This window comes from Sceloporus occidentalis, unplaced genomic scaffold (genome assembly GCF_023333645.1).
Source record: "Sceloporus occidentalis isolate IW3139 unplaced genomic scaffold, rSceOcc1.0.p SCAF_3, whole genome shotgun sequence".
In the NCBI taxonomy this organism is placed as follows: Eukaryota; Metazoa; Chordata; class Lepidosauria; order Squamata; family Phrynosomatidae; genus Sceloporus; species Sceloporus occidentalis.
The window spans coordinates 68786040-68930218 of NW_028316983.1; the positions used below are offsets into that span (position 1 = coordinate 68786040).

At 40.3% G+C, this 144179-nt stretch overlaps 4 protein-coding genes across 4 annotated transcripts; 2 read left to right on the top strand and 2 right to left on the bottom strand.

Moving 5' to 3' along the window:
- The first annotated feature begins 7418 nt into the window (after positions 1 to 7418).
- On the top strand, positions 7419 to 18022 carry LOC149316148 (prokineticin-1-like). Its single transcript, XM_089518625.1, has 3 exons — positions 7419 to 7580; positions 15477 to 15602; positions 17031 to 18022. Exons 1-3 carry the CDS (start codon positions 7509 to 7511, stop codon positions 17154 to 17156), a joined length of 324 nt encoding a protein of 107 aa, XP_089374751.1. The 5' UTR covers positions 7419 to 7508; the 3' UTR covers positions 17157 to 18022.
- Positions 18023 to 29712: 11690 nt separating this feature from the next.
- On the top strand, positions 29713 to 50977 carry LOC149316149 (embryonic pepsinogen-like). The gene is made up of 9 exons (XM_089518626.1): positions 29713 to 29768; positions 32541 to 32703; positions 34714 to 34831; positions 35466 to 35584; positions 37383 to 37582; positions 38248 to 38361; positions 39833 to 39977; positions 44008 to 44106; positions 50840 to 50977. Exons 1-9 carry the CDS (start codon positions 29713 to 29715, stop codon positions 50975 to 50977), a joined length of 1152 nt encoding a protein of 383 aa, XP_089374752.1.
- Positions 50978 to 52813: 1836 nt separating this feature from the next.
- On the bottom strand, positions 52814 to 87831 carry LOC149316150 (adhesion G protein-coupled receptor E3-like). Its single transcript, XM_089518293.1, has 16 exons — positions 87765 to 87831; positions 85787 to 85927; positions 83021 to 83194; positions 79615 to 79691; positions 76352 to 76450; positions 74939 to 75113; positions 70899 to 71018; positions 69327 to 69526; positions 68812 to 68982; positions 66943 to 67137; positions 64464 to 64699; positions 62877 to 62943; positions 61003 to 61094; positions 57699 to 57867; positions 56543 to 56641; positions 52814 to 54644 (listed from the first exon to the last, which is right to left on the bottom strand). The coding sequence occupies exons 1-16, from the start codon at positions 87829 to 87831 to the stop codon at positions 54582 to 54584; spliced, it is 2145 nt and encodes a 714-aa protein (XP_089374419.1). The 3' UTR covers positions 52814 to 54581.
- Positions 87832 to 105902: 18071 nt separating this feature from the next.
- Positions 105903 to 132229, bottom strand: KCNA10 (potassium voltage-gated channel subfamily A member 10). Its single transcript, XM_089518628.1, has 2 exons — positions 132095 to 132229; positions 105903 to 107585 (listed from the first exon to the last, which is right to left on the bottom strand). Exon 2 carries the CDS (start codon positions 107506 to 107508, stop codon positions 105937 to 105939), a length of 1572 nt encoding a protein of 523 aa, XP_089374754.1. The 5' UTR covers positions 107509 to 107585; positions 132095 to 132229; the 3' UTR covers positions 105903 to 105936.
- Between the last annotated feature and the right edge of the window lie 11950 nt (positions 132230 to 144179).

Genomic DNA, 144179 nt, shown 5'->3' on the forward strand with positions numbered 1-144179 from the left:
GAAGGGAATGATCCCTTTTTTTGATAAGAGTTAAAGTATAATATTTACATTGATATGTGGATAAATCCAGTTTTTTGGGGGGTAGGGGAGTGTCAACTTTTTAACTGAAATTTCTAGATTTACACATGAGTAGATGCAGCATCTTATACACCTTCTTTTATACATAAAATAATGTCTACATGTAAAGGAATATACCTGTACTCTCAAATATTTTTCTACAGTTAGAACATTTATTTGAGACAGCAGTGACGGCACTAGGAATTTTATTAAAGTATTGTTGTATGTTTCTAATTATATACAAAACACAACCGAAAATACAATACAAACTTTAAAATATAATCACACAATTAAGAACTAGAACTAAAGGCAAATAAATAATTTCAGGTTCTTATTCTCATTGATATTAGCCTCCAAAAGCTGATGTAAAAATGGTCTAAAACACACTGCAGAAATAATCCAGTTTGAGGCCACTTTAACTGTCCTGGCTCAATGCTAGGGAATCCTGGGAATTGTAGTTTATTGTGGCACCATAGATTTCTGACAAAAAAAGACTAAATTTCTCACAAAACTACAGTTCCCAGAATTCCCTACCATTGAGCCAGGGCAGTTAAAACAGCCTCATACTGGATTATTTCTGCAGTGTGTTTTGGACCAATGTTGTCTGGCATCTGTAGCTTCCAAAAATGCTGAAAATGGCACTCATGTGTTTTTATATTTAATAGCTATTTTCCCATGCCCTGTATATTTCCTAGGCTTCTATATACATAGGAGGTGTTACAGGACATATCGACGTTGCAATGCCATCTCTACATATTTATTCCACATACACAGAGTAGCACTACTTTTTCCACTCTTTTCCATTGCTCCTGATGTCGCACTGTGTGTCTTTGTACTACCTTGTACCTTGTATCTGTACTGAAAATCCAGTAAATCTAGTCCTAGCTGTTCAACTTTCCAACTTTGCATCCCTCCACCCACCCAGCTGTGTTCATTTCCACAAAGCCATAAATATTGTTCATTCTTCCCAGGAGGCTTGTAATATCATCATTTACATCACAATCATAACCACCATCATTTTTGCTCTGGTTCTGTAACCCCATATGCAACTCAAATTATGTATTAGAATTTGGTCTGCCTTTGCTTTGTTTCATAGTTTTGAGAGATACTGGTAAGGAAACAGTTGTTTGTTTTTAAATGCATCTAAATTGGCATCTAAATCTAAATACTTCTAGTGTGACTAAACTAAGACATGTTGGCAGTCCTTAAAATTTATTTCACAGAAGGTACCATGCAAAATGTACCCAAACCATCAATTTTATGGGGTTGCAGGGACAGCTAAAATTTTCTGATTGACTTTAAATTTCCACAAAACTCTTCAGGATATCCCCTGAAGTGTAATTATAATAGTGATAAAAACCAGTTCATAAATGTGTATTCTGGAACAGCAACAGCAACAACACAACATCCCATATGTTTGCACACCCTCCATCTGTCCCAATTTGGCAGAGATGGTCCTGATTAATCCTCTATCATCCTATTTTTTCAGTGGCTTTAAAAATGTCCCACTTTCTTTTTTCTTCTTCCATCTTTTCCATTTAGCCTCTGTTTACTTCAGTTGGTACAAATTGATTTCAAAGTGAAAAGGTAGTTTGCACACACTTAACTTAGCAAAGGGGAGAGGAGAGGAAGGGACAGAATCTTGTTCTTTCCAGTAGACTGAGGAATTCTACCCCCCCCCCCCCCAATACTAGCAATATCCCTTGAGTGACCTCCTTTCTCTCTATGGTTATCCCTTTCTTGCAGGTTCCCAAGGAAATTTCTGGCAGGGAAACCTCAGACAATTTCTGGTGCTTGGGCAGGGAGGCCAAGAACAGCTGGGATGGGATAAGGACCTCTGTGAACCTCATAAATAGGACAGATATTTGTACAAGTCCATTATCCCATTTCTGATTGGTTAGAACAAAACATTCAAGGCATCACAAGTTGACTGACTGAGTTTGGAATTAAATAGCAGAGTGTGATAAGTAATGGGATGAGGAGCCCTAACTGCGGGATACTGCATGAGCAACAGGTCTGTTGTGCTTCCTGGGATGTGTCTTTTCATTGTCGTATTTGATTTCTAGTCACTTGCTGGGCTAAGTCCTTATTTACTTTGTCTGTTTGGTGGTTCTGGGTAATTAACTCACAGTCATGCATGCTGAGATGGGATTGAAGTGTTAGGGCCATCTAAAGAGTCCAGTCTTCTAAATAATTACTAGTTTCCAGCAGAGAAAGTTGCTGATGTACCTTTAGAGGACAGGATAATTAAATATGGGTACATAAGGATCTAAATACAGAACAGGAAGTCTACTTCCAGCTGTCATACTATTTCTTGCTTTGTTTTTACATTACTGTTCAGTCAATTCATAGTTGCAGTTAATACAAGGAGGGTCAGATGCAAATTGAGTCTAATATTTCACCATTCCTCTCAGGCTCAAATATCCTTTGTTGTTGTTGTTGTTGTTGTTGCTGTTGTTGTGTGCCTTCAAGTTGTTTCTGACTAAAGTGACTCTAAGGCTCTAAGAGGCAACTTTCTTCAGAGGGGTTTGCTACTGCTATCCTTGGAGGCTGAGAGAAAGCCAGAAAGCTCCCAACTTTGAAAAATGGCCACCAAAGCGCATTAAGAAGCACAAGCTGCAGCTGTGGTGTACTCACATTTGGCAGATTTGGCAACAAAAGCCATGCTATGGGACCAGGATGCAGCCTGAATTAGTGGTAAGCTGCATTATAAAAGCTGTGCGATAAGCCTCCTAGAGAAACTAGCTGAGAAATGGCATAGCCTGCCCCTTCCATAGATCACATGAGGAGCATTATTAAGGCCAAGCTTATTCCATCACCCGCCCCCACACAAACTGTCAAATAACTAGCACTCTTTGAAAATATCATTAGTTGAAAGGTTTATAATTTAATATCGATTAGTTGTTTAGTCAGGTCAACATTTTATTAAGGCCTTTTTTAAAAGCTGCCTAATAAATATTAACATTAAAACACATCAGTGTCAACTGAATTATTGCTAAGGAATTGTGTTGAGTCTATCAGATTGATATATTTGCCTTAGTTTAGATATTAAACCTGGATTTTTCTAATGTATGACATTTCCCTAATTACTTGAGAGCACTACACCATGTTATACAGTGCCAGAAGATGTTCAATTAAATTTGCTATACTTGACTATCTGCTGGGTAGGATCTACTCTCGAAGCATCCTACATTAACAAAAAGAGACAAAAACTGTTTTAAGGCTGCAATCCAATATACTTACCTTGACGTTTTAGCCCTATCAGACTCAGTAGCATTTACTGCTTCTGACTTACAAGGGGCAGAGCTATAAGCAAAGCAATTTGAGTCACATAGGCGTGTTACAGACCGCCTAAAAGCGGCGGTCTGCCGGCGCTGCTGGTTGCTCCGCGAGGGAGCTGCAGCAGCCAAACCGCGTGGCTCCTGCGCAGAGCAAAAAAGAAGCCCCAAAATGGCACTTCTTCCTGCGGCACGCTTATGACGCCACGAGGCGCCAATGGCACACTCGCAACGTCATAAGCACCACGCGACGTGCGGATGCTATGCGTCCAGAATGTAATAATGGCGGCGCCTGTGTGTATAGGGCGCCGCCATTATTACGCCCCCGTCACGTGCTAGGGGTGAGGCCGGTGTGGACGCTAGGTCCCCGGCCAACCCCTAGCATGTAATGGGGGCGCCTCAAGAGCCCGTCTGTAATGGGCCATAATTTTCATTTTTTTAAAAAAGGTACAAGTTGCCCTCCCAACCTGAAAAGGTCCTATTTAATTTTTTTATATAGCAGTGCTATCACAGCTGTCTTGTTTTGCTGCTGTTGTGTTTGAAAACGAGAAAGCAAACAAGGTCGAGGCAACAGAGCAGGAGAAAGAGAATAGGGGAGGAAGAGAAGGGGACAGATGATCATATATACTAAAGGATTTTAAATGGCTCCTTTATTAAAGGTAGCTCTCAGTTTTGAAAAAAAAAATAAAACTTAATAGAGTAATAGTGATGGACATGCATTCCTCCAGTTGTTGTCTAACTCCATCTCCTTTCAGCCCTGGCCTTTGGCCATGCTGGCGGGTGTCATGTGAGCTGGAGTCCTACAACATCCAGAGGGTTATGGGTTCTGCATCCCTGTAACAGAAGAACAGAAGAATTCCACTGCAATGATGTTGGTTGAGGAATGGGGCAGTATCCATGACACAATTATACTAGTTTGATACCACCTTTAATTGCCATTGCTTTATCTTGTGGAATTCTGGGATCTGTAGTTTGGAATCATAGAATCGTACAGGTGGAAGAGACCACAAGGGCCATCCAGTCCAACTCCCTGCCATGCAGGAAAACACAATCAAAGCACCCCTGGCAGATGGCCATCCAGACTCTGTTTAAAGACCTCCAAAGAAGGAGACTCCACCACACTCCAAGGGAGTGTATTCCACTGTCGAACAGCCCTTACTGTCAGGAAGTTCTTCCTAATGTTGAGATGGAATCTCTTTTCCTGTAGTTTGAATCCACTGCTCTGGGTCCTATCGCTTGAGCAACAGAAAACAAACTTGCTCCATCCTCAATATGACACCCCTTCAAATTACTTAAAGTACCTAAGACTTCTCTGCAAAAGTGGTCAAGTCTTTTCCCCTCAAAGTCAGCACTGGAGTGTCTGGTAGATAAATCTAACTACACTCAGGGCTGGATTAACCATTAAGCAAAATAAGCAAATGGTGCAGCTGAACCAGGTTCCACCAAAAGAAAATGCTCCCACAATAAATGAAAACACACAGACACACACACACAAATAAAAATTATTAATTTAGTAATAATAGAGGTTAATGATATACATTACTCTTGAGAATACAACAAAATTAGAATCTAGTAGCTGGTAAACTGCCACATGGTCCACTGAGGCTCATGTGAGCATGCTTGTCTTTATTTTACAGTTTATTATTGTTTGTATTTTGAATGAGAGATATATGGGGGCACCAAAATCTTTTAAGTGCTTAGTGTCTCTAAAGATATTAATTCATCTCTGACTAAACTACAAATATCAGGATTTCACAGGATGGAGCTGTGATAGCTGAAATAGTATCAAAGTGTTGTAACTGTGTGTTGTAGATGCACCCTGAGAGGAACAACAGCAGCAGCAGCCACAGCATCTTTGTATCTATGATCAGACTTGAGGATTTCACTGTTCCATAAAAGCAACTAAGGTTAGTCAAGATTAAATGTCATCTAAAAACAAATGTTAAGAAGATAAACAGAACATGTCTAGTAGATGATTAATTATATTTCTTAGCATATCCAGACACTGCCATACAAGCTCCTCATTGGTTTATTTATTGCATATTCTGACTGAAGCAGATAGGTGGATACTTAGAAATTACTTATCATAATGAAATGGAAATATTTCTCTCAGCTGTTAACTAATTCAGGTTTGGGATGCTCTTGCACACAGTCAGGCCATGCTGTGCAGTGATTTATTGTACAATCTGAGTCCAGAACATTGTGGACCTTAGTTAAAAAAACATTCTGCTCGTTGTTGTTGTTGTTGTTGTTGTTGTTATGTGCCTTCAAATTGCTATATATACCATTTTCCATGTAAATAAGCTATAGTTTTACATGTGGAAAGCTTATAGCAGTGAACAAAATTGTGGGTTCTGCCATGGACTGTCCAGCCCTACGTGAAAGCCAACATCTTCTGTTACTGCTGGAAAAAGTTACATATTTAACTACAAATCCCAGAAACCCCAGCCAGCATTCTGTCTGGGCATTGTAATCCCCCAAACGTAAAAAATATTTTATCTGTTCTACCCTTAGCTTCTGCAACCTGGTGTCTTCTAAATGTATTGGATTACGATCCCCATTGACTTCAAAGAAGTGCCTTCCATGACCATGTTGTTTCATGACCTCCCCACTTCCCACTTTCTACAGCAGTGACTCTGGACATATAGGGTGCTTCTCTGCTCTGGGCCAAAATATGCATGCTATTAAAATGCCTTTGCACATTTCAGATAAATGCATATAGATAAAACTAGGAAAGAAGAGCAGCTATTTGCTGGGATCATAGCAGAGAAGGAGGTCTTAGCAGGGTCCAGGTACATGTTTTGAGAATGGAAATAAACAGAATGGTGGTGGTGCTTTATTAGAACCTCCTGTTGAACTATAGTTGAGACAGAAGTGGATTAACTGAACACATCACACATTCCAAATACCAATAATCTCTAGCAGACTTCGAGAGTCCTGCTTCATCAGACCAACAACTTGTTTACAGTGACCAGCTAAATGCATCCAAGAAGCTGTGGGCAGCTCCCAGAGCCTAAAAAAGCCATTTTGAGGAATTACATCTCACAGAATCTCCCAAACAGTATGTTGGATGGAGAATTCTGGGAGGTATAGTCAATAAATATGATTTCCATACTCTGCACCTGTCATGAAGGCAACTGTCTTTCCCTAAAGTTTTACCTTAACATCCTGTATGCACTGTATAAGGACATTTACTCTCCGCAACTAGGAAAGGGCTTAGTACCCTCAGATTCTCTTGCCTAAAATCATAGGAATCTTTTAGGTTTCCCAGAGGTTGAGAGACTGAAAGCACATGGTTTGCATTCAGATGGAAACCCCACAAGTTCCATCCTTAGCACTTCCAGTGAAAAGAGTCAGGTGTCTAATAGTTGATGTAAAGATCTGAGACTCTGGAGAGTTGCCACCCAGTATAGGGCTGGATGGATAAATAATCTGATTTCATATAAGACAGTTTCTATGTTCCTAAACTTGCACTGGCATCAGAAAGAGAATTTGCCTAGCACAGGGAGGAAAGAGGGAGGAAAGGAAGGAAGGCTCCATCTTTATTGTCTTTTTGCCCTCTGGGCAATGGCAGTGAAATCCAGGACATTTTCTAGGTCATTTACTATGGATCTGGTCATTGTTTCAGAAATATTTGATGATCATTTTTAAAAGGTCTCCTTCAATAGCTGAAAGGGGCATGTATACAATGGTTTAATTCATACATTAAAACATTTAAAACAACAGGATCACAGTTCCTATGCTACTGGTAAGTCCACCAATATTAGATGTAAAAGAAAACAAAGTTTAAAGATATCTGTATTTAAATTCCACATGAATGACTTATTCCAGGCTTCCTAAAGAGACTGTTAGAAGGGGACTTTTTTAGGACACAAATGACTTATTTAAAAAACCACTCAGTCCTCCGCTTCCTGTTCAACTATGTTTTACATTCAGTGTTCATGGGAGGTGGTACCTGGGATCATCACCATAAGTACAGCCTCAGCAAAAAAGAAAAAGTGAAAGGGGCTGAGAAGATGTTAAATAGAGAGCGGGAGGTGATCAGATCTCTTTGAAAACCTAGCAAGGAGGAGGGAGAACAGGAGGACTGGCATAGCAGTGCATCGGCTGTGACATGAAAGAGAGAACTTGAGGAGGAGGAAAGACAAGGATTTAACCATTTTCTCCAGCATCATGAAAATAATTGTACAAATCTTGTGCTTTTTTGTGTTAATAGCCTTGAATAAGTGTGCAGTTATCACTGGGGTAAGTTTTTTTAAAAAAATCTTGCTTATCTGATTTTAACTGTTGAAGCAGTCTTGTCTGAATAATATATGTAGCATGTACTTGTAGCCCAGTTACTGTGAGGATGGACCATGAATTAGGCAAGTTATGAGACAAAAGTAAGTCAGCAGCCTGATTCTAAGACAAAGATATTGTTGGGAGAAGCCCCAAACCTGGCTAAGTCTGTCTTAGTAGCTAGAAATGTTGGAATTTATCTTTCTCATGTCAATACTTTTAACAACAGCTGGAGAACTATTTCTTTTGTCTTGTTAACTGATATAAATGCCTACAGCTGATTCATGTTTGGGCTCAGATGTTTGGGTCTACTGCAACAGTGGTGAAGTTAATGCACTGTCAGTTCAACTGTAACTAGTGGGCTGTGATTTATATTGCAATGTGTTTGTAGAATCAAGTTGCAAGAAAGTTAATCATAAGAAATAAAGGGTTGGATTTCAAAATTAAAATGGTTATCATTGCTAAGAAAGAAAGAAAGAAAGAAGAAAACACTTACTCCAATGTCTATCAGAAGGCAATTCTCCAAACACAGAATATGCATGAGAAGCAAGTCATGAAGGGAGTAAACACATGGAAGACATAGTCAGAGAGTATTCACATGTTGGAAGATATTGCCTTGTGGCCTGAGACTTCACAGCCCCACCTTGAAAGCCTTCAGAATTGGTATATTCATGAGGCTTGGTTTATTCAGAAGAGAATCATACAAGCCATTTTATTCCCTGTCACCATGTATGGATTCGAAAGCTGGATAGTTAAGAAAGCAGATAGGAAGAAAATCAATTCATTTGAGATGTGGTGCTGGAGAAGAGTGCCAAGGATTTCATGGACAGCCAAAAAGACAAACAAATGAGCCCTTGAACAGATCAAGCCTGAAATCTCCCTGGAAGCCAAGATGAGTAAACTGAGGCTGTAGTAATTTGCCCACATAATGAGAAGGCATGGCTCACTGGAAAAAAACATAATTCTAGGAAAGGTGGAGAGAAGCAGAAAGAGAGGAGGGCCACATGCTAGATGGATGGACTCTATTAAAGAGATCACGGGTATGAATGTACAGGAACTAAGCAGATCAGTGGAGGACAGGGAGTCTCAGAGATCTGTCATCCACAGGCTTGTGTTAGGTCAAGATCGAGGGTGGTTAACAACAACAACAGCAAAAATTCTCTTACTCGTGGCAAAGATTCTGTTTACTGATGGCCTCACATGAAGCTCCACCAGAGCTTTAATGCAGAAGGTGATGACTGGACAGTATGCTTGGTAACTTCCCAGCTGTTAGGCAGTCATTCTAGTTGTAGGAGGAGCAGTGTTTCCACATACTTTTGTTCTGCAAGGAAATGGCATGTTAACTCCTTGTATAAGCATCTGAATAGTACAACCACCAATATAAGCAGGGGTTACACTACAGATGTAGTTATTTGTTGTTGCTGTGCACCTTCAAGTTGTTTCCAACTCATGGCGACCCTAAGGTGAATCTCTCATGGCTTTTTCTGAGGCTGAGTGTGTGTGACTTGCCTAGGGTCACTCAGTGGGTTTCCAGAGTCGTAGTCTGTCACTCAAACCACTACACCATGCTGGCTCTCTGGATGTAGTTACAGAAGGGGAAAATGAAGAAATTACCCTAATGAGAATTCTACCCTCTTAAATGAAATTTTCCTTCAGTCTCCAAATTTCTAGCATTCCAGAGAGTGAGGCCTGTTACAGACTGCCAAAATAAAGCTGCTTCGGGTCTCTTTGGAGGTATGCTATTTAAATGATGCATGGGTCCTAAGAGTCCAGAGGTTGCGCCAAAGCCACACTCCATTCCTAAGCACTGGAGTGCAACTTTGGTGCAGCTTCCGGATTCTTAGGATGCATGCATCATTTAAATAGCATACCTCCAAAGAGGCCCGAAGCAGCTTTATTTTGGCAGTCTGTAACAGGCCTGAGATACTGAAAATGGTTCACACCTGGACTGCATATATTTGCTGTATTTGCAACCCCCTGGTAATTTTGCCTGCCCCATTTCTTTGGATGCATAACATATATTTATTAAATGCTCAACTGAAATTTTAGATTTTAACGCTAGAAATTTGGGGAACAAATCACTTACAGGGGCAGCATTCTTATGCCCTCCTCCCTGAGTTACATTGGCATAATGTTGCAAGAGGATTCTAAGTGGGTACTTCCTTGGCTCTAGGATGGCCATAAGGAAAGAACCAGTTTCTTGTATCTTCAGCAGGTATGTGAAAGAGGGTTACAGCAAGTGTGTGAGCATAGCACACTCGCACTGGTCCAGCAATCTGCCCCTGCTGAAATTCCTTCTTCCCTATAGTTGTTACTATGTACTGAAGCCCAGTCCTCTTTGTCAAATGGCTATCATAGTCTGGTGGCTAAATGAGCAAGCATGTTTATGTGCCTTTACTCCCTAGACTTAGGTGGCTGCTTGGTGTCCTCTTATTCAAAGTGAGGGAGTATCTGCAGCATTGGTGGAGAGAAAGATTTAATATAACATAAGGTGTAGATAACCACACACATTTTTTTCAATGTACACATTTTTGATGTGCCTTTGTTTTAGAACACATTTTCCCCATTGGTTAAAGCATGCTTATATGCACTTTTAAGTGCCTCCCTTTTTTCACACAATTTTTCAAATGCATGCATTTATAAAACACAGTTTGGGGGATATCTGATATGTGTGGACAAAGGAAGATGAGCAGAACAGATCTCAGTCTCACATATGAATTTCTGATTTCTGATTTCAAACAACATTTGAGTCCAGGTTTGGCTCCAACATGTGTGAACTGGATAAATTCTATCAAAGCTGAGCAGAAATAACAATTTCTCTCATATCCCCCACCCAGAGATTTCATAAAATTCAAACAATAAACAATAGAATATTCATTAGCGTACACAAAACAATAAAAACAATCTTAGAGACTAACGCAAAGAGAAACTAGGGGGACTATCTAATCAACCAAGCCCAGAAGCTACTCACTAAAGTGTAGCTTTGCATCTTCTCCAAATAAAGTAGCTAAGTAGATGAGCACCTGAACATTTAATAGTTGTGGAAAATAAGGAATATCAAGAGGTGGATTTGAATGAGAAATATTAAAGGAATAGGAGCCACCTTATTTGATGCTGATTTATTTTAAATCACATTTTACTAAAAAGTACATAAACTGCATGAATAAAAAATGTTAAGCACCTTTGGCAGAAGGAATTAAGCAAATGGTCCAAACTCATGCTAAATCAACCCAGGTTGGTAATATTCAGAAAGTTTTTGATGTTGGAGAACATTCAAATATATAATAGTCCCTCTACAGTTTGGAGATTCTAAGGGGGGAAATTATATTATATTTCACTTAAAAAATTAAGTGGGCTGGATTCTTCTTTTCTAAGAACACAACACAGTAAGGCAGTTGTTAAGCCAGAGTTAGAAAACATGTGGATCTCCATGTTGTTGGAAAATAAATAATAATTATAATTATTTTAATAAATATAAATATAATAAATGCAGTTGCCAGTTCTGACTAGAATAGACTCACTGAGTCAGTGGAAATTATGTAAATGTTGATATAGTATAGAGATATTGGTTTTGTTTTAAGGAAATACTTAACTAGCATTATCTAACTAGACTGTACTTGATTAAGTTAGGTCAATATTTCCTTTTCTATTAGTATATTACCTCACAGGTTTCACTTTGTTCCTTTGAGTATTTTGTATTGAATATAAAGCTGCTGCTTCTGATATGATCTAATTTAAATATTTTATGTAGATTAAAAACAATTGAGGAATTCAGATGAATCCAAAACCAAAATGCTACATGTAACTATTTTAACAACAATCCATTTGGTGAATCTTCCGAGTCAAACAAATAAAATGAAACAAAGATGGAATATCAAATTTTGGATTCACATAACTAGGTACATATATCTTCTTTCTTGATGGATTATACTTCCTGTTCCCAAAATAGCTCTGATGGCTTCAGCATAGTAAGTCATGAATAGGCTTAGCAGAATTTGATTTTTATTTGTTTAGCATTTCCTTGAATAAGACTGATGCTTATTTTCTCCATCTTTACTTAATTTAAATTATTTGAATTTTAACAGATGCAGGAAATTGCATTATTATGTATTTGTCCTGACTGTTATCTATTGAAATTGTCACAGCTGTGATGCATAAGTGAGTCAGACAATTTTTGAATGAAGTTGGCAGTGGATATTTTTAAAAGATCACTCTTCTCTAGTGCTATAACCAAACTCCACTGTGAATGGGTGGGGGGAGTCTTTAGACATTTATAGTTAGAAATGCCCTTATGCCATCTCATTCAATGTGCTGCTCTAAGGCAAGAACCATTATATCCACTCCCCGCTTTACAGTGTCACCAGTTGACTACATTATCATGTTCCACAAGAAAAGAATAGTAGTGACCAGGTTGATTTGCATCAGAGGTGACTCTGGAGCAAAGAATAAGGTTTAATAAGATAATAAAACTTAAATTTAAACAATGGAGACTAGTGCTTTAAAACATAACCTTGGAACCTGTTTCAATACCAAGGATGGCCCTTAGAGTATGTGCAATACCAAGCATACCAGCTTCCTTTCCTTTGCATAGTCATAAACAACTCTACTAAGTAAAGATGTAAATCTTGGTATTCTTTGTTCTTGTATGATAGGAGGAACAGTGCCCATAGTTTTCTCTCTACTGAAGGAAAAAATGAAAATTACTGCACAGTTCTCAAGAGGCATTCACACATTCTGAAGTCTCCTAGGGAATTATGCTGCTTAGAAATATGCATTATTTTTTGCTGCACACACACAAAATGTTTGGCTCAGAAAATGTGTTTTCTGAGAAGAAAACAGTGTTTCCTGCACAAAATACACTGTGCCTGCCATCCTGCTGGTTAGTCCAACTATAGAAGGCCCATTTAATCAATTGTTGAATCAGTATGTGTTGTGAGTCAACACACAGGTAAATCTGACTGAGGGGCTAAACAGGCCACACCTAGGCGCCAGATTGGGGCCGCAGCAATTAAATGCAATTAAAAAGCTCCTTTTTGTGCCACAGAAAGGGCGCCATAGCTGCAAGTGCCATGGCTTTTCATTGCTCCTTTGCTGCTGCATCATCTGGACACAGCGCCAGAGGAGCACCGTGATGCCGCCCGCTGCGTGGTGGGGCACACGGCATCATGGCAGCATAGGGAGTGTGCATACCATGCCCCCATTACTCCCCATTGCGGGTCTGTCGAGACTGATAGTCAGTAGATCTATTCTACTCTAGATAGGAATAACAACAGGATTTAAGCCTGTGTATTTCTGTGCAGAATCATTCCCCAAGAGACTTCACAAAATGTGAAGAATCTTGCTACTGCACTATTCTTCATGGAGGTTTTTTTCCCCAAGTGTTAGGAAATTCATTCTTCTGTTTGGAATGATTTCTGGAGACTATTTTTTCTATCCCTAGACCAAGCGTGGTGTAGTGGTTTGAGTGCTAATGTCAGGAGACCAAGTTTCAAATCTCTGCTTGGTCATGGAAATCCACTGGGTGACACTAGGCAAGCTATGCTCTCTCAGACTCAGAAAGCAATGGGAAACCCCCTTTGGACAAATCTTGCCAAGAAAACCCAATGATATGGTCATTTTAGGGTTGCCATAAATCAGAGATGACATGAAGGCACACAACAATAACAACAACCTTAGGACAGGCAGTAGGACAGGATGATAAAGTATAAGCTATTATCAGTAGCCCTATTATACTGTACACAAGGGCAGTGGCATCCCTAGGGTTGGTGTTACTCAGTGCGGTAACTCATGGTGTCACCACCGCCATTGACCTCTTCCCATTTCACACCATACAGAATCTTTAGAAATGATTTTTTGCACTAATGTTACTGATAATTCCCATATACCACTGAGTATAATGCTAATAGTTGTGACATAAACAACTAGCAAAATTAAAAGCAACTGAGAAAGTGGGATGGCAGAGAATTACCTGGGGCTGTTCAAATTACAATTTCATATGCACAACCTATTTACATATGTATTTATATATGCATAGTGAAGACTGGGTTAAAATGTGATGTTTTTAAAGAAAAATTTAAAAATAAAAGATTTTTTATTTTTTTAAAAAAATTAAAATTTAAAAATTTGAAATTTGTATTTTAAAAAATCCTGGGGCTTTTCCTTTTGCCTCCCATGCTGAAAGCTGTGTGACGGGAGAATAATGGAGCATGCACCATGCGCGAGCCCCATTATTTTCAATGGGGCTCAAGCATACGCACAATTTGCCTTACGCAGAAGGGTCTGAAACTGATCCCAGTATAAGGCAAAGGCTCACAGCCTCAGCTTTCCTAATGACAGAGAGAAGTGCTACTTTGTCTGCTTTTCTTTTATTTCTCCTTGAAAAATAATACACTGTTTCAAAATGCGGTGTTTGGTCTTCCAGCATATTTTAAAAACAGTCCCATAAAAATTTCATTTCATTTTGCCATGACATCAAGGCCTTCTTTTTCCTTTCTGTAACAAATAGTAATAAAGTCATGGTTTATTTGGCTTGCCTTCACTTCATCTTACCGCAGTCTGGTCATACACATCTCTTCTTTGATGGATGTCCTCTACCGTGTAAGCAATTTTGCCCGCTTGCTGGGTTGATCAAATCTTCAGCAGATAATTCTGGACAAATACGTCAATAGGGTGCAGAGACGTGGAGCCAGCATGTCCTGGACTTTCAAGAAATTTTGCAGGAGTTCCTTACATCCTATGGCTCTCTCAACAAGCCCTCTGTTAGATGTGTGGCTTCTGTGACCTCAATAGAACTTCATAGTTATCACAGACAGCCTGAGTTTAATGTATTTTTAGTTTTTGAAAGTGCTTTGCTTTGCTCCCCCCCCTCCCCCCCCCGGTTCTCATGACTTCATTAGGTGAAAGTTTAGTTTCAACAATCAACAAGAGGGTGTTCATTTTATCCGAGCTAGTCAGTCCAGGTTGTATAAATATAACATTTCATAATCATAATGGGAACAGCAGTTCCTAGCAGTATCATAGCTGCAACAGTATCTCTGATATATACTGAACTATCCAAGATTATTTCTGACCTCTAATAGTTCTTGCCTCTGCTGACAATATGGTTGCACTTTGGTTTACTATTGATTAAAGGCTAAGGGCCTTTTAAAAAGAAAATCTCAAGCAGCTGTAGTGTAACATCTTTTAGATTATGGTAGGGTTTTAGGATTCTGCTTTCAGTCTCCCCCAGTTGAAACTCATACACTTTACCAAGGATGTTCTCATTCCTCCAACTGGCCCAGTTGTGCAGGGACAGCCCCAGGTAATTCTCTGCCATCCCACTTTCTCAGTTGCTTTTAAAATACTTTCACCTCCTCCCATTTCTCCCCTTTGTCCCAGCTTTCTTCAGTTGCTGCAGCCTGAGTGCAAAGTAAAAAGGTGGCTTGCACTCAACTCAGGAGGTGGAAGGAGAGAGGAGGGAGCAAAATTTTGTCCTTCCAAATAAGTTTATCCTCCCCCTGGACATTTCTTAAATTCCAGGGATTTTCAGCTTTTTGTGTGTGTGTTTCCTCATTAATAACTTGCTCTCTTGTTGCCTAGCCACAATTTTTTAACCACACTCTGATGTTGCATGGACACATGTGTCCCAGTTTTCATCTCTGAACTATTGGAGGGTGCCATCCTTGTTATTATGTTGAAGCCACTGTGATTTTAAATCCACCTCTAGCATGCTTATTTCTCCTTCAGCCATATCCAAAGATGTATTTCACCAGAGATGTACAGCTTTACATTTCCCTTATATACTTATACATCCAGCTAATGCTAATACTTGGGAAAAAGCTCCCTATGTCTACTAATTCAGACTGTTGTGGTGCTTCTTTCTAGGCTTGTGAAAGGGACCTCCAGTGTGGAGGTGGGACATGCTGCGCCATCAGCTTGTGGCTCCGTGGACTCCGGATGTGTACTCCGTTAGGGCAAGAAGGTGATGAATGTCACCCCATCAGTCATAAGGTATTTGAAAGTGACCTCAGCTCTGTCATTCCCTGTTAATTAATACCATCTATCTTTTATGACTGCTGTTAGACATTTTCTTTACATAAGCTGTACCTATTTGCTTTAAAAGCTAGGTGCTTTCACAACACAAATGTGATATCACATAATTTGTGGATAATAAAACACATAGCTTCTGTTTTTAAAAAAGACAGTAAAGCAAAAACATGCTATAACAGAGAGAAGGACAGGAATGTTGTTTAGGTCACAGAGTTAGCAAAGAGGATGTCAAACTCACATCAGTTAACAGTACAATTGACTGGGTGTACTTGTTTCAGATTTTTTTTTCCAGCTGCTGTGGTGACTAAACACTGTTCCAGGTTACATGTTTGTCTTGCTCTCATTACAAATTGAAAATATTATGTAAGTGTTCCTCCAGACTGGACAAAAGCATTAGAGTTTAGTGAGAATTGTAGTAATACTTCTCAGGTTTTTATTTCTATTATTTATTTTTTAATTAAAAAGTATCAGCAGGGTGTGGGTTTTTATTGTCCTGGGAGTTTCCAACACAGTCTTTGGCATCTACAGTCTTTGTCCCCCTTGCTGTGTTTTTGGGCCATCCCACTGATGACAAATTCAGTGGGCTTTGGTGATCTACTTTTACCCTGACATTTTCCACTCACCTTTGTTCCTTCACTACATTTCCAGTTACCATACTGACCGTTTTGGTTTGTTTCTTTTCCTTCTTTTTGCAGCTGTAGTGCTAAAGTGGTACAAGATTTTATCACTTTAGCACTATTATGATAACATTTTTTTAAAAAAATTGTGAGACAGTGAATGTGAATGGGGGGGGGGGGGAACATGGGGGAAGTGTTGAGTTCATAGATGGGATGATGGGGATGGAGAGAAACCACATGCACACTTCTTAACCATGCCTCAAATAGGAGAAAACTACAGTTGAAAAGAAACATGCAGGTTGAGAGTTATTATTGCTCTATTATGCAAGTTAGGGCCTAAAAAGGAGTCCTAGACAAATAGTTCACTTGTTCAACAACAGTATGACTGTCATTTTCACCTTTGGAGGAATATTACTACACTGCTTGGAATATTATTACTTCCACTATAATTAAGTTAACAGGGGATAGTTTTGGTTTTGGAGGAGCATAAACAGTCTTATTCCTTGCTAAAGAATAACAATATTTGCTAAAAATATTTTCTTCACCTATATTTCAGGTTCCTCTAAATTTTAAACATCAACATAGCTGCACTAAATGCTCAAGCATTATCACACAATCACAGTTTAGCTGGACTGGACCATAAATGTTAAGATTTGGGCTTTATTAACCCTGGTGCCTTTTCTCCATGCTTGTTTTTTCACCTCTCTGTTTACTTGAGTTGAACTGATAGCACTTAATTAATGTTCTGTATTTTTGTTTTGTTTTCTGAAAGGTTCCTTTCTTTGGGAAACGACAACATCACACCTGTCCATGTTTGCCAAACTACATATGTTCCAAATTCATTGATGGACGATACCGATGTTCAGTAGACTTCAAAAACGTGGATTTAATGAAATGAAAGTGAAATTTAATGAAAGAAAAGAGTTTTATGATTGTTCCTGCTCACTGCAATACACATTAAATAGTTATCTTCAACATCCTGTGAGGACAATTAGGCATCCATCTACACAAGCTTTGTCCATTCACTTAAATGGGGTTTGGCAGCACCAGTCAGTGATTTATCAACACACAGCAACTGTGATTCAAGCAAACCAGAAGGGAAGTCAGAACTGTAAATAAGAAGTGATGAGCTCTCGGTGTGAGCTGGGTATGTTTTTATGTTTTGGGAACAAGTAGCTGTCACCAGTATTTCTGATCAAACATATTAAAACATAATAGATTTCAACTTGACCTCTTAAGGACATCATACATTCCTGTCTGGTGGATGTGCCAAATAATTTATCCATATATACTGTAATGTATGAAGTGTACTTTGCTGCCCCCATACCTACACAGCTCATGTTGTCTAGCACCGACTTCCCAATAGGAGGGAGGTGTGATACCTGTATCCCTAATCCATGAAGTTGCCCCGTGAGATGCATTTCTTATCGCTGCAAGAGCAGTTATGTTGTGACATTTTATCTGTTGCATTTTGACCAATGAAACACATGATACCATAACATCTGGATGTCAAGAGACAGAGGAAAGAGTTTTCCCTAGCTGTGAGTGTACTGGGGCACAATACTAGCATCCACCACAACATAGCTGCATACAGGGGATGCAATGTACAATGCTATTATGGGATATTGCCACAAGATGGCAGTGGAAAAACAAGAGCAGCCACTTCAGCATAGGGATGGAAACAATATTCAAAAATACTTTTTAGATGGTAGAAAAATATATTTGCTGAGTTTTAAGAACCTTGATGAGGACAATTCTGCACTGATGAGAATTTTTACAGTTTTGGACTTATTCTGTGCAAAATTCAAACATGGTATTTTTGTGCATAAAACAGAATATATACACTGCACAGAAAATGCTGCTTTTCCAAGAAAAAAAATCATGTGTTAATTTTGTACAGAATAAGATTTCAAATACAATATTTTTTGTACAGAAAAGAGCATTTTTGACACATAAAATCATGTTTTGATGCATAAATTCTCCTTTCCGTGTAGAAAAAGCTGTTTCTCCACAGAAAATGCTATCTTCTGCACAAAAACACCACAAGCACATTTTGTGGAGAAGAAGTCCCGAACTGTGTCTTTGAAAAGGGCACTGTTTTTGAAGATTTTCATGCAGCAGGAGAATTACTTGTTGCTTCCCTCAAAAATGAAATGAACAAAGAATCACACCCTTGCTTCAGCAGTATGTAAGTGGATGGCTTCTGAGCAGGTAGCTGTTTGTGCATGAGCACAATAACACCAGTGTCTGTGCTAGGGACTGCTGCCCATTTAGCAGCCAAGTGGCACCAGTATGGCACTGAAGAAGAATCCCCTGTAGCTCTGCTCTGCTCCCACTTTGTGATGGCCTTTGGTAAAGGTGTTGTTTCCCCCTTTCCTTGGAAGGAGTAAGGGTCAAAATATAAAGATATCTTCCTTCATCATTGTGCTCTTGAAAAATATATACCCTTTTCCTCCCCGGCTGCTATTAAACTTTAAAAATCATTTCTAATTTGGTCCTGACTTTTAGAATCTCAATAACCATTAACCTCCCCTCTTTGCTCTTCTGACACAGGTATAGTGCCTCCCCCATTCATTCCCCAAGCTATGGGCTGTTTTTACAAGAAATGTATATTTCAGGAGCTCTTATCTAGTTAAATATTTATTTGGAGTCTTAAAACAAAAAGACGATCCTTTTAAAAATGAAACATGAAACATTTTGTTCAGTGGAGGAAGGGGGAAAAGGAGAAATAGTTTTCTAACTACATTTTAACTTACTGCCACAAGGGCCAGATAATCACCAGTCTATGCAGCCAGTTCTGATGGGACAAAGAAGCTCCATCTGTTCTTGTTCTTGATCCAGTTTGAAAGTCTCTCTGTGTGTCCAAAACAGGCTGATTGTGGATCCATAGCAGGCTCGTTACTCAAGACATGTATGCAATACAAGAACATTGCTTTCAATGTGGACAAAAGCCCAGAATAACTGGGCCCGAATATGTATTGTATCATAGTATGGAATGTTTCTCTGTAATGTGCAGATATGTTTCCTTTACTGTCATATGTGTGCTATATTGTAATAAGAATTATTTTATTGACATTAACCATAAAATTAATATCTGTGTACTGAACTTCTGTCTTATCATGTCATCATTCTTGATGAACTTTTGGCTGGAGGTAGAAGATAAGGAAAGACAGAAAATGAGTCATGATGTGTACACTCATCCTGTTTTCTCTGCATATATATAATGCTGTTTTTATATACAGTATTTTCAAAAACACTTTGACAGAGTTGATGCTGGCTCCAAAAATAGTGAGCATATGCACACACATGTGCATTTCCTGTTGATGTATGTTGATGTATGCCTGTTGTTAAAGATGTTCCTGACTTGTGGTGACCTTAAGGTGACCCTATCATGGGTTTTCTTGGCAAGATTTGTTCAGAGGAATTTTGCCATTGCCTTCCTCTGAGGCCGAGAGCATGTGACTTTTTGGGTTTTGTGGTCAAAGCTGAGAATTGAACCCTGGACTCCAGGGTCATTATCAGATGGAAAAATCAGGAAAAATGCATACGCCTCACAAATGATCATGCTGAATATTTTCAGATAATGTCACGCTTATCCAGGACTTAACCCATGAAGATCCAGGAATATTCCAGCAACAAACCACTCCCAGGACTTTCCCATGTCTGAAAACCTTCAGCACAGTTGAGTGACTTTGCCAGAGTATGCATTTTACTCCTGGCTTTCCCTCCCCCCATCTCATAATCTTCCTGAGCTAACACTCAAACCACAATGCCACACACATACATTATGGGATGTAATTTTTCTCCTAAAATATTTAAAACTCTTTAAATATCATTACTTACACTAGCCTGCTATGCATATTGGTAGTCTTGTAAATCAACTCATCACAAGTATGCAGTTGATTCTCTTTTTGAACCAGAACACAGGTTAGTTGCACTTTGGACTAAGTACTACTGAATGCTTTGTTTTGTTTTAATCTTGCCTTTTCCACAGAACTGGGACTCCACTGTGTTGTTAATTGCTGTCAAACTGGCTTCCATTTATGATGTCCCTACAAATGAGAGACCTCCAAGATCTCCTGTTTTGAATACCTGTGCTCAAGTCTTGCAAACATGGGGCCGTGAGCTTCCGTTATTGAATCGATCTGCCAGTATTACCTCTTTTCCTGCTGCCTTCAGCAACATTATTGTCTTCTCTCATGCTATGTTCAAAGTGTGAGAACCTCAGTTTAGTCATTTTGGCTTCTAGTGAGGGGACTCAACTCTAGGGTCCAGATACCCGCTAAGGACAAAGATTGGTACATACATACATATTGTTTATTGATTAGCCCTTAGGCCATATCAAAATAACACAAAGCAGATAAAACACACTATAAAATTCTATAGAAGGTCTATAGAAATTTAAAAAAGCTAAATATAATAAATCTAAAGTATGAATAAAATACCATACAGATACCATCTGAATGCCATACAATTTAAGTACAAAACCCATAAATGAAACAAAATTATAAAACTTCATTATAAAAATCTATATAAAGGATTCATAGTACGAAAATGGGTAAAATGGGGGGGGGGGGATACAGCTTTAAAATGATGGTACATAAAACAAAAAGATTGAACATCAGTTACACATCAAAATTCCTCATCACTTCTACAGTTTAACCCAATTGTCCCCATGTATCTAGCTCTCAGCTGTATTAATTTACATTGAAACCCAGCTGTGATAATAGATATTTTTGAATCTTGACCACTCATGAAATATGAAGTTCTAACATGGGTATCTCAGAACATTGATCATTTGATATAGGGACCAAGATACTGGTCTCTTTCCTGTTGGTACAAATCACACTTGAATAGAATATGGGCTAAATCTTCAATCTCTCGGTCTCCACAAATACAAGTTCGCTCATCGTAAGGAATACCATAAAATCTACCATATCTTACCATTGTGTCAAGCTGCTCAAATGTAGCTTGAGTAAATGCCTCCCTCAGGTATTTTGGCATTTGTATTTTTAGATAGTTCAGTCTTTGAAAAGTGTGTTTAAATTGGCTCAGCCATTTTAAATTGCCTACCTTACTAAGGGTGGCTATATCTTTTTGGGCCTCAATATCCTGGATTCTCTGTCTCGCACCCTTTTTTGTTTGATCATTGACTGTGCAGGTTACAGGGAGACCACAGCTCACAATAAAGTTTGTTATTTGCATAAACCAAGAGGACTCAAAATGGGATTGAGACTGTTCTGAGAGACATAATTTTGGTAGTCTATCTGGCCCCATTTCATTGATTTTACACCAATAATTAAACACTGATTTTGGCTTGCGAATAAACTGAATATATTTCTAGTTCCGCTCTAACAGCAGACGCGGATGTCCTCTTGTCTACACCCAATATACATCTCAGATGTTGAGACTGAGCTAGTTCAACTACTGAAGTGGGATTTAGACCCCAAACTTCTGCTGCGTATAAAAGCATAGGTGTAACCTTAGCTTTATAAACATTAATTATTGGTGTTAGAGAGCCAGGGTATTTGTGAGCTTTTAGATTGGTGTAATCATTACCTTGGGTTATCTTCTGCATGTTAGCAAATATGGAAGCTGGCATTTGGAATCATTATTAAAGACTGTCTCCATGAAAAGAAGGTTTATTGAAGTGAAGTATGCATTTGATAATAAGGATAAGGTCTGGTGCCTTTAGCTATATGACTAAGAAAGATAGGAGGAGGAGACAGGAGAGGATGTGAAATCAAGCTTGACAATATCAGTCAGAAGAGGAAGCAACTGAGCAGACAACAGAAGCTGAATCTGCATTGAGCAGAAAATGTAGCTTAGACCTGCCTCTGAACCTTTGAAGTACACAATGTTCATTCTTCCAAGGGCAACACCAGATTTCTTTTCACATCACAAGGGCTAGAATGTGAAGAAAAACTAACTCACTTTCAACCCATTTTTTAAAAGTATTTATCCCCTGACCTTTTGGTGCCTTGTCACTCAACATATATTTGGGATCTACTCAAGGAAGTGTGATCTGTCATGTGAGGCGGCTACCAGTTAGAGGAGAGGTATCAAACACATGTGCACAAGAGGGGTGAACAAATAAGAGGTAATTGTCTGCTGCCAGTCACACACTCTGCGGTCTGAAAAACCCTGAATTAATATAAATGCCCTCTCCCTGAAGCAAATTTGCCTTGAAATGATGAGCTGTGTTGTTTGCTATCAGGGAGTCACTCTAGGTTAAAATCAGCCTGTGTACATCCAACAACACAAAACTGTTTGATGAAGAATCCAGAGTAATTCCAGTATTACAGTCTGGTGAAGAATGAGCCAGAGAGAGCAAACATTCCAGGAAAGCTGAACTAGAGTTCTCTACTTCTGTTGCTCCCTAGTAGCACATGGTCACTTGTGCAAATGTGGTTACACTGTTCTTCACTTCCAACACTTCATATCATCAATAATATATTGTCCCCCACATGTGAGACAAAGTTTCATAAGCCTCCCTTTTCCTTTGTGCTAAAGTGTTGCAAAAACAGATTTTACCCTCCAAAAAATATTCCTTAGCAGTTAAAATTAAATTAATTGTACATCTTATTTCAAAGACATTTTATGGCCTAGCAAAGCATATAAAATTATCAAAGTATATGGAGAAAAGCTTAGTTTCCTTTCTTTTATATATTTATTGGTTATTATTATTATTATTATTATTAACCTTTATTTATGATGTGCTGTAAATTTACACAGCGCTGTACATGCAATCTTTTTATATCTTATTTTAAAATAAGATATAACAAATTAATTACACCACATAAATTAATTACACAACCGCTTGCATCAACCAATTACAAATGACATCACTGCATAATACTTCATTCCTTTGGAGATTTGGAACTAATTAAGTCCATCAGACCTTCATTTCCTTTTCACTTCTCAATCCTCTACTTCTCTATAGGTTCCTCATCCACCCTATTATACCTCTTTCAGATTATTTTATAAATTTTTCCAATTGATCTAAACTTTTCCATTTGTAAATCCAAATTTAATATAAATTGTCACTATTTTTATAATGAACCATCACGACAACTTATAATACAGCCAATACATAGATCATGATTAACCTATAACTAATTTAATCACTGAATCCTAATGTATATTGCTCTCCCCACCTGAGATTCAAATAGTCTATTAATGGCTTCCAGTCTTCAATGAAACCTGATATGCTTCCTTGTTTTAGTAGACACATCACTTTATTCATCTCCATCTTAGCTTAGTTTCCTAAGTGTCAGCTTTGCAATAAGGAAAGAATATAGGTCCCAGGCAGGAACAATTGACACAATAGTAAGTGAAGGTGATCTAGTGGTAGATGATATGCTACACATGCAGAACATTTCAGAATCAATCCTTCACATTTGCAAGCAGAGCTAAGCAAGACTTTTGCGTCTGAAATGCTGAAAACCCACTGTCAAACAGTGGATACAATACTGAGCCTGAAGGGTCAATGATATAAGGGAACTTCCTGTGTTCGGTACACCAAAATGTATCTCTCTTCATATTCATAGTGTGACAGTGTCCTCCACCCACTTCTGTTCTGTTGGCAGGAAGCTTCACAGGACACTACATCTTTCTTCCATCGTTTAGTTCTTTCCCATAATCAGTCATGGTAGGTCAACCAGTAGCTATTCATGACTAGACAGGAATGTGATTGAGAAAGATCTCTTCAGTATAAATTACAGTTGGGACATGGCTTTTCCTACTTGCCTTTGCAATTCAGTGAGATGAAGATGGGCATTCTCAACAGTTCACATACGCTTGGAAGGAGCAAGAACTGAGTAATCCCAGGCTGTGACAGGAGGTGGACAACTGCCAGGAGCTAGTAAAACCAAAAAGAACTACAGTTGTATAGCCCAAAACTGGTATGGGTTCATGGGTGCACGTATCTGTGTTCATGCAGACATGTGCACTTGGCAGGGAGATGAAAAAAAAATGTCGCTCATCAATGTTGTTGAAAGAATGTGAGCAAGTAGATTCCACTGTCTGTGGGTCTTTTAACTAGCTGCCACCAGGCTCTAGAACTCCTTTTTTTACAGAGGCTAAAATGGCCTCCTTAATGCTGTCGTTCCATTGGCAGGCATAGACATTTTAAAAATTATTGTTCTGATAGACTTTTCAAATGGAAGTGTTTACAGTGAAGGGCTTTTAAAATGGCACAGTACTGTTTGACTGTACTTTTTAAAAAGCTGATTTTACATTATTTTAAATATATGCTTTAAATTATTTTAATATTGTTTAATTCTACTTTAATGTCCATCTACTGTATGTTTTGACTTCATTGCACTCATTTTAATTTGTAAGCTGTCTTGAGCCTCAATTTGGAGGAAAAGGCAGGATGATGATAAGGAGGAGGATAAGACGAAGCAGAAGCATTTTCCACACAACATTCTACTAAAGATGTTGATAGGCAAGGTGACCTCCAATATAAGAGAAACTTTATTTAATACTTTGTTTATCTACTGTGATAAACTTTTCAATAATTGTGACCTTACTCATATAAGAAAAACAGAAGCTAACTCAAATGCCCTTTTGTTTCATGATGGGTTGGGCACAAGCCAATGGCCATTAGCTGGGTTTTTACAAAGACTGCCACGTATTGCTGGGGCAAAGCCACAGAAGGTAAGTACTAGGGCCACCTCAAGACATTTTGTCACCAGAGACAAACCAGCAAATCTGCTCCCCATCTGCAGCAAGATATGTACTATCTAAGGCAAGCCAAGTTATTTTTGCACCTGAGGGGGAAAACCCCCACAAACATCTTTCTACTTTCAGGGCAATTAAAATGTAATAGTCATAAATCAACCCACCATGGCACTACCATTCTGTGGTGATGGGGCTGTATGCTCCTGACACCATAGCTAATGCTTGTTGGTACTTTGAAGAAGAAGGCTGGAGTGTCACTAGAGGGGTGCGGGGGGATTCAGACCACACCAGGTGAGACCTTAAAGGGGGGTGACACCACTGCTCCCCAAACATCTGCATTTGGATAGAAACAGACTGTGGTATTTGCCTGCATCCCTTTAAAATGCTGCAGATATTGTGTGAGTTAGGCAAGGCTCAGTGAGAGGAGAAAGCAGAATCCCCAGATTATTATTTTTTTGGGGGGGGGGAATTAATTTAAATTAATTTTTAAAATAAAATTTATTTTTTTTAAAAAAATTAAAATTTAATTAAAATAGATTCTTTTAAAATTTTCTTTAAAAACATCACATCTTACCAAATTAGCACTTTAACCATATGAAACTATGTACATGTAAATACATTTAGGCTGTGCATATGATATTGCAATTTAATTTAAAGATATAATTTTAATTTCACTAGTTGTTTATGCCACAACTATTACCATTACATTCAGTGATACATGAGAATTACAATTTGTGAGTAACATTAGTATAAAAATATTACTAAGGATCCAGTATGGTGTAGTATGTGAGAAGGTTAATGGGAGGGTGACATCATGAGTTGCCACACCAGGTGAGGTCAACCCTAGTGATGCCACTGGAAGAAGCTAAACTATTATTGAAGCATTCTATCTTGAGAATCCTATCTCAGACAATCTAAAATGAACCAAGAGATAGTGCCAGAAGATGAGATTACCAGATCAGAAGGCACTAACAAGCTACTGGGGAAGAACAGAGGACATAGAGAACATCTACCCTCTCTTCAAAAATTACATCAAAATATAACCTGAAGAACATCCCTGTAGAATTTAAAGATAATTTTAAAAAATAGATTTGTACTATTAAGACTAATTGACTCAGAGCCAGAAGAATTCTTGACTAATACCAAGGACACTGTGAGGGAAAAATGCAAAAAGACAATACTGCTAGTCAGAAAGAAAGAAAAGCCCCATTGGATGACAGATGAAACTGTTCAAGCAGTTAAGGACAGATGAGAAACAAAAGTAAAAGGTATCATAAATAGACCCAGAACCCTGAATTCAGCCACTTGTGTGCAGGGACAATCAATGCAGAGAAACAGAAAACAACAACAACAACAACAACAACAACAACAACAAAAGATAGAACAAAAATCCTCATCCACAAGATCAAAGAATTGTAAAGAGAAATTTAAACCAAGAGGGATGCTCCACAACCAGCAGTGGAACATACTGTATGATCAAGAAATAAAAAGAACCAAAACACTGAAGAGCTGTATAAAAGAGATGAAAGGCCAACAGATTCATTCAAGAAAGAACTATTTGAAAATGAACCCAGAGTTTTAGGAAGTGAAGTTTGGACTAACGTTTGGACTAAAACTCAAGATTAACTTTCCCTCCTCAGGGAGAGAGAATGTTCATGGAACATTTCTATACAAAACCTATGAGGAAACGTTGGCTTATCCATATTTTAAAATATATATTTGCTTAGGTGTTTAATGGGTTTATCAAGTTTCCATTAAATTGTATTATTGATATGAATATTAGATATGTATATATATACAGTATGTGTGTGTGTATTCATTTTAAGAAGAACTCAAAGTTCATTTGCAGTTAAGTGTCAAGGACTTCAGATAAGAATGGTACATTTGCTTTGCACATACAGTTCCCTAGGAATACACACAAAAGGCAATCAGAACATTTTAATTTTTTAAATAAACAAACATTTTAATTTTTTAAATAAACATTATATTTTTTCACCTAACAGCCTTTGTATCTATGAACTATTAAAGTTGCAATCCAGCATTCACTTACCAATGAGTAAGTCCATTGAATGCAGTAGGAGTTACATCTGAGCAAACCTATCCAAGACTAACAAGAAGCAATTTTTGGATAAATGATAATTTAGCAATAGTCAAAGAAATATGGCAATAAAGAGAGAAATATTGTGTGTGGGGGTGGTGGGGGGTGGTTGTGTGCCTTCAAATAATTTCTGACTTATGGTGACCCTAAGGAAAACCTATTATGGGTTTTTCTTGGCAAGATTTTTTTCAGAGGAGGTTTGCCATTGCCTTCCCCTGAGGCTGAGAGCATGTGATTTTCCCAAGGCGACCCAGTGGGTTTCATGCCCAAGTGGGAGAGTTTTAATATTACAAGCTCTTTAATAATATGTTGTATTGTCTGTATTTGTCACTTTTTAATTTAAATAGGGATGCTTGAGGTTGTTTTTATTTATATGTGAACTGCCATAGGTCCCAGGGCTGTGGAAAAGGCATAAAATGAGTAAGTAAATATTAACCCCAATGCAGCAACTGGGCTAGCTAAACCCTAGAAGCAAATAAAATGACCTTCATTGGTAGAGCTATGGATTTATTGGAGACTTCACCACTGGAGCTCTCCACAACAACAAGGACGATTGCCAGTTATGTTTAGACCAGGGATGAGAATCATGCAGTCCTCCAGATTTTGGACAAGAGCAGCCCTAGCCAGCATATGTTGGGAGTTGCAGTCAAACCTCATCAAGAACACAGCAATATTGCCACTCGGCATGACTTCTGTTCCCAGACATAATGAACTCTTGAAATCAATGAGACTGAGGATGTTGTGTTAGATGGTTGGCATAAATTCAAACTCAGTCATCATAACTTTTTTGTTGATGTTGTTCAGGACATCAGAATTCTGTACTGACTATGCAATGACCAAAGTCCCCTTAACTCGCTTTTTCTTTTCTTAAGCCCTCCTTGCTCAGCCATTTCTTTGCCAATGAAGGGGTGGGGAAGACAGAGAAGCATCCGCTGATTTTCCTATATCTGGACACAGAGTGACAAATATCCTTCAGGATCTCTTGAGGGTCCTCTGAAAGGTCCTGAGGATGATGTGATTGCTTCTCTGCCAACCCCTTCTTTAGGTTGTTGTTGTTGCTGTTGTTGTGTGCCTTCAAGCAGAATAAGAAGAACCTATCACAGGGTTTTCTTGGCAAGATTTGTTCAGAGGAGGATTTGCCTTTTCCTTCCTCTAGGGGTGAGAAAATATAACTTACCCAAGGTCAGTGAGTTTCCATGGCTGAGTGGAAATTCGAACCCTGATCTCCAGAGTCATAGTTCAACACTGAAGCCACTACACCAACCTGGTTCAATACACTGGCCAGAAAATGGCCACTTGTTGTGCATCCAGGGGCATAATCCACTGCGTATTGTTCTCCCTCAGCCTCCAACATGACTATGGCGGGAGGCACAGGAAGAAGGTGCGTCTCAAAGGAGTGGGGCTCACTGTGTGTGAGAGACAATAAATGTATCCTTCTGGAGTGGCTATACAAGTAAGGTTGCCAGTTCATAATGATCCCAGGCCCGGAGGTTTCTGGGTCAGGCCTTGCAATCTAGGGACAACCCTTATGATGTCATTAAATGTAATGCATTAAGTTGCTCCCAACTTAATATGCAACCACACAGAGAGAGCATATTTTCTTGTTTGGATATTAAAACAGAAATTTTTAGCTAAAAGGGTTGTTCCCAGATCATGGTGAAATGCGGGGGGTTACTTTTCACTTACTTAGGGAGTTAGGATAAAGAACATTTAATCTACTTTACTTTCTTCTACCTAGAGGTTGGATCTGGAGCAGAGCAGAGAAGAACAGAAGGTGAACTCTGGCATGACAACAACTGGGAAAACTGGGAAGAGAAAAGCTAACTGAAGAGTTATTTAGATGGTGAAAATAATCCAGGTAGAATCAGGGCTGAATCTTTGTTGTTCACCTGCATTTCAAGTACATTAGTTAAAGCCCTCCCTAAACCTGAAATAATCGATGTCAGATTTTTTTCTGAGTTTTTCTAAAAGATTCATATTCTCGGATGTGTGAATAATCAATGCAAATAAACTCAGGATAAAACTCTATATACCTTCAACATGCTTCAAATATATTCACACCGTCAACTCAATCTTTATTTGTGTGCTGACACGTATGACCAACTGAACTCACAGAGATGTGCATAGATGTGGTTCTATAGTGTGAATAACAGCTATGTTTGAGATTATTTGCATAGGTGCGCTAAAAAACAAACAAATGACAAGTTAATATATAGACCTAATATATGAGAATTTTTGCAAGTTGCATCAATAAATCAGTTAAGCCTTGCGAATTGTAGCAAGCTGGTTCTGTGGTAGCTGAATGAGATTTGCACCTAACCCTTTCCCCCTACATGGAGCTGAGCCCCCAGAACTAGAGAATTTGGACCCTTGTCTCTTGCTGGAGATCACTCACAAAAACTGGAGACTCAGGGCCAAGCCCCAAGACCTGGCAACTCTGGGGAAAAAAAAAAGGGGGGGGGAGACACATGCCACAGTTACGCTGGCACATGTAATGAACACAGGATACCTGCCAAATTGTTTGCAAAGTTTGGAGAAATGGGCTGGATTTTCTCAGTTGAAATTTGATAACCTGTCTTTTTGATAAAGGTGGGTACTTCTCAAGCAGCTATAAAATAATGGAGTTGCATAGAACAAGAACTAGAGCAACTGAAACAATTGACTGGGCAGGATGAGGTGCCTGGCTGTTCTGTTCATTGTTGTTGCTCTTTCTGAATCTATCACTCGGTAAGTTATCATTTTGTTACTGGAATCTGCTTTCAGCCATAGCTACAATTTCTGATTCACTAATCAAGCAATGGGAAAGTGAGTGGAGAGGGAGAGGGAGACAGAGAATTGCCTTTTCAAATCCCAGATTTCTTTGTTCAGCATTTATGTGTGTATGCACTATTAAAGGCATAATTGCATTGTATAAAGTATGTGCCACATTAATGAAAATATAATGGGCCCTTAAAATAGGTTACTATCTCAGTTAAACATTAAATACTGTACTGATACATACATAACTAATATCTTCTTTCAAATAATCATCTTTCAGTTTATTGAGAGCTGAAGCAGGTCAACATGCAGTTCTCCCTTGGATGAAGCCCTGCCATCTGTTTCAGCTGGGCAGGTGCCACTGATGCCAGTAGAACTTAGGTGTGAGTGACTGTGTGCAGGATCAAAGCCTTGGTTAGAAGCATATGATGATACATAAGACTTTGATGACACTGAGAGAGTGTAATATTTCAGCTTGAATTCCTAAGTACTTTAATGCTGGAGTTGCTTCAATCTAGTAGATAAGATGTGAAGTACATGGTGATATTAAACTAGGAAAGGGCAACTTCATGTGTGTATGGAAGAGGGGTACTGGGTGGGATTGCCATAAGTCAGGACCTCCAAACCGGGACAAATGTGGGACAAATGTAGGATAACATTTTCAAATGTAGGACACGTTTTTCTAAAAATGGAGGACACACAAAAAAATTTGGTACTTTTTAAAAAATGTTAATATAAATGCATGTTTCTTAGGCATGATCAAAATGGAAGACATTTGGGCATTATTCCTAGACAGATGGCAGAAATGTACTTCCCTTTCTGGCCAAACACCCCCAACCTGCATGCCAAAACACACACGACAGCACATTTGGACATTTCACATGGCTTTACTTAACATGGCCTCTTGCATATTTCAGAGGCTTATTCCATAACCAAACCCCTTGGGTTTAACATGGCTATGCATGTTGAACATGTCAAGGTGGTTTCACCGTTCTTGCACCAAGTGTACTTCTCAGAAGTGTGTACTTGGTCAAGGGACTTTGGTTTTTCTTCACTGCGCATGAGTTTGTAAAAATCACAGCAATTTACATTGGCCTTGCCTCAGAGGCTTGCTGATATCAATATCACCATTAAAGAACCAAAAACACACAGAAAAGGCACTTTGGAAAGTCACACTCTCTTGGCTTCAGAAACAGTGGTTGCATGCCTCTCAAGCTGACTCATATCATCATCATCATCATCATCATCATCATCATCATCATCATCATCATCATCACACTATCACTGTCAAAACAAGGGAGACTTGTTAGCATTAAAAGCACCCAAAACACACTTTTGAAGGTGACACTCTCTCGGCTTCTGAAACAGTGCCTGCATGCCTCTCAAGCTGACTCATATCATCATCATCATCATCACCACCACCACCACCACACTATCATTGTCAAAACAAGGGAGACTTGTTGGCATTAAAAGCACCCCCCCCCCCAAAAAAAATAAAAACACCTTGAGGCCTCTGGCCACTCACTCACTCACTCACTCACTCACTCACTCACTCACTCACTCACTTTCTCCTCCTCCTTCTTCTCCTCCCCCTCCTCCTTTTCCTTTTCCTCCTCCTCCTTCTACCCCTCCTCCTCCTCCTCCTCCTCCTCCTCCTCCTCCTCCTTCTCCTCCCCCTCCTCCTTTTCCTCTTCCTCCTTCTCCCCCTCCTCCATTCGCCACGTGGCCTGGGGCAGAGGGGGCAGAGGAGGTGGGTGGCGTGGTTGCGTGCAGGTGGCGCCACCCACCTCCTCCGCCCCCTCCGCCCCAGGCTGCGCGGCCACGTGGAGGAGGCGGAGGCGGCGCCTGCTGCGCGTGGGCGCGCCACCCTCCCCGCCTCCCCGCACGGTCGCGCCACCTTCTCCCACCTCCCCGCGCCACCCACCTCCTCCTCCTCAGCCCCAGGCTGTGTGGCTGCATGGGGAGGTGGGGAGGGTGGTGCGCCCACGCGCAGGAGGCACCGCCTCTGCCTCCTCCATGTGGCTGCTCAGCCTGGGGCGGAGGGGGCAGAGGAGGAGGAGGTGAGTGGCGCGGCCGTGTGGGGAGGCGGGGGAAAGTGGCGCGGCTGCGCAGGGAGGCGCTGCCTCTACCTTCACCTCCTCCGCCCCAGGACTTGCTGCCCTCCTCTTCCTCCGCACAGCCATGCGCGGTGGAGGAGGAGGAGGGCAGCGAAGCCCTGTGGGCCGCGGCAACCTGGCTGAAACTGGGGTTGTCCAGGTTTATTGGTGGCACTTGTGAAGGGAAGGAGACGGTGCCGCCAAAACCAGGAAAATCCCGGTTGCAGCCGGGTTATGGCAACCCTAGTCCTGGAGGGGGGGGGGGCAAATATTTGTTCCAGGGCCACACAGGCCACAAAGACTGCCAAATATCCAATATCCAGAGGCCACAAAGATTGCCAAAAACAAAACCAGAAGTGGCACATATCCACTCCTAGTTTTGACAAATGGATATTTAAAAATGTTAAATAGTGTGTGGTGGGTAGAAGCTACCAGATGTTTAAAAGATGAATTGCCTCTCCTTTTTTTGTGAAAAAACAAATGGCACTCAGGGAAATCCAACGGAACCAAGGGCCAGACAAACAGCCTTGAGAGGCCAGAGTTCTCTCCTCCATTAAACCAATGATGATGTTGTTTGTGATGATTTTGGATAGTTGTTGCAGCAGGAAGGGACCTAAGCGTATTCATTTTGTTTGTTGTGTTCCAGTGTTCCTTTGCATAGAGGGAAGAAACTAAGAAACATTCTAAAGGAGAAAAATTTGCTAGAACCTCTTCTTCAGAAACACCATTATGACATTGGTACCAAGTATCACCCTGCTTTTTCTAATGCTGCCCAAGTGGCCGATGAACCACTTTTGAACTTCTTAGATGTGAGTTGGTCCTTTTTTATTATTCAGGAAGAGGATTTTCCAAAGGTTCTTTTTATTTTATCTGATGTCCAGGGTTAAAAACACAATGAGCCAGGAATTAGTTATGATGACGAGCTTAAAATGCAGTTGATTTCTAGATCATCTTCAGGTTCTTATGGTTAAATTTTTCTAGACTGTATCCAACTGGGGATACACTGCAATCAAGCACAGCACTGTTATGTTCTATCACTATCAAATGCTAAACTGTCAGATCACTGGGGCTTAACTGGGTTTAACTTTGGGTGGGCCTTGTACAAAGTTTCTAGCATGCTTCTACTGAGAGAAAACAAACATGATTTCAAAGAAAAAGTCAGAAAAAGACTGAGCTGTAGGAATCAAGCGATCTTTTCCTCATTCTGGGATCCTTTGTAGCCCAGGATCCAGCTTATTTTTCTCTCAATCCATGTTTTTACACTAAGTTGCCACCCAAATTATTATTTTCCCATATTCATTTTTTTGTAATGGATCTTGCATTTGAGCTGAACTCTTGGGTGGCAAGAGATGGTACTTATTGATTATGCTGATGTTGATGTACAGGTCTTTACTGGAAAGTTGGAAAATAATGACAGTTCTACTGTCTCAATGACTTACTTTTTAATGATATCCGGACTTAGTATTATTTCTTTTTATTTATGAAAATATTTATATCCTGCCCTCTATCTAAAGATCTTAGGGCAGTGTACAATGAAACTAACCTGGCTAATTAAAAACAGTATAATTAATGAAAAATTATTTTCAAATATGAAAAAATATTAAACAATAAGTTAAAAAGAATATTGAACTAGTTATAATAGCTTATTTATGAGCCACATTGGGTTCCTTTCTGGGAGAAAGGCAGCAAATAAATAAATAAATAAATAAATAAATAAATAAATAAATAAAGTTTGAAAATGATTTTAAAACCATTACATTCCATAACTTGGGTGCCACAGAAGGGGCATTTCCAATCCTCACTCAGTGTCTTGCCCAGATTAATGTTGGACAGAAGATGGTCCCTCCAGCAGATCCCAGTTTGGGGGCAGGCATACATTTGGAGAGGCACTCCTTCAAGTATTGAAGTCCTGAATAGTTTAGGGTTTTACATGTTATTAGCAGAACCTTGAATTCAGAACAGAAGCATATTGGCAGCCAATGCAATTCCTTTAAAGCTGGTGTTAGACGCTTTCTGTATGATATTCTACTCAGTAGTCTAACTTCTACATTTTGTGCTAGCTACAGTTTCTTAGTCATCTTCAAGGGCAGTCCCATATAGAGTGCATCAAGGTTTAGGAAGTTATTTAGGATATTATTGGTGTATGGACTACAGTGGCTAAGTTTTCCTGGTCTAGGAAAGACCATAGCTGGTGGACCAGTTAAGCTGGTCCCAAGCACATTAAACCACAAGGTCCATGTTGGTGTCCAGTGACAAAGTAATCCCAAAATATGCCCTTGCTCCCTCAGAGGAAATGCAATCCCATGTTGCTTTTTCACTCCCCAAATCTGAAACCCACCAGTTTACAGACTCTCAATCTTATAGGGAGTCAGCTTCAGTTTATTAGGCAGAGAGAAACAGATGTCTCAATGGCAGATGATGAGGAAATGGTTTTGAGCAATTGCAAGACATTGCAGGATACTGCTGTGTATGCCTCACACAATTTAAACTAGTTCTGAGGTAAAATGGACATTTAGCTTCTAGTCCTATGGTCTTTGTGTGTGGAATGGCCTCTCAAGAACCAAAATATATTGGGAAGGCCTTGATTTTAATACATGTTGTTTTTTTTCTCCTGCATTTGGGCAGGTCCCTTTCCCACATAATCTTAAGTAATGGGATATGGATTGTTTTTCTTAGGTCTTTCTTTTTAATATACATCTTAGTTACGTAGCTGTCAGGCTAAATGTGATTACAACTCACATTGACTGTTAAAACTAAAAATGTTATGAAGTTTCAAAAAAGAAAAATGTGCAAAGTTGGTTTGTCTTATCCATTAACAGACAGAATACTATGGAACAATCTACATTGGAACTCCACCACAGACGTTTACTGTTGTGTTTGACACAGGATCATCCAATCTCTGGGTGCCCTCTATCTATTGCAGTGATACAGCATGTCGTAAGTTACTCTGTGTATCAAATAGCCATGTTGACCATAAGACAAATACGAAAGGCCACATGATGGCAATATTACGAGGCTATTCCAAAAAGCACAAAATTCTCTCTGGAAGTTTTTGAAACTGCAGGTTTCTTCATCAGGCAAGGATTTTTTAAAAAGGCATACAGGGGAAAATGGGGTGAAATATTAAAGTGACATAGTCTGAATGTTATCTTGAGATGAAATGTGAAGAAAAGTCCACAGACTATCAAATATTATTCCTCAGGCCAACCCCACCCACCTGAAGAACTCACTGTTCTCTTCTAATAATGAGGGTTTTATTCATGTACAGCAGACCCATTGAATCAATGGGACTTATAATTTACCTGTCAGCAGTTGCTTCACTGAGTTCACTCTAGTTGGATAATTGGCTGAAATCTCTCTAGAAAAACAATATTTCATCATTTCCCCCTCTCCAAAGAGTCCCTGTTAGTAGAAAGGATAAAATTATATCAAATATACGCACTTCCCAAATAGGCTGATCCTTGAGGCAATAGTTTTCTTTGACCAGCAAATGCAGTCCATTAAGAAGATATCATTGATTATAATTTTGAATTAATCAAATGTTTTTTGTGTTGTTGTTTTTTTGCTTTAGAAACTCATCCAAGGTTTGATCCTTCTCAGTCTTCTACCTTCCAAAACGCACAGCAGACTATGTCAATTCAGTATGGCACAGGAAGCATGGAAGGCATCTTAGGATATGATACTGTGATGGTAAAAAGCAAACAAACAGGGTTACAGGGGTTACAGGGCAAACTGCCCAGAAAAGTCACTATTTATTCCTAGGATAGGAATCACACAGCATTCCAGATGTTATTCGACTGCAAGAGCCAGTAATCCATAGCCAACATAGCTGATGGTGAAGAAGCTGGCAGCTGTAGTCCAACAGTATCTGGAGAACCTGATCTGGAGAACCTGATCAGGTTCTCCAGATACTGTTGGACTACAGCTGCCAGCTTCTTCACCATCAGCTATGTTGGCTATGGATTACTGGCTCTTGCAGTTGAATAACATCTGGAATGCTGTGTGATTCCAATCTATTCTGTGCATCTTTAAAGCTAACTGTGTATCTAGAAGCCACATCAGGGTTCTAAATATATTTTAACCTTAACCTACAAATATTTTTACTTGATTTTAATGATACTTCAGCATGCAGGGTGGGAAGGTTTAATGAGTGGTATCCTACCACTTACCTATTTTTTTTCTAATGCTAAATGCAGTTCCAGGGAAAGAGGGGACTATTCAGCTGGAATGCAGATAGCAAGGGAAGGACTAAAGCTCCCAATGAGCAATGCCAATGAGAAAGCAGAGGCTTTTGTGCCTGGGTTTTTTTTAAAAAAGGACAAAAATCCTGAAGTGGCCACTAGCCCTGCAAATAAAATAATATGAAGTTTGTATGTGTATTTGCCTTTTGACCTATGGTGACCCCGTGAATTTCATAGGTTTTCTTAGCCATGGAACACTCAAAAGTGGTTTTGCCAGTTTTGAAATATAAGCTATAGCATCTAGTATTCATTGGTGGGCTCCCATCCAAGTACTAAACAGGGCTGATATGTTTAGCTTCCAAGATCAGACAGGATCTAGTGGGATCTAAAGCACAGAACATCTTAGACTAGCAATGTAAGTATTCACACCCAAGCATGACTGTACATACTTATAAGAATGTATTCATACTTACAGTTTTATAACCAAATAGTTTATTTTTGATGGTCATTGTTAGAATCAAAGTAGTACAGTAATTCATACCACACAGAGGTGATAATAGGGGCATTCCTCCATGTTATGCCATTGTCTCTCTGCAAGGACAATATCCTTTCATGTATCCCTGACAGTCTCTATTGTGAAGGCTAGCAGAGCTGTGAGGGATGCTATATTTCTTTAGCCCTTCACTCTAAATGTTACAAGGTTAGCTCTTCAAGGTGATCCCAGCTCACTGAGATATTTTGTAACAGGGATGGGCAACTATCAGAAGCTATGGGTCATGGTGGATCCTGCATAGACAGATAGGAGTCATATAAATCAAATGAATGAATGAATGAATGAATGAATGAATGAATGAATGAATGGTCACTTTAGCATACCAGAAGACTGTAAAAGATTGCACACCAACACTGTATTCCCTTCAAAATAATTCAAATTTTTGGGCGCCAAATGTCCTCAAACATCTCCAAATGTCTTTTTTTTTTTTAAACAGTGCATGAACAGGAAGTGACTTTTGGGTATTTTCTGCTGTAAAAGAACACTTATGTCTAAAATGAACTCTTCTTGAGGATGTTTGGGGGCATTTGGGAGTAAAAAAAATGATACCCAAGGTCCACAAAAATAGCCCTTAGGGCCTCATTTTGCCCACCCTTGTTTTAAAGGATTAACTCAGCCCATCGAGTTATTATCATCTTGGTGGATCACATGATTTAATCTTGTACCCAAAGAACATGTCCATTGGATTCTAATCTTATTCTGTCTCTCTAGCCTCCCTGAGAAGTAAAGGAATAATGCTTTTTCTTCCTTCCAGGTATCCAGCCTTACTGACACCAGGCAGGAGTTTGCCTTGAGCACCAGTGAGCCTGGAGTCATCTTTACCTATGTTAAATTTGATGGGATTCTGGGTTTAGGCTACCCCGCCATTGCTGTTGCTGATGTAACTCCCGTCTTTGATAACATGATGAATGAAGGCTTAGTGCAAGAAGACTTGTTCTCTGTTTATCTCAGCAGGTAATAGCTAAGATTATTTGTTTTGAATGGATGGAAGAATGATTGAAGAAAAATGCACCTGAGGTTTCTTTGTACCAGGGCTGGGTAATTTGTGACCCTCTGCATGTTCAAATCCTATCAACTTGTGGCAGTCTAGGGAATATTCAAGGATAATGGAAATTATAGTCCAGTAACATGTGGAGGGGCATGAATTTCTCACCCCTGCTTTATATATTGGGTGCTTTGCCTGCTGGCTGCCATCTTTTAAGTTTACATTCTAAGTAAAATAGCTGCTATTCTGCTGGGCTTGCAGTACCCTTTATTCATGGACTGTGGGAGATGGTAGCAGCAGTGGCAGGTTTCTATATCACTGACTAGTGACGTCACTCTTGGTTTTAATCCAAACTTTCATTTAAATGTGTTAAGCATTTAAGATAGCTCCTTTTAAAGTTTGGACTAAAACCAGAAGCAGTTTTCTATATCCATTGCCATGGGAACCATAAGCTGTCACTGTGTAACAGAAGAAGCCTGGTCTTTTTGCCAACATGGACAGATCTAGGGTGAGATATGAACTTGTGTTACAAAAACTCTTTTAATAGAAACATATAAGATACAATAATATAATACAATTCAACTTACGCTAAATTAGTGGTATGCCAATAATGCACCATATATTCACATTTCAGAGGAACAACTGGGAGCATGATCACTTTTGGTGGAATTGATGAATCTTACTACACTGGCTCCATTAACTGGATACCTGTCACTGAACAAGGTTATTGGCAGATTGCACTGGATAGGTAAGCAGAAATGTATGCTGGTGTGATTCTTAATGTATTGAATACTTCTAATTATATTAGGCAGTGTAAAATAAAACTGGAAAGTTTTACCAGAAACAATTAGAAAGGAAGAGATGAAGGAAAATAAAAAGCAATGCTAATCTACCACTTAACTATTAGGAAAAATATTCTTATTTATTTACAAGCTGATGTGCCTGCTTCAAAATATTTAGAAACCCTTTCGTTTGCCCTGCCCACTGCTTGGTCTTTCCATTTACTCCCTGTCTTCTCCCTCTCATTTTATTTTATGCTAGTCCTTCTTTTCCACTTCCCAATACTGACAGAGCCTTTCCCTTTGCTCACTCCGCTACCCATTATCTGCTTCTGTCTGTCTGTCTGTCTTTGCACTTTGTTCAGGAGCTCTGCAGGGAGAAATAGAATGTGGAGTGTCCTACAGGCCCTGTGGAGAAATGAATGAGTATTGTAGGCTTGCCTCAAGTGTGGTATTTGGCAGTTTAAAAGGTTAGGGAAGTCCCAGTGACTAAAGAAGGTATGTATAGCTTACAGACAGACTTTAATAAACTAATTATTGATACATTTTCAAATAAATATAATTTCAAGACACATGCTCACAGGATCTCCTAGTATAGGTACCAAGTTTCAAGCAACTAGATTTTACAATTGGATGTACAGCAAAGACATGTCTACACACATGTATGTTCTCCTTTATTATATATTTAGATTGATATCCTATTAGTGACATACACTATTGTAACATTAGTGTTCTGTCTGTTGTTGTGTGTGGGGATTTTTTGGTCATGGCTGAGGGAAGAATACATTATCTCTCTCACATAACCCTCACCCTCTTGAAACTTACTTATTTCCTATGTCCTCTCCAACTAGCCATTTAGTGGTAAATGGAGAGTGGGGAGCAGCAAAGGAATGTCCAGCTATGTAACTATAAGTGGACACAAAATAACAGCTTTTCCCTCTATGACTATTGGAGGACCTCCAGAAGGTTCTGGATTATGCCTTTTTTGTTGTGCATCTGGCCATAGGGACATGACTGGATGCTCCTCACTTCCCCATCAGCCACTTAATGGCCATGCTGGGAGGACAGGATTTTCACAGGCAACAGGTTAGCCCTGTAGAAGTGGGCAAAGGAGAGGGGAGATGTAGTAGATTCCACCTGTGCAGAACTTCATGTTCCGTCTTAGCCATAGTGCTATAAGCATGTGTGGTGCTTCATACACTGGAAGAAGATAGATGTCTGACATGAAAAGGGTACCATCATGTGTTTTTATTGCCTATAATTTGAAACAGATGTCACTATTAGCACTGGCAAATAACACAGCTGAAGACACTGCTCAAAAATGATAAACCCAGAAATGGAATGGGTGGCTTCCTACTAAGTATAGTTATCTGATCTTAATATGCTGCCACCATTTTGTTTCAAGTACATGCTTTAATCTCACAATTCCCAACTTCTCAGCATTTTAGTGAATGGCCAAGCGATTGCTTGCAGTGGTGGCTGCCAAGCCATTGTTGACACAGGTACCTCCCTTTTGGCTGGCCCTCCGTCTGACATAAGCAACCTCCAAAATGCTATTGGAGCTACTCCAGGACAATATGGTCAGGTAAGAATAATCCTTTATTCTTTGCCAGTGCCTTCACACTGTAGTTGGAGAATCATAGAATCATAGAATCATAGAATCGTAGAGTTGGAAGAGACCACTAGGGCCATCCAGTCCAACCCCCTGCCATGCAGGAAATCCAAATCAAAGCATCCCTGACAGATGGCCATCCAGCCTCTGTTTAAAGACCTCCAAGGAAGGAGACTCTATCACCTTCCGAGGAAGTGCATTCCACTGACGAACAGCCCTTACTGTCAGGAAGTTCCTCCTAATGTTCAGGTGGAATCTCTTTTCCTGTAGCTTGCATCCATTGTTCCGGGTCCTGTTCTCTGGAGCAGCAGAAAACAAGCTTGCTCCCTCCTCAATATGACATCCTTTCAAATATTTAAACAGGGCTATCATATCACCTCTTAACCTTCTTTTCTCCAGGCTAAACATCCCCAGCTCCCTAAGTCGTTCCTCATAGGGCATGGTTTCCAGACCCTTCACCATTTTTGTCGCCCTCCTTTGGACACGCTCCAGTTTCTCAATGTCCTTTTTGAATTGTGGCGCCCAGAACTGGACACAATATTCTAGGTGGGGCCTGACCAAAGCAGAATACAGTGGCACTATTACTTCTCTTGATCTAGACACTATACTTCTATTGATGCAGCCTAAAATAGCATTGGCCTTTTTAGCTGCCGCATCACACTGTTCACTCATGTTCAACTTGTGGTCTACTTGGACTCCTAGATCCCTTTCACACGTAGTTTCATTCAGCCAGGTGTCACCCATCCTATATCTGTGCATTTTATTTTTCCGCCCTAAGTGCAATACCTTACATTTCTCTGTGTTGAATTTCATTTTGTTAGCTTTGGCCCAGCTTTCTAGTCTATTCAGGTCATTTTGAATCTTGATCCTGTCCTCTGGGGTATTAGCTATTCCCCCTAATTTGGTGTCATCTGCAAATTTGATAAGTATGCTCCCAATTCTGTCATCCAGGTCATTGATAAAGATGTTGAATAGCACTGGGCCCAGGACAGAGCCCTGTGGGACCCCACTGGTCACTTCTCTCCAGGATGAAAAGGAGCCATTGTTGAGCACCCTTTGGCTTCGGCCGGCCAACCAATTACAGATCCATTTAACAGTTCCTTTGTCTAGTCCACATTTTACAAGCTTGTTTGCAAGTATGTCATGGGAAACCTTGTCAAAGGCCTTACTGAAATCAAGATATACTATATCCACAGCATTCCCTTCATCTACCAAGCTGGTAATTTTGTCAAAGAAAGAGATTAGATTTGTCTGGCATGACTTGTTTCTCTGAAACCCATGTTGACTTTTTGTGATTATGGCATTGCCTTCTAGATGTTCACAGACTCTCTGTTTAATGATCTGCTCCAGAATCTTTCCTAGAACTGATGTCAGACTAACTGGACGATAATTGTTGGGATCCTCTTTTTTCCCCTTTTTGAAGATGGGGACAACGTTTGCCCTCCTCCAGTCTGCTGGGATCTCTCCTGTTCTCCAGGAGTTTTCAAATATGATTGCCAATGGCTCCGATATTACTTTTGCCAGTTCTTTTAATACCCTTGGATGGAGTTCATCTGGTCCCGGAGACTTAAATTCATTTAGATTAACAAGGTGTTCCTCTACTATCTCTTTACTTATTCTGTGCTGAAATTCCCCTATTCTGTCCTCTGCTCCATTATCCTCAGGTTGAGCACCCTTTGCCTTTTCTGAGAAGACTGAGGCAAAGAAGGTGTTGAGTAATTCTGCCTTTTCTCTATCTCCTGTTAGCATTTTGCCATCTTCTCCACGCAGTGGCCCTACCGTTTCCTTCTTCTTCCTCTTGCTGCGGACATATCCAAAAAAGCCCTTTTTATTGTTCTTAACCTCTCTAGCAAGCCTGAGTTCATTCTGCGCTTTAGCTTTTCTGACTTTACCCCTACACATGCCTGCTATTTCTTTGAATTCCTTTTTCGTGATTTCCCCCTTTTTCCATTTCTTATACATGTTCCGTTTCAAACTTAGCTCGGTTGAAAGTTCCTTAGTCATCCATCCTGGTTTCTTGAGACACCTCCCGTTTTTCTTTCTCACTGGAACTGTTTGAAATTGTGCCTTCAGTATCTCCCTTTTGAGAAAGTCCCATCCATCCTGAACTCCTTTATCTTTTAGTATTTCTGACCATGGAATCGCCCTCAGTACTTCTCTAAGTTTACTGAAATCCGCTCTCCTAAAGTCTAGGATGCGTGTCTGACTCTGCCTGGCTTCTCCTCTCCATTGTATAACAAACTCCAGGAGAACATGGTCGCTTCCACCTAAGGATCCCACCACTTGCACCCCAGAGGTGGACAAATGTGACAGTACTGAAGACAGCAGCTCTTAAACTGGACCTAAGTTTGAATTTACAGATTAAAATGAAGTGATAACACAGCTTTTACAGAAGCTTTCAGATTTCTTGGAAGGCTCTACTTTGCAGAGAGAGAAAGAGACTTTACTTTTGTTATTTCATTCTGCTCTCTCTCTCTCTCTCTCTCTCTCTCTCTCTCTCTCTCTCTGGAATAGTTCTACTGACAGCTGCAGAAGTCCCTTTTCCTCCATACAGTCCTCTTCTACCCAGGGCATGTGTATGGATTCAATACTTTAGTGTGTCAACAGCACCACCTTCAGAATTTGGTCACACATTACAGTGCTAACATGCTATGTTGTATTATCGGAATTGGCTTTCTGTGAGATGACAAGATGTAAAGCTCTGGGTTAATTTATTTGTGATATTTAGGTTATTATTTATATGCCACAAAAATGTTTCTCAGGCCCAAATATCCTATTGGATTAAAGATGTAAGTTTTCACTAATTCTGTTCTTAAAATAAAGAGTAACTAATTTTAACAATTTCCCCCCATTCCAGGAAAGTCTTCTTGATATGAGAAATGAGCAGTTTCCAAAATATATTCACAATTAAAGACTTACTCTGTGCCAGATATGAGTGTGGTATTATTGCACAGAAAACAGCATTTTCTTAACAGATGATGATGATTTAGTAGAAAATATAAAATTATATTATATATTACTATTTTCTGCAGAGAAAATGCTGTTTCCTTCATGGAAAATCCTGTGCTTGATGACTAATTCTACACAAAATCAACATATGCAGAAAATGTGAAAAATACTAATCAGTTCTGGATTCTCCTCATCAGGATTTCCCAATACTTGAACAGACAGGCCAAAATAAAGCTGCTTTGGGTCACTTTGGAGGTACGCTGTTTAAATGACACACACATCTGAAGAGGCCAGAAGCTGCACCAAAGCTGCACTCTAGTCCTTAGGAATTTGGCATGGCTTCCACCCTCTTAAGACACATGCATCATTTAAACAGCATACTTCCAAAGTGACCCAAAGCAGTTTTATTTTGGCCTGTCTGTTCAGGCTCTTTCTTTTCATTTCTTTACAGTTTTCCAAATATGTTTGAATTTTCTTTCCATCCCTGTATTGGACACAAGGCTTGCCTTAACATTAAGCTAAATGAACTGGCAGCCTCAGGCAACTGATTTGGAGTATAATTGAAAGATCAGAAGATTAAGAATTGGTTCCAACTATAGCAGAGCCATTGAATCAATAGTTTAATGATAAATCAACATCAATGTAAATTCCATTTTTTCAGTGGATCTGCTCTAGCCAAGATTAATACTTGGGTATAGGTATAAATGTTTATTGCAAGGGAGAATAGACAGGCACTTGTCTTTTTCTTCTTCCTCAGCTTCCAAAATAACTTAGCTCAGCTTGGGAAATATGTTTCTTTCCAGGGTGTGGGTGGCTGGCTTTGCTGCTCTGTCTCAGGCAACATAATGTATTGAGTTCACTCTAGATGACTATCCAAATTAAATTCCAGAATATTAAAGATATTACATGAACTTTCAGGTCTGCTCTCATGAGATTCCCTGTTTGATTATGGGACAAATCCATTGCCTTTCTTATCAATTAAAGGTCTGCTACTGCTAGTTTATTTCCTTTGTGATGAGAACTCAAAGATGCTATATTTTTTAATGTCTTGCAGTACGACATCAACTGCAGCAACCTTTCTAATATGCCCGATGTTGTTTTTGTGATCAATGGAATTCAGTTTCCTCTGACCCCAGAAGCCTATACTATGAAGGTACACAATGAATGTGAAATTGTATTTATTACCTAGATATAAGATGTAGCCAGACAAGTTAATTATAGCAATCTTATATGATATGAGTTTTGCTGTCATCCTCATTTTATGTAACCCTGGGATTTATACTTTGGTGAAAGAACTGGCTGCTCTCATGATACAATGTAAGAGCATACTACAGAATTCTAAAGTCCCTCACCAAACTACAAATCCCAAGATGGACTCATAGCAGTTAAAGTGGTATCAAATTTCTAAACTGTGCAGGTTTAGAAGTATTCTAGGTAAATACAGTTGAGATCTTGTTGGTGATCTGCTTTCATAATTCACTCTGTGTTCATAAGTCATTAGTTACTTTTCGAAGTGGTGCACAGGGATGTTAGAAGGACAACACTGTCTCAGTCTGGAGAGAAAGATGCCTTACTAGCTCCTGAGCAGCTCTCAAACTGGCAGGACAGCTTAATCACATTATAGAAATGGCTTTTACTGTTGTCAACTCCCCGTCCCCACCCCCCACCCCCATCACTGGCTATTTATAACTTGTGGCTATTTCCTCAAGCTTCTGCCTAAACCTTTTCCTCCCAAGTTAGACAGGGCAATAGGACTGTCAACTAAAAATGTAAAATCATTAACACATAAGCTCAGAAATAGAAGAACAAAAGCATTATTTCAGAATACTGGCTGACATCCTATTAGCGAGTTACATAGCGAGATAATTCCAATTTAGTCCTGCATAACTTACTCTTTGGACATTGCAGAGGTCTGACCCCTCTATTGACCATGCAATGAACATATTCTCTCCAAACCCACATTTTAGCTGCTGAATTTTCCTAACTGGCTGATTGACAGCAGGTAGAGGTGGTAGAGCAGCATCTACTTGTAGTTCTCTAGGTGGACCTCTATGGGATTGCCAGGGGTTCCTAGAGGATGTCTGCTTCTGTGTTATCTGGTCAGGAAATGGCTACGGGGAACTGCAGCAGAGAATAGCTGGTTTTGGAGGGAGAAGGTGAGGAGGAGATGTGTTGTATTTATGCCTGTATATAATTTTATAATTCACCTCCCAGCATGAGATCTTGGCCATTTTTAGATATACAGAATAGGTCACATTTGATACTTGCCTATTTTATAGGACAAAAGCCAACCCAAATTCAAAACATAATACTTTTCTGTTGAAGAACAATGTGATTCCCATGAAATGATAATTTAATAATAATAATAATAATATGTTTTATTTATGGACCGCTATTCTGCGATGATCATAGCGGTGTACAGTAAAATCGTAATACAATACAAAATACAGTTAAAGGAGGGAGAAGTCTCGTCCTTCAGGCAGTCCAAGATGTTGCTGGTCTGCCTGATGGCCCCCTCTGAGGCCGAGATGACAGTTGAGGAGGGAGGGGCCTCTTCCTTCAGGCAGTCCCTGATGTTGCTGGGTCTGCCTGATGGCTCCCTCTGAGGCCGAGGTGACAGTTGAGGAGGGAGGGGCCTCTTCCTTCAGGCAGTCCAAGATGTTGCTGGGTCTGCCTGATGGCTCCCTCTGAGGCCGAGATGACAGTTGAGGAGGGAGGGGCCTCTTCCTTCAGACAGTCCCTGATATTGCTGGGTCTGCCTGATGGCTCCCTCTGAGGCCGAGATGACAGTTGAGGAGGGAGGGGCCTCTTCCTTCAGGCAGTCCCTGATGTTGCTGGGTCTGCCTGATGGCTCCCTCTGAGGCCGAGATGACAGTTGAGGAGGGAGGGGCCTCTTCCTTCAGGCAGTCCCTGATGTTGCTGGGTCTGCCTGATGGCTCCCTCTGAGGCCGAGATGACAGTTGAGGAGGGAGGGGCCTCTTCCTTCAGGCAGTCCAAGATGTTGCTGGTCTGCCTGATGGCTCCCTCTGAGGCCGAGATGACAGTTGAGGAGGGAGGGGCCTCTTCCTTCAGGCAGTCCCTGATGTTGCTGGGTCTGCCTGATGGCTCCCTCTGAGGCCGAGATGACAGTTGAGGAGGGAGGGGCCTCTTCCTTCAGGCAGTCCCTGATGTTGCTGGGTCTGCCTGATGGCTCCCTCTGAGGCCGAGATGACAGTTGAGGAGGGAGGGGCCTCTTCCTTCAGGCAGTCCCTGATGTTGCTGGGTCTGCCTGATGGCTCCCTCTGAGGCCGAGATGACAGTTGAGGAGGGAGGGGCCTCTTCCTTCAGGCAGTCCCTGATGTTGCTGGGTCTGCCTGATGGCTCCCTCTGAGGCCGAGATGACAGTTGAGGAGGGAGGGGCCTCTTCCTTCAGGCAGTCCCTGATGTTGCTGGGTCTGCCTGATGGCTCCCTCTGAGGCCGAGGTGACAGTTGAGGAGGGAGGGGCCTCTTCCTTCAGGCAGTCCCTGATGTTGCTGGGTCTGCCTGATGGCTCCCTCTGAGGCCGAGATGACAGTTGAGGAGGGAGGGGCCTCTTCCTTCAGACAGTCCAAGATGTTGCTGGTTCTCTGCCTGATGGCTCCCTCTGTATCTGTATTAGTGTATCTGTGGCCTGTTACAGACAGCCAAAATAAAGCTGCTTCGAGTCACAGTGGAGGTATGGTGTTTCAATTATGCACGCGTCCTAAAAGTCCAGAAGTTGCACCAAAGCCATGCTCCAGCCCTAAGGACTGGAGTGTGGCTTTGGTGTGGCTTCTGGACTCTTAGGACGCATGCATCATTGAAACACCATACCTCCACTGTGACTCGAAGCAGCTTTATTTTGGCTGTCTGTAACAGGCCTGTGACAGCTATTTCCCAGAAATTTTTAAAAAGCTATTTGCCCTGTCAGCGTACAAAATCTAAGCATCATGAAGTCTTATATTGCACATGCTGTCAAAGACCTAGTACTTGAGGTCAAGCTATAGATGGGTTCAGAGAATACAATAAGTCAGAATTGTGCAAGAACTGGGTTAGTTGGCATGTCCTGCTTGTATGTCTCACTTGTAGTGGGAGCAGCAAAACAAAGTACACAGTTTTGCTTTGTGGTTTATTTAAGATGTCATCTGAACATGGGCACAGATTCTTCTCTGGTACATTTTTCTCCCAATAAACCAGAGTAGTGACCCAGGGTTTGTTTCAGTTTTTTCTCTAATTTGTTGTTGTTGTGTGCCTCAAGTTGATTCTGGCCTTTGGCAACCCTAAGGTGAACCTAGGGTCATAGGGTTTTCTTGGCAAGATTTGTTCAGAGGAGGTTTGTCATTGCCTTCCTCTGACACTGAGAGCATGTGACTTGCCCAAGAACACCCAGTGGGTTTCATGACTGAGTGGGGAATTGAATCCTCGTCTCCTGAGTCATAGTCCAACATTTAAACCACTACACTACGCTCTCTAATTTAGTTGGAGACAAACCATCAGAGAGGAAGCTGGGACCCTGTTCAGATGTTGTGCTTATTTAGCACACCATGGAGCAAAGCTCTGTGGTTCTTTAGCTGCTCCTGCTACAAACAGGAGCAACCAAACAGCATGCAAGAGTATGCTTCTTGTAACTGCAAAGTTAAGGTTCTCGCACTTCCCTTGCTCTTGTGTCATCTGACTCCAGGCAACATGCAAATGTTGTAAGTGTTTACTAAGAAGCCAGAATGTGGAAACAAGTAATGCACCTCCCCCTCCCCCTCCATCAGTTCCTCTTTTTAGGGATGACTCAATCTAGAGAGGACAGTGAAATGTCAACCTCCCTGTGCTCTTCTAACACATCAGCTGTAATACCGCAATAGTATTAAAAAGAAATGGAAGAAAAGATAACATGACCTTGCCTGCTCCAGGATGGAAAATCTGTAGTTCCCCTGATATTGTTGGATCATAGAATCATAGAGTTGGAAGAGATCACAAGGGCCATCCAGTCCAACCTCCTGCCATGCACAAACACACAATCAATGCATCCCTGACAGATCCAGCCTCTTTTTAAAGAGCCCCAAAGAAGGATACTCCATCATTCTCTGAGGGAGCGTGCTCCACTGTTGAACAGTTCTTACTGTCTGGAAGGTCCTCCTAATGTTGAGGTGGAATCCCTTTTCCTGTAGCTTGCATCCATTGTGCCAGGTCCTATTCTCTGGAACAGCAGAAAACAAGCTTGCTCCATCCTCAATATGACATCCCTTCAAATATTTAAATAAGGCTACCATATCACTTTATGTCTTAAGATTACATCTTAGCCAACATATGGATGCTGGGAGTGACAGGGCTAAATTCAGAGTTACCCTTTGCCTCTCTTAGCATTTTGGACTTCAGCTTCCAGAAACTCAGCCAACATGACCAGTTGTAAAGCATGATTGGAATTGTTGCCCAAAGCATCTGGAGGAATCAAAATATTCCTTACTCCTATGCAACAGTAACATAAGCACAAATGTATATTGTATGTATTCAATATAGTTAAAGTATGACACCAGGCAGATGAGTTTTCTTTCACCATTGTACATAACCATAAATGCACATGCTCAGAATAGGAGTAGAAACAAAATCTAATTCAACACTACTGAGAGCCTCAGCACTCCTGCCATTTTTGCCATAGACTTGCTAAGCATGATGATCCTTGATGATAATGTCTTTCTTATCCATACATGTAACAGAGAGCAAATAGCCAGAATATGACAATGACAATACAGACACAACAATGGCATTACAAAATCAATCTCATCATCATGAGGAGCTGGTAGCTCCAATGTCATTGGGCTGGTGGATCTACTCATGTTGTTGTTGTTTTGTTCCTTCAAGTCATTTCTGACGTATGGGGACTCTAAGACAAACCTATCATGGTATTTTCTTGGTAAAATTTATTCAGAGGACATTTGCCATTGCCTTCCTCTGATATAATTTGCCTAAGATCACACAGTGGGTTTCATGGCCAAGCTGGAAACTGAACCCTGGTCGCTAGAGTCATACTCCAACATTCAACCACTATGCTACACTGGCTCTATGCTGGAATTGAAAGGCACAGAGCCCATTGTCAGCACCTTGGATAGTTCCTTTGTAGTTTTAGATTGAAAGCTGCAGTGGAGTCATATTCCCCTGATACCAGTGATGGGGAACCTTTTACAGACTGAGTGTCCAAACTGCAACCCAGACTCCACTTATTTATTGCAAAATGCCACGTTCCTCTGGCTTTCTAGTAAGAAACTCTGGCAAACTCTGTTCTGGGGCAACAGCATGTGTGCCCACAGAGAGGACTCTGAGTGCCATCTCTGGCACACGTGCCATAGGTTCGCCACCACTGCCCTGATACTGACATTGGAGCCACTATCCTCCATGGCCCACCACTCTTACAGATTGAATTATTGTATATCCTGCCTTCCATTCTCCAATCCCAGAATTCAAGAGAACTTACAAATGATTAAAACCAGCACCGATTAAAAAGCATCAGTAATGTGTGGGCATGAATGATTAAATTACACAAGCCTACAAAACCGAGGGTCATAAAATGTTTATAAAATGTATGCTGGTTTTATAGGAATTTGGCATTCCAAATCCCATAAATGACTTCAGATTTTCTCTGTCACGTGCAGTTTTTTCACAACTTGTTTTGATGTTTCTGTGTGATGTGACTGAATGAAATGATCCTGCAAAGAGTAAGAAAGGGGTTAAAGTAATCTAATAGAATTTTGGAAGTCTTTAATTTGCTGATATGAAACACAAAATTCTGTTAAAAAACACTAAAAGAAATCACACTGGAACATCAGCACCCACGGTTAATCAACTGCACTGATAAAAAAATCAAAGTTATGAAGGAACTGTGTATGATATCTTTTTACTGTGTTTTTTTAAATCAACACTTAAATACACTAGAAACATATACAATATTGGAAAATGTTATTTCATTGCAGCCCTGATATATATATATATCTATATATATATATATATATATATATCCCCCACCAACCATTGTGAGTCAACACTCATGTAAAATCCTACAAATTCACCAGGTCCACTCTAGTGGAGATGTCATCACAGGACAGCTTCCAAAAACAGCCCAGAGTTTCCTCTGTCAGGACTTTCCATGGCTCAGTGTGCAAAGAAAACCCATTGGTGTCAGCCCTTCTAAAAGAAAAAGGCTGGAGTTTCATTCTTTCCCCAAAATGTATATCCTATCATTTCCCCAAAATAATTCAAAGTGGCTTATTATAATAATAAAAAAATCCAAATAACATCTAAAACATGTGTTTTAACACTACAGAAATAACAATTGTGGTGATACTCATCAATATAAGAAATCAAGAATATAAATACAACCATTTGTAGCACAGAGATCAAAAAGAGAACACCATTACTGTAACATACAAAATAAAAGGGGGAAAATATTCATCTATAAATCCTAAAAGCATGCGCTGGTCTTTTACCAGTTTCACCAACAAAGGTCTTCCATAGTGTGTGTATGTGTATTCAAGTAACCTTTTGACTTATGGTGACTCCATGAATTTAATAAGGTTTTCTTAGGTAGGGAATACTGATGTGGCCATTTCCTTCCTCTGAAATATAGCCCATAGTACCTGGCATTCGTTGGCAGCTTCCCATCCAATTACTAACCAAGGCTGGCCCTGCTTAGCTTCCAAGATCAAATGGGATCTAGTGCCTTGAGGGTGTAGAAGTCAATTCAACTGAATGTAGAGAATGCTGCATGCACCATGCATTTGCTCAAGGCGAATAAACTTTCTCTGTGTGAATGTTACCCCATCCATTCTCACCCAAATTGATTTCTTGGTTGATAATATTTACAGTCAGCTGTATCTAATGTTTCTCGTTTCATTTCCTTTAGGAGTCCCAAGGAAATTGTAATAGTGGTTTCCAAAACACATCTGGAGACCTCTGGATCCTAGGAGATGTGTTCATCAGAGAATACTACAGCATTTTTGACAGGGCAAACAACCAAGTTGGATTGGCAAAGGCAGTCTAGAATAACTTTAAACAACAGCAAGTGTTGTAATTGCTCAGCTAATCAGCTTATTCAGATTGCATTTTAATGTTACAGTAATGGCTTTGAGCTAATGAAAGCAACTTTAATTATGTCCTTTAAAAAACAGTAACTGTCTGACGACTTCAAAGATAACCTGTAATTGGTTGATCTCATTTGTTTCTGATCTCATTTGTCTGCAAGAAATCAAATAATAAACTGTCTCCAAACTATGATTTGTACAGTAGCCTATCATTAATAAGAGTAAGGTGTTTTTCCCCATAGTTCATTGTAGGAATGAGTAGGGAAAAACTCAGTTCAAGCAAGATATAAGAGCTGAGTGTTGGACACGATCAGCTGAGATCTCTCATAGCTACATCTCTGTAGATATATTTCTTGATGCTACACCCCAAACCTACAATTTAAGCAGTGCAGTCCACACACAAAGAGGCATTTCCATGTTGGTGGAGATTGGGGACATGAACAGGGATGCTTCCAGCCCTGTTACCAGATACGCCCTCAGAACATATGAATGAAAGCATATATCAGGGATCTGGTAACTTTGACAAGGAGTGTGTCAGCTAAATTGGACTCAGAAACCTGTATTCACAGAGAGTTCACACAGAACTCTTTAAAAAGGGACATTTTATTGAACATACATCAATCAAAATATACACAGTAGTTGCAAATATTATGGTGGATCTTCCCAAATGACAAGGCATATGAGCAACAGCCAACTAACAAGGCAGTGAGGATTTGGAATTAAAAGCAGTTTGAAGGTAATTGAGGGAGACATGAGGAAAATAAGTTCAAGAATAAGGACAATACTTTTCCTAAGTCACACATGCATACATTCATGCCCACAAAAGAGACAGCAGTTTTGAACAACTGTAATATGCAGGGAAAGTACTTCCCAAAAGATAGATTTAAAAGATTGCCTCTTCTTAGTCATGCTTGGACCTGTGAAGAGCTGGGGAGTCCTCCTGGCTGAAACAGTGCAAAGAAAGGAGGACAAGTAATCAAGTTCCTCTAGATCAGAGCCAGGAGTTTGAGAAAGAGAATAAATTCATGAGATTCTCTAACCAAAATAACAGATTCTGGCAGACTGGAAGAGTGATTTCAGCTCAGAAAAGGGGCCTCCAAGAAGGAGGCAGACAGCTCAACTTTCTGGTTCTAGTAGAACCCATACCAGAATATATCACTCTTTTAAAAGTATCTTAGGCCTAAATAGGACATTAGAATTTCTCTAAAACAAAGGTGCGTCTTTAAACAGAAAGTGTCCACCTTGACTTTCTGAGACACAGTATGTGGGTTATCCAAGATGGTAATGACTCAGACAAGAACCCATGTAAAAAAGGTATTACATAGGTCAATCGCCATTGCCCCAAAGGTGACATTTTCTATTAGTGGACTTTATCACATGGGAGGCAAGAGTCCTCCTCATGTGATTAAATTGCCATTAAATCCTGTTAATAATGCAATTGGGGAAAGATTATCAAATCCCCAAGCGCTTCTCCCATTCTTGTCCCATTTGTAAAGAGTAATGGAGTAATGGAAACTCCTGTTAATACCAAATGGTGCCTCCATTACTCTTTACAAACAGGACAAGAATGGGAGAAGTGTGCAGAGGTGTGATAATCTTCCCCCAATCATGCTATTAAATGAATTTAATGGTGATTTAATCACGGGAGGAAGATGCTTGCTTCCTCTGTGTGATAATCTTCAGTGTCATTTCTTGTTCGTAATGCATTTCTTTGCCATCTGCAGAGCCACATGCTGGGAGAGGTAAAACATTACTTGGGTAGGGTATTCAATATATATATATATATATATATATATATATATATATATTTGTTTAAGTAGGAAGCTTAAGCAAACTTGATGATGATGGATAATGGAATTTAGCAGAGGTGATGCCTACAAGATTTGACTGAGAGAGGCCTTTTCCAGCTAACCTTTGCTTTCCTAGACAAGAGTCTTCCATTTCTGAGCATATATATGTACATCTCAGCAGGGGGTTGTACAGATCTGATTGACTCCTAACAGCATTTCTCCTGTAGCTGGACTTGCAGATGCCTGTCACAGCACATCCAGCTACAGGGGGAAAAGCTGTACACCTCCCCATTCATCATGCACCACTTTCCAGCAATATGTTAATGGCCATATGAGGGAAAGAGCTGAACTGCTTATAAGAAAAGTTTAGGGCAGATGTTTACTCATTACTTGGCCTGACTTGGTTTAAATTATGGGGGAAAAACCAATCTAGAAATAAAAACAATCTAGAAGTATGTTTATATGCCTTTCTAACATTACCCAATAACTGGATATTGTGCCGAACTGAAGAGTTTGCATCAGATATATGACAGCCATGCTAAGTCAAATGTGTTGGACCACATACCCCATCACCCCCAACAAAAATACATGGCTATAGTAGCTGCACATAACAGGATTTCTAGTCTAACACATTTGTTCAGTACCAGATGGGGAAAGAATGATAAAAAATTTAGAAACTCCTAACACACAATCATATTTTGATCTAAACAGGAATGCAAGCAGAAAACAGGACTGTCCCCACCACTTCCTTTTGGTCTCCCCCTCTCCTTTTGTTCAAATTCTAAAAAACTGGAGTGTGCCACTTTTAAAAGTGATTTACTTGGCATTTTTCAATATACAAAGAATATAGAAAGCTGCCTTATACTGAATCAACCAATTGGTATATCTATCTCTGCTTTATCAACTCTGACCAGCAGTAGATCTGCAGGGTTTCAGCTACAATTTTTTCTTAGTTCTAACCAGAAATCCCTGATATTCCTTAATGGTCTACCGCTCAAGTACTAACTAGGTCTGGCCCTGTTTAGCTTGTGAAATCAGATAAAGTTAGGTGTGTTAAGGGTGTTAGGGTGCAGTATGATGGAATGTGGGTTTGAACATCTGTTCATATTGTAGTAGAGCTCTTAGTGAGTCTTCTGATTCCTTCACCATATGCTCTGCTTGCTGATCACTTCAATCTAATTGCCACTTGAATCATATGCTTTAAACTTAGACAACATGGAAAAACACAATGGTGATGATGAGGATAAATGCTAAATACGATAATTATTCTGTACATTTCCAGTGATTCCTGTACATTATCTTACAAAAATCCTGTTGTAAGGGAAATATGGTGTGTGAGAAAAGTAAAGCAAGTAATCACTTGATACTTGCAATAGTTGAATCCTGGACTGGAAAACAGTCTGACTTCCAATAGACTCACAAATTGCATGTTGGCCCCAGGCAAACCACAATTAACTGGCTGGGTTGCTGAATTGCTTATCAGATTGTAGGGATTGGCTTCTGAAGTTGAGATAGGTACCTCCAAGCTCCTTATTTGTCCTTATTTATACATCATCCATCCTAAGATTTTTCTTAAACACACATACACAAGCACCATAAGTTGGCTTAGGCCCATGTGTACATCCTCTTTTAAAAGGAAGTTGTTATTTAAGTTCCATACACATATGGAGGGCCACTTGCTTCCCAACCCTCCACTATTTTTAAGTTAAAGAGAGAGAAAGCTCATAGTGAGAGGAAATGCCTGGAAATCATCATTTCTGTGGTTCAGCATGGATCAAGGTTCTTTTCCCCATTCCACTGACTGTTGTAGTGATGCACTAGCGCCTTGTTCATTTTTCTGTAAAAGAAAAAAAAAATAGCTTAATGTTTGCAACATGCCATAAGTAAGGTATAAGCATCACAGTATAGAAATTTAGTGTGGAGACTGTATGGCTTTAATTTAAAGTTGGACCAGCTGGTCCCACATATAAAAAGAAATAACTGAGGAACTTTCATTAGTTAATGAATACAACCATATTGTGAAGTCACAACGTCCATGAAAATTGACAGCTCTAATGAAAATTGATAGCTCTAATGAAATCAGAATGATACCAACATTAATCTCCAAAGATTAAAAACCTACCAAAAAACTATGGATGCTGGCCATGAAAGCCTTCGACTTCACATTAATCTCCAAATCTGTGAGTTACAGAACTTTAAATGCAATACTGGGTCTCTAAAATACAGTGGGCCCATCCCTTATGCAGAGGATCCGTTCTGGATCCCCCCATGTAAGGACAATTCCGCATATATTTGTGCCCCATTGTTTCCAATGAGGCACGTGCTCGTGTGGCACATATCCAATGTCGGGAACATGTCCAATTGCCGTGTGGCTTCAGCGTAAGCGTCTGGTGTGCCTGCCTATGGCATGGGCACACTGTTCTTCCATAAAATATATGATACATAATTTTTAATTATTTTATTATGATTTCAGATTTGGGTTGCTTAGTTAAATTCTCTAATGTTGAACTCTTATCTTGTACCAGAACTTCATGTCTTTTTGTCTTATTGGCTGGAATCTATATATAGCTACAGGCATTACCACACAAGGCTAAAATAAATAAATAAATTGTAACAGGATAAAAACATTTTTGGCCAATATTATCAGATGACATTGTGTCTATCCTGCTGCTATCCTGATACTTTACTGCATCTTTTCATTGATGGTCAAAACCCATCAATGAGCTTTCAACCATGCTACTATAGCACAGGTATTATGCTGCGAAAAGCCTCTTTATTTCAATGCTGCCATTACAGCAGTCACAAGGCATGACAGAGCCTGATTCTCCTCCTCTTCCCCTGTCCCCTCGCTATTCCAAAACAGGTTAATTCTGTCATTTCCTGTCATTAAAAAAAATCTGTGCAGTGTTTGTGTACTTATGCAAAATGATAAAATAAAAACAATTTTAATCATTTTTGCTATAATTATGGAAACACAGCAAAATGAAAAATAATGTCATACATCTCTGCAGCTATTTTTCCTGATGCTACCCCTAAAAGCCCCAGCTTGTAGGCAGAATAGGCCTCCCTCAACATGGCAATTTTCATGTTGTCAACGTGTAGGGGGATCAGTGGGAACATGTCCAGATATTTTCCTGCACCACAACAACATCCAGAGGGACCTCCAGAGAACATCCTTGCAGATGATATCCTTGAAGTGTGTACAGCTATAGGAAAATAGCTGGACACATTCCTGTTGACCCTCTTGGCTCTCTGACAACATGGAAATGGGTATGTTGGAGAGGCTGTGCTGTTCACAAGGTGGGTTGGGGGGGTTGATTGCTGTGTGGTTGAAATGGGATTCTGACCTTCACAACAACCAAAAATGTGATTTGTCTGACTTCAACCTCTATAATTCACCAACAGTATCCCAGCCATTATTTCATTGCTGAATTAGAAAAGTGAAAAGAGGTTTCCATAAACAAAACAAAGTACATCCACAGTGCAGTGCACCAGTATTACTCTTTCTGGCCATGCACATGGTAAATCCACAATAGCTCACCTATCTCCTCACATGTGTGATCTGGGCAAAGATGGCATTTCTGCTATGAAGTTCAAACATGAAACAGATCTGACACCTAAATGGTGCTTTGGGCAGACACATCTTAAAAATACCTGGTAACAGGGACTGACAGTGGCAGGTTACTCATATCACTGCTGGTTTGATTTAAAAAATTGCGTCAGCATCTGTCTTACCATAGGACCAGTAATAGGAACAGTAGACCAAGTAACATCAGAAATGGGAAGCTTGATCTCTCTTCCGCAGCAAATCCAGCGTTGGTATGTCTCTCTTACCTGAAGATCCAAAATATCAAATCACCAGTAAAAACTGTTTCTATTCTGCCACTGTACCTGCTTTCTTGCAATGATGCCTCTTTTGCCTACTTCTGGGACCATCATGTTAGTGTAAATTTTCTCCTGTCCCCATTTTCTTGCTCCTTGTCAAACTTCTTTCCATTGTCTATGATTCCCTTATATTCTCTTCTACATACTTTTCTCTGTCCATACTTACAGATGAGATTTTGCATCAAATATAGACACAATGCTGTAACTATGCTTTAACTCCTCATATGACTTCTGAAATCCACCTTAAAAGCCAGTCAGCTGTTTGAAGTGATGGGATCTATGCTACTACTGAACAAGGCATTGCAGGGTCACATAACCAGCCCCCTCCTGTCAGCAAGTGACACTGCAATGAGGAGTTGAGACAGGACCACACAAGGGTCCATTCTTCTGCCCCCCCCCCCCCCCCCCAGCATTGCTTGTTGGAAGATACCTACTAAAGTTTTGTCATATTCTTTAATTCCTACTGTATTTTGCTATCACTAGAGAAAATCCTGTTCTGCACTGAATGGCCAGTGAATCAGAAAGATAATTGGATGTGATTTATACATTACTGATTAAATTGTCCCAACATCCATTCCTTTTGTCCCAGTTAATGGGTCAAAAGGACAAACACTGTCAAAGTGAGATTTTGAAGTTTAACGCTCCATTGTTGTTCTTGAATATAAATTGTCTGATTGCTGCAGATCATTTTGGAGCCAACATGTTCTTCCAGAAATGATCTGCTCTGGGCACATTGACAAAAGCATGCCAACTTTCTTTCTTTCTTTCTTTCTCTTTCTTTTGTGCATGACTGGGAGGGGGGGGGATTCATTTATTATTCAATCTATATCCCACTTTCTCATGGGACAGAAATGGGAGAGGCACTATCTTTTTGTCAGGGACACACAAAAAGCTGGGGAACTAACCCTGTCTATCTCTCCTGATTTTATCTTGTAACATATAACTTCACTTTATTATACTGGATATTGCTGTATTAAGTGCTACTGTCTCATGTTCCATACAACACCTTTTTGTTGAACAAGCAGTGCACAAGGAAGATGAAGATTCCTTGAACACTGTTGGTGATGGTGAACAGGTATGCCATAACAGTAGCCAGTGGACCATACTGAAAGAGGCCTAGACACCAAGTCACACCCAGGATGAACACATGGGCTACAGCCTTAAGTATCAGAGACCTAAAACAAAGAAAAGCAATGGAATAGATGTCAGTATTAAAGGGGAGACTGTGTTTGGGTCAGCATGAGACTATTCCTCATTTAGCAAAGATCTCTGAAATTATATGTCTCCTCACCCATGTTAGAAGGGTACTAAAGGCTTCTTTGCTAGCAAGAAAGGGTGTGGAAAAGACAGGCTGATTGATAGAAAAAGTTAAGACTGAGTTTGGCTTTTGACAAACAGTTTAGTAGAACTAAATTTTATATCCAGCTCAGTGACAAACTTCATGTTTGTGCTTGGAATTGTCCATTCCTGAAACAGTCTTTCTAAAAATAGATAACAACCTCAAAGACTAAAGGCACTGATGGAAGATATTCTGATGAACAGAAGCAGGATTTCAAGAAATTGAAAACTGGGAGAAGCCTTTCCCTTGCTTGCTATGTTACTCTATACAGGTAAACCTCAGTTAATAAAGTAGATGTGTTCCAGGGTGTTGCTTTTTTAACAGAAACTCAAGTACCAGAGGCAGAAATAACATGGAAATAATAGAGATATGTTCCTATGCCACAAAACACAAGCATTGTTCAACATGCTTCAACAAACTTTTCATTCAAAACCAACAATGTGCACATGTACAATGAAACAACCATGCCAGAGAAGCCTTGCTTAAGTAAACAAAAACATTGTTAATTTTCATGAGACCACTTGAAAGTTTCTTCAAAATGTATCCAGGGATGACTTTTGCTTTCATCAGCCTCCACTTTTTAAATTATTTCTGCTTTGGTGGCCGGACATACAGCTCTATGTTTTTAAATATGCTGTGAAGGACCTGGAAATGCTGGCCAGACTCTCCTTTTTTCCTGTTCTGCTGTTCACACATGTTCAGTAAGGGATTCTGAAGGCTGATGCTTTTTACCTTGCCTATTGTAGGCAGGTAAGTACAACTACAGTGGAATAGCTTCCTGTATGGCAGGGGGTTGGACTAGATGTCCCTTGTGGTCTCTTCCAACTCTATTATTTTATGATTCTATGGTTCTATGATTCTATAAATCCATTCTTTCCCAGTTTAGTCTTTATTTCACTGATGACTTCACACATTTTTGCAACCTGATACTGAAAGTCTGTTTGTCCAGCCATGCTCCATCATCCTTTCAACGCACAACCTTCTAAAGAAACGTTCCAACTGCATAGATGACCAAGAGGAAAGAGGTGGGGGCAGGGAAACTGGGCAGGCATAAAAAGTCTTTGTGGAAAGCAGCTTCTTTGTTGAGGCTTTGTTAATGGTGGTATGCCTGTACCTCTGTAATGTAAGTCACCTGAATATGTGACAGCAGTTTCTATGCCCAAGTATGTGATTTTTTGTAGGGGCCAGGAACAAAGATGGAGAGAAGGAAGAATTTTCTCCTGAATGAGGGGGGGAAATGAGAACATCACTGATGATTTTGGAATGCTTTCCTTTCCCATAATTCTATACTAGGAATTGAATGGATATTTCAAAATATTTGAAAAATGGTAGAAAATCTATTTCTTGAGTGTTGGAAAACCCTGGTGAAAAAAAAACTGGTCTGACAGGAATCTTCAGTTTGGGAATTTTCCTCTACAAAATTTGTGCATGTTTTTTCCACACAGAAAAAGAGCATTTCCCTTTGAGAAAATAGCATGTTGTGCCCAGAAAATAGTATTTCTGTATGAAAATATTATTTGCAGTGCAGAAAGTGCTGGGCTTTTTTGGTACAAAAATACCATGTGTAAATTTGTACAGTGTTTCCATCTACAGCAATTTCTGAGCAGGAAACAAAATATTCTACGCAGAAAACAATATTTTCTACACAGAAAAAGCTGTTTCCTATGTAACTGTGAAAATGCAGTTTTCTGTACAAAAACATGTGTGAATTTTGGACAGGCAAGTCTCAAACTGGAAATCGTTTTCTAAAGCTGTACAGTTTTCAGACTTTCTTATAGTCGGAACAAAACTACAAAAATTATTCATTGCTTTCCCAGTGAAGAATTGCATCCTGTTCCTCACAAACTTCATATGGTTCAAATATACCTGGAAGTTGTTGCCTCTAATGGCAGCCTTTCCTCCAGTGAGGAAGTACAGTCGGCCCTCCAAATTCACAAGTTTCAGATTTGTAGTTTTGACTATTCTCGACTTTGTAACTGCTGTTAACAAGGTCAACCTCTTCACCCTCCCTCCTCCTCACCCTTCGTTCCAGCCAGCCAAAACCAATACTGTATATTTCCCTGCTTTGCCAAACTTTGCATCCTCCTCATTTCCAATGTTTGCAGCCACCCCTGGGAGGATCCAACTTCTCTCCAGTACTCATCTTCTCCCTCTCTTCCAGCCTGACAAAGGGAACACAGTACTTTCTTTTTGTGGTGATGGCTTCAAACATCAGATTCAGAGTTGAAAGACTTCAGAAATGAGGAGAATGCAAAGTTTGTCAAAAGTGTTGCTTTTGTCTGACTGGGAGCGAGTGAGGAGGAGCAGAAAAGGTGGATCCTTTGCAGTCATGGCTGCTAACATCAGATTGAAAGTGGAAGCACTTAGAAAATGTGTGAGAGGCTATGTGTTTCAAGGTTGGGACTCTCTTGGTGGGAGAGGATTCTTTATTACTCATGCTGGGGGGGGGCGCTAACACATTCATGGTTTTTCCAATTCTGCGAGGGTCCTTGTCCCCTAATCCTTGTGAATGTGGAGGGGTGACTGTACTGGTAATATATTATCTTATTTTGGGTCCATCTGCATTGTAGAAATAATGCAGTTTGACATCACTTTAAATGACATGGCTCCATTCTATAAAATCCTGGGATTTATAGTTTTATGAGGCACCGGCTGAGCAGGCTAAAGACCTTATAAAGCTACAAATCTCAGGATTCCATAGGATGGAGCTACATCACTTAAAATGTGGTATGAAACCACATTGTTTCTACATTGTGGATGCACCCTCTGGTTTACAGAAAAGCATTCTGTATATGTTCCCAGAAACCTTTCTTCTAACTATTATGTAATATCTTCCAGAGCTAAGCTTTAGGAGTGAAAAAGCTCTGAAATAATTCAACAACTTTGGTATCAGTTGTTCAGCTATTTTTAAATCACCACTAGCAACTGGCCTCCTAAATTTTTGCATATCCTGCTTTGTGGTTTTTCTTACCTGGTATTTCTGAGGGTGGTTACCTCTGTATTGAGAGATGCCACTTTCTTATGCAAATTCATTAGAATCAGGCAGAAAAGTACTAAGTTGATCTAATAAAGAAAAAGTAATATTTTAAGATGTTCCAGTGGAAACTACAGAGTAAGATGTTACCCTAACACATCTTTTAATGGGGTGATAAGGACTCCTCATCAATGTGGAAAGTTATTGGAATGTTATTGGCATAATGATTTTGAATCCATATAAGTGCAAGAATAGAAATGAATATATCCATCAGTTTTCATTTCTCTCTGTTGCCTCTTGTTCATTTTGTGTCCTTTCTGCATCAATTCTTTATGATGTACATTTTTATATTCACCCTCAAATATTGACAATAAGAATAACTTAGGTGCTGGACTAATTTTTTTGCTTTGCAAATTCACTGGCTTCACCCAGTGTTTAGTTTTTGAGCAAGACCACCACATATGCAAATAATTGCCTAATCACCAAAATACTCTCATAATTCAGGAGACATTTGTCAGAGTAGGTCCATTAATTAAATCGATGAAATGTACCCAAACATTGACTTACCAAAGTACTTGCCAATGCATCTATGCCAAGTTTCCATTTGTGTACTCTAGTTGGGGCTAACAATTGGATTCAGGCCATTAGTACAAGCCAATTTTACAGGTCTAAGATAACTCTTCAAATTATTTTCTCTAAATTTAGAATAGATTTTAGTGGTGCTTTTTCCCTGATAGTTTGCCACAGGGAAACACCAAAGGTTATTAGGAGATCTTGGTATAAATCCAATTGCAAGTTGCATTCAGAGCAGACCCAGCTAATCAATGAGGAATAGATATCTCAGTGCTTACGTTAGTTTCCCTGATTCAATGGATCTATCCTATTTGGTACTAACAGATTAGGCCCTTTCTCTCCTGTTTTTCTTCCATATGTTTAATCACTGGCAGACAGAAGGCGTAAGACTCTTGTTTTAATATAATTCTAGGTGATTATGTTTTCATAATGGGTTTTAGATGTATTTTTGCATGACTTACACCATCCTGGCAACTCATTTTCCTTTATATAATGCTTTTATGTATTTTTCACCAAGGCATAATTTTCACATATATATGACTTTTTGTATGCCTTTCCCCCCTGGAGAACATAATTACAATATTTTGAGAGGTGTGAATGCTGAAGAATAACTGGTTTATAAATTAATTTGGAAAGAACAAATTTGGAAAATTGTTATCAAAATGCAAACCAAACAAAATTCTCCCCTTCCTGCAAAGTAAAAAGGAAATCTTGCATAATGTTGAAAATTATTAGCAGTGTGGGCACAATGAAAAAAATAAATTAACTCTTAAGACCCAAGAGAAATATTAGATTGGAGTTATTTTACTACTGCCCCAGGACTGAACTCTATATATTTCAGATCCAACACTTTGGGGAGACTTCTGCTTTTCAATCTATAAGGGATTTCCCTCCTTTAACAGTTATACAACAGAGAGATGTTCAGCAAGACCAGGATTGGAAGGGGGGGGGAGGATATCACAGGCTGTTTCTCTTCCTTTCTTCCTGACCTTTAAAATTGCAGATCTGAATAGGAGAAGCTGGAACTTGTGAACTCCTCTTGTGTAGAGGAAGTTGCAGCTTTTTCCTGTTCTTTTTTCGTAAGTAGTTACTTCTGAAAATGTTTCCATCATGATAACGGTGAAGGATATAACATCTTAAAGAAAACAACCAGCAAAACAAATAAAAATAAAACAATGCATCTGCTTTAATGATATTTGTATTGGGTTTTGGTGTGTTTTTTTAATCCAGTGTAGATGTTAGAAAAAAAATGTTTTCACTTTGCTGTTATTTGAGAATGAAAGCCAATGTTTACTCACTACAATTATGGCACAAACAGGTCCCATGAAGCTCCAGATAAAACCTTTTTCAATGTGAAGCCAGCAGCTAAGAGGAAGAAATATCAACAGCAGAACCTTAAGAAAATCTTTAAAAACTACAGAATCAGTTTCCCAGTTTAAGTTGAATATTTGCACTCATGAAAATCGACACAGGCCTACATTAATTTTTCAGTCTCTATTCATATTACAGGAATGTGGAGTAAATCATCTGAAAATGCAGAACAGGGATTGTTCTGAATGCAGGTAAAGGTAAATGTATTCCCCGTTGACAAGGCTCAGAAGGCATGTCCAACCGTAAAAGGTGGTGCTCATCTCCATTACTAAGCCGAAGAGTCAGCATTGTCAGACTCTTCTGTGATCATATGGCCAGCATGATTGCACCGATCACTGTTACTTTCCCATTGAAGTGGTACTGATTTATCTACTTGCATTTTATGAGTCAGCATCTTAACCACTTGAGCCACCATGTCCCTTCTGAATGCAGACTGGGACAATATTTGGCATCTTGAGGCTTGGTAAAAGAAAAGAAATCTAGGATCTGAAGCAGAATGATAATTCCAGGCACAATACTGCACTAGGTTGGGACACTGAATTTTGAAAAGAAATCTGACTTGGGAATGCAGTGGTGAGTCAGAACTGAGCTAATATTAATGGTATACATTATTTTGATTAAAAAATAATGAAATTGTATATCTGTACTGCTTTGCTAGTTCCTCTCAAAAGTTAGCTCCTGGTACCTTGGTTAGCTGTAAGCGGCCTTTATTTTGACAAGACATTATGTCAAAGCCTTCAAGTGCATTGAACATTGGATACATAATGATATTCAAATTCAGATTGTTATAGCTCTTTATCTTCCTGAGAATAAACAGCACATTATGATAATATACATAAGTATTGAGATTTTAATCAGCTACCCCACTCAATCCCATTGGGCAACATTACCTCATCAGCAACTTCCTGCATCTTAGGCTTCATCTGCACTGCAGAAATAATGCAGCTTGACATCACTTAAACTGCCATTGCACAATGCTAGAGAATCCTGGGACTTCTGGTTTGTTGTGGCACCAGAGCTCTCTGAAAAAGACAGCTAAATATCTCACAAAACTACAAATCCCAGTATTCCACAGCAATGAGCCATGGCAGTTAAAGCAGTGTTGAACTGAATGATCAGATCTGAATAAATATTCGGGGGAAGGAATTCAATATAAGTAAATGGGACTCAACAGTTATGTTACTGCCATTAATTCAACTGATTTACATTTGGGACTAACAACTGGATATAGGCCAATGTGTATAAAATTCTGCTGAGAGTAAGATATATGATATGTGCATTCTAGATCAGATCTTGGAGAAGTTACTCTTTTGGATGACTACTCTCAGAATCCTCTAGCAAGAATGATCACTGGCTGTGCTGGCAGGGGAATCTTGGAGGCTTTTAGTCCAACCCAATAACTTCCCCAACTGCTCCAGATGCTTCAAACAATAGATGTTGAAACAATATCTTTACAGGTTTTGTGCTACTTTTTCTGTCTTTTACTGAAGAGTTACATGAAAACTCACACTTACTGTTTATGAGTCCCGTAACCCTCAGGAACTGTTGCTGCAGAAATGGCTACTATTACGGCAGGGAGCCCATAGCCACAAAAGTACATAGATAACTTCATTCGCTTGCTGGCACCACTGTAATGTGCAACTTTCAGATTTCTGACAATGAGGTAGAGATTCACACCTTCCAAGAACATCCACACAAAGCAAGCTAGGAAGAGATACTGCAACATTGCAGCTATGATAGAGCACAGGATCTGGATCAGAAATAGAAGAATCAAAAATAGGCTTTGAATGGAATCTTACAAAGGAGCATTGTAGTGGAGCAATTCAATACTCCAACCAACCCATTGGAGCAACAAAATATCTTAAATCCTACAGAGAAATCAGAAAAAAGTAACTCTATTCCACATAGATTTAGAGGAGGCATAATTTGAATGACAGGAAATCAGGCTTATGAGAAATTCATGTCTACTCTTCCAAAAGGATGAGAAGAAAATATAATGGTCCTGATCACCACTAAGCAATCTTCCTCAAGCTGGTGCTCTCCACATGTGTTGGACTACATTTTGTGGATGACGATGTAAGTGTATTGTAGTCCAACATATCTGCAGGGCACTCTGCTGGAAAATACTGACATAGGATGTATTAAAGCCTTATTGTTCATTCAATAGTGGTCACAGCACATTGTATTGTTATTACCAGTAGTACCTAAGTTTGCAAAGGTTTTCTTCCTCTTTCTTCTGCTCTTTCTCCTCTCCTGTCACCCTTCTCTGTAACTTCTGCTAGTCTTTTCTCCTTTACCTTGATGCTCATTCAATTTTTCTCTCTCCCCACTCCTCACTCCCCCCAGCCCTTGTAACAGTTTAAATAGTTTGGAAAGGGTTTGGCAATGGAAGAAACATGTGGAAATGTTTACAGATTCACTGGATAACCAAATAAGCTAGAATGTCACCAGTGTAATTTCTGTTCTCCTCCATAACGTTAGTAAATTGATAAAGAAGCCTATGCTAACTTCTGAGTCAGCACCTTATTGCCTAATTTGAAAGAAGAACAATAAGATATAAAGAATTCTGTATCAGGATCCTATCTTGAACCATTAGAACAATCAGTATCACTGCTATATTTTCTTCTCTCTGTTCTAAAGAACACAGCAGATTCAGCCTGAAGACTTTTGACTTGCTCAAATCAGATATGTTCTTGCAGTACATCTGATTCAAACAGATGTACACTACTCCACACACTAGAGTAGGGAGCTTATCGCTTGGCTTTTAAATTTGGCTTGCCTTTATCCAATTTAAAGTTTAATTCAGGTGACATCCCAATGTTATAAGGTTTTTCCCACCGAATTTGCCACCCGAATACAGCCCGGGTGCATCCTCGCTTCCAGGAGCGCTCTGTCAGCCATTTTCTTAAGACAGAAAACCCTAGGATCTGAAAAGAGCCATGCAGAGTGCTTCTGGAACAAGGATGGACCTGGGCTGTATTTGGACAACAAATTCGGTAGCAAAAATCTTCTGATAACATCAGAATGCTACCCGAATTAACATTTAAGCCGGGAGAGGTAAGCCGAATTTAAAAGCCAAGCAATAAGCTCCTAGGTGTAAAGTATAAATTATAAATTAGGGATGTAGGCTGAAACCAATTGGGGGCTTACAAATAAATAAGCACTACAGTTATGCTGCCCATAAGTGGAGACTGGGGGACTTTAATAATCCCTATGTATTCTCTAAACTAAGGGCTACATAAAAACTTTGAATACAAAACAGTCACCGGTGTTTAAGTCAAGGTATGCATTCATGACTATCCAACAGGATTCTGTCTGATATCTTTGCTTCGTTATTTCTTACATATAAGAAGAAATGTGTTTTGTGCATTTTGATTTTGTTTAAAAAATCTCTTTTTCAAGCAGAATAGTTTGCACACCTAACAATTGTTTTCTGAGAAATACATGTTGGTGCCAAATATACTGTTATGGAAAACCCAATTGTTCTGCTAGTGGGACTGCTGATAAAATAATTAACAGTTTGTTTGTTTTCCATGTGCAGAGTCAAAAATCTCACACAGTTGACAATATTTTTCAGGATTTCTTCATGTGTAAAGACATCTTTTCTTATCAAAGACAAGGACATTTGTGAAAATTCTTTATATCCCTTGTGTCATTACATGTAAATTAGGATCAACTATAGAAAAATTCAATATAGTTATTCCACCAGGAGAGAGAATTTGGGACAAAAGTTAAGTTTGCAGGCAAAATCGAGTTCCCAACATCACTGATCAAGCCTAAACAGGTTGCTTCCATACATCTGAGGATGTAGGCCAAATTACATGTAAAAAACTTATGCTACAACTTTTTTTTGCTCAGTTAATCTCAAAGGTGCTACAAGATCCTTTTGCATAGGAGTTGTAAAGATAACTGGACCTTGGAAGCATAAGAACTTAAACTCTCTGGTGAGTAGAGTACCAGCTACTGTCTCCCAAGAGGTGCTGAAATACGTACCTTGTTATATGTTTTGTCTATTCCAATTATGAAGAGGAGGTCAGCAAAGAAGAGGCACAGGCTCAGCTGCAGGTGAATGAATGTGCTTCTGTTCTGGACGGAGCGGCAAAGGAAAAACGTGACAATAGACAGGAAGAGGCAGATGACTGAGATGATCAATCCAACGTAGCTAATCATGAAGAGGATTAGATCTCCCTGTAACATAGGACACCTCTACTCAAAACTCTAAACAGGCTTTGAAAAGCAAATTATTTTACACTCTATCTAGCTCACTGCTACTCAAAGTGGGGATCTGTGGACCCGTGCCAGTCCCTGTGCTGTCTGCTGCCAGTCCCTGAAGAGCTTCCAGGAAAAAAAAATTGCAGCCCATGGGCACATACAATGACAATCCCCGGCATCTGGAGCGCAGGGAAGCTGCTGGTCTCATTGGGTAGCTTATGGAGCACCCATCACCTGATTTGGCTGACATAGAAAGGAATAGATCCTCAGCTGCTTTAAATCTCTCTAGTCCACTGGCATCAGTGGTGCTATGATTGGAAATAAAATGCCTTGCTGAAATATTACAAATACATTCTCACATTAATATTTATACAACTCCTAGTGTAATGTCACCATATTCAAACATTTGCCAGTTCACTTCTTTCTATATTCTATATTTCTATATTCCATCTTGAGGGAGAGAGAGGCAGGCTAGCTCCACCAGGCCTGCCTGGAAGAAGGCAAGCCCTCCCTTCAGCCACCATCTTGAGGGAGAGAGAGGCAGGCTAGCTCCAAGAAGCCAAGCCCTCCCTCCAGTCCATCTGCCTTGGTCCAGGCCTTGGAAGTAGAGAAGAACTGCTGGACCTGATCCCCTTCCCCGCCACCTCTCCCTTCTCCTTTTGTGTCGTATCTTTTTAGATTGTAAGCCCGAGGGCAGGGAACCATCTAATTAAAAAGATTGTATGTACAGTGCTGTGTAAATTGTATGTATGTACAGTGCTGTGTAAATTTATAATAATATATTCCAGAGATAGGGGCATAAATAATGAAGGGAGAAAATATGAAGCATTTTAGTGAGACTTATACAAATGGGTAATCATGGTGGTCTGTTGCAGGAGGGGGAAAAAAGAATCCTGTGGAAATAGTCTAACAAATTTAGACTGGCAAAGGACTTTGTGGAGAACCAGTATAGGGCATTGGTTTGAGTGTTGGAATAGGATGCTGGGAATTCCCACTCAGACATGGAACCCTGGGCAAATCACACATTCTCAGCCTCAGAGGAAAGCAAGGGAAAACCCCTTCTGAACAAATCTTGTTAAGAAAACCTCATGATCAGTTTGCCTTAAGGTCTCCATAAGTCCAAATGTCTTGAAGACATACAACAGGATTTTGTTTTCTACAGTCTGCCTCATCAGTCAGTGAAAGCATAAAGGTTGTTAGTTTTCAAGGTGCCACAGGACTCTTTGTTACTCTGTAATTAGGGTTGCCATAATTCTCTACAATAAACCGGGACAAAATGTAGGACAAAATTTAGACCAAAATGTTGGGGCTAAATAAAATTTAGCCCCAAAAATAGGACATTTTCTTAAATGTCCTACATTTTGGGCTAAATTTTATCCTACAATTTTCCTACATTTTGGTCTAAATTTTGTCCTACATTTTGTCCTGGTTTATAGTAGAGAATTATGGCAAACCTATCTGTAATCTACTTCTTCATTTATAACTTTAATGATGGTTTCAGAAGTGTAGGCCTAAGCTGTGGGTGCAAAAATGCAGGAAAGAAATGAAGAATATGCAAAGAAAAAAAATTAATGGATGGCTGCTGGTTGAGTTGTCTTTGTTTTCTATAAATGGAAAACCAAAGTATTTTTCTATCTAAGTCTTACATACCTGGGTAGGAGTGGTGGCCATCAGCACAGCAAAATTGGATAGATACTGACAGCTGCATTCTGAATGAGTGGCATTAGAATATACATACTGGCAGCCCTCAGGGGACCATGCGTGACTCCTGCTTGCAGAGTTCCAATGGACACAAATAACCTTTTCCTGTGGAAGTTTATCCTGTAGGAGAAGAGAATAGTTAAAAGGAAAAAAGCAAACTCCATGTACATATGCTTTCATCTAATGTCCAAATTAGGGCCTATTCAATTAATATGAATATTAAAATTAATCGTAAACAAATGAAAGGTGAATCAAAGAACTATATGTTTGATGACACTTCAAACCAGCATATGTCTGTTATTGCTCTGGCAGGCAGAGAGAGCAAAGCTTGGATCAAACAGGGAGTTCAGCTGAGAACATTTGTCCAGTTCTAAATTTTCTTCATCATTCAAGTTCTCTACTGGGTTTGACATTTTCTTGATTTGGCATTTCCCAGATCTCCTCCACAGACTCCCTTTACACACCTTAAGGTGATTAAAAGTGAGGTTGACAGGACTGAAAATATTCCTCATCAAGTTGCTGGTGGAAGCTCTTACTACCCTGGAGTTCACATGAATGTTTTCCAGCACTTCATTGCTTGGCAGAGTCTCATTCTGCAAGAAAATCCCCTCGGTCTGGAGTAATCCCAGCCCACCATATGATATAAAAGCCACAGCGATAGGACCTGTGGAAGATGAGGGATAGCAATAGGAAAGCACACATTATTTTCCAAGTACTGATTACATCTTGGTAACAAAAGCAAGTACAGATACCCACATTTACTCTTCTGGACTAAATTACATGCAGGGAGGTTAACAATCCATTAAACAATTCTATGGAAATGCATGCACTTCCTCCCATATTGTTTCTCATCTATATTGAAAAGAATGAGTATACACCCACCACCACCACAAGAGAGCTGAATTAAAGTGGAACCAGCCTGATAACAACACTGTCCCTATGTTGCCAGGAACTGCTAAAATCAGCATAAAAGACATCCATTTGGACCTTTTTTGGGAACTGTGTTGAAGAGTCACATGCATCCAATCCATGCAAAGCTGCTTGAATTGCTAGAATCTTTTACCTGTTTATATGGAAGATGGGATGAATGCAAAGATATGCTAGAAGAATTCAGTGTCAGCAGATTCTGATATGACCTGAACAGACCTGATCTGCAGTTTTCTGATTAAAATGTAGGTTATATGTATTTTGAGAGAAAATACATTTTTAAATGTCTCTTTAAATGCGCATCTTCATACACATGTTTAAAAGGTGCAGATTAATGTAGAATTAGGATGGAATGCATTTTAATGCATGTAAAAATAACTTGAAGCCTACTGCAAAGGAGTTCAGCTTCAATGCCGGTTAACTAACCAGGGGCAATGTTAGGAAGCAGACGGTACAGACTGGACCTTCAAGATCCCCAAAATACCTTTGCATTCACTTCCTTTTTGCAGGATTGATTTTGCTGCTTTTTATGCCCAAAGGTCTCAAAGAGATATTTTGGGCAAAGTAGATGCATCCTCCAGTTTATCACTAGAAAAAGTTCTGCCTCATGACTGTGTAATATTCTCCAAGATTTAGAGGAGGAGGAAGACTTTCTCATTTCTTATCTTAAATATTTCCACAAATATTACCTGATAAATTATTAAAACCACAGTAAAGAGAAATAAATGTAGGATGAGAAAAAGAAGGTAGTGCTAAATTTGCAGTTACAAGCTAGTACATTACAATGAGCTAGAGACTGAATGGACAGGCTGGATGAGGAATCAAATCAAGCCTTTATATAGTGCAGATACTTGTACCATGAATTTACATACTTTATTCAAGGAAAAAGGAGGATAAAATGCATGGAATATAATTTTAAAAGTGATCATTTATAAGTGCAGGACAAATAAAAAGGAGTGATTAAGATACTTGTGGAAAGCACAGCAAGTGCTGTATAGGTGCCCCACCATTAGGGTTTCCTGCCAAAGTTAGGGGCTAATTCAGGGTAGAAAGGGGGAGGAGTCTTGGATCTTATATCATATGAAGAAGAGCATTGTGTGATAGCATACCTTTGATAGCATCATCAGCTACTGCTCTGGGATGAATAGACATCTGGTCTCCTTCAGCTTCTAAGCGAAACACTTTATTTTCAGAAATTGATTCTTCACTGATAAGATTTGTTTGGATTACTAAAATGAGTAAAGAAGAAACATGAAATCTGTATAAGCACAAAACATATATTGATGTTTTATATATTCTATATTTAGTACTACCTTGATTTTTAACAGATGATCAGTCTATGCAACAATCAATATGCTGTTTTTACCCAATATGCAGCTAGACAGTTTTTCTCAAGGCAACACTTCTGGTGAAGAAATACCTTATCACACACAACTTTTAAACCACTATAGAAGTTGGAAAATAGGGCCCTCAGTGATATCTATTACATGTCTCCTTCTCCCTTTTGTCACCGCCTTATCCTTGAAGCATCTTACAGAGTGCCTTGCCATTAGTAGGGAAATCCCATCAATAAGTTTCCAATCACACTAGTCTTCAGGTGTGATAAGTTACTCCTGTGGCAGTTCCAGGATTGGGCAATCACATGTCAATATCTCATCCTCTCTCCCTTCCCCTTGCTATTCCAAAACATCCTGTTTTTTAAAAAAACTTTATTTTATTTTCTATTATTTTTTGTTAAATTGCATTAGCATAATTCCAGAATTGTGCTAAAAACAAACAAACAAACAACAGCCCTGAAAGTCAAGCTGGGTAGGCCATAGGGCAGGAAGGCAGGGTTAAGGATGATGGCAGGAGGGAGTGCACGACACCAGCAACAGTCTGGTTACACTACTGAAGAGATGTGAAATAGCTAATGTTCCCAAAACAGTATGTATATATTTCCTTTCATTAACACAATTGCAGTGAAAATGGGGGTCATGTGATAAAATTCCAAGCTTCCCCAGTATCTTAACTGATGAAAAAATATCACCAAGAAAAACAATAAGAACTAGCAATAATAAATTTTCTATATACAGTACTGGTATTTTTGCTTGTGTTATTTACATTCTGCTTTTCTTTTCTCTTATGTGACAACTAACAAGAGCTGCAGCTTTTATACAATTCAATTTGGAATAGCAGTTAAAATCCTTAAAACTATTAAAACATAGTTATGCATTAATCAAAGCCTGCTTATTTTTCACTAAAATGAAAAGGATTGAGTAATGCTTTGTCTGCTCTTGTTTTTAAATATTTTTATTATTTATTTATTTATTTATTTATTTATTTATTTATTTACGGTATTTATATCCCGCCCTTCAGCCCTAAAGCCTCTCAGAGTGGCTTACAGTTATTATTATTTTTAATTTTTTGTTATTATTTACTGTTTTTAAGCTGGTTGGATATGGCGTTAGACTGTGAAATAAAAATGTGTGAAAGCAAGATCCTTTGTGGAAATGAGGTCTAATACACCTTTCTGTTCTCTAGAGTCTTCATACAAGGAAGGAAGGATGGGGGAGAGGGAGGGAGGAAGAGATGCAAAAGCACTTTGAAAAAGACATTATCTGCCTTGGCTTGCTGCCCTGACTTATGGTAGGCATCTTCCTGTTTTTAGTTATTTTTGAGTTTGGCTTTAGGAATCATCTTATTAACAATTTTATCTAAGCATACCAAATGTTTATGAAATGCAATGTATGATTCTGCATTTTAAACAGGAACTCTTCAAACTCTTCTGTTCACAGAATGTAGGACTGTTATTGTTGTCTTACCTGATATGATAGGCTCACAGATTCTACTTAGGGAAGCAATAGATGACACTCTGTTTGCATAAGATTTGTTCTCTGTCCTTTGCCTTAGGGCAGCACTTCTCAAATAGTAGGGCACGAGGCTCCGTAAAGGGGGGGCTCGTTTGACCTCGGCAAACAATTTTATAGACAAATTATACTATTTACAGTCGCGCGGGGGGCGCGAAATGTTTTCTTCTTCCTAGGGGGGGCATGACAGAAAATAATTGAGAAGCACTGCCTTAGGCTGATGCAATACTGCAGAATTAATGTACACCACTTTAACACTGATCGTTCCATTCTATGGAATTCTGGAATTTGTAGTTTGTTGTGGCATCACAGGTATCTGACAGAGGAGGGTAAACATCTTACAAAACTACAAATCCCAAAATTTCATAGCATTGAGCCATAATAGTTAAAGTGCTGTCTAATTGCATTAATTCTGCAGTGCAGACGCAGCCTTAGGACAATTTTTTTTTAAAAAAAATTATTGTAATTTTTGTAATTGTTGATGTACTGTATTGTGACATGTGTGAACCGCTTTGATCTGGAGGAAAAGCGGTATACAAATAAAAGTTTATTATTATATTATTATTATTATTATGTCTACTTGGGCCAAATGAACTTGTTACTCCCCGCACTCACCTGTTTTTACAGTGCAGGGCCAAAGCCCTGATTTTACTGCACACTGTCTTTATGACATGAGGCCAGTTACACATTGAATCCAGGCCATCCCTGCATTAAACTGCATTAAAAAGACTAATCTTCTGGATCACCAAGCAATATTTGGTGGGTGTTTACAGAATCCCACTGTGCCACCTGGTGCTGGTGCTGCTGATGCGAGTCACTCCCTCTGAAGTTACAATGAGGGGTCCAGCCACATGATGGGCACTGGATGCCTCATTTTCAGAGGGATTGACTCATGCCAGTGGTGGCAGCACCAGGTGACACAGTAGGACACATGTGTAGACATGATCCCCAACATCACTCTAGAATGTGGGGATAATGAGGGGAATTTGGGGCAGCTCTGGGGCCGAAATACTGCAGGAGCAGCCCCAAGTAATCCTAAGATCCCTTAATGGATACTTCTGAAACCATTTTCTAAACTGAACTCTATTCTAGAAGTCTACCTGGCAATAATTAATAAAAATGGTGATGTCAGGGGATAATATACCTAAAAAATTTTGGAAACCATCAGTCTCCAAAATTCCACTATTCTTCAGTATCATCACACCTGCCAGAGTCCATGGGCAACAAGAATTTGTGCCTTTACTGTACAATGATTTATTCAAAAAGCATCAAGCAAACCTACCACAACAGTGGTTATAAGGAAGAAAAGTAAAAATAAAAAGAGCCACTAGGGCTGCATCCACACTGCAGAAATAATCCAGTGTGACACCACTTTAATTGTCATGGTTTAATGCTGCGGACCTCTGGGAACTGTAGTCTGTTGTGGCATCAGAGGTCTCTGACAGAGGCTAAACTGTAATTCCCAGAATCCCATAGCTGTCACGGCCAGCCAAGATCAACTCTCGGAGGATGAGGATGAGGACGAGCCTCCTCCAGAGCAAGAGCTAATTGAGGCTACACCAGGTGGTAATCCTGCTCTGTCAGCTCCCAGCTGTGCTCTCCCAGCCCCAGAGGAGGAGGCCCAACCAGGTCCTAGTACTAGGGAGAGGCCTACTGTGGTGCAACAGCCTAGTGGTGACTCTGGGGAGGAAGCTTGCCTGGATGTGCCTACTTACAAACAGAGAAGGGCTGAGAGTGCTTGCAGGCGCAGATCCAAGAGGATTGCAGAGAGGCAATTAGCCAACCAGCCTCAGGTGGCACGGGGGGAGTTTCCCTTACTTAAGCTGTAGAGAGGCCTCCACTCAGTGCCAGAGTTTATTGCATGATCCCTTGGTGTGATTGCTGCTGGCACTGGCTCCTTGTTGCTTTGACCTTGGACTGGACCCTTGTTATCTTCTGGCTGCTTTGACCTTGGACTGCTTTGAGTACTCTGACTCCTGGTATCCTGACTTCAGCTTGGCTTTTGGACTCCTCTGACTTCTGGTATCCTGACTTCGGCTTGGCTTCTCGGACTGCTCTCACGCTTACTCCTTGCAAAGTCTGTGTTCTGCTTCCACTTGCTGGGCTAAGCCATTCTTATCAGTGTGTGTCTGTGTGTGCTGGCTGCAGTCCAGGACAATAGCACTGAGCCATGGCAGATAAAGTAGTGTCAAACTGGATTATTTCTGAAGTGTGGATGCAGCCTAGGGCAAGCAAAATGTCCACCTTTCATTTCCTTTCTTCCCTCATTGATGAAATGAAAGCACTCTTTCTTTCCCTACCTATTGAATTCACAACCACAGCTTGTGGTTGTTCCGTTGGAGATAGAAGAGCTGTTGATGCTGCAGTTGAGCCTAGTAGTTCCAGAGCAAAGGTTACAGCTGATATACGGTCCCCCTTTTCTTTGATACCCTGGAGGGAACTGTTGATTTGCTTTTCAAAGGTGTCTGCTTTGTCCTGCAGTATTAAAGGAAGCAAACATTTCAAAATTTCATTTTATTTATCATGCACATTAAATAAATAGATGGATTTTCAGAATAAATACAGAACATAGTTATCAGTGGATTGAGAGAGTGAAGAAAAGGTAACCTGCAGGTTTTATGGATTTCTCAGTAAGTGTCAACTTCAATCAAATTGTTATCAGATTACATTTCCTGTTTTTTTCCCCTTGGTATTTGATTTCATGTGTATAATGCTACTTCTCAAGGTATGTGTAAAACTGGATTCTGCTTTTCAAAAGGAACACAATCCTTCACAAAATTTAAAAGGCAAAGGGCAGTATCTAAGAAGACATCCCACTGAAATATTTCTTTAATAATTGCCACCATCTTCCTCCAGTATTTAGCCACATTATCTCATTTACATAACATATGGATAAAGCCTTGTTTTAGTTCTTGACCAATTCAACATTTATCTTCTCCTGTGCAGTATATGTTAGCATTTTCCTAGCTGAAAAATGCCACCCTGGGGCCATCTTTAAAATATTATTTTAATAATTTACTAACACAGAAAAGATAACTGCCTGCCTATTCCTAGTATGTTCTGCTCAACATAGGTCATTTTAACATCTAAACTGCAGACAAAATAGCTCAGCAACAGAAGGGGGAGCACATCCTTTCTATGGCTGCATCCACACTGGAGAAATAACCCAGTTTGGCACCGCTTTAACTGCCCTGGCTCAAGGCTATGGAATTCTGGGAGTTGGAGTTTGTTGGGGAGCCCAGAGCAGAGCTCTGCTCCACTCAACAACAAATTCCAACTCCCAGAATTCCATAGCCTCGAGCCAAGGCAGTTAAAGCAGCACCAAACTGGGTTATTTCTCCAGTGTGGATGCAGCTTAAGTTGATGACGCATAGAAGGATCGTCATTTGGTTCACCTCATGGTATTTTCAGATATACAAAACTATCTGACTGCAGCAGTGAGTACACTTGACTTATCAAAGTAGCTAGAATGGACAAATAACCTGACTACTTATACAGTAGTGATCTCGGTAATTTAAAACTGCCTCAGAAGCCTCATAGAAGTAAATTGTTTCAAACCTGACTCTTAAAATTACTGTCCCCTATTTTATTTCCATCCTTCCTTTGCTGTAGTATGCAAGGGAAAACCACACACCATTGAAACAAAAGAACACAATGGCTTCCCAAGAAGGAGAAGTTGTGGTTAAATGTTTGAAATTCTTAAGAAGTCTCACCTCTAAGGAAATAGTTGCAGAACTGTTATTATCGCAGGTAGATTTCCTGATGTTTTCTATGAATGCACAGTAGGAGCTGTTGACATTATTTAAATTATCCTATAAGGAGAAAAGAAAGGGATCCTATGTCACTGGCAAATATCATTTGTCAAGGAGAAAAGCAAACTATCTATAGTTGTCCAAGTGGGCACTGGATGAACTGTGCATCAGTCGCATATTGTTACATGAATGTGCAGAAAAATATTTTGCTCTGCCATCCAGTTCTATACTAGTTAAACCGTGAAACTAGGGCTGGTAATTCACATGGTAATTTTGGACCAGTCATTATCTCTCCTCTCAACCTACCCTATAAGGTTGTTGTTTCTCTTTCAAACTGTCAGCAACTCATCTGAGCCATATAACCAATGCTGACATATAGCAGAGCATAACTGACAAATTCAGAAACGTGGTTCACAGCCCACAGTAGAGATAACAGCAACTGGATGTCTTCCAGGAACTGAAGTAATTCAGGTTGACACCTCTTTAACTGTGATGGAACTTGGGGAACTGTAGTTCTGTGAGACATTTAGCCTTCTCTGCCAAAGAGCTCTGGTGTCACAATAAACTACAATTCCCAGAATTCCATGGCATTGAGCCATAGCAGTTTAATAGTGGGTTCAACCTGAATTATTCTGCAGATGCAGCCAGAGAGAATTACCAATTGCAATTTAGAATGCATTGTTTACATTTAAAACTTGACAGGTCTGCTGTCTCAGTAAGATCATATAGTCATGTGCTCAACAATGCCACTAACAGTAACACCATAACATTGAACATGTCAATGTCTCTACACAGCCTCAAGTTACTTTATAAAACCTAATCCCTGGTTTTCAGCACTGGCTAATCTAGATAGGCATAAAGCATGTGTTACAAGTTTACAGTTACATATAGTTACAATTACAGTTAAGAGTTAGTTATAGTTTAGTGTTAGGGTTACATGTGCATATTAAGGAAACAGAATTAATGACCATAGCTAATTTATTTAAATGTAAAGTGGGTAATGAAGGCATCAAAATAGTAAAATATTTTATTAATTTTGGCTTACTGTATATATTCAAGCACACCATATATACTTGTGTACAAGTCAACCTCATGTATAAACTGAGGGATGTTTCAGGGTCAAAATCCTGGATTTTGATATGATCCATGGATAAGTCTAGGGTAAAACTTAGGGGGGTATAAGAAAGGATAGAATGGGGAAAATACTACTTCTGTCCCGCCTTCTGTTTCTCTGGATCTCTCCTGACCGATTTCCAGGTGCTGGAGCAGAGGTTTTAACATCGGATTGAAAAAGGAAGCAAGTGGATTTAAATGGAGAGGTTTTTTCATAGGGAGCAAAGGCTTGCAAAATGGACCAGAGAAAGAAACAAGTGGATTTAAATGGAGAGGTTTTTCCTTAGGAAGCCAGGGCTTGCAAAACAGACCAGAGAAAGAAGCAAGTAGATTTAAATGGAGGGGTTTTTCCATAGGAAGCAAAGGCTTGCAAAATGGACCAGAGAGAGAAGAAAGTAGATTTAAATGGAGAGGTTTTTCCATAGGAAGCAAAGGCTTGCAAAATGGACCAGAGAGAGAAGAAAGTAGATTTAAATGGAGGGGGTTTTCCATAGGAAGCAAAGGCTTGCAAAATGGACCAGAGAGAGAAGCAAGTAGATTTAAATGGAGGGGGTTTTCCATAGGAAGCAAAGGCTTGCAAAATGGACCAGAGAGAGAAGAAAGTAGATTTAAATGGAGAGGTTTTTCCATAGGAAGCAAAGGCTTGCAAAATGAAGCAGAGAGAGAAGCAAGTAGATTTAAATGGAGAGGTTTTTCCATGGAAAGCAAAAGCTTGTAAAATGGGCCAGAGAAAGAAGCAAGTGGATTTAAATGGAGAGGTTTTCTGATAGGAAGGAAGGACTTGCAAAACTGACTGGAGGGGGAAGGAATTGGTGTTCAATGGAGATTGGGGCATCAGGCTTGCTTGCTTTAGGACCCTTCTAAGCACTACTGGTGTGCTGACGCTTATATAGGTCTACCCCAAATTTTAGGGTCAATTTTGGGGCACAAATTTCTCGACTTACAGTCAAGTAAGTTGACCTCATGTATAAATCGAGGGCAGGTTTTGGGGCCAAAATCATGGATTTTGAAATGACCCACGGATACTCATAAGTTGAGGGTAAAACTTAGGGGCATGTAACAAAGGATATAAAGGATGAAAGAAAGGAAAAAAATGCCAAAGAACTTAGAAAATTCCAGCAGGCATAACTGCTCATACTAAAGACTGGATGGATGAGAGAATGAAGTGGGGATCAGTGCTTCCATGGTAGATTACACTCTTGCCTTTTACAAGGTGACAGTTCCTTTTTTAAAATAAGAGTTAAAGGACAGTACATACACTGACCCATGGATAAGTCGACCCAGGTTTTTGGGTCAGTTTTTTTACCAAAATTTCTAGACATATACATGAGTATATACAGCAATCATATGAGTCAAAGCTTGCAGGACCAGAACAAGATTGTTAATAACAGGGACTCTTTGACATCTCCCATTCATACGGTCACTATAAATTGAAGCCAAATGACAGTAATCACAATAAAGCAAAGTGAATTAGGAAGGGCACACTTGTGGTATGTGGACACAGGGTTTTGAAAGCCATGGCCAGTCTGACTAATTTAGGAAAACTGAGGTAAAAGGAAGTAACAGGTATGTCTGGTTCCAATGCTACCACTCTCAGATGGTGACAATCAGCCTATACAGATTGTCCATTCAGGCCAGCCTGGAGGCAGAGTCAGCGTGTGATGTCCAGATGACGTATGCCCCAACTCCGCTCCCAGGGTAGCGTGATGCTATGCGCCACTCCACATGGTACGTGGCATCACCGCACTCCTCCAGCGCTGCATCCACAGGATGCAGCGCCAAAGGAGCTGCAGCTATCACACCCTTTCCAGGGAACAAAAAGGGGCCACTTTTTGTGGCTCCTTTTTGCACCCTGGACAGGCCAGATCAGGGCCACAGTATGCGGTTGCCACACCCCCAATCCAGCGCAGTTGTAGGTGGCTGCAGGCTGCCCCCTAGGGGTGGTCTGGACAGCCCCAATATTTCTGAATTATCCTTTAAGCCTGGTAATAGGTATGACAGCCTGGTAATAGATATGTTTTACTCTGTGAACACTTTGATTTAAAATTCAACATTATGTTTACCTTGATCCAAAATGTATGCTCATTTCAAAGATAGAACAACACACTTACTGATTTCATTGTATTTAAACACATTTTTACATTGTCATTCTCCCATAGTATGTTTGATTGGCAGTGGTGGGGAATTTCTGTGAAGAAAACATGTATATTTATAATGCAGTACTCAAGGGCGGTTAACAACAACAAATAATGTAAAACTGATGTTAGCCTGTGCTGTGTAGCTATGACCAAGATTGCTACACAGACACATTTTTCTAAATGGTTACAGCTTGATTCAAAGTTAAAAGATGTTGAATACTACTTGTTCAATTATTTCTGCCTGGACTGGGGCTTCAATATGTTTTGGCTTCCCAATATTCACCAGATTGAATGCCACCTCAGGCCCTCTACAGACTGGCCATCAAGGCTGCCCTGGGGGTGGAGACAGGGTGTCGCATCCACATGACTCATACCCATGCTCTGCCCCCAGGGCACCATGATGCCACATGCTGCTCCACACAGTGCATAGTTTCATGGCGCTCCTCTGGCACTGCAGCCATATGATACAGCACCGAAGGAGCACCGTCAAGCTGCAGCAACACGGCTATGGCATCCTTTCTGGCACAAAAAGGAGCCAAATCAGGGCTGTGGCATTCTGTTGATGCAGCCTAGAATTGCATTGGATTTTATAGCTACCACATCACACTGTTAACTCATGTTCAGCTTATGATAATTTTTCAGTTTTCTCCTGGTACCTGAATATCCTAAATGTTTCAGAGGAATTATGCTATGGAGAAAACCGTATAGGCATTTGTGTTAAAAACCTATTTACTGTGGAGAAAACTGACATCTGTGCAGAAAATATTGTTTCCTTTGCAGGAAATCTGTTTTCTGCATATACAGTTGGGAGTTGGGGGGGTTACCCCCCTAAAAAAACCACAACATGTTACTCTATATGGAATAATTCCGCTACAGTACTTTTTTCTTCTTTCTTCCGAGGCTGACAGAGACTGCTTCCCATCCCCCCCCCCCCCCCCCACACACACACTCTTTCGGGTAGAAGAACTTATGACCATTGGGTCCTTGTTGTTCAGGAGCCTCCTGGCAGTGGCTTTCTGGTCCGAGGTTGTCTGGGGCCTCTGGGCTGGGGTGAAGTGGGGAGATCTCTTCTCAGGCTGCCCAGGAGGCCTGGAGGAGATCCCAAGCTGGACTCTCTGGCCCAGTGTCTCTTGGTGCCCCAACAGTGTGTCCCAGGTGGGCAGGAGTCCCTTCGCTCCCTATCGGTGAGCTGGGTCTCCAGGCAGAGGGATGGAACTGCTTGCCTGCATCAACACCCACCTTGCCTCACTTTGCCTTGCCTTGTCATGCTTTTTCCTGCCTGGCCTCTCCTTGCCCAGTCTGTGGGGGCCCTGCTTCCTTCACTGTTGGGGCACTGTTGGTCAGGGGGAAGATGGGCAGCCCCTCCACCATGGACCTGGAGATTCATGGACTGGCCCTCTTGGGGACCCACCTCAGGCAAAGGGGGTGGCCCAAAAGCTGCCTGGCTCTGTCCTTCTCTAAAGGGTCTTCCAGACACTCCCAGGAAGCCTTCAGGGATGGTGAGATTATAAAGCCACCACAAACCAAGGCATGTGGCAGGGAGGTGGGGGACTCATTAGACAGTATACTTTTAAAAAAAAATTGACAGCTTATGCACATCTTTACAACTGCAACTCATGTGCGGATGATTAGATTGGCATTTTTTTAAATTAAAAAAACCCCTATCAGTGTGGGTGAACGTTAGGGGTTGTTTTTTCCTCTTTCATCAGAAATAAAATCCCAAGGTGAACCTATTCCAGGGTTTCTTGGCAATGATTCTTCAGAGGGGCTTGCCATTGCCATCCTCTGAGACTGACAGAAGTGGGGGACATTTCCCCATAGAGTGTGACGTAGGTGCACATCATTTGATTGGCAGTTTAAAAAAACCCGAGTACAGTCTCCATGTTAAATTGCTATGGAGAGATTCTATCGGGGTAAACCTAATGGGTACTTTGGACCTTATCACATGTGGGAGGGGGGAGGTTTGCAGCTCAGATCTGCAGTCACTCCTGTTCTAGCAATGTAAAGCATGATGTTTTTTCACACCAGATCCAGAGTCACTCCTGTCTAGCAATGCAAATAAGGTAAAAATGTGATGATTTACCACACCTGGAAGTCAGTTCTATTTCAAGCAACTCACCTGATGCGGATTCAAGCAAAGGGAAGTGAGTGCACATTGTATTACCACACTGGAGGGTTCAACGATTCAAATCAGCACCCTGCGGGGAAAAGGGGACGGGGCGGGGCTCCCTCCTCTTTCCCTTCTCCCTGCAAGTGTCGGTGCTGGCGCAGGCACCCACAGGAAGGAAGGGCCGGGGAGCTGCCTTCTCCTCCTCCCTCCCTTCCTGTGGCTGCAGGCACTCACGGGGAGGAAGGGACAGGGGGGCTGCCTCCTCCTCCCTTCCTTCCCGTGGCTGCAGGCACCCGCAGAGAGGAAGAGACGGGGGGCTGCCTCCTCCTCTTCCCTTCCTTCCCGTGGCTGCAGGCACCCGCGGGAAGAAAGGGACAGGGGGCTGCCTCCTCCTCCTCCTGGGAAGTGTTGTTTGCAACCCAGGGCGTTTGCGGTGGAGTACCGGAGCAATAGCAAAGCTGCATTCCACACCAGATCAAGTTGCAGTGCAATCAAAGGGAGCTTGGAAGCGAATTCTCTGAAGTCCCTTTTTTACTGGTTTTACCAAATTGAGGGGTCACTTCAGAAACACTGCTGAAGCACCTTGCAAGGAGCTCCCATAGAAATCAATGGCGTCTGATAACACATTCACTTTACGATGTGAAACCGCATCGTTGGAAGTGCAGTCATGTCGGAAATGAGCCTGAACTGACCCAGAAAACCACCAGAAAGCTCCGTGTGATATACTCCTTTGATTCAGTACTGCATCATTGAATTTCCCCACATCTCTGCAACAATGCAAGTGTGAACAGGGCCTCCATTCCACCATGGCTGCATCCGCACTGCAGAAATAATGCAGTTTGACACCACTTTAACTGCATTTTTGAATGCTATGGAATTCTGGGAGCTGTAGTTTTGTGAGACATTCTCTATCAGATAGCTCTGGTGCCACAAAAAATACAATTCCCAGGATTCCACAGCATTTAGCCATAGCAGTTAAAGTGGTGTCAAACTGCATTATTTCTGCAGTGCGGATGCAGCCCATCTTTCACCAACAGAATTAAAACTTAATTCATGCTGCTGCTGCTGCTCGTCCTCCTCCTCCGTTGTTGTTGTTATTATTATTACCTATGTACATTTTTACTTACATATTACAAACTACATACCACAACAGCAGTAATAGGACATTGCCAGAGATGACATTAGCAAGGGCTGAATATTACATTTCCACTTACTACAATTTAATTAAAGAAGATGCAGTTTAAAAGAAGTGAAAATGCATATACTTACTCTCACAACGAAAGTCATAGCCTCCATTAACTGTCACTTCCCAAAGTACCTTCTTGTATCCTTTTTCACAGATGCAGGTGGATTTATTGAAAGGGATAGCATTGCGACCGCAGAATATTCCATCATCTCCGACGTTGCCACTAAAACCATGGTCTTCATCATCACTAAAAAAGTCTGTGGGGAAGGACATTTCTATAACAAAAGATCAGCTCAGAATGAATAAAACCTATTGTAACTGTGCCTTTCTTACGCCAGGACCATTAAGCCAAGAAACTGGAAGGTCTTGGGAAGATACAGATGATCAGAAAGCATAATAATGTGCCTTCTTTGGTGTAGAAAAATATTAATACTACAGTGACATTAAGAAAGTAAAGAAAAATGAATTAACTATGCTTTTATTTCCAACTGCCAGTAGTATATCTTGGATAGATTCCCCTTGAAGAGAGGTCAATTTCTGACTAAGAAACAGTGATGAACAATGTGTGGTGAAGGGTAGCAAGTGACTACCACCCAAAGCAGTAATGGAAGGGGACAGGACCCACAACTGTTATATCAAGAGGCATCAGATGACAGTGGAGGAATGAAATAGTTGAACCAGATAAGATTGTCCAGGGATGTAGAGATGGCATATGACTCCATGCCCCGCCAACTAATAATTCTCCCCCATTTGAAATTTTCCTTCAGTCACTGAATTTCTAAAATTGCAGAAAGTGAAACACTGAAAATCATTCACACCTATAATTCTTGTATTTGCTGTGTTCAAATTTCCTTAATAACTTTTGACTTCTCCTTTTCTTTGCATGTCTAAACGCCATTTCTAAATGCCCAATGAAGGTTTTAAGTTACTGAAATACTAGAAATTTGTGGGCTGAAGGAAAATGTCATCGGAAGGGTCCAAATATTATTTGGAGAGGACAATTATCTCATTTTGCCTCTATAATAGTGACAGACCTCAGCCTGCCATAGCCAGAATGAGTCAAGTGTATCAGACGAACATTCCTTCATTTAGTATTGCTAGTTATTCAACAGTTGTGTACCTGCACGGTGTTAATCCATTTGCATCCTATCTCTAGTGCACAGGTGCCAAACCCACCATTTTCTGGATTTTATTTTGCAATGGAGTTGTGGTGGGGATGTGGCCCTTCATGGTCTTCTGTGTATGTGGGAGAACTAATGCAGCCCCTATGTGTATTTTGCACATGGGGTGAATCTCAGATGCCACATCCACTGGTAAATTTACGTGCTGGCTCCAGGATCCCCAAGATCATCCTGAAGCTTCCTGCTGTGTCACAGGACCTTATCACATGGGTTTGTAGCTCAGTCACTCCTGTTCTAGCAATGCAAAGCGTGATGTTTTTTCAACCAGATCCAGAGTCACTCCTGTCTAGCAATGTGAATTAAGGTTAAAATGTGATGCTTTACCACACCTGGTTGCCTTTCTGTTGCCCTTCCGAATTGAGGGGAAGCAAAGTCAGTTCTATTCCAAGCAAGTCACGTGATGCAGATTCAAGCAAAGCAGAATGAGTGCACATTGTATTACCACACCGGAGGGTTCAACGATTCAAATTGGCACCCTTGCACATGCTCAGTGGGGCTCTGGATGCTGTCCTCCTTCCCTGTCCCCTCCTTAGCTGTCATCCTTCATCAGGATGAAGAAGCAGTCAGGGGATGATGAGATAGGTGGTAGGTTGGCAGAGGTGAGATGGGGATGCAGGAGCAGTCGGGAGATGATGGGATGGGTGGCAGCAGGGGGTCACTGGGGCCAGGACTGGGATGCAGGAGAAGGCAGGGGATGATGGGATAGGTCGCAGGGGGTCGCTGGGGCCAGGATTGGGATGCAGGAGAAGGCAGGGGATGATGGGATAGGTCGCAGGGGGTCGCTGGGGCCAGGATTGGGATGCAGGAGAAGGCAGAGGATGATGGGATAGGTCACTGGGGCCAGGATTGGGATGCAGGAGAAGGCAGAGGATGATGGGATAGGTCACTGGGGCCAGGATTGGGATGCAGGAGAAGGCAGAGGATGATAGGATAGGTTGCTGGGGGTCGCTTGGGCCAGGATTGGGATGCAGGAGAAGGCAGGGGATGATGAGATGGGTTGCTGGGGCCAGGATTGGGATGCAGAAGGCAGAGGATGATGGGATCAGCCACTGGGGGTCACTGGGGCCAGGATTGGGATGCAGGAGAAGTCAGGGGATGATGGGATAGGTCACAGGGGGTGGCTGGAGCCAGGATTGGGATGCAGGAGAAGGCAGGGGATGATGGGATAGGTCACTGGGGGTCACTGGGGCCAGGATTGGGATGCAGGGGAAGGCAGGGGATGATGGGATATGTTGCTGGGGGTCACTGGGGCCAGTATCAGGATGCAGGAGAAGGCAAGGGATGATGGGATGGGTGGCAGGTTGGCAGAGGGGGTGAGATGGGGTGAAGGAGGAGGAGGGGGATTATGGAGTAGGATGCAGGGGGCCAAGGGGAGTGACATCGGAGTGGTTTTTCACACCAGACCAATTCGAAGTGAAATCGAAGTGAGCTTGAATGCGAATTCTGAGAATTCACTTTTTTTCGGATTTCATCAAAATGAGGAGTCACTTTGGAATCACTGTGGAAGCACCATGGAAGGAACTCCCATAGAAAGGAAAGGCATCTCATAACAGATTCACATTGTGACGTGAATCCGCATTGTTGGAAGCGCAGTCACATCGGAAATGACCTGCAAAAGTTCTAAAAATCTCAGTGTGATAAACCTCACAGACACCCAGCCTGACTCACCTGTACTTAACTGTTGAATAGATGGTCCCTTAGCTGGCGGTTGTTCTGTAATCTGGGCAAAAGGGTATTCAGGTTCAGCAAGTGGCGGAATTAATGTATCCTTCATATCAGACTTCCTAGAACCACTTGTTCTATACAGGGCTGTCAACAGATCAAGAATCTCATTAGTTAAAGGAGCCCTGTGTGCCTGTTATTTTCCTATCCAGACACATTACTAAGACAGGGAGTGTGGGCTTTTTCTAGGACAACTCAAACAGAGACAGATTCGAGCATGGCAAATATAGCGTGAACGTTGCTTTGGTTTTGAATCACTCCATCGATTTGAAAAGATCCAGTTAAAAAATGGGTTTATCCCTAAGTGTGAATGAGCCCTCAAGTAAAACTACTAAAAACAAGGAAAATTTTAGCAAACAAAAGATGGGAACAATGGCTTCTAACTTGCCTGTCTGTAGTTCTTTAACAACAACAATTTCTATTCTCTTCTTACTATTATAACATTATCACATATCTTAACAACACACTTAAAAATAATACCTACAATATATGGAAAAATCAGTTCTAAAAAGCAAATCTTGATTTTGCCATTTTATATAAGAGACACCATTTTTCTACACCACTGTATTTAATGGGACTTGAGCATCCATGGATTTTGGTATCCATGGGGTGTCTTGGGACCAAACCCCAGTGGATCTATTATGATAAACTGGCAATGGTGAACACTGTCTATAGCAAACTGTTGGGAAATGAAGGAGACCATTTCAGTGGCCACAAATGTCAATGTAGTTTAGCTGACTCTGTTGCAAGTAAGATTCTGAGGGTGAATCTACACTGTAGAAATCATGCAGTTCAACACCAGTTTAACTACCATCCTATGGAATCCTAGAATCTGTAGTTTTGTGAGGCACTACCATGCTTTGGCAGAGAAGGCTAAAGAACTTGTAAAATTACAAATCCCAGGATGCCATAGGATGGAGCTATAGCACTTAGTGCCATCAAACTGCATTATATCTACAGTATGGATGCACCCTAAGATTTAATATAGATTATGGTTTTGATAGACCTGTTGGTGAGTGAATTCTGAAAGGTTCAGATTCTTGTTAAAATACAGGAAGAGTTTGATCAATCCATGGGGATGGGAGGTGAGCCTTAGAGTTCTGCACAGATGCTACTGTATGTACAAATGTTCATGTTTTCCTGAGCATTCATGCATGCAAATACACATACATTTCTTCTGATTTCTGTTCTCTTTTTATTCTGCACTATTTCCGCTCCATTTGTTTTCCCAGACACCTGGGCTACACATATAGCTTCTAATATATAGTGATAAATATATGTGATCCCAAGGTCTTTTCTCATACTCCATCATGTAAAATTATTACAAGGAAGATACATATCTGCACCAGCTACTACCACTTAATCCTATGCTCATTTACTGGGAAGAAAGTCTAATTCTATTCAGTAGATATTTGGTTCTTCCTCCTGGGCAGTTGTACATAAAACTACAGCCTAGGCCTGCAGACATATTCATGCTTATATGGAAAGGTCTCATCCAACCCAACCACACTGCCTATCTCATTGCGCTGAAGTGAAGTGTATTTAGTGCAAAAACAGCTTCATTCTTAAGTAGCATTCTGCAGGAAGATAATTCTTTTTAATGATGCAAAACAAGAACGGGCACAATTAGTCCTCAAAACTGTTTTCGTGTCCAACAGACCCTCCAGATTCCTCCAACTACCTTTTTTCTTGTTTAAAAAGTATAAAAAAGTGTATTGCATCTTCTGGAAGTTTCCAGAAGCAGCAATTAACCTTTTAAATATGTTGGAGGGGCACCTTGCACTATTTACTATTTAAAAATACCATTTATTTAAACAAATGGGGAACTTCCAGACATTTCTGGTTGTTTTTGCTTTTGGCATTTTTAGAAGTTTTCACAGACCACAGAGTTTCCCAGGGAATGGAATGTGGCCTCTTGACTTACCACAGTTGCCCATCACTTCTTTAATATCACCACTCCATTCCACATCTAAACTACTAGGCTGAAGCATCTCCAACATTCAAGTGCATTCAAAAAATCAGACTGAAAAGTTGTGTCCTCTCAACACGATCAAAGATTTGGTGTGAAACTGTCCTTCTCTTGTGAAGACAGCCTGCACTCAAATTTGGGATTTGGTCCTGCATCATGTAGACGGGTCATAGTGAGGTTAATATTTCGGCCATAAACTCTTTATCCATAGCCTTGGAGGGGAGAGCTATTCTTACAAGCAACATTTTTATAGCCATGTATGTTTCTGGATCCTCATTTGTGTTTTGTTCTTATGCATAGTTTAAATCCTCAGCCAGTTTTCTTGGCCACAATAGGCTCAAGATGTGTCCCATCCAAGAGTACATATCTTGGGACAAAAGGTCCTGAAACATTACTGCTGCTTCTAGGGCTTCCCTGTCTGTGGGGGACATGCACAGCCTGGCCAACTCTGTCAGATGTGAGCCTGTGGTGGATCGATAGCTGTTTGCAGCCCAAAGCATCCACTTGATGCTAGTTTCCTGATTTAAGGATCCCAACAAATCTGCCATCACACGAGCTTCTGTGATGGAGAAAAAGGTTTGTTCTTGATTGGACGGTGCTTCCAATTTTTGGATCCTGGCTGCCAAAATGGAATTTTCCTCCTTGAGGAGGTTGACTTGGGCTACCAACTCTCTAATCTCTCTCTCTATTTTACTGGCGGAAGCCCTTGAAGTTTTAGGAGCTTATCTGTGTCTATAGATGGGCAGAAAAGCTGAGAAAACTTAATATTCCTTTCTTTGAAAAATGTCCTCCAAGTCTGTCATGAAGTTATAAAGCCTCCTAAGGCTTCCACGTGATGGGCTCAGGGTTTAGACCTAATTTTTAGCCCGAATTGGTGGGGACCTTAAAGGTGTTTTCCACTGAAGAGCCTGGGTTACAACCACTTGCTCCAAATCAAATTGGCAAAGACCTTTTAGGGGCTTCTTGATATTCCCTCCACCTTTGAGTTGAGGAAGAGTTCAAAGCCAAGACACCTCGAGGGTTCTGACTTTAGGATTTTTCTTTCTATCCTGCTCAACCTTTTAAGCTTCCTTAATATCTCCTATTTGGCCCAATCCTTTTGAGCTTCCTTATGCACTGATGACTAATATCTCGGACCAGGCAATATAAGTCAGACTTACTAATTCTGATCCCTGCCCTCTGTAAAGTTCTCCATATGCTTTCACTGAGCCATGGACAAGGAGCTGCCCAATACTTACTGGGATGCCTTTTAGGAATGCGAGGGTGCACCTGGAACTTTCGCCAAGTGTGATAAGTAGGGTGAAGATGGGAGGAAGTCCCTGTTTGGGTGCCACCTGTAGAGGAATCAGACAAAACCAGGCATCTGGTATGGGACGATTTAATTGATCCCGGTCAACTCAATTGACACTTGTGGCCAATACAATTGACAACAAACTAGGCAAGACCATTCTTTTTATAGACAGAGACAAACAAGTAAGAAATACAGGATGGCTGGATAATCATGGCATGGCTGGTTAACCATCTGTGCCTCAACCTTTGGGTTTGTGTACTTCGTAATAGTTAACTTTGTAATTTCCTGAGAGGAAGAGTCAGATTAACTTTTATGTCTAACTAGCTAGGAAATTCTTCTTTCAAATCCATTAGACAAATGGTTTCTCATGTTTGCATGAGTGCTCAATCAATGTCTCTCGGCATGTAGGAAGGATTTCCCAACATAATTGGCCTGTGTAGACATGCCAGCTGTTAATGATCCTAGGTGAATATTTAAGAGGGATGGTGCAATAGAAAACACATTTTCCCTTAAAGAAAGCAAGCTGCTAGAGATAAAACATATCAGCAATTACTTACTTAATAACGCTTTCCCAGAGCCCATGTGCTGTAGTGGTTTGAGTGTTGGACTCTCAGAAGCCAGAGTTCAAATTCATGTTTAGTCATGGAAATCTAGGCAACTCACACTTTTTCAGCTTTATAGAAAGGCAATGGCAAGTTTGGCAACCCTCCTCTGAATAAATCTTGCCAAGAAAACCCTATGATAGGGTGGCCATAGGTCGGAGTCAATTTGAAAAAAACGTAATAACAACTCTCCCTCACCCCAACCTCTATAGAAGAAATGATTTCTACCTGTAAATTTTCCATCTGCGTAGATAATTACAAATCCAAGACCTAAGAAAGCGATCAAAAGGAAAACATTGCTGTGTTATAAATCTCCTTATTAGATTTTAAAAAAAATATTGCAGGGCAGACTGGGCTGAGAATTAAGCAAAAAAGACACAAAAAAGCAGTAAAGCTCTTCCTTACAAAAATGTATGCATCAGTCTTCAAAATGTTAGCGAATTCTACCCTTTTGCTGAAAAAGACTTCATCTAAGATTCTTTGACCATTTTGACATGGACCTGGATCTGCCACTCTCTTCCTTTAGTTATCATTTATTATTCACAATATTTATAACCCTAATTACAAATCACCAGCACCTGCCACTTCCATTGAAAACAAGGTGTGTCTGAGGTTTCAGTTAGATGATCATCAGAGGCGCTTGTTTTGCCATAGGTGGTTTGATATAGACTGAAAGCTCCCATAATCTACATTTTAGAAAGTCATTGTGGTTTCATGTGTGCACAGCAGTCTTTCCCCCTACCCTCCATTCCCTCAGATATTAGTGGAAACAGGAGGTACCAGATGGTATGAAAAACAAAACAAACCCCTATACTGACAATTAGTTTATATGAATATCACAGTTTCTACTCTGGTCCTGCTGTGTTCCTCTGGGGGTCTGGAAAAAGTCATCCCAGGATCTGCTTCATTCGAGGAATCAGAATGATGCATCAGGTGCATCTTTATTTTGTCCACACCAACGTGTGGCATAGTGTTCACAAAATTTTTCTTTCATGTGAGATGCAAGGACTTGTTCTATTAGGAAATACATTCTAATGCTAAAATAATTATGTTATTTAATCTTCAGCACCAGAATTTAAAGTGGTTTTAAAGAATTACACTGCCCTTCATAATTTGTTGTTGGCGTTAAGGCTCCCTACAACTGGGACTGAGTTTTCTGTGGATTGCTTACATTTTTATACCTAAATAGTATATAGGAAACTGGGTCTGGTTTTTTGCTCCTCTACCTCTGTATAGTTTACTCTTTCTGACAGGTTCTTCATAGTCTCTGACAGAAAAGCCTTTCTCATCACTTGATCCTTTTAAGAGAAAATACCTGTTTGAGCCTGGAAACATTTCTATGCTATACCTTGCATATGTTATTAGGAAATTTCCTACTCACCCAGAATAAGGCAGCTGAGTGTGCTCCTCATGGTCTTGTTTGCACTGAGCAAATGAATAGTTTACTTCTCAGAGTTAAAGCATGAAGGAACTAAAAAGTCCTAAGAGCAGCTAATTTGAACATGCCATTGCCCTGCACTAAACTTCCTAAAATCAGAAGGAGGGGAGAATTAATATTCATCAGAAGAATGTAGTGTTCCAGTTTAGCATATATCCTTATGGCCTCACTTGTTAAGGCTATAACATGTACATGTTGAGTCAGAACAGCTTGTCTATCCTAACTGCAAGTGACTCTCCAAAGCCACATACAGTTGATATATTCCACCATTGTTAACTAAGAGACTAACCAAAATGCTAAATACTGAACACCGTTCATGCAAGGTACATGCTGGGTGCTGAACGTATGCCCTTTTGTATGCAAAGCACAGACTCTACAATGAAGGAACTAACAATACCTCTCTCTACTATGACATTAAGTATAAATGTCCCCTTGTTTGCATATGTGAGAAAGAAGGATAGTTGAATACTGATGGTACATTCAGACAAGGTAATATTTTTTTTATATTTCATCTGTGTACTGCTCTGAAATTGCATGTATGATTTTTTTTTTTAAATTACCCCACTGCCCAACCACTCTAATTTGCAATGTTTAATAGCCCAAAAAACCACAGACCTCTGGGCATGTTCCCTCTGTCCCTCTCTATAAATGCAAACCCAGCATTGAGCCAGGTCTCTGGATTCTCTTGTACAGTAGCTACAAAACAAGCCCTGAGTTATTATGTATCTTTGGCTTGCTGGGAATGAAATAGACCAGATAGACAGCTCCTGAGATGATTGTATCTAATGATAAGCAATCCATGGGCCAAAATCCATTGTTTGCTTTGCTGTGGGAGTGATCTGCTAGCAGGAGTCAGCGCACTGGCTTCTCCCCAGGAAACTGGGATTCAACAGAGTTCTGGATTTTTGTGACATGTCAACCTGACTGGATTATCCCTACTTCCATGATTAGAGAAAAATGAATCTCTATCATCTACTTATGGGACTCTGTGGGGAGCAGGATATGTATGCTAATCCATCTAGTTTCTATTCGCTCTTTACCTACAGTCCTTGCAGATCAAGGCCTGACTTGTGCAAGCCCCTGCCTCATTTAAATGATTTTATTGGTACCCAAAGCAGGGTAGGTGGAATGATGACAACAGACAATAACTTCATTCATTTGTAAACTTCCAGTATTTCTTTCTGGGTTGGGACATTGCTTTTCTATCACAAAAATCCATTTGTGCATATATTTTTTTTACTTTTTTCCCCTTCTCCAGATTTTGCTTTTACATTTTTGATGTAATGATAAACACTCCAATGGCCTCTAGTGGCCACAAGACACAACACAAAATAAACTAACAGTTGGAGGAATTGATTGTTATGTCTGAGCTTGGTGGAGCTTCTATTTTCTGAAAGCTTAGGTTCACACAGGTATAAGTCACTGGCATTTTGTGATTTTCCAAGATTAACTAAAAGTGGATTATTTGAGACTGGGTTAGTGTGAGAATTAGCCCGTCTACCAAAGTGCTAAAAAGTTCATCTTTACAGTCTGTGATTAGCCAACTGGAACTATGAGCTTTCTGTTTCAAAAGTGGGTCCACATGGTCCTCATACCTTTATTCTTATCCTTATCATGCACTGTATCAACTTATTTTATTATGTCATCTGTCCAGGGGTCCAGTTATAGCACTACACAATTATAGCACTATGATTCCCCTTTAACTGTTATGGCTTCCTCCTATGTAATCCTGGGGTTTGTAGTCTGAGGAGGCACTAGAGTTCTCTGCCTGAAAATTCTAAGTGCCCCTCTCTAAAGGCAGCAGATCCTGTCTGATCATGGAAGTTAAGCAGGGTCAGCCCTGGTTAGTACCTGGATGGGAGACCACCAACAAATACCAGTATTTTATCACACATGGCTTTTAAACCACTCTTCAAGTGTGAAAGCACCTTTAGCTTACTTACCACATGACACCATCTCCATCTCGTTGTTGTCTTGCCATCCAAGCGTGATTACAGCACACCCATTAGTCCCCAGGTGGTCTGATAAGTTCTTCATGTGGCAGTTCCAGGCTTGGGCAGGCATGTAATGTCAATGTCTCCTCCTCTCCCCTTGTCCTCACTCTAACTTGCTATTCCCAGGCAGGTTTTCCCCCTTTTAAAACTCTTATTTTATTTCACTTTTAAAAAATCATTAGCTACGGAATTGCATAAAAACAAAACAAAAAAACCCTGAAAGGCACACTGGGTAGGTCACAGGGAAGGAAGGTGGGGTTAGGGAGGAGTATGAAAGAGTGTGGAAGAGAGTGTGAGATCCCAATGTTACTATCACATGGATGTACTGGAGGGAATGCAGTTCCCCTTACTAACACAATTGCAGTGAGAACGGGGCTTGTGTGATATACTTTCAGGTGCTATATATAGCCTATATTTCAGAGGAAGGAATTGGCAAAACACCTCTGGGTATTCCTTGCCTAAGAAAACCCAATGAATTTCATGGGTTCACCATAAACCAACAGGTGACTTGAAGGCACATAGACAAACACACTGCTAATCCCAGAATTCCATAGGACAAAACCATGGCAGTTGTCTTGGAATAATAGTGCTATAATATTATAGTATGAATGAGCCCCCAGTTTCATGCTAAGGAAAGTCCATTTCTAGTATAAATTTTTAGTTTCATCTGGAAGCAATCTGAGAGACAGAAATCATGTTTTGCACTACCATAACTGTCTTGTTTATTCACCATGCACACCACATTTCACAGGTACTATCTTAACAAACCCACTTATTAGCTTTTTCTGATTTGATTTATAGTTCGATTTGTGCTTTAGAGAGTCATTTTCACAACTCTCTAAACTTCAATGAGTCTAAAAAACTGGAAGCTTAATGCTTACTCTCTGTAGCCTTGAGTCCCAATTTTTAAGGAAAGGGGAAGTTATAGATATTTATAGATAAATATGGTTACAGTGCGCCCATGTTATATGCGGGCACATTATATGCTGTTTTCAAAATATGCTGAAAGCAGCACCGGAGGAAGGAGCATTGTGCGCCAGAAGAAACAATGGAGTGTGTGCTTGTGGCACGTGTGCTGCCACGCCACCACACCACTGTGAGCATGAGCCCCATTATTTGTAATGGGGCTCAAGCATACATGCAATTTATTTTACGTGGGGGGGGGGGTCTGGAATGGATCCCTCGCGTAAAAGAAGGGGCGCACTGTATTAAGAGTTAGAACCTCCCTTTTCCTCTTCTGTTATGTCATTTTTCTTAAAGGAGACTTTTTAGGACACGAACCAGTCCTTTTATATTCTGAAAAATACCATGTATTTTGATGGGGGTGGCATCATTACCATCACCACCTACACATTTATACTTTATTTCATGTTTACTTAACTGCTATAATGCCAGCGTGAGGACACTTGGGAACTTTGTGGGAACAAAGTAGCCAGGAATCTGAACAACTAGAGTGCTCAGAATTTTTTTGAAGAAGAAATTACCATTAAAATTTTAATGTCTTAACTTATGGTATAGAGCAGACATTCTCTTAGTAAAATATTGTCTTGTACAGTGTTCAGATATGTGTAGTATAATAATTCTGACACATCTGACCATTTCAAGCCCACTATTTTATGCTCAAAATTTATCTCTTAACAAAAACTAACATCAGCCTAGTCCAGGTTTCTCTAACCTCAGGTTGTCCAGATGTTTGGGACTGCAACTCCCAGTAGTCCCAGCCAGCATGGCAAATAGTCAGGGATGATGAAAATCCAGCATAACTGGAAAGCATAGATCATCTGCCTTCTGGGGAGGTAAGTCTCATAATAAAGAACACAGTGGAAGTTTGACGAGCTGTAATATACAAAAGATGTCTAACATAAAGAACACACACACACTCCCCTCTCTTTGTGTGTATTAAAGACTCAACACCCGGAGAATTATCTAATTTCCTTCCTTATTTTGTACAACCAACCAGCAATACTGTATAGTTTAGACAACATTACAATTAGAAAATATTCTATTTTATCCCAGATAACACATTAGTCTTAAGTGCCACAAGACATATTGGCAGTATCCAGACCGGTGCAAAGCGCCGGCCTGGATACATACTAGAATTGCCTCGGGGCATCCTTTACAGACGCCCTGCAACCATAGGACGTACTCTGTAGGTCAAAATGGCAGAGACCTGTCTACATGGGTGCCACCATTTTGATGTGATGGACGCGCTGCGTCCAAACAGCGCGGTGTGGGCATCACATCATGGTGCCACTGTAGGGCGCCTGTGGAGCCCTTTCAGTGGCACTGAAAGGAGCTCCATTTCAGAGCTCCTTCCGCCATGCGTATCGCTGGCACGTCCTTTAAATGGCCGCACCAGCGATACAGAGAGAAAGGGGCCAAGCGGCCCCTTTCTCCCTTTCCCCGCCGCTGTCAGGGTGTCCTTGGGGCATGAGGCCCCAAGGACAGCCCTTTCCAGGCCGCGGGGAAGCGGCATTTTGCTGCTTCCATGAGGCCTGGAAAAGTGGCGGATCGGGGCCTCTGGGGCTGCCGCTGTGGCAGCTCAGGCTCCAATCCGTTGGGGAAAGGGGTGGGTGCAGGCCGCCCCAAAGGGGCGGTCTGTATCCCACCATAGTAGTTTTTGCTGTAACAGAGTAATATGACTAACCCCCACTTCCAGAAAACCCATCCAATGTGACAGACCAGCTCTCATCTCCAATACCACTCTCCCATATTTTGCTTGTATTTCTGCAAGATTTCCGATCTGCTTAATTTCACTGTGGATTTCTGAGAAAAGTCTATGCCAGCAAAAATAGCTGGGGAAAAGTCCACTAGTGAAACCTTTACCAGTGAAACAAACTATAAAAAAGCACGTAAGTTTTTAAAAACCATGTTAAGTGCAACATATCCTAGTTCTGTTGTGGAATGTGCCATCTGCTGTCGGGACTGGTTGCACCAGCACCGGAGTTTTGGTCATCCAAACAGGAACATGGCAGAACAGGGTGAGGCAGGAGCTGCCCTTTTTGATCTGTGCAGACAAAGCCTATGTAATAATAAATCAAAATTCATATAATCATTTCCATTACTATAGTGTCTTTTGCTAGTTTGTAATGCCTTGCTACAAGGTAAGTGGTATTATTAAGAATATGTTTTCTTGTTTCCCATGTCTATTGTGAAATGAAAGGAAAGAATGGTAAAGACTTGTGCCATTTTCATCACTCTCTGATACTGCTTGGCCACATGTGTGAATGATGGAATGTATGGAGTATGGAGGTTATGTGCCCTACTTTACAGAGCACCATTCTTTATGTTAAGTTGTTGCCTGTTTTTATTTTCCAAGCCAAGACCAGTTCAAAGATAGTAAGAACTGAGAGTCTCAAAATAGTAAGAAACAGCAGACTGAACAAGTACAGAGGTCATCAGGCCACAACAACCTTGCTCTATGGTAAATTGTATTATATTTCCAATTGAAATTATAAAATATATTTCTAAATTTGCATCTCTACTAGTGGGACCACTAGGGTTGGTGTCACCCCAGTGTGGTCATTCATACTGTCATCCCTAGGCTGAGAGCCACCAGGCCAATGGTCCCTCCAGAATAGATTAGATTACTTTGCAAGAGAAAGTCTCCAGACTATATATCACTGACAGCTTATGGACTGGGGCACCTAAAGAGACTGTATCTCATGTTGTGTCAGTTTACCTACCTTGTTTGCAAGTCCCAATGTGGTCCAGACACCATTTAGTGACAGGAAAGGCCTCCAGGAGTTGCTGTGGCATGGTGACAGCATCCTAGCTGACTTTCTTGCTGCAGGTGGACCAGGTTCCTCCCAAGAGCGTCAGTCTCCAGGATCCTGGTCCACTTGTGAAAAGGTTCAGCAGTACACTCCACACCAAAAGTCAGCCACCTCTCCTTTCAGGTGTCATCCAATGCAGTCCACACTGGCATTCCTAGGTGTCACCAGGTGCAAGGGCGAGGGAATAGCCTTCTGAGTCCCTGCACAGCCATCCATGTAGACCAGCCATGAGCCAGCCAAGGCACTGGGGAGGGGGGAGGCACTCACTCACTCACTCACCTTTCCCAATGCCTTAGATAGCTTGGCTGGGAGAGCAGAGAAGGGGCAGGCAACAGCAACAGCACCAAACACACACCACACAGTAGGAGGAGGGCCAACTGGGTATCACTCCTCATTTCAGGTGTTATTTGTTGTGGCTCACACTCCCTTACACTTCCTTAGTGATGCCACTACAGTCTGCACCCCTTGCACTCCCCCCAAAATGTCAAGAAATGCAACATGGGATATGCAGTTATAGAAATAAAATATGTATGTGAGAAGCAAAATGACTAAGCATGTATAGACAGAGAAATCACACAGGTGTAAAAGGTGATCTAATTTGGAAGTCTTGGGAGCCAAGGACAAATTTTGGAATGAATATTGGCAACACCTGAGACTTGTTTCATGGACAAGATAATCAGATCATATTCATGGGTTGGACTTGAGTCTGGGGTGAACAAAGTCAACCAATCATGTGAATGTACACACCCAGTGGGTGGCACCTAACAATAGCTATAATAATTGCCAGTTTTGTTAATGTGATGCTGGTTGTTGTGGATGGTTGTGGTTGATTGGTAGAATTGTGGTAGGATAGTTGGGCATATTCAGAGAGCAAGAATTGTAACTGTATATAGTGTATAGTAGAATAAAATAGTACTTTTGTTTAAGACTACAAAGTTGTTTGGTGTCTTGAGTGAAAACAACAAGAGTCAGCAAATCCTGATGGTGTTGGAGACATCAGAGGAAGAAGAATGAGAAAGCCTGAAGAGGTTTGTCAGGGTCTTCAGCTTATTCTCAGAAACTCTGCTGCTTTGGAAGAAAGCAATAACCACTAGCCAAAACTGGTCAGCTCAGCTTCATTAACTTGGTGGTGAGTTACAGCCTGAGGTGAAGTGCAACAACTCCCATCATCCCTGACATCCCTCCCTTTGATCTCTATGTATGTATTAATAGGGCAAGATGAAGTTTTACCAGTTTGGGCATTTTCTAGCCAAGCATACAAAGCACTGTTTCATTACATACACATTTAAGCAGGAGCAGTCTTCCCACTCTAAAGCAGAGTTCAGTTCTATTCAACTTGTTTCCCTGCCTGCAAAACAAAACTACATCCTTTGCAGGGCATTTAATTATCTTTATCCACTAAATGGAAACTATAGAATCATGGAGGTGAAAGAGACCTCAAGGGTCATTGAGTCTAACCCCCTGCTATGCAGGAACACGCAATCAAAGCGCCCCCGACAGATGGTCTTCCAGCCTCTGTTTAAAGACCTCCAAAGAAGGAGACTCCACCACTCTCCAAGCTCTTACTGTCAGGAAGTTCTTCCTAATGTTGAGGTGGAATCTCTTTTCCTGTAGTTTGAATCCATTGCTCTGGTTCTATTCTCTGGAGCTGCAGAAAACAAGCTTGCTCCATCCTCAATATGGCACCCCTTCAAATATTTAAACAGGGCTATCATATATCATATAAATATTGCCAGAGGTAGTTTGCAGGCCAGTTGGGAGCCCCCAAGGACTTTATCCTGCCACAAGCAAGACGTTCTGTATCCCTGAACAAAGCCTAATCTGCACATTCTGAAGAATTAGATAGTAGCTTGCTGAGACAGATACCAGCATACTGTAGTTAGAAAATCACATTTTAAATGTCCCCATTTTGTTCTGCATCAAGTGTAAAAGCAATCTAAAAGGCTGTCAAATCCATAGGTTAACAACAACAAAATCTAAGGATGAGATCATTTTGTGGTTTGGGTCTTCCAAAAATGTGGCACCTGGTATAAAGAAAATCCAGGACTAAACTACACCTGTTGTCTTTGAAAATTGTATTTTTCTTCAACCGTCAGATGAAGTCAAAATAGGAGCAGGGTGTGGGTTGAGGGGCTTAACCCTTTAGCTTACTTGCTAATTAGCTTACTTACTGTTCACCGCTATGATCTTTGGAATAGCGGTATATAAATAAAACAAATTATTATTATTATTGTTATTATTATTATTATTATTATTATTATTATTATTATCCTTGCCATAGTACTGATTTGAGAAACACACACACACACCTGCTTCTGCTATTTGCAATGGGAAGAAAGCTTTCATTGATGTCAGTCCTTAAATATTGTATATTTACCTCATTCACAGAAATATAGGTGGGGTCCAGATGTTGTCTTCCATTTGCAACCCTCCCCATGTTTTTCCACTGTGTCTTCTGTCTTTTTTCTTACAATAAAAAATCTGTTAAGAAGTAAAGACAGAATAGCTGTATAAGGCCTTTCAACTAACAGTACTAAGAAGTATTACTCTAGAACTGAGGTGGAATATGTGCCTCTCCAGAGTATTCTCCCAAGCCTCTACCCCTCCTATTTTTTTTAAAAAAAAACCATTCAGCTGATATTTTGTGGCAATAATATATCCTAAAAACATCTCTTAGCAACATAGGTGCATCTATGTGTGTGTGTGTGGGGGGGGGGTTGGGGGGTGCCTTAAAGTTCTCAGTTCTGTCAGTTCTGTCCTCCTTCAGTAAATGTGGACCTTCCCCAAATTCATCCTGCTTCTTTTAATAAACAAAAACAAAGCAAAGGGTTAGTTGTGGCATGCAGTGACCCAGTCCATACCACAAAACTGTAGTAGGGGATAATGATGGTTATGATATTTATATCCTGCATTTCCCCCAAAATTGGGATTCAAAGCAGCTCACAATATAGAAGAAAAATACAATTAAAAACATGCAAAAATGAGCATTTAAACAGAATTAAACTATTACAGTATTAAAACAAATCGATAAAAGAATACTGTAAAATACCATTTTAAAAGATACAAGCTCTTAAAAACAATTGTTAACAGATTTTCTAAACTGTTTTCAGTACAGGGGCTAAACTGCAAAATGTGTGACTAAAAAATGTATTTAAACAAGCACCAAAAAGTACAGGTATTTTTTGCTTTTGTTCCACTGGATTCTATAGCTCCCATTGCAGGCCTAAGCCAGCTGATTCAGAAATCAGGTCAGGTGGTAGCATTAATATTCCCCCAGAGGATACAGCAAATGTCAGATTCAATAGGGCAATGGCCAAGACAACAAAGGTCAAAGATTAAATATTTCAAGGTTTCATTCTATCACTTTTTTTTTTTTTTTGCTACTGCTAAACATTACATGAGTATTCCATAGCATACCAGATTGTGCCATCTTACGTTCATGACTGGATCCACTACTCAGGAGTTGAAGTCATCCTGCATTCAGTCCAGAATCCTATGGCGTTTGTGAAGTGTGGCTTAAGGAACAGCTAACAGCCAAAGAGTCACCTTGGAAAAAGAGACAGACTATCTTTTCCCGTCTGAGGGAGCAAATCTGAGGACAGCAACAAAGCAGACAGTGTTCATCAACTTGATGTATGAGACCATCTTGCTCCCCGCCCATCACTTGATTTACAAAATCTTTCTCCAGGCTGAGGCTGAGGCCACCATCACTACTGTCACCTGGAAAGCAGGTCAACAAGCCCAGGGATGAAAGACTGTGTAGGCCCTTCTTGTTTAGTCCAACTTTCTCCTAGTCTACTTTCTTATTTTTCACTCCCACATAGATAATCTGTCTATGAAATGCTATTGGCTCATTCATGATTGTTAATACATTCCTATTAGTTAGTTTTGATTTGCAGTGCTTTTATTAAATGCTGCTTTCTCTTCTGTGTGCTATTGGTGGACTATCTACACATACAGTCGCAGAGAGGCAAGGTGGCCCAGGAGTCCCATGGACTGCCCAAGATATTTTGCATGCAAACCGGCTAGGATTGCACAGAAACTGGCTAGGGCTGGCAGTTCAAACTTACTTCAACAGTTAGCAGCAGAATAGGGTCCTCAGCCATACCTTAAGGCAGCAGGCCAATTTAGCAGATGATGGAGGGCAGACAGCATGACGCATAGAGTTTTGTCCTCCAGAAGAGAAGAAAAGAGAAGGAAAAGAAAAGAAAGAGGTTCAAGAGAAACAAATAGGGGACTGTCACTGCTGCTCCCAGCATGTATTGCCTGAGACAGTTGCTTCAGTCTGCCTAATCATATGGGAGGAGGAGGTTACAGTGTTTCCCAAATTGTGGTTCTCCAGATGTTTTGGATTGCAACTCCTAGAAGCCCTAGCCAGTTGGGCCAGGGATCAGGAATTCTGGGTTCTGAAGTCCAAAACATCCGGAGGACCAACTTTTGGGGAACATTGCAACATAAACTCAGCTCTTGATGTTGCGTCCATCTGGAGTGTGGGTAGGGATAAGTAAGAAATACTATCTCTCGCTGTACCTTTGAATTTGGAGACAGGGCTATTTTTTCTCCCATGGGCTATTTCTGACACAGAAGTTGCACCCATACCTTGGACCCTTAGATACACATTCTAAGATTAATTCTCCCCATTCTCTGGATTGATTAGTGTGGCAAACTGGACCATAACCTCTGTCTGTCTGTAGCATACATGTACAGTGTTTTTATGGCTGGTGGTGGGATTTGATCAGGCCTTGTCCATTCCTATAATTCTATAATCAGCAGAGCAGCTTAAATTCAGGATCCCAAAATAGTAAAGGCCGCCCTTCATTTGCAACCCTTGTTTTCAAAGATATTCATTCAGCTTTCAGTGTTAGTCTGACCTTTGTATATTTGCTTTCAGTCAAACCCTGGCGTTTAGTCAGGAGTGGATTTTTGGTTTTTTTTTTTTTTTTTAAACCTTTAAGAATCATTGGTTACACATTCTTTTAAAAAAAATTAGGTAAGGGTTAAATTGTTTGAATGACCAGAAACATAAAACAGTGTTATATGTTATTAAGGAAGCTGAATTATAGAAGGCTTTTTTAATGAGTACAATCAGTTATCAGGATAGCAAAGTTGTAAAAATTGAGGCAAATCTGTCTGTCTATCAACTCAAGCTGCTAACATCTGACATTTAATCCCTAGAAACATGTCCTTATCTAATTGACCTTCTCATGGTTGTCATAGCAACTAGAAGGAGAAAAAAAACAGATTCTCAGAGATCTGGGGAAAATGTTATCATATGGGAAGAAGAGGTTTTCTGGCTATAGTCAGCAGAGAAATATTGAAGAGGCAAACCAGCAGTTACAGCACAGTTCCTTCCTTCAAAGGAGAAAGTCTTGGGAGCGACAACTCTCTACATGCTTTCTATTTTTGATAGCAGATTGGGCTATGTTTGCATGCTTCAGCCTCCTACTGTTTTCCAGGCTCATATTTCAGGATAAGAGGTATGTTCACTCCTTTACAGAGAAATCCATATTCCTGCTCTCTCCATTTTTACCTCCTCTCCCAAGGTCAGTATGCACCATAGACACTTGGCTTATTAGTGGTTGTTTAAAAATCCATCATGGGCTGGTTTACGTGTAGCTGCAGTGCTGTACCATGCAGATTTTTGCACCATAGGGCAAGAGTCAGGTCATGGTCATGTTCTTTTAAACATTCAGCAGCTCAAGCAGTTCTGTCCTATGCATGAGCATAGCTGTACTCTACCAGCTCCATAGGGGTAGGCAAGAATCAGAATGTACAAAACTGTCAGGGACCCAGTGGTTACATGAAAATAGGATCTGAGTAAGAATGGACTGCATCAAAGCAGATTGACAAAGAGAGGAGGCAAAGGAAGGAAAGAGCAGAAGTGTGGAAATCTTTTCAAAGAGGAGTAAATACTTCTTCTTCTGAAATGCCCCCCTTCCCTAATAAGGATTCTTCTTATCCCTTCAGAGGGTGCATTTGTCCATTGTAGAGGACATACTCCTTGCTCCTTCTGTGATGTGTGTCCATTTTACTTTACTGCATATTTTGCTCCTCATAAGGAAATAGGGGGAAACTGTGCATATCAAGTATGAATGTGAATGGTCCAGAAATAAGTTATGGCCATGTCTTTTGTTTTGTTTATTTTTCATTACAAAAATACTAATGATGTTTGAGAGTAATGCCTCATCTTAATGCTGCAAAGGAAGAAAGGGAATCTGTACCTGTAACAGTCATTCCATAATGTGGTGCAGTTAACTGTGAATGATGGCATTTTGTGCAAAAGGCTTGAATGCCCCACACCTGCAGTTCTGTGAAGAAAGGGGGGCAAATTTATGGGAAGCTCATGTAAATTAATACTAAGTTAAGAAGAGAGGAAAAAATGAAATGAAATGCCACAAGCATCAGAATTGCAAAGGGTGATAGATAGTCTCCAGATAATTGACAGAACAATTTTGTACCTGTCTAATCAGAAGTAAGCTCTCACTGAATACAATGGGACTTACTCCACAGATAGGAAAGAACACAGTTGTTCACTGTATTGAATTGTTGGTTGAGGAAGCAAGATCAAGTGAGTTGGGAAAACATGGAGAACCAGATGGCAACAGACAGCAGCAGAGATGAAAGTAGGAAGATCAGGAAGGCCTGTTACAGACAGCCAAAATAAAGCTGCTTCGAGTCACAGTGGAGGTATGGTGTTTCAATGATGCATGTGTCCTAAGAGTCCAAAAGCCACACCAAAGCCACACTCCAGTCCTTAGGGCTGGAGCGTGGCTTTGGTGCGACTTCTGGACTCTTAGGATGCATGCATCATTGAAACAACAAACCTCCACTGTGACTCGAAGCAGCTTTATTTTGGCTGTCTGTAACAGGCCGAAGAGTGGGGCTGGAAATAAGTAATAGTATTAGGTAAACTGAGATAGGAGTACATCTGGAAATACTGGGAAAGAGTTTGATCCAGCACAGAAATACAAGTGAGATCTTAAAGGTTATTTCCTCTTTAAACACTGTAGTATTATTTTTTCAAAATAAACTGGAAATATTTTTCTTTTCTGCTTGCCTTCCTTCCTTTTAAATGCATACGGATGCTCTGCTGACAGAATTGGCTATATTTAACACACACACACACACACACCGGAAATAACTGCTGCTGGTTCTGCTCTGTTAATTTTATCCACGTTGCATTTCTCTGCATATCTACACAGAGGCAAGTTCCACTGAATTTAGTTGGGCATACTTCCCAATCAATGTGCCACCAATATGCATAGGACTGCTAACTAATTTTATGTACAATTCCTCTTTATGCTTTATTAGCAAACCTGATCTTGGAGACAACATGCATACTGGGGGGGGGGGGGACTCTCTTATAGTGTGAGAAATTCATAATGACATAAACTGTGAAAACAAGGAAGCAATTGCAGGTTTTAATGGTGGGACAAAGGAACAATTATGTGGCAATGGTCGCAAATTCAGAGCAAGGTTCAAATAAGTCTTGAACAAACTTGGGCATATTCTAAACCTAATTGCAAAAACCCCAAGTTGATTTTAAAAGTATCTCTTATGATTACTTGTTTTTAAAACTCAGAATAAGCAGACATATTGGTGAGATATTGGTGCCAAATAATCACTTGTAGTTCAAATGGAAGAAGAAATCTAGTTGAAAAGACAGTAAAGGATCATTAATTTACCACAATTAAAAAAGGCCTAATGTCATGCAACATCATGGGAACTTGGGTGGATGCTGCAAATTACAACCCTTCTCAATGATTCCAGTTGAAGATACAAGACAGAGTGGAACCACCACAACATACTTTGAGTAGATCCTACTTTGTATAGAACTTTTGAAATCAGTAGAACTTAAACAATCTGACAACTAACTTCTCCTTCAGTTTTCAACATTCTCCCCCAAGCATGCCTAAATCAAACTTTGAGCCTTGAACTACAACTCTAGTGACCAAGATTCAAATCCCCACTTGACCATAGAAACCTACTGGGTGATCTTGGGCAAGTCACACTCCCTCAGCTTCAGAGGACAGCAATGCCAAACCTCCCCTGAACATATCTTATCAAGAAAACCCTCTGATACAATTGCCTTAAGGTCACCATAAGTCAAAAATGACTTGAAGGCATACAGCAACGACAACAGCAACACATTGCCATCTGTAAGACCTACCTTAGCAGTTCAAGTTTCTAGATACATGTTATGAATTCCCAAAATGTTATTTCTTACTTTAGAATGTGTGAACATCCTTCTCTTGGTGAAATTACCAGTTTTTAGAAAGTAAAAAAAAAATCATTACATTTTCATGATAATTTCAAGAACACTTATGTGTAAAGAGCAGGATTCAGCACGGAGACCTGGAAAAAAGCAGTGAAATAGAGAATACCTCTGACCACATACAGAGTGCTCTGACCACATACAGAGTGCCTGCCCCTTACTATGAAGGTATCTTCCAGCTTTTAGGAGGCCAGCAGGAAACACAAGGGGGAATTATTTTACAGAAGAGGAACCACAATAAACTGCAGGGATAGCAGTTGTCAGCTGCAATTTGGCACAATAGTAACTCATCCTCCTGCTAGTCCACCATGGACTTACAGCAATTAAAAGAAAGCTCACCCCTGAATGTGTAATTTGCAGGCAATCAGCCATAAACCTATTTACATTGTGGTGGCACCCAAAGTGTAGATCTAGGATTAAGGGAAACAGCTTCCAGAAAGTAGATTTTAAAATAAACAGTGATGATAAACTTTCACTTCTGAAAACAAATGGAAGCAAACCAAAAACCAGATAAAAGCAAATAAAAAAATAGAATAGAGTTTGATTACAAAAAGAGACAGGAGATCAAGGAGGAGAGATAAGAAATAATCTGTTTATTTGAAAAGCCACAAGAAATCAGATAGCAAAAAACGAAAGACTGAAAATCCAAAATGAAGTTCCTTTTTTAAAAAAAGAGAGAGAGAGAGAGAGCTAGATAGTGTAGCTGTGGATGGTGTATCAGTCAGTCAGTCAGCCAGAGTCCCTCAGACCTCTAGCTTCTGTGACTGCTCAATATTTTTTTATTTTGTCTTGGAGAATAATTTTCATGGGTATTGTTCAGGGAGTCCATACTCCCATTCCCTGTAACCACACTGGTTAGTATTCTCTCTACCTCCCTAGGCAAAATTTGTCTCTCTTCATTCTCTGTCTCCCTGTGGTAGAAGTAGTTAAAGTTGGAGACAATGACTGGCACAGGAAGTGCAATGGTGAGCACCCCTGCAATAGCGCATAGAGTCCCCACTATCTTTCCCCCCAAGGTGGTAGGACACATGTCTCCATAGCCAACAGTCGTCATGGTGACCACAGCCCACCAGAAGCCATCAGGTATGCTGGAGAAATGTGACTGTGGTTCGTCCACCTCTGCAAAATAGATGGCACTAGAAAACAGTATGACCCCAATAAAGAGGAAAAAGATAAGCAAACCCAGTTCCCTCATGCTGGCCTTGAGGGTCTGTCCCAAAATTTGTAGCCCCTTTGAGTGCCGAGAAAGCTTGAAGATACGGAAGACTCTGACCAGACGGATAATCCTGAGGATGGCCAAGGACATGTTCTGTTGACCATTTAGCTCACTGTGCTGAATCAGCTCAGTGGTCAAGGTCACAAAATAAGGAATGATGGATACAATATCTATGATGTTCATAATATTCTTGAAAAATTCAGCTTTGCTGGGGCAAACAATGAATCTTACAAATAACTCAAAGGAGAACCAGATGATGCAGGCAGTTTCGATCACAAAGAATGGGTCTGTAAAGGTATTGGGGACCACGGCAGCTTCAGTTAGATTGTTGGCTTCTTCTTTCAAGTCACCAATCTCCCTCTCGTCTCTGAACTCAGGTAAGGTCTCCACACAGAAAATAACAATAGAGATGACAATAACCAGGACAGAGACCAGAGCCACACCTCTGGCTGCACTGGAGCTTTCAGGATACTCAAATAGCAGCCAGAACTGCCTGTGAAAATCATTTGTTGGCAAAAGGGTGACAGGGTCCTTAATAAAGCCTTCATCTTCTCTGAACTGGTCCATGGCTTCTTCTCCCAGTTCATAGAATGTGATCTCATCAGCAAAGACATCTATAGGAACATTGGCTGGGCGCCGGATTTTCCCTCCAGACTGATAGTAATACAATATCCCATCAAAACTGGGCCTGTTCCTGTCAAAGAAGTACTCGTTCCTCATTGAATCAAAGTAATGTATCCTCTTCTCAGGGTCTCCAAGCAAAGTCTCTGGAAACTGACTAAGAGTCTTGAGTTGTGTCTCAAACCTCAGCCCGGCAATGTTGATGATGACTCTCTGGTCACCTTCATCCATGCCCACATTCTCTGCTCCCAGGTGGTCACAGAATTCTGCCGACAATCTGGAGAATATGGTCTCATTGTTGGTGCTCTCATTGTTGATGAGAATTTTCCAGTTGGACAGAAGGCTGGAACAGCTGGGATGCCCTTTTTGCGATTGGCCAGCAGCGTTGAGGTCGTTTGAAAAACAGGGACCTTCCGCTACCTCATCCGTATTGTCAAAACTAACCAGTGCCACTTCCATTTCCTTCCAAGTGGACACGTCCATCATATGGGGGTAATCAGATTAGTGGCATAAATCCCCAGGTTAGATACCAGCAGCTTGCGTCTTTCCCACGCTATGATGATCTGAAAGTGAACAGACAGAGACACAGAGAGGATTTATATCTATGCATTGCTTGCTTGCAAAGAATAAAATAAATCTGAGATCAGAATAACTCTTCTTTAAACAAATAGAATTAATTGCCTTTAATACTATTACTTAGTACTGCTGCTACGATCCCTCCATGGAAGGATGGTGGTAGGTGTTTTGCATGCACTCATAATTAGAGCAGCAATAACCACATTTTACAGCTCCCAAGGTTACAGGATTTTAACGGGGGCAGTGTCTTGGACTGTTCCCAGAAATGGGCAGTCTTTGCTCTTTTCTCTGGTACAACCTGCCTTTCAAACAAGAGCTTTATAATGGGGATGGTGGTAAAGGGTAATGTGTAACTTTTTCATTTTTGCCTCAATAATAGTGGAAGGAGGAAAATAGTACCCCAAATTCATTCAGAGGCATGGGAGTTGATTTTGTTTTTTGCCATTTTTGGCTCTGTTTTGTTTGGGACAGAGCTAGATCAGGGCAAATCTTTCAAGAAGCTCTTTAAGCACACATTGGCACAAGTGACAGAATGCATCACCAATTATTTGAATGAATTTTTTTAAAAAAACAAAACCTTATGCTGTTTTTATTCCAGGAACCATTTTTTTTAAATCCATGGTGTCTGCTTCTGTACTTACAGGAAATACATTTGTCTGGTTTTTTACCACAAGCAGAAGTTACAGCTTTGCATATTTCCCCATGACAAATTCTGAGATGGAAGGTGGTCTGTAGAGGTTTTGCCTGTTGCAGAGTCAGTCAAATTTGCTTGGTTTTTTTGGGTTTTTTTGTTTTGTTTTGTTTTGTTTTGTTTTGGTTTTTTTTTTTTTTTTTTTTTTTTTTTTTTTTTTTTGAGGTGTGGGGATATATTTGTGGGGATTTTGCATAGGCACAGTGCTGGCATTGCAAACTCAAGAAAAAGCAGATGTGACAAACCAATGCAACTATTGGCACTTGACTTCAATCTCAATGTAAATGGAATTTTTCAATACAAATAATTTAAGAAGCGTATTTCTATTTATTTCTAGTGTGAAATAATGCAAAACAGTATATAAATGTATGGACAGCAGCAATTGCCAATGAAAGTATTATTTGAATAGCTTGTAAATAAACTGATGGAAACTTTCAAGTATCAAAATGATAGATGACATTTTTTAGAAGAGAATACAAGTATACTTGAAGTATATCTACATCTTTGTTGTTATTGAGTTGACTTTGACCTATGGCGATCCTATGAACGAGAGATTTCCAAGTCATCCTGTCATCAACATACCTGCTCAGGTCTTGCAAACTCAGGACTGTGGCTTCCTTGATTCCATATATCTGTAAAGCAATCTTCTTCTTTTTCTACTGTCTTCTACCGTATGGAGCATTATTGTCTTTTCTAGTGAGTCATGTCTTCTCATGATATGGCCAAAGCATGACAGTTTAGCCATCTTGGCTTCTACTAAATTATAAAATTTGATACCACTTAAACATTCACTGATCCATCCTATGGAATCCTGGGAATTTGATTTGGTAAGCTTTTTGGAAGTCTCTGCTAGAAATCTGTAGTGCACTCCCCTGATTTAGAGCACTAAACCTCTCTAGCAGAGACTTTCAAATACCTCAACTACAAAACCTAGGATTCGGTAGATGCAGCATGACAGTAAAAGTGGTATCAAATTACTATAATTGTATAGTACAGATGTATTATTAGGGTGAGATCTTGCATTGATAGCTACAATATCATGAGTACACTCTGTCTCCCAGTCTCACCTTTAAACCCCATGTTAAAATTCAGACCTTCATATTGCAGGATGGAGTTCTGCAGCACTGGCTAGTGGGTGCTGAAGGATGATGTATCCAGCCCACTCCTGCTCTACGTTGCAATGCAGGAACCCCAGAAGGGTCCTATCACATTATCCTTCTATACCCCACTGACCAGCCCACACAACTCTATCCCTTACTATAGCTTCCCAGATTTTAAGGTGGGTTTGTTGGACATTTGTGGTTGTGGCACTAATATTACAATTGTAAATGTAAATACCAAAAACTCACAAGGTCATAAGCATACTGTATGAAGTCACAACTGCCAAACAAGATGCTAGTTTTAGTCTCTAAGTAGGATATTCCTCATTGCTGGGGAAAATGAATGATGCAGACATGTTGACACAGGAGGTGGTAAAAAAAATTGCAGAGGGAGGTTTCTTTGCATTTGGTAATTATCATAGGTATTTTCATTCTGATCCAAAAGTCATACTAGAGGGCAACTGTTGAATAGCCCTACCAATAATAATAATAATAATAATAATAATAATAATAATAATAAGAAGCACACAGTTGTAATGATGTGATACAGGAGTAAGTCGGTAAAGGCAATGATAATGATAAATTTGAACTTATATAAATATCAATGAACAGGAAATCAATATATTTAAATACAGTAAGACTTTGCTATCCACTGGGTTTTGGTTCCAGGATCCCCCATGGATATGGTGTTGGTTATTACCTATAAAGCCCTACATGGCTTGGGCCCGAGTTACTTAAGGGAACACATCTCCCTATATAATCCGCCTCACACTCTTAGAACATCGGGTAAGAACCTATTGGAGATAGCAACCTCTAAGTATGTTGCCACTTCGCAAAGTGCATTTTCAACAACGGCTCTGAGACTCTGGAACAGTCTTCCTGAAGAGATCCGCTCGGCGACCTCACTAGAGACATTTAGAAAAGCAGTTAAAACTGAGCTTTTTAGCCAAGCATACCCCACCTGATATGAATACCCCCCTGATATGAATGATATGCCCTGGCTGTGTATGATCCCTGCCTTGTTTGTTGATGCTATTGTTATTGTATGATGTTGGATATTTTATTGTTTTTAATTGCTTTTAACTGAATTTTTATGTAAACAGTTGTACTTTTATTTAGTCTGTAACCCCGCTTCGATCCACCGGGAGAGGCGGGCAAACATAAATAAATATTATTATTATTATTATTATTATTATTATTATTATTATATCAAAATCAGTTGATGCTCATGTCTCATTAAATACAAGGGCATAGAAATGGTGGCCCTTATAAGATAACAAAATCAAAGTTTGCTTTTTGGAATATATATATATTCCAAATAAAACAAATGACTGTTGATTCCAAATAAGGCTGACTGTATTTGAAAACGTTGTATTGTGTGTCCATAGTAACTCAGCTAAATAAATATAAAACTGTGAGAGAAAAATCACATGTTGATTATAAACATATACCAGCCAGTTTTGATATCATACAGGTAAAAATCTGGCAGGTTCAATTTCTTCAGACAAATTACTGTATATACTCATGCATAAGGCTACAACTTTTAGGCTCAAAACAGATGGTCAGACAGGGGCAGCTTCCAGCACCCAGAAACCATCCCAGGGCCTCCTTAAGGCAACCCAAAACCAGCCCCAAAAGGAGTGGTTCTGTTCCTATTTGGGACCATGACAGGAGGTGCCCTTGGGGGATGTGTTCACCATGGCTCTGGGGTGATCAGGCTCAGAGCAGCTTCTAGCCGCTCTTTTCAGGCCACCTGTTCCGCCCCTTAGTACAAAATCAATCCCAAAACCTGGGTTGACTTATTCACAAGTCAGTATGAGTATAGTAGTTGAACTCTTATCAGAAAAGGAACAATCTCTTTCTTTCAGTAGAGTGGCGAAAGACAAGAGCTTAGTCTGTCCCAGTCTGCGTCATTCATTTTTGTATGTCTTGGGGGGGGGGGGGGGTGGCAGTGGATCTTTGGTGCTTCCCCTTAAAGAAATGCTGAGAGAGTAGACTGTGTTCATTTCCTTGTGTCTGTGGCTGGTTGCTCCCCCAAACATCACACAACCACCATTTACTGTATTTCCCTCCTCAACCATCTGGCCTTTAGGGTGAGCATAGACAATTATGCCTGCAAGAATTTTGTAAGTTCTTTGGCATTGTTTTCCTTTACTTCATCCTTTACCTCCTTTGTGACATGTCCCTAACTTTTACCCTCAACTTAGCCACAGGTCATATCAAAATCCCTAATTTTGCCCCCCCCCCCCCCCCCCAGAACCTGCCCATGACTTATACATGAGGTTGACATACACAAATATATATGATATATACATATTGGTTATACTGTATATATGATAGGAAGTCACAGCTCTTCTAATAAACAGAATGTCAAAACAGGGCATATTATCTGCAGACGTCTTGGGCTACCTACTTTTTGTTATTATAATGACTCTGTCTTTGTTAACTGCTGCTGCTGTGTTGCTGAACTTGATTTACAACTTGATTATTATATTTTGGTTCTTTGGTATTGTTTTTGTTTTCTTATTAGTATGTGTAATTCTTTATTAATACTTACATGTAATATTTTGATTTTCCATTCACTGTTATTTATATTATATATTAACATTTGTTATTATCACCTGTTTTATATACTTAGTGCTATATAAGAACATTGTAGTTGTGTGATTTTTAGCATCAGTTGTGACTCTGCACTCTTATGTAAACATCTATGGTTTTCAAAATCTGATTTTGGAATTTGATATTGCAGTATTATTCAGTATGAATCTTGACAGTGAGAAGCACAGTTCCTTCAAGTTAGATTTACACCATGTTACAATAATTTGTTTTAATGCTTTAGAGATGGGATGGGAATACTGTGGTTACCCAGATGTTACAATTTTTGGCATTCTTCCCCATTGGCTATGCTGTCTGGGGCTGTTAGGAGTTACAAACAACAACTGGAGAGCTCCTACCCGTGCTTTAAAATCTAAACATTCCACTGTTAAAATGCATTTCCCCTTTAGCCTTAAGAATGTATAGAATAGCAAATAAACTCTAGGCAGTCAGATTAGTACTCTAGTTTCTCCCATCCACAATTTTGGGCCCTGAACATTGTTGGAATAGTAACAAGCTCTACACTTGAGCCATTATTCTGTTTTTTGTATAATTATTATATTTATATGTATGTTATGCTACAATTGGTGGGGAGGCTATAAAAATGGTTTTAACTGTACCTGCAATTTACATAGCTTTAATGTTTAATCGTTATTGTATTGCTGTATTCTCGAGTTATGTACACCACTTTGATCAATGTGGAAAAGCGGTCTATAAATAAATTATTATTATTATTATTATTATTATTATAGGGTTATATTATATATAACCATTACAGGGTTAATGGAGTGCTACTGAGAACATGGATGACCTACAGCTGTATATGCATAACTCTAATCAACTTTTGAGCCCTAATAAGACTAGCTTTGTAGTGAGCCTCTCCCTCTTTTGCTCACTCTATTCTCAGTCTTCTTTTCTGTTGCATTATACTTGTGTTATTTGATTGTATTATATAGTTTGTATAATCATTTGCTATTTGTTATTATTATGTTTGCCATTACTGCTGTGCTTTGTTTTGTATCTTTCGAATATATGAGTTTTGTATGATTCTGTTATATATATTGTTTGTTACCCTTTTAAGTATTTATAGATAAAGCCTTTTTATAGTACCTTGTCTCAATTAGTCTCTTTTCAAACCCATTGTTCCAACAAACATGACATAAAATTCATCCATGCAGGATATTTCTTCACTATTTTTGTGCAATAACTGTAAAGTGTTGTTGTCCTGTGCACTCCCAACATCTTTCTTGCAAATTTTCCTAACACTGGAGGCATTGTATTTTCCCCATGAGAAGTAAGAATGCAGCCTTGTCTGACCACCTCCTTACCAATTGGGAACCATTCTGTTTCTCCATATTCTGTTTTGATGATTGCCACCCCTGTATTAAGTGAACACACCTGGAATTTTTTCCAAAAATTGGCATGGAGTCATGGATTCATTCTTTGATAGTGATGTAATTCTTCACTAATTTTTTTCTCAAAGAAAGCAACAATCAATTTTAACCATTTCTTCCCATTGTAAGAAAATATTTAAAGTGGATGTTGTTTTCAATGATTATTTGGAGCTTGGGATTTATTTTGTGCAAAAATTTTACATGGTTGTTTTGTGCTGAAAACAGCAGTTTGTGTGGAAATATTATTGTCTGCACAGAAAAATACTATTTGTATTTCCTGCAAAACTCTCATGTGCAAATTTTGCACAGAATAAGTATCAATGTCTCAAACTGCAAGATTGTCATCAGTCTACTACTCTCCTTTCCCAGTATTAGAAAAACATGCTTTTTAACCACCTTTTGAATATTTTCTCATATCCATAATAAAATTAACAAATGCACAGCTGCAGTCAGATCACTCAATAATTCTGGGATGTCAGTTATAAAATGTTGTGCTTCTAATTGTGCCTCCTCTGATAGTATATTTGAGCTTCAGAGATGAAAGCTATCACTGCCTGACTTAGGTCTAGCCATTTTTCTAGTGCCATTTTAAAGAAGCCAAGATACTTCATCACCATCTTTTCAAAAAGTCTCTATCCTTATTTCCAGATATACTGAGGAAAATGTTTAAGCAGTATTGTACCAAAATCTCTGGTAATAAGCAAGCATTCTCTCACTTACTGTTTGCCAGAACTTAGAGGAAGAAAACTAGCTTTTAGAATATAATAGGGGAAAGATTCTTCGGCTTGTAGACCTAACTAAGGAATTTGTCACACTGGGGCATTTCAGCATTAAAGAGAGATTAAAGTGCATTTAAAGCATCCTGCAAATAAAGCAAAAATGGCAAGTAATTGCATGAATGATTATCATACACAATTTTGCAAATAAAGTGATATTGGAAATGCATTGTTGCTGAAATACTTAAAGTAAAAAGATGTGCATTAATGCTTCTTTGTGATCACTTTAAAAGCAGGTTTGTGCGATGTCATGTGAGATCGTTTCGCGTGATTACACAATTTTTCCAGGATATTCACGGGATGAACTCCCGATCTCCTTCGTGGGATAAACTCCTAACTCACCAAAGGGCTCAGTCTAGGCTGTGAAGCCTTCCTGGGTCTCTACACCGTGCTCCCTGATCTTATCTGCCTGGCCTACCTACTTGCCATTTCTTTCCCTTTTGTTTCCCTGTGTGTGTTTGTTCATAAGTTGCCATCTGCTCTTTCTTTTAAACTCTGTAAACCTTTTTGTAACAAGCTGTTTTGTGAAGTGTTCTCTCCTTAATTCTGTCTTTCTCTATGATTTATGTCAGGGGTAGGCAACCTTTTTGAGCTGGGGGCCAGGTTGCTGTCCCTCAGACAACTGGGGGGCTGAAGCCAATAAATAAATAAATAAATAAATAAATAAATAAATAATATAGGACAACATTTTCAAATGTAGGACACATTTTTTAAAAATGGAGGACATGCAAAAAAAATTGATGTTTTTTAAAAAATGTTAATATAAATGCATGTTTGTTAGCCATGATCAAAATGGAGGACATTTGGGCCTCAGAAACTGGCTGATATCAATATCACCATCATCACCATCATCATCATCATCATCATCATCATCATCATCATCACCACTATCATTGTTAAAGCAGACCTTTTAGCATTAAAAGCCCGAAAATACACAGAAATGCACTTTGGAAAGTCTTACTGTCTCACCTTCAGAGAGAGTGACTGCATGTCTCAGAAAATCACTGATATCATCATCATCATTATCATCATCATCATCACGATCACCATTATCATTGTTAAAACAGAGCAGACCTGTACAAATGGAATAGAAATCCTCCTCCTCCTGCTGCTACTCTTCTTCTTCTTCTTCCTCCTCCTCCTCCTGCTCCTTCCTTCCTTCCTTCTTCCCTCCCTCCTCCTCCTCCTCCGCCTCCTTCCTTCCTTCCTTCCTTCCTTCCTCCCTCCCTCCCTCCTCTTCCTTCTCCTCTTCCCCCACCCCTGTCCTTCCCTCCTCGCAGATGTCTGGCAACTGCGGGTAGGGAAGGATGGGAAGTAGGAGGACAACCCCCGCCCTCCCTCCCTTCCATGCCCGCGGCTTCGACCTTCACAGAGGCCGGGAAGGAGGGAGCAGAGCGCCTATGAACGCGGCGATTGCCACGATCGCGGGAGGCCCCCTCGCCCTTTCCCGGCCTCTGTGGAGGCTTGGGCCTTCACAGAGGCCGGGAAGGAGGGAGCAGAGCGCCCATGATCGTTGTGATCGCGGGTGGCCCCCGCGCCCTTTCCTGGCCTCTGTGGAGGCTTGGGCCTTCAAAGAGGGCGGGAAGGAGGGAGCAGAGCGCCCGTGATCACGGCGATTGCTGCGATCGCGGGTGGTCCCCTCGCCCTTTCCCAGCCTCTGTGGAGGCTTGGGCCTTCAAAGAGGCCGGGAAGGAGGGAGCAGAGCGCCTGTGATCGTGGCGATCGCGGGTGGCCCCCTCACCCTTACCCGGCCTCTGTGGATGCTTGGGCCTTCAAAGAGGCCGGGAAGGAGGGAGCAGAGGGCCCATGATCGCGGCGATCGCGGGTGGCCCCCGGGCCCTTTCCCGGCCTCTGTGGAGGCTTGGGCCTTCAAAGAGGCCGGGAAGGAGGGAGCAGAGTGCCCGTGATCGTGGCGATCGCGGGTGGCCCCCTCACCCTTCCCCGGCCTCTGTGGATGCTTGGGCCTTCAAAGAGGCCAGGAAGGAGGGAGCAGAGCGCCCATGATCGCGGCGATCGCGGGTGGCCCCCGGGCCCTTTCCCGGCCTCTGTGGAGGCTTGGGCCTTCAGAGAGGCCGGGAAGGAGGGAGCAGAGCGCCTGTGATCGACGCGATGAACGCGATCGCGGGTGGCCCCCTCGCCCTTTCCCGGCCTCTGTGGAGGCTTGGGCCTTCAAAGAAGCCGGGAAGGAGGGAGCAGAGCGCCCATGATCGTGGTGATCACGGGTGGCCCCCTCACCCTTTCCCGGCCTCTGTGGATGCTTGGGCCTTCAAAGAGGCCGGGAAGGAGGGAGCAGAGCGCCCGTGATCGCCGCGATCGCGGGTAGCCCCCGCGCCCTTTCCCGGCCTCTGTGGAGGCTTGGGCCTTCACAGAGGACGGGAAGGAGGGAGCAGAGCACCTGTGATCGCCGCGATCGCCACGATCGCAGGCGGCCCCCATGCCCTTTCCCAGCCTCTGTGGAGGCTTGGGCCTTCACAGAGGCTGGGAAGGAGGGAGGAGGCCACCTTTTGCCGGTGGCAATCGGCGGCAGGACTCGGCTGGGGCCGGTGCCTAGGCCTCAGCGGGCCGCATGCGGCCCACGGGCCGTAGGTTGCCGACCCCTGATTTATGTGGTTTAGCTGCTTCCAAAAAAGCTTCAGGGGAAGCATGGCAGGGGGAAAAAACCAAGGCATTCCTGCAACCTCTGGTGAAACCAATCTGGCTATAATGTCTTCTCTTGTCTTCTCTCTTTTTTAAAGAGTTAACAATTTACAATGATGTTTTTGCTATGAAAACCAGGGGAGGGGGGACTTCCTTATCCAACCAGATATTCACAGAACCGAGCTGGGAATTTCCCTTATTCTGACTAGACATGCATTCTGCTGTGGGGAAGGATGTGTTTTTGCAATTTGTATTGCTGACTTCTGAATAGCTACACCTACATTTTTTTTACAGTGTAGACATATCAGAACTGCTTATTTTTTTAAAAAAAACAAAACATCTCTGGCAAACATCTGAGTAAACATATATATGGCTGACTTGTGCTTTCATGTAAATAAGCAAGCAAGTAAAGTTGGCTCCCACATATTTCACCTTTAATCTCTTTAAGTCTCTGGAATGTAGCTTCTAAGACTTTTCCAAAACTGGAATTCAGTCCCAGAATAATAATTAAAAAGTTTTGCACATGAAAACACAGAATGTGATAATGTTCTCCTAAATTACTAATCCTTTGTCATATAAAGGCAAGCTTGTGTAACGATTATGCAGTAACTTCCAGAGCAATATGGAAGTACTTTCTTTGAGGATGCCTTACCCCCCAAAGATGCCTTAACCAAAAAAAACCTGGGTCAACGTATCCAAGAGTGAATGTACTGTACTTTAACTCATACACACCCCTCTGGTGAAAGGTGAGAACGTAATCCCTCTTCAGAACACCTAAAAGAAGCACCAACCCCACTCATCCATCTCGTCTTTAGGGTGAGCACAAACAGTATACCTGCTGGAATTTTGTAAATTCTTTGGCATTGTTTTCTTTGCAAAAAGTCCTTTATTACCTTCTTACATTACAACTTTTACCCTTGACTTATCCATAGGTCATATGAAAATCCATAATTCTGGCCTCAAAACCTGCCCTTGACTTATACATGAGGTCGACTTACAATCAAGTATATATAGTAGTTAAAAACCGTTTTAAAATATATTTAAAGTATGATTGAAAACATACAATATGAAAACAGAAGCACATGCTTTTGAACACTGCTATGTGATTAAAACCAGTTAAAGGCCTGCCTAAGTAAAAAGATCTTAACTTGCTGGTTGAAAAAGATCAAGGAGGGAACTAACCAAACTGCCCTTGGGAGGGAGTTCCACAGCCAAGGAACAGGCACTGAGAAGGCTCTCTCCTGTGTCTGCACTAATCATATCTGTGAAACTGGGGGAACCAAGAGAAAGCCCTCCACTGAAGATCTTAGAATTCAAGCTGGCTCATAGGGATCTAGATTCCATTAGTTTCACTTAGAAGACACTAAAATCAAAGACACTTACCATATATACTCGATTATAAGTCAACCCCATGTAAAGTTGAAGACAAATGATTTTGATATGACCTGTGGATAAGTCAAGGGTCAAACTTAGGAGCATATAGCAAAGGATCTAAAAGTTGAAGCAAAGCAAAACTATGTCAAAGAACTTATAAAATTCCAGCAGACATAACTCTTTGTGCTTACTCTTAAGACTGGATGAATGAGAGAGTAGAGAGGGTCAGTGCTTCCAGGACAGATTATACACTTGCTTTTCATCAGGAGATGGTTCCTTCTTTTAAATAAGAGTTAAATAAGTACTTACACTGACCCGTGGATAAGTCGACTCAGGTTTTTTGGGTCAATTTCTAGACTTATACGTGAGTATATAAAGTATATGATTAAGTCCTCCCAGTAATTTCAAAAATGTCTATATTTAGCTAACTCAGGGTGTGTCTACACTGGCCACTTATTCTGGTGCCAGTCTGGAGCATTATGCCCTGGACTGGCCCTGGACTGACCACAATGCTGACCACTGCTTTACCTGCAGCGCGCATTGATAAGAAAGTGTTGGCAGTGGTTCCAGAACAGACCATTCTATTTTCCTGCACTGCTCAGCAGAAGGGAGGAGGACAGCATGGCTCTTGGTGTGTGAACAACTGAATCGAGCGAATTGGACTGATCCAGCTGTCTACATGCTAAAAAGAAACCAAGGTCAGTCCAGGGTTTCCAGGAAACACCAGGACATCCCCCAACTTTACTTAATTCAGAGCAAAGTTGAGTTAAGGGCAGAAGTGTGAAGGGTGAGTATTGTGCTTTTTCACAGGTGTAGACAAGCCCTAGATCTATCCAGTGACTGGATTTGATTGTTTGTTGTTGTTGTTGTTCATTTCAGTTATATCATCCTTGTATAAGATTATGTAAAGGGCATTATGTGGGAGAAGGCTGCTTTATTATTGATTCGGTACTTAGTCCAAATTACAACAGATTTAGCTGGCAGTCTAAGCATGTGTTTGCGTGTGATGTGTACCTTCAAGTAATTTCCAACTTATAGCAACCCTAAGGTGACGCTATCATGGGTTTTTCCTGGCAAAAATTGTCAGAGGAGGTTTGCCATTGACTTCCCCTGAGGCTGAGAGAGCATGAATTGCCCAGGGTCATCCAGCGGGTGTTATGGCCAAGCTGGGAATCAAACCTTGGTCTCCAGAGTCATAGTCCAGTGTTCAAACCACTATGTCATGCTTATTCAGTCTAAACATGGTAGTGATAAAAATCCACCCTTTAATTTTTGTTATGTGTCTTGCCAATAGCCAGAACCAGCCTATCAAAGTTTTTTTCTTCCTTTTACTAATTAGCAAATAAAAATCAAGGGGAATTCCTAAAGCTATATTGCTTGTGCTAAGGAGAAATATAACTTAAGCATTCTGAAATGTGTAAGGTTGCCTGAAGATGGAAAAAATAATTTAAAAAGTAATCTGAGGCCCGTTATAAACGGGCACCCTAGGACGGACTCAGTCCGTGCTAGGGTTAGAAAGGGGCGTCTCTTCCAGATGCCCCTAACCCTAGCACGGACTGAGTCCGTAACAAATGGTGGCGACCGTTCCACATGGCCGCCGCCATCTTGACGTAACAGACACTCTGCGTCCGCACGTTGCGCCCCGGAAGTGATGCCGCGAGTGCGCGACTAGCGTCTTGTGGCGTCTCTTCCGGGGCCCAGAAAGGAGCGCGATTTTCGCGCTCCTTCTGTGCAGCGTCCGGGAACCACGCAATTTGGCTGCTGCGGTTCCCAGATGCTGCAACCGGCGGTGGCGGCAAACCGGTGGCGGCGGCAGACCGCCGCATTTCGGCAGTCTGTAACCCGCCTGAGTTCCTATTACAGCTGGAAGGTGAAAACAATAGTTAATTACCAGTATAGGCGGGGTACAGACCGCCGCTTTGCAGCGGTCTGGCACCGCCGCCAGAAGGTCCGCGGGGGAGCCGGAGCCTTCAAACGGCCCGACTCCCGCGCGGACCGAAAAAAGAAGCTCCAAAATGGAGCTTCTTTTTGCGTCGCGTTTGCGACGTAGCGAGGCGCCAGGGGCGCGCTCGCTACGTCAGCAGCGGCGCGACGCGTCTGGACGCTGTGCGTCCGATGCGTAAAGATGGCGGCGCCCATGTAGAAGGGGCGCCGCCATCTTGTACGGACGGAGTCCGTACTAGACCATGGGGCGTCTAAAAGAGACGCCCCTTTTTTAAAATGGGACGTCCGGAGGACGTCCCAAATGTCCGTGTAGAAAGCCCCATAGTTATACTTTCTTATTTCTTAAAACTAACTAAAAATATTTAGTTATTTCTTAAAAAAATATATTTAATTTATATCATGCATTTCTCCCTAGATAGGACTCAAGGTGGCTTACAATAATTTTAAAAGATGAAACTAAAACATTAATTTACTAAATTTAAAAAAGGATTAAAGAGTATTATTAAAACAAGATTATTCAAAACTTAAAATATTCAAACCATGTTTAAAACATAATTTTCAATAAAAATGTAGAAATATGAATTCTACAAGCTGCTCTATGTTTTGTCAAACTCAGTATTGTCTCAACACCCACAACACACATGTGGAACAGCACAAACCAACATGCAGCCCATGTGACATTCCACATCTACCATTTAGAAAGGGTGCATTGTCATAATCAAAGAAGTAACTAAAAAGTTACAACTTCAGGAGTTAGAGTGTCACAACAAAGACAACAAAGAGTCTTGTGGCATTTTAAGGACTAGTAAATTTGATTTGGCTTAAGATCAGAGGAAATGAACAGCAATCCCTGAAAGCTTAGACCAAATAAATTTGGTTAGTGTTTAAGGTGCCACAAGACTGTTGGTTTTTAAAAAGCTACAGTTTCAATGTACAAAGGATTAAGTTATCCCTTGTTAAATTGCAATGATAATGCAAGTGCAGTTATATTTCTGTTACTGAAAAAAGGAATTAATTACAAATAACTAGGAAAGGCACACTGCCTATTCTAGGGGGATAGCCATAGATTTTAAATCATCAGTAAACCAAAAGAAGCAACTCCAGAGTTACTTCCAAGCTCTTGGGATGCTGTCTTTTGTTCAGATAAATGTTGAGATCTATAGCTATACCCTGAGCCTGGCCAGTTCAGTTGTTCTCTCTGCTAGGGATTTATTTTTCACTAATTTTCTTCTTGAATGAAGCAACAAATAACTTTAGCAATTTTGTTCCCGTGCTGAGAAAGTCTTTGAAAACCACACAGTTTTTGAACAATATTCACAGCTGGTGAGTTATTTTGCACAAAATTTGCACATGGGCATTGTACACAGAAAACAGCATTTTCTTGTGGATGAATGCTATTTCCTGCACAGGAATGCTATTTCCTGTGGAGAAAATGCCATTTTCTGCACAAAACCACCATATGTGAATTTTGTGCAAAATAAATCCTAAAATGTGAAGACTATCATCAGTTCAGGATCCTTCTCATTAAGGTTTCCTCAACACTTGAAAAACATGCTTTTTGACTATTAAAAAAAATATTTTCCAATATTCTTTCCATCCATACTCTGTTTTGTACTTTAGTTCTCTGAAAACTGATATCCTTATTCAGATCATGTTAAGCAGGACCTGTCCAAGACACTTAGCTACCTGAGGTGGCATACCACTACATCCCACTCCAGAAGTTCAAGGTACATGCTATCCTACCCAAGATTGGCCAAACTATTTGGCAACTTGGATAGAAAAGCCTAGAATTGCTTCTTGCTGGAAGTAAAAATAAAAAATAGAACAACAAAAATAAATATTTATTTCCCCTTCATTACATCCAAAATCAGCTGCCACATACACATGCTCACTAAGTGGCAATCTGGTTAATGGGGTGGAAGTAGTGGCATCCTTAGGTGTGAGTGACCATGTTCTCCTGTAGTTTGTTATGAATTTTATAAAGAGATACAGGCTAGAGTTGCTCAGTCAGCAGCATTTAATTCCCTGAGATTTCAAGGCCAATATCTGAGACCTTGTTGTATAGCTTTAGCAGATTGAAAAGGGGAGAGGGATCCTGTATCTTTAATGGTTGTATAGAAGAGGAAATTTTCAGCAGGTGTTGCTTTTCATTCATCCAGTTAACAAGCTACACCAGCTAAAGTTCCTCTTCTACATAATTTGTTGTTGTTAATGTTGCTCCTGTGGTTATTATATTTATTTACATCCTGACTTTTTCCCAGTCTGGGATTCAAAATATCTGTTAAAAAATAGTTAAAAGAAACATAGCTAAAACATACCAACTACAAAAGTTAAAAACATCCTTAAACTATTCGTAAGATTAAGACAAGTTTTAAAAACATAGCTATTAAAAACAGCAAATAAACAAAATACATATAGACAGTACAGCACAATTCTGCAAGGCTCAGTCCCTCCGAGTCTCCCAGCATCATCATCTGGCTTCACGCCATTTGGAAGAAATGAATCTTACATGGTTTTAAGTTGCTTAAATTGTCTTATAAGCATTTAGACTGCATTAAATTGTTCAAATTATGCCTTACTGTTTCAAATTAATTTTGTCTCTACCCTGCCCTGAGATATGGTGATACAGGAAAGAATATAGATATCTAAACAAGTAATAAACAATCACCTAAATAATGAATCAGAAAGCCCTGGTTCCTGCTGGGTGGGAAAGAGAGGCAGAGGCTTTAAAACCATCTCACACAAAAATCAAACTCTCTCTTCCTCTAGTGTCCACCACTCAAGTTGTATAGTATCCAAAGCCCATCAAATTATTTTGGATTCTTAGGCAGATCAATCTGATAAAAAAATGCAATGAAAATAATGTTCTTATTGTCAACAAATTCCTTCTAATGTTCAATTGAAAGCTACCTTCCTGTAACTTAAACCATTAGACTTTGTTCTAGTTACACAATATATTTTACTTTGTAGCACTAACATCCTATGTCTTTAAATAGCCTATATTTTAAATCTACCTAGTATAGAATTGAGGAGAACTCATCTATTTTCTAACGTTGCTTCACAGTTCTGAATGGATACTGTTGTTCCACCAACGCATACAACTCTGTCAAGGCTGCAAGCCTTTCAGAGCCTAGTTCTACACATGGAACTGTCTTCCTTTGTATCTCTGGCTACAGCAGGATCTTATCCATTTTTGTAAAGGTCTGAAGATTTTCCTCTTTAATTCACTAGATTAAGCTGCTGGAGTGTGCCTAAAGCTGCTGACATGAAGCAACTGATGGTGGGGATATTACCTTTGGTAGATGATAGAGTTTGTTTTATTGTTTTAGATATGATTATATATGTCTGCTGTTCTGCCCTTTGATGAAAAGGGTGTTGCAAATGTTATTGTTGTCGTGTGCCTTCAAGTTGTTTCTGACTTCTGGCAACCCTAAGATGAACCTATCACAGAACTTTCTTTGCAAAATTTGTTCAGAGGGGTTCACCTTTGCCTTCCTCTGAAGCTGATACATGTTCATATTACTAATTATTAGTGTAATATTGTAAGCCACCTTGGATCCCATTTTCAGAGGAAGGCAGGATAACAGTAAGTGCAATAAATAGTAATTGTTATTTTTCATTAGCAGCCTTGTTCCTTGTTGCACGAAAGGTGGGATATAAATTAAACAAGCAAGCAAAGAAACACAGAGACAAATGTGTATTTATAATGATCATTACATCTCAGACTTTACCAGGAGCCCTGGTGATGCAGTGGTTAATTGCCTGTACTGCAGCCACTCACTCACAAATCATAAGGTGGTGAGTTCAATTCCAGCCAAGGGCTCAGGCTCAAGTCAGGCTTGCATCCTTCCAAGGTCGCTAAAACGAGTACCCAGCTTGTTGGGGGCCATTAGCTTACAGTTGTAAAACGCTTAGCCACTGCTTAGGTGGTATGGAGCCGTATATATATGAAGCTGCTATTGCTAGTTGCATTTCCTTAGGGAGGGGTATTTAGAACTCTCGGTCAGAGAGTTCTAGTGCCTCACCAGACTACATATTCCAGAATTCCATAGCAGTGTAAATGGAATCATAGTGCTATAACTGTGTAGTGTGAAAGGGCCCTTCAAAGTTGGTCACTTATTATGAGGCCCATTCCCTGCTGTCATGATAGCATCTACTAGCCTCATTTCTTCTTACCATTTTTTAAAAGAGCATATAAGCAGGCCCAGCCCATGACATTTTGTTACTTGAAGTGGAATAGAAAAGTGCCTCCTCACTTTGAGGGATGGTCCATAGTACCTCAATCCAGCTATGTGATTTTATGGCAGAACATTTCAGAAGCACATCTTCCTATTCCAGACAGTAAAAACAAATGCAGTAATAAATTAATAATTAGTTATTTCCTGACTTTTCAAGGCACAACGTCTGCTGCTTGAGGAAGCCATTTAATGATATATTTCAGTGAAGATGGAAAATGCTGGTCGAGGAAAAAGTGCAATCCCTAGGCTTCTCACATTCTGTTATTCTAGCCATGGGGTATGCAAAGGCCAAAGAGAACATTTGCCAGTGCATACAGGACATTGAACGACAAAATCATATAAGTGCAGCCTCTTTACACTCAACTTTTAAAGACAGTGGGAGAGGCTTTGTCCTTGCTGCATATTTGAACAATCTAACAAATCCAAATTATAGGAAAGCCTTTATTCTGGCCAGATTTAATGTACTTCCATTGAACTTACTTGCAGGAAGCTATAATAACAAACCATTCTGTGAACGTTTATGTCCTTGTGGATCTGGAGAGGTAGAAACAGTGGGGCATGTTTTATTGTATTGCACCTTTTACCGGGATCTACAGTGTTGTTTTATAGCACCCATTTTACAAAAAATACCAGGTAAACCTGATATATTTTACAGCTTGTAGAAGAAAAATGGTCTCTTAATTTTTTATTCTATCGATCTCATCTAGTATTTGAAGGGATTTCACCCAATATGATTACTTGAATTTATAGCATCCAAGCTGTATTCCTATTCTATTTGTACTGTACCGTTTGCATTGGGGTTTTTTCCCCATTAGGCATTGTATAATATTGTACTCTTTTATATTGTTTTAGGCTGGTCATCGACCGTAATAATAAAATTTCACCTTACTGAATGGCAGTGGCCAAGATGCCTTTACCTTTCAATTCAGCATTTAGAGAAGGTGCATTTGTATGAAGCTATGTTGAAGCCACCAGAGGGAGCTCCTGGCACTGCAAACTAGCTCTGTGAGAACCAAGAGAGCTTCAATGGGGATTTCAAGACAAGTAAATCTGGTCCAGTTGATGCAATGCATAAAAAATTGTAACTGAAACTTTCACAGTATTGGTTCTGCTTGTAACTGTTTCTGCAGGATAGGAGACAAAAAAGGGAATGGCTGCACACTGTAGCTGTGCTGTAAGAGTTGTTTTTGTAGTTAATATACAGATCCCTTCGAACAAAAACTGGATATTGATTGCTGTTCTCATAACATGTTTGGTTTGGTTTTTAATCACAATTTGTGCCATTTACCTGTTTCATTATTTCAGGACAGAGTGTAGAAAAGAAATCAAATGTTTATTCATGCTAATGTTGGTTTGCCTATCAGAATAATTTAAATTTATTTCTCATTTATTTTACTATATTTGTTCTTGTTGCTGTTTGAACTGACGTCATATTGGCTTTGAAACTTTCAAGATCCCAAAATACATGCTAAAAGAAACTGAAAGCTGTTGCCATTGAAAACAATCACTTGGTGGCCGTATGCATACTTGGCAGGGCTCTTATTACCTTGTCTCACTTAGTATGCCTAATTATTTGTGTACTTTATGACAACTGTGGTGCTTCAATACAACACCAAATTAGCCATGGCATTTTCATTCCTCTTAATGGGAGAAAGCAGGGCTTGTTCAGTCTGTAGGTACAAATTACTGGTGAGCCTTATCTTCATGTATTAGTTTCAGTTTCTAGCTGCTGCCATCTATGCTAATTCTAATTGGTAGTAGGATAGCTAAATTAACAAACTCAAGATAGTAATATGATATGCCATTGCTTGAGAATAGAAAAGGCAGATAATTTCCAGCACAAATAGACTCATGGCCAGTAAAGCCCCGTATATGATACTAAATTTCTGGCTTGAAGCATTTGCAGGTGACTTTGTTCAATGAAACAGCAATGGCAAAAATATTTAGCTCATTACATTAATAAAACCACCTTTTTCTACATAGGTGAGCAAAACAGCCTTCATGTTTTTTCCAGTCATCTGTATGTCATAAATAAATAAATATCAGGGAATATTCAGGAGCTTTGTAGGGCACATGGACACTGCAGGGATAATTTTCACAATAAAGGTTAACTTCCCAGTGCTTTACTTCACTGCCAAAGGGAAGGCAGCACAGGGCATATCTGATCAGAACAGCTTCTTTCCAGTGCATTTTGAAAGACTGAATTAATTTTTTTCCAATTTTAGTACAATGTTAAAATAATTCATAATTGGGAGACAAAATTGTGGAAGAGTAAGTTTCATGACCCTTGAAAATGAATGAATGCTATGCTGAGAACACAGCTCATGGGTTGTTTCCACACTATCCTCTTTCCCTAGAACTCACAGCCTTTGCTGACTCAAGTTTTTGTGAAAAAATTGAAGTGCTGTTGTCCAGTCCTTTTTCTGTCCTCCTGTTGTTGTTGGTTTTTTTTTTTGGGGGGGGGGTTGTTTTGTTTTCTTGGATCTCACTTGAAACCATTTTTGTAAGTTAAATAGAATTTCAGCAGTGGTCTATCTGAGTGCAATGCACTGCTGAGGCTATTAGGTGCATATAATTATTTAATTTAAAGAGACCTGTTTTTTTTCCATTTACTTTCATCTTTTTTAGTGAAACTTAAAAGATTAGTGACAAATATCCTTTTGACTCCTTTACTTAGCAACTTTCTTCCCCATGTGTTGTGTCTTTATGCATGTTTTTGAATTGTTTTAAACATTTAAACCTCCTGTTAGCTTGTCAAATAGTTTAATATGTTTTAGTATATTTACATTATTTTTGTTGCTTTAAATGGTTTAATCTGGTAATACTGATTTTAATTGTACTATACTTTGAACTGAGATCTCATGATATGAGGGCCACTATAAACATATAAATAAATAAACACATATGCACAGCTTATCAAACAATGCAAAGAATCCCATTATTATCCCCATGATGTCACACATCATGTCACAGGGAATTAGAAATGGAATAATTAAAGAAAAAATCATGGACCAATCCTCTGAACATCACAGAACAGGAAGTACTAATATGAGAGGAACCTATGAGAAGGAAACTCCAAAGTAACATTGCTGAGGACCTTTGCTGAATGGGATTGACTTGCATTTTGTACCATGGAGCTGGACTCTGGTGGATAATACAGCACTATATTAAGTACTATGTGGAAGATCTATTTTCCTTCTGCTTCTTGCTAACTGTAGAAAAAAGAACACCGCAGTGGCATTAATAGACACTAGAGGGGAAGGGGTCATGATCTTGCATTACTCCCATTCATTTCGGTAAAGTTTACCCTGGAGAAAATCCCATGCCATTGTATCCCTGTGCCATGTGCACCTATTCGGCATATTATCAGAGGATCAACATGGATCAGTACTGTACAATACTGTACAGGGTGCCTCAAATGAATGCATCAGAGAAAAACATGCTCCAATAGCTCCTTTGCCCAGCTGCCCTCTTATTTCTCACCGCATTTCCTCTGTTGCTAAAGTAAATAAATTCATTATTTAACTGTAAAGCTTTACTCCTGGCTAAAAGCAAAAGCTTAATAAACGAAGCCAGGAGCTCCTCCTGGCAGTGTCCTATCACCAGCCCACAGTGTGGGGATATTTGTTGGCATTCCTTTCAGAAATCAAATGAACAATGTCTTTGCAAAGCCACAAAAGAAATATGCACTATGTTAGTGAGTTTTCCGTGTTTCATTTACTCCTCTCTATAAATCACCTAACATCTGTTTCCCAGGATCTGATTAACTAATACCCTTTATCTTAAATCCTCCACTGGAAATAAAGATAAAGGTCATTTTAGGAGGTAGGGTATTTTCCATCACATTCTCTTTGCAAATTAGTATATTTATGTTGTACATTCTCCACACACACACACATAATGCCCAACTGTCCTCGTCCTTGTCTCATACCAAAATACAGTTACATAAAACTGGTTAAGCTTTAGATAAGAAGGAGAAGTCTTGGGTTTTATCAAGGACTGTTATATGCAAAGCAAAGAAAGAAAGAAAGAAAGAAAGAAAGAAAGAAAGAAAGAAAGAAAAGCAGTATCCAAAGAGATGGGATAATGTATCTTTTTCTTTCCACCTACTTCAGTTGCCTAATCAAGATGTTCTTAAAAGAAGTAACCGTATGGAAGATATTTATCCCCAGGACTTACCAGTACAAGGCTGAGAACCCCCATTTCCTCTGTCACATGAAAAGATTTAATTTTTTAAAATGTAGAGGGGAAAATACATTAATTCATATCAGCCCTTGAGTAGTTCTTCTGAAATAGGATAAAGACAGCAAGTAGACAGTAGATTTCTTCTTCTGTTTTGTTAACTTTACATCCGATGTCTGGCACCTAGGAGGAGGTTGTGGGGGAACACATAGTGCTGGAGTCCAGATCCAAGAGGTTTTGTCTCCCTCTGGTGTTTTTTCTCATTGAAAAAGGAAAAGAAAGAAGACTTTTTATCTTACTTCCCAGCTGGTTTCAGGGAGAGAAGTGGAGAAGTCTGGTATACAGCAAACCTGTCTTGGAAAAATGTTGCTGAAGAAGCTTCAAAAAATGTTGCAGGTAAGATCAAGCAACCTCGGGGCCACCTTTTCTCTTATACCATCCCATCCCATATCATCTCCCTAAACTGCTTATAGAATCATCACGGATGCAATATTTGATATCCCTGTAGTCCAGAACAGATTTCTCATGAAGATGAAGAGCAGGAGAATTTCCTTCTCTCCCATGAAGGGTTCTGGTCCAGAAAAAGTAGCTGCCCAGGTTTCAAAATTGGTAGCCTACATCATTATCCTGGAGCCGAGTCACAATGCAGTTGTTACAAACTTGAGTAGAAGGAGGGGCATGTCAATGTTGAACTGAGTTTTTGAATGAGGATTTTGTGCACAGATTGCAAAAAGTACTTGGTACTACAGTTCTCAGAATCCCTCAGGTGGCATGGCCATTGGCCATGCTAGCTAGAGGATTCTGGGCATTGTGGTTCCAAGTACTGATTTGGTTTTGTTACACTGTATGGTTTTATTATGGCATTATTTTTATCCATTCCTGATCCAGGGATAATCTCTATTTATTAAATGTTCTGAGGCACTGAGACTGGATGACAGTTTCATGTACCTCCTGCTGTATTGTACAGCTGGTCCTCTCATTCACCTTTTCGTCCCACCTGCTGTAATCAGAAGAGCTCCAGTTTTGGCTCCCCACATGCCAGACAAGATAATCTAGGACACACATGAAGAACTCATATATTCTTTATGTAATGTTGATCAGCATTTTTATATGACATTTCAAGTATTCAAAGTCTGTAGTGTGTGTGTGTGTGTGTGTGTGTGTGTAATCAGGAACAATTAGGTCTCTATGAATACAAGATTTGGTGGTATATCGCTAATTATATGGGAGCCAGTGTAGTGGTGTGGGTTGAACATCGGACTATAACTTTGAAGACCAAAGTTTGAATCCCCACTCAACCAGGAAAACCCACTGGATCACCTTGAACAAGTCACTCTCTCTCAGCCTCAGATGAAAGCAAAGACAAATTCACACTGAATCAATCTTGCCAACAAAAACTCATGATAGATTTGCCCGAGGTTCGCTAAAAGTTGGAAACAAGTGGAAGGCATACAACAACAAAATCTAATTAAATAAATAAATCTCCAAACCACCCAGGATCAGCTGTATCCTCATATGGCAGGTGCGGGGTAAGGCTGAGCAATAGCAATAGCAAGTACATTTCTATACGTAAGCACTCCCTAAGCAGTTTACAAAGTGTAAGCTAATTGCCCCTCACAATCTGGGTACTCATTTTAGTGACCTCGGAAGGATGCACACCTGAGTCGAGCTTGAGCCCTTTTGCTGGTATTGAACTCGTAACTTTATGGGTTGTGAGTGAATTGCTGAGGGCAACATCCTAGTGGGCTTCCACCCATGCTGTGGGATTTCTGCTTCCTCTCCTTTCCCTGAAACCCCCTTGTACTCCATCTCCTTCAGTGTTCCTCAATTTTTTTGGAGCAGATTTGTGGGGCATGTGAAGGGAGGAGGCTGCAGGAAGAGGAGAAATCCATTTTACCAGTAGTCTTCATTCAGCTAACACTTGGACACCCTTTTGGATACAAATCTTAAAAAACAATAAACTGCAGAAGGCTGATCAGTGAGAAACTATTGGAAGATTAGAACTACATCTCATTGTTCATTCTCTCCTTCTTAGAAGCACAAATTATGCCATAGCACCAACAAAGGCCCAATATACACCATCAAAATAATCCGGTGTGAAACCACGTTATTTTTGTGGTGTTCACATTCACCCCGACTGCACTCAGTGCAGTTGGCAGGGGAGGGGGTTACTGAAGAACCCACTTAGCCTGATATATTCGATACCGGGTATTTTCCCACATCTTTTTTTAAAGAGCTGCAACGATCCATATCTTTGGTAGTGTGAGTATGCTACTGAATTGATTTGAATTGTGCTGTATCATTTCCAGAAATGGAGGCATGTCCATTTTAAACCAAAACAGTGTCAAGTGTGAATGGTGAGATTCGATAATGTAAAATGTAGTGGGAACACCAATCGGGATTGCATCAGTGTGGAGATCTGGATCTCCACAGGCCAAAAATGTAAGCGTGAATGCTCCCATAGAATAAAATATTGTAAGAGCAATACAAGCAAAAGAAATGGGTCCCTGCCCAAGGCATTTATACTCAAAATTTCAAAGGTTAGAGATACAGTACATGAATTATGGGCTGGAATAAGTAGGGAAGAGGCAAAGGAAATGGATGTGAGGAAATGAGGTTGCCTAGGCTAATATTTTGGCTGATAGTAAGATGAAGAGTGGGATGCTGGGAAGGCCAGTGGCTGCATCCTTCTCTCCCTGATGCTTCAGAGTAGTAAAGACCTGGTAAACCTTTCATGAGGATGGCAGGAAAAGGAACCTGTCAAGGACATTTAACACAACATCCAGTGAGAAATGTATTTGCTATTGCAAACACACAAACGGTCAGAAACAACAGCCAACCCCATTTGCCTTGACATATATACCTGCACAACACACATAGTTGTAGTGGTGTTGAGAAGGATAACCATCTTGCATGCCTCTCACATACGCACATTACTTTCTCAGGTGTATATGCAAAGTGGTTTACAGATATACCTGACCAGTGTAATATGTGGAGCATTCTTCAAATTGACACTAGGTCACTCTGAGGCCTTTTGCTCAGATATCATATTACTGCTCATCCCTAATGCTGCTCCAAATTTCACAAAGGAGAAGATACCAGGTGAAGACAGAGCATCCTAGCCTCTGACCTCTCATTTCTGAAAAAGTATGTGGCATTTCAACCTTCTTGTTGTGCGCCTTCAAGTTGTTTCTGATTTATGGCAACCCTAAAGCGAATCTATCACAGGGTTTTCTTGGCAAGATTTGCTCAGAGAAGGTTTGCCAATTCTTTCCTCTCAGGCTGAGAGCACTTGACTTACCCAAGGTCACCAAGTCGTTTCATGGCTGTGCTGGGAATCAAATCCTGGTTTCCAGAGTCCAAAGTTCAAACCACTATGCCATGCTGGCTCTCTTATTTCAATCTAGAGACCTTTTTTTAAATGAGAAAAACAAAAGCAAAGAATAATTATTGCTATCTGGAGAGAGAGAGACTTAATTAGATTCGGCTTTGAGTCCCATCTCATAAATAAATATGAATGGAGCATAAAAGGGGGGAAAGAGAAAATGAGGGGTGATGTACCTACCTTTTGCCTCAGATGCCAAGGGTAGCAGGATCCTTTAACGAGGGTGCACTTACATTCACTCTGGGGCAGCCTGAGCAACTCTGAATCCAACCAGTCGATCATTTTAGTCCAGGGTTTTGTGTCAAACTGCCAGCTGTCTCAGGAAAAGGTGTGAAGAAATCCTGCAGGTGGATGTTGAGGAGATAATCTCTCCTCCAAATCAGCTTTTGATTGCCTTTCTGTTACCAGTGAGGGCTCAAGCCATAACACTCTGGGCTTATATCCTTTCTAAATAAATAAATAATGGCACAAGCTTCTATAATGAATCTGTGGATTAGCTCACTATTTATCCACTTAGTCACCATTTATTTTTCTTTAATCCTATTAAGTTATTTGTCTCAATGGTATCCTGTAGCAGTGAGTTCCACAAGCTAGGATTTTATTCCTTTTAACAAAATGAAACAAAACGAAAGTAAGGCTTTACTTAAACTGATACACTGCTTTCCAGTGTTCAGTGATTTCCTAGAAATTATCATAACACAGCAGTCCTGCATAGAAAGGTGACATTATTTCATAAATATGATACCTCTTTTATTGCATATGACAGATGATCATAAAATTAAGCTACATTATTTTAAATGTACAAAATGAATTAAATGCAAAGGTTATTGGTATTTTCCAGAGCTTGGAAAAGTTACTTTTCTGGACAACCTCTCTCACAGTTCTTGTGGGATTTTTATAGCTATAGTCCCAAAATGTAACTTTTCCCCTGGCTCTAGTATTTTTGCAGCTACAAAGGAGACCTTGAAAAAGGCCTGTATTTCTTTTTTTACCTCCGTGATCGTTATGAGAAATTCAGCTCCCTATTTTTTTCTTTGCAAACAGATTTTATTGATTTCCCAGGACATTTAACATGAACTGGAAGGAAAAAGGAAAGAAGGAATAAAAAAAGATATATGGGGTGAAGGAAGGACTACTGTTCGTAGGAGGATCTGCCTACCCCTTATCAATGAACGTTTTTAAAAAAAGATATCTAAGGGCCCATACAGACAGACCAAAATAAAGCTGCTTTGGGTCACTTTGGAGGTATGTTGTTTAAATGATGCATGCATCCTAATACTCCAGAAGCTGTGGCAAAACCATGTTCCAGTCCTTAGGACTGGAGCATGGCTTCGATGTGGCTTCCAGACTCTTAGGACGCATGTATCATTTAAACAACATACCTCCAAAGTGACCCAAAGCAGCTTTATTTTGGTCTGTCTGTATGGGGCCTAAGCTAACCCCTGGTTTTTCAGAAGGGCATGGTACAGATTGTACTTGATTGTTTCTATTCTTTTTTACTTTTGTATTGGGGGCAGTTTTTTCATGACTTGCTGCTATATTTTTCTTATTGCTGCTTATTGAAGATGCTCCTTCATCTTCATGGGGGGTGAGAATTTGAATTTATCTGAAGTTGTTAAATCGTTCTGAATTCTATTTAAAGAACAAAAAGATGGATTTTGTAGACAAAATACACACACTTAATGAACTGAAAATAAGACCCCTGCCTTGCTCCTGGGCAGGAAGGCATAGTAAATGTATTTGTATAACCTCTTTTCTTCATGTGTTAACTTTTACTAACTTCTGCCATCATTTCACCTTGCAAAAACTGGAATCCAGAATCTATTTGACACAATATTTATCTATACCTTTCCTCTTATGAGCTAAAAGCGATCCACATGGTTCTCTTTCTTTCAAATGATTATACTTGAATCAGCAGAGTGCTTAACTTTGCTGGACCATGCACAATATTGATAACATATTTGGAAGGAAGGAATTTACAAAATCCACAGTGTTTCTAGCTATAGTTTCTAGCTATAGCACAGTGTTTCTAGCTTTAGTTAATGAAAAATATTTTAGTATACTTTTTAGTTTAGTTTACTTTTTCTGTTTGAGGGTGCAGGCAACACATTTGTTTAATGATGAAGTGTGCAATTATTTCATCCCTGAAAGAGCTTGTGTAAAGAAGCAAGACAGATTATGCTTCATTTATTAAAAGGACAATGAAGATCTTTCAATAAAACTTCAGTGGATTCCATCAAGCCTGTCAGCAGTTTACAAGCAATGCCTTTGTAGTTCAGTAGTTTACTGTTCCTCTGTGTCAACAACAATACAACTACTGGATAGTATTTGTTTAGACAGCTCAATGAAAATACTGAATGCCTCTCAAAACCCAAGTAACCATAGAGAACAGAGGAGAACCCAATTTGACGCCTGAGGCCAAACATGGAGTGCTGTCTCAATTCAGGACACATAAAAGAAAGCACTACACGCAGTGCATAATGATCATATGGAATTCGTTACTGCAAAGTGTAATGATGTTCATTGGTTTAGCTGGTTTGGAAGAAATATTTGTTCATGGATGATAGACCTATTAATAACTATAAACCATGAAGGTGAAAAACAAAAACCAAACACAAAACCTTTGCTTATAGAACTATCTCTCTATCACCAGATGCTGAGGACAGATGAGATATTCTTCCCATTATAATCTGTTTGCAATCTTCCCAGAGACATCTGATAGGTCAAGAGACAATGCTAACCTAGATGGAAACTTGATCTGACTTCAACAAGCAGTTTATAGTGTCTTCAAGAGGCACATCCCACTTAATTTTGATATTCATTTGATTTTTTTTTTATATTTATGGATGTTATACAACTGGAACTTCAAACAACATTCAGTCTTTATAGTGCATTTCATTCTAATGTCCAAATGTTTGTAGAATGGATGCACTCTAAGGTTGTGGATTATGGCATATCAGTATTAAACCTCATGCAGAACAAGTAAAAACATTGAGTGAGTGAAGGACCAGCAAAAAAATGGTTTGGGAGACAACAGCTTCCTCCTTTCTAATGACCTCAAGACATTTTAAGTCTGGCCAGGATCTCTGGGTTTTGATCTAGCTTTCATCATTTCTCCCACAGTATGCCCAAAGGATTTCATCTTGCCTCACACTGATTCTGTGCCAGCTCATAAATTTGAAGTCGACAAATCTGCACGTTTTTTCTTCATGTATGTTTATGTGGGAGAAGTGGAAATCCCAAGAGGTAAGATTCCTGCTGTGTGGCTCCCTCCATCCACCTAACCTGCTTGCCCACCCATCTTTCCTGAGTTCTCATTTAGTTGCATCATGCAACTGGGAATGCTGTCCTCATATGTGTCAGACAATGTCCACAGAGCATATGTGTGGGCCCTATGTATACCATGGTGATGGTTTGTGAGAATTCATAAGAATGAATATGCTCATGGGGAAAGGATACTGATAGGAAGACATCTAATTTTGGTAATAAGAACATCCAATTTTGAAACTAACGTCAGGAGGAATAATTTACAATGCCTCTTTCAATATTCATGTTGGTGTGAGGGTTTACTAACTTAAGATGGGGGATGTGTGGTCCATTCCCATCAGCCCTAGACAGCTTATCTAACAGTGATGTATGTCAGGCACAGCAGTCTAGCAAAAATAATGGAAGAGCCCCTTGTTGTTGTCTAACCCTTGTTGTTGTTGTTAATGATGTGTGCCTTGAAGTTGTTTCTAACTTATGGTAATCCTAAAGTGAATTTATCATGGGGTTTTCTTGGCAAGATTTGCCCAGAGAGGGTTTCCCTTTGCCTTTCTCTGAGGCTGAGAATGACTTGCCCAAGGTCACCAAGTGGGTTTCCATGGCCAAGCAGGGATTTGAACCCTGGTCTCCAAGGTTGTAGTCCAATGTTCAAACTACTACACCATGCTGGCATCTCAACTCTGTTCCTCACTGCTCCTCCCCATACATGTGATACATCCAGTCAGAGAATGAACTGTTCAATCTTCTATTACAACAATCTAGCTTCCAAATTTCTTTTTCTCTCCCCCTTGTTTTTCCTTCAATCTAGGACAGTGATGGTGAAACTTTTAGTGACCAAGTGCCCAAACTCAAAGGCATTCCCACACCAGTTGTTATCCAGTGCCAGGGGGATGGGACTTCCAGGGGTGGGACTTCCATCTTCTGGGGGCAGGACTTCCCCAGAGACAGTTGAAGGCCCAGGAGGGTGGGGGGAAGAAGAGGAACGGGCGCACTTCTGTTTCTCCTATTCCTCCCGTGCTCCCAGGTCTTCACCTTCCTCCCCAGAGACAGCTAAATGCTAACATCTCAAGGCAGCTGAAGGCCTGGAAGGGCGAGGAAAAGAGAAGAAAGAGGCGTGAATCTGTTCCTCTTCTTTCCTACACCCTCCCATGCCTTTAGCTGTCTCCCATCTATCGGTGTGACCTCAGAAATGGCATCATGTGCCAGAGAGGGCACATGAGCCATAGGTTCGCCATTACAGGTCTAGGAGAAACATTGCTGCAGGCCTGTGACTAGAAGCCTGCCAAGATGTTCATAACATGTTTAATAAACTGAAGGTCCGTTACTGTTTCTGTAAGCTCCCATATACTACATTAAAATAAAACAGATGCCCCCAACTGAAGCATTATTCTGATTCTACAAGTGATGCAGACCCTGGGGTTACTATTTCTAGACTTCCAGAGAAACACAGTAGGTTCACTGCAGGAACTGCCTTATGCATATAACCTGACTGTCAGTGCAGGAATATTTTTGTCATACTATCTAGTACCTCTAATTTCTGAGAGAATGCAAGGCTGTGAAGGGAGAGATTGCTGTGCACACATGAAACCACAATTACTTATTTTAATGCAGTATAAGAGAGCTTTACATGCCATTATTAATATCTGTGTGGAGCTTGAATCCAAAGCAAAGTTTTAGCAGCAAGCAACACAATAAGGCATACAACTTAACCCACCATCAATCTAGTCCTGTTGGAAACTATAAACCAGTTTGTAGAAGCAGTACAGCATTTGAGGAAGGAATTCATATAAGATTGTAGCTCCTTCTTGACTAGAAACACACAATCTTTTAAGAACAGATGAACTGGCTCTTAGCCTTCTTGTGCTGCCAGAACAGCACAAAAGAGCCTTACTGAGAATCGGATTCTCACCCAGTATTGGAAAACCTGCCAAAGGAGTTTCGACCTGAAGTCTCAGGCACAGAGGATTGTCTTGTTGTGTGAACAGTGACAGCCAGACATGTTTAATCCCTCCCCAGTGTGCATACTTTATTCAGATTTTTTGCTTTATAAATAAAAAATCAGATTAAAAAATAACCTGGTACACACAGTACATGCCATGAGACAGATGAAATCTTTCTGATACCCAGACATTCAGTGCGTATTAATCAACTGTGGATTAACCGGGTCAGCCTGTAATTTAATAACGAGAGAGATCAGGGATCAAAGATAAAAGGCAGAATTTCCATATATAAAAACCAGCTAAAAACCAGCAGCCATTAGAGCCTGATGTCAGTTAAGTGGAACTGCATGTGATTTTACAATGACATGCCCTAGAAAAACCCTGTTTCATTGCAAATATTTTAGTACATTGCTCAGAGATCTTTAACAGGGATGCTGTCTTATCACATGAAGCAGAATGGTAAGAAGTTCCCCTTTTCTAGGTACCATCTCTGATTATGTCAGATACACAGGCATAGAGGAATTTCTTTTAAAATATTCCACCCATGAGGAGGGGGAGACAAATTTGTTCTGCTGGACTACAGTCCTGTTGTGCAGGACTACAAAGTTATCTAGGGGTCAGAACTGGTGAAATCCTCTCTGCATCCATGAGATTCACAACAATTCTTCTTCCCCCACTTATTTCTGGCACTGGCAGCAAATTCTACTGAGGCATCCAGATCTGGTAGGATGATTCCCTACTTGAGGCAAAATTGACAACAAAGATCTGGCCAGTTTTGATCAGACCCCAGGAGAAGCAACCTCTATGGGAAGACAGGTGACAGCGCCTGCCCAGGTTAATCTAATAGCGGTGGGCAACAGGGTGCTAATGTTACAAGCAGCACTAACCTCTGACATTAATTTCCCACAATAGAATTCTAGTCAGGTTTGGCTGTTCCCTGTCTCCTGGGACTGTCTTCTCTATCTGTCTGTTCTTCTACCCCACTCTATATCACAAGATCTCAGGCTGTACATATAAAGTCAATTTAAGCAGTTTAAAACCACATGCTTTAGTCTATTTCAGTTATTATTACTCCATTAAATTTTTTAAGCTCTTGTAATTGATTTCATTGCTTGCAGCTCTGAGTTCCTTAGATATTGGGAGGGCTATAAAAATTACCCCCCCCCCACCATCATCATCAACAACAACAGCAATAGCAAGTACATTTGAGTGCACTTAAGCACTCCCTAAGCAGTTTACAAAGTGTAAGCTAATTGCCCCCAACAATCTGGGTACTCATTTTAGCGACCTCAGAAGGATGCAAGTCTGAGTCAAGCTTGAGCCCTTTCCCTGGTATTGAACTCGCAACCTTATGGTTTTGAGTGAGTGGCTGCAATACAGGCATGTAACCACTGCGCCAGTTGTGCCACAACAACAATTTTCTGCTTTTGCCAGTTTCTTCTACTGCATATGGCCTTCCAGTTTGCCTAGGAAAAGATGTCTGATGTCCATTACCAACATCTGACATGGTCCTTGTTGATCTAGGCCATGACTGATCCAGTATGAGATTTGTTTTTTTAGGTGGGCATTGCACCATATTTAATGGTGGTTTTTAAGGGTGGGGACATTTTTAGGGAAAAGCCTATCTGATTATGGATATTCTACCAGTAGCAATGCTACTATCCTTGCTACTATCAGCTTATCGTGTTTTCTTGGGATGAAAATAAGATTTGAAAATATTTTTAAAAAATGGTTGAAGAATGTATTAAGCAACCCCCCATGAAGAGACTCCTAAAATGATGAGACTCTTCACAGTTCAGGACTTACTCAGCATAACATTCAAATAGGCTGTTTTCTGCAGGAAAAAAAACTATATGAGAATTTTGTGCAGAGTAGGTCTTCAAATACACCATTTTCTATGCAGAAAGTAATACTTCTGAGTAGAAATATTGTTTTCTGTGTAGAAAATGCTATTTCCTTTACCAAAAAATGCACAAAATTTGTATAGAATAAGTCCCAAACTGGCATGCAATTCCACCATTATGAAAAGACAATGATTCTTAGATTTTTGAACAAAATCTGAGTCACTGATGGCCCAAATTACCATTCAGTAAATAGCATCTGGAAGACTGATGATGATGATGATGATGATGATGATGATGATGATGGAAACAATGCAGTAATTTTAGCAGACTAAAAGCATCTGAAACGATGTAACAAGTTATAATGGGTTTAAAAAGTTAAAATACTTTTCCTGTGCTATATCATGTCATGCAGCAGAATGGCATGATTTTCTTCAGGCATTATTAGGACAAGAGAATATATGAGGGCAAGGGTCAGTGTCTAAGTAGTACAATAAGCCTTATTACAGTGTGAGTAATATGTCCTGGGCTGGCAGCATGGATCGGGGGTGGAACCTATTTTAAACTATCAGACATTCAAACAGCCTTGCATGAATTTTGTCTCTCCTCCCAATCCTGGGCACAAAATCCTAAATCTGCTGTCACCTTTCTCTCATCTACTGACTCAGAACAGACTGGTAACTTTTAGATCTGTGTTTTTTAATATCTGTTTTAAATACGTCAGAAATTTGTCAGTGAAAAACACCAGGTCAACGCATAACAGAAGAAGAGCATTGACTGACATGCCTTGAGAGATTATTTTAGTTAGAAATCCCAGACAGAACCTGGTAAAGTTATTTTTTGCACACACAAAAATGCCAGAATTCTCTAGCCGATATAATTGTGGAACCTGTAATTCAGGAAAGTAAAATTTGTAAACTATGGTAGTGATGGGATGAAGATTAAACAAGGCTGCAAAGTTATTTCCTATGTAGCATTAAAGAACCAGTGTGGTGTACTGGTTTGAGTGCTGGATTAGAATTCTGAGAGACCAGAGTTTGAATTTCTGTTCAGCCACAAAAACCTACTAGATGACCTTGGGCAACTCACAATGTCAAAATAAAATTTACCAAGAAAATTCTAGGATAGAGTATTTGTAAGTCAGACTTGACTTGAATACACATTACAAGTAAGAGAAGGGAATGCAAGGCAATGGCAAAGCATTTAATTACTGTGTATAGGTGCCTTCAAGACGCCTATCGATTTATACTAAAGTCATGCATTTCACAGGTTTCTTAGGCAAAGAACATTTAGAAGTAGTTTTGCCAGTTCCTTCCTCCAAAATATAGTCTACAACACCTGGTATACTTTGGTGGTCTCCCACTCATGTACAAGCCAGGGCTGATGCTGCTTAGCTTCCATGATCAGCTAGGATCTGGTGTTTAGGGTATTTAGGCCTATTTAATTACTAATAACATCCAATTAATATGAACTCTACAATGATTTTTGGGGGAGCCAAGTCCAAATGAGTAGACTCATACTTTTTTTAAAAAAGCTAGGAATTGGTAGCTACTAAAATGAGCAGGCAACCCAGGCCCTCATTAAGAAAGCTGTGTCTGGTACAGTAGCATGAATTTTCAGACAGCAGATTCAGGTTGTCAAGAAAAGTCAGCAAAATGTTAGTTTTTTTATTTGGTTGTTGTGTTGTTTTTACTGCCAAAGATGGGGGAAAGGTCTTTGCCAGACTTTCTCTCTTCTATGCCAAAATAACTTGCCTAGCTTGGGGAAGAATGCAACAGCTACAATATGGAAAAATGTTTTTGTTGATCACATGCATGTGTTATTAATAACCAGTTTCTTTGCTGGCACATATACAAGGTCTTGTCAAAGACCAATAATACCAGCAAAAATCATTATTTGGAATTAGTGTCATTTAAATAAACAATTCTAGCTGAAAAGATCCCTATATAGAAAATTTGATGGTAGGTTAGTTGATTGATATTCATGTATACCTACAGCATACATCTATGTGATCATCCTCTGATCTTTTGTCATTTTCTGTTCTATGACACTTGATAGTCTAATTACTGTTCTAATTGCTGTACCACACAAGTCAGATCTAGACAAGAGAAGTGTTTTTGTTTGCTTTTGAAAAGCACTAACATTGCACTTAGCATGCTTAGTATTCTTTGTATATTCTACAAGTTGGATTTTCAATGTGCAATCACAGATTTTAAAAATAATAATCTTATACTACAATAATTTTCCTATAGAAAGCTTTAAAATGATAATTGGTCTGGGCCATTATTTTAGAGGGTAGCCAGATGCAAGATGATTAGAGATGCCATAGGAGCATTATTTATTTATTCATTCGTTCATTCATTCATTCATTCATTCAATTTATATCCCATCTTTCTTCCAGGATGGGGTTCAAGGCAGATCATAGATTTGGAACAGACCCCAAAGCCATCTAATGCAAGAATAAATATCTAAGGGACTCCTGGGAGATGGCTACCAAACCTCCGCTTAAAGACCTCCAGTGATGGAGAGTCCACCATCTTCTCAGGTAGCGCATTCCAAACAAGTTTTCCTGTCAGGATGTTCTTCCTAATGCATCTATTATGTGGTGATTTTCAAACTGTGTTCTGAGAAACCATGATAGTGCTTAGGAAATCACACTTCTCTGAAACACAGTCTGATCCTCATAAGTCTTACCCTGAAACATGCAGCATATTGTTGCTTCACAAGGGACATCATGGAGCCCATAGATCACACATGCCTCAGTCCTCCATAGGGTCTTGCAACAGATACACCATGACTGCTCCAGAGATCCTGCTGTGGGAAATGTACTCTAATTGGGAATTTACTTTCATATGTGAAAGTTTACTTTTTTATATATACTACAGCTCCCAACATGTCATAGCCATCTATTTGATTCTGGGGGTTGTCATCCAAAAGGGTTCAGCTCTTCCAAGCTGTAAAAGTTGTATACAGTAGTTTTAAGTAAGTAAATAGATACTTTTCCTATAGATAAGAGTACTGAGGAATATTGTAATGGGGACAAGGCTTCTGTATCTTTGCTCATTACAGTTGTTTCCCCTCCCTTGCAATATTATTTCATAGACGGGAGCATCTAAAAAAATTCCTCTTCTACACAATTGTTAAAGTACAGATTAATCTTGCCTCCTTTGTCTCTGCTCACCTTACATACAAATGGACTACATTTTGCTGTGGCATCTTAATATATGGGCAAGAATTTCCCACACTGAGATGGATCATTCAGACAGTAATGCTGAAGACAGAGATTACTAACCAGTACCTTGTCAGTAAAATATGAGCCCCACAGTCTCTCTGAACTTGTAAACATATTTTGATTAATAATAATAATAATAATAATAATAATAACAACAATAACAACAACCACAACCATCATAATTGTTGTAGCACTTTGATTCTAAGTGTCCTATCCACAAACACATGGGCTTCTTTTGTCCTCAGAAGGGCTTTTGATCCAGTGGAGGCTTCTATTGCAGAGGCTGGTGAAGGAGGTAATTTTCATTCTTTCTTCCAGCCTCTGCCCCAGTCATTACTTGTGCCAGTCCTCTAAACTAGGGCTTCATGGTGTGCAAGAGGCAGTGGGAACTAGAGCTCTAAGAGGTTCAGGATGTTCTGCAAAACACTGGCCCATAAAGTACACAGGGTACAACAGAGCAGCCTCTGAGACTACAGACCCTGGCATGCCTGTTCTTAGGGAAAACACTGTGATAGAAGGAATACTTATAGTACTGAGACAGTTGGATAAAACATTTTGCTCCAGACTCCTTTTTCCCCAGACTCTTTTCACCACAGGGCAAGAAATATTATCCTTCATACTTCATTCTTTGCTTGAACAAATACTCTCCAACACTATAACTGAATAACTTCCAACTATTTTCAAATGAAATGCAAATTATGCAAAGCCTTGTAAAGCAAAGTAATCAGTAAACACTGCCAATAAGATCATTCACATCTGACAAAAAGAAAATGAAAGCTATTTTTAAATCCTGGCTGAGACAGCTTTTTCTGAACTGTTGAAGTCCAGAAATATTTTAGGGTACTGAATCTAAATAACATAAAGTACACCATAATAAACTCTTGGATTTATTCCCTCTAAAGTTGCCTAAATACCCTAAAAGCACACAATCCTGTTTGGTCTTGGAAGCTAAGCATGGTCAGCTCTAGATAGTACTTGGATGGGAGACCGCCTGTGAATATCAGGTGCTATATTTCACAGGAAGGAACTGGCAAAACCACCTCTGAGTATTCCTTGCCCAAGAAAACCCTATGAAATTAGTGGGGTTGCCATGAAGTCAACAGGTGACTTGAAAGCACATACAGACAATGTAATTATACAGTCGATTGTTTTAGTACACCTGCTGTACATTGTCTCCTGTGATCTGTAAACATTTCTGCCACATCTTTCCCCCACAAAGACTCTCTTCTTTAAAATGTAAATGTGATGGAAATATTCAATGGCTTACCTCAAATACAACTCAGCTGCCTGTTGGAGGGGCAATAAAAAGTATAGGAAAAGTGATGAGATCTCCAGTTGTACCAGATGTGACAGGTGTCTGCTTGTTATCTTGGATACAAAGATAAGCATTAGAGTTTGCCTTGGCTAAGACTCAGATTCAGAAATACTATACATGGGTGAAATCTTATCCTCTTGTTGTCATAGGCTTTAAAAGGAATTGTTCTCAAAATGTAGCAGCCTCAAACAGAGACTGGGTGTTCTTGTGTGCTTAAGTGACACGCAATGTGATCCACAAATTACTTAAACCAGAATAATTGCACTGAAGAGAGGTGAATTGAAGTCAAGGGGGCTAAGCCAGCATAAATATAACATGATACCAATCCCTTGTGGATTCAGCTCAGCTCTAGAAATAAGATGTACACCTGTATAATAAAATCTCCATTTAGACACAATCCTACCCAAGATACTCTTGGATTTAATTTTATGTTTTACAGTGTGCATATCACACCAGATTTCTATTTGCATCAAAATGATTAAGAGGAGCCTCACCCTAACAACCTAATCTTATGTATATTTATTTACTCAGAAGTAAATCTTGTAAGTTCCAGTGAGATATACAGCTGGGTCCTAAGCACATTTCACTGGAATTAAAGGAAAATAGCATGCAGTTGCAGTCTTGCTTCTCATAATAAATGTGTCAAGATTATAGCTTTAAAATATGACTGATG

Excerpts from the sequence above, each read along its gene's own strand:
- LOC149316149 (XM_089518626.1), top strand. The coding sequence starts at position 29,713 with ATGAGGTGCCTGGCTGTTCTGTTCATTGTTGTTGCTCTTTCTGAATCT. Across the intron at positions 34,832-35,465 it reads TTGCAGTGATACAGCATGTC|AAACTCATCCAAGGTTTGAT; the intron begins GTAAGTTACTCT and ends TTTTTGCTTTAG. Across the intron at positions 35,585-37,382 it reads TAGGATATGATACTGTGATG|GTATCCAGCCTTACTGACAC; the intron begins GTAAAAAGCAAA and ends TCTTCCTTCCAG.
- LOC149316148 (XM_089518625.1), top strand. The coding sequence starts at position 7,509 with ATGAAAATAATTGTACAAATCTTGTGCTTTTTTGTGTTAATAGCCTTG. Across the intron at positions 7,581-15,476 it reads AGTGTGCAGTTATCACTGGG|GCTTGTGAAAGGGACCTCCA; the intron begins GTAAGTTTTTTT and ends GCTTCTTTCTAG. Across the intron at positions 15,603-17,030 it reads GTCACCCCATCAGTCATAAG|GTTCCTTTCTTTGGGAAACG; the intron begins GTATTTGAAAGT and ends GTTTTCTGAAAG.
- KCNA10 (XM_089518628.1), bottom strand. The coding sequence starts at position 107,508 with ATGATGGACGTGTCCACTTGGAAGGAAATGGAAGTGGCACTGGTTAGT.
- LOC149316150 (XM_089518293.1), bottom strand. The coding sequence starts at position 87,831 with ATGCTTCAGCCTAGTAGTTTAGATGTGGAATGGAGTGGTGATATTAAA. Across the intron at positions 71,019-74,938 it reads TGTGGTTGTGAATTCAATAG|TAATCCAAACAAATCTTATC; the intron begins GTAGGGAAAGAA and ends TACTCATTTTAG. Across the intron at positions 54,645-56,542 it reads TTCCTATTACTGGTCCTATG|AAAAATGAACAAGGCGCTAG; the intron begins GTAAGACAGATG and ends TTTCTTTTACAG.